At 45.0% G+C, this 143,395-nt stretch overlaps 9 protein-coding genes and 1 pseudogene across 14 annotated transcripts in view; 5 read left to right on the top strand and 5 right to left on the bottom strand.

Moving 5' to 3' along the window:
- The first annotated feature begins 26,665 nt into the window (after positions 1-26,665).
- Positions 26,666-51,910, top strand: parp1 (poly(ADP-ribose) polymerase 1). Its single transcript, XM_031902056.1, has 23 exons — positions 26,666-26,899; positions 29,610-29,772; positions 30,743-30,858; positions 31,827-32,041; positions 38,931-39,030; positions 40,263-40,379; positions 40,622-40,798; positions 41,161-41,302; positions 41,582-41,722; positions 41,894-42,133; positions 42,750-42,818; positions 44,655-44,787; positions 45,004-45,199; positions 45,997-46,125; positions 46,226-46,309; positions 46,959-47,081; positions 47,181-47,309; positions 47,410-47,508; positions 47,890-48,042; positions 48,505-48,632; positions 48,860-48,921; positions 49,903-50,017; positions 51,197-51,910. The coding sequence occupies exons 1-23, from the start codon at positions 26,780-26,782 to the stop codon at positions 51,285-51,287; spliced, it is 3,042 nt and encodes a 1,013-aa protein (XP_031757916.1). The 5' UTR covers positions 26,666-26,779; the 3' UTR covers positions 51,288-51,910.
- Positions 33,896-35,491, bottom strand: LOC101734771 (annotated as a pseudogene).
- Positions 51,911-54,536: 2,626 nt separating the features above from the next.
- On the top strand, positions 54,537-72,791 carry lin9 (lin-9 DREAM MuvB core complex component). Its single transcript, XM_002941131.5, has 15 exons — positions 54,537-54,814; positions 58,532-58,564; positions 60,366-60,457; positions 60,553-60,657; positions 62,433-62,566; positions 64,925-65,050; positions 65,168-65,325; positions 65,447-65,580; positions 66,297-66,413; positions 67,549-67,650; positions 68,836-68,916; positions 70,149-70,274; positions 70,980-71,162; positions 71,678-71,775; positions 71,906-72,791. The coding sequence occupies exons 1-15, from the start codon at positions 54,724-54,726 to the stop codon at positions 72,009-72,011; spliced, it is 1,686 nt and encodes a 561-aa protein (XP_002941177.2). The 5' UTR covers positions 54,537-54,723; the 3' UTR covers positions 72,012-72,791.
- Positions 72,792-80,360: 7,569 nt separating this feature from the next.
- On the top strand, positions 80,361-84,269 carry mixer (mix-like endodermal regulator). The gene is made up of 3 exons (XM_002941132.5): positions 80,361-80,593; positions 82,096-82,346; positions 82,590-84,269. The coding sequence occupies exons 1-3, from the start codon at positions 80,443-80,445 to the stop codon at positions 83,292-83,294; spliced, it is 1,107 nt and encodes a 368-aa protein (XP_002941178.3). The 5' UTR covers positions 80,361-80,442; the 3' UTR covers positions 83,295-84,269.
- A 10,779-nt stretch (positions 84,270-95,048) lies between these two features.
- Positions 95,049-98,366, top strand: mix1 (Mix paired homeobox). Its single transcript, NM_203517.1, is given in 3 exon segments — positions 95,049-95,238; positions 96,504-96,769; positions 97,230-98,366. Coding segments are annotated over 3 exon segments (1,074 nt in total). The 5' UTR covers positions 95,049-95,108; the 3' UTR covers positions 97,908-98,366.
- A 2,022-nt stretch (positions 98,367-100,388) lies between these two features.
- On the bottom strand, positions 100,389-107,595 carry bix1.2 (Brachyury-inducible homeobox 1, gene 2). 3 transcript variants are annotated; one of them, NM_001142013.1, is given in 3 exon segments: positions 100,389-101,414; positions 106,660-106,886; positions 107,342-107,560. In NM_001142013.1, coding segments are annotated over 3 exon segments (1,197 nt in total). In that variant the 5' UTR covers positions 107,496-107,560; the 3' UTR covers positions 100,389-100,598.
- A 3,840-nt stretch (positions 107,596-111,435) lies between these two features.
- Positions 111,436-113,456, bottom strand: LOC100491743 (homeobox protein Mix.1-like). 2 transcript variants are annotated; one of them, XM_031902456.1, is made up of 3 exons: positions 113,265-113,456; positions 112,583-112,812; positions 111,436-112,392 (listed from the first exon to the last, which is right to left on the bottom strand). In XM_031902456.1, exons 1-3 carry the CDS (start codon positions 113,416-113,418, stop codon positions 111,574-111,576), a joined length of 1,203 nt encoding a protein of 400 aa, XP_031758316.1. In that variant the 5' UTR covers positions 113,419-113,456; the 3' UTR covers positions 111,436-111,573. The 2 variants fall into 2 exon arrangements, with proteins under 2 accessions (XP_031758316.1, XP_031758317.1); XM_031902457.1 differs by having other exon boundaries at positions 111,574-112,392; positions 112,583-112,809; positions 113,265-113,418.
- A 4,459-nt stretch (positions 113,457-117,915) lies between these two features.
- On the bottom strand, positions 117,916-120,018 carry LOC101733442 (homeobox protein Mix.1). 2 transcript variants are annotated; one of them, XM_031902455.1, is made up of 3 exons: positions 119,827-120,018; positions 119,145-119,371; positions 117,916-118,951 (listed from the first exon to the last, which is right to left on the bottom strand). In XM_031902455.1, the coding sequence occupies exons 1-3, from the start codon at positions 119,978-119,980 to the stop codon at positions 118,133-118,135; spliced, it is 1,200 nt and encodes a 399-aa protein (XP_031758315.1). In that variant the 5' UTR covers positions 119,981-120,018; the 3' UTR covers positions 117,916-118,132. The 2 variants fall into 2 exon arrangements, with proteins under 2 accessions (XP_031758315.1, XP_031758313.1); XM_031902453.1 differs by having other exon boundaries at positions 119,145-119,374; positions 119,827-120,017.
- Positions 120,019-130,026: 10,008 nt separating this feature from the next.
- On the bottom strand, positions 130,027-137,908 carry LOC116410894 (protein kinase C theta type-like). Its single transcript, XM_031902452.1, has 9 exons — positions 137,432-137,908; positions 136,759-136,853; positions 134,000-134,167; positions 132,594-132,685; positions 132,452-132,514; positions 132,110-132,242; positions 131,768-131,929; positions 131,528-131,650; positions 130,027-131,139 (listed from the first exon to the last, which is right to left on the bottom strand). The coding sequence occupies exons 1-9, from the start codon at positions 137,886-137,888 to the stop codon at positions 130,957-130,959; spliced, it is 1,476 nt and encodes a 491-aa protein (XP_031758312.1). The 5' UTR covers positions 137,889-137,908; the 3' UTR covers positions 130,027-130,956.
- Positions 137,909-141,855: 3,947 nt separating this feature from the next.
- The window catches only part of bix1.1 (Brachyury-inducible homeobox 1, gene 1), a 2,226-nt gene continuing 686 nt past the window's right edge, over positions 141,856-143,395 (top strand). The window contains 3 exon segments of one of the 2 annotated variants that reach the window (NM_203516.1): positions 141,856-142,076; positions 142,438-142,667; positions 143,013-143,395. The exon segment at positions 143,013-143,395 is cut by the window's right edge and continues 686 nt beyond it. In NM_203516.1, coding sequence (NP_988847.1) covers positions 141,923-142,076; positions 142,438-142,667; positions 143,013-143,395 — 767 coding nt within the window. In that variant the 5' untranslated portion in view covers positions 141,856-141,922. 2 annotated transcript variants of the gene reach the window in all.

A 143,395-nucleotide genomic window follows, 5' to 3' on the forward strand; every position in this document is an offset into this window, starting at 1 on the left:
GAACATTGGGTCTGAAGCTGAACAAGAACATTGCGCTAAAATCCAGTCCCTACAGACACGTAATGGTTTATCTAGAGAAAGAACAGTCCAGGGCAGGGGAACAGCACATTCCTTACAGGCTGACAGGTCTCACAGGGAGAGGGATGTATAAAGCCTGGTATCTAACAAGGCAAAGCGGCCATTTTCAGGTTATTGGGGCCCAATAAGTCCCCTTGTTGCCTGGGTTTAATAGTTGTAGTACCTGCTTCATATTCTCTTGTAAGGGATCAGTTAATATCATACTTGTAGATTGTAAGCTCTTTTCTTGTAGATTGTCCCATGTATGGAACTCACTTATTGTACAGCGCTGCGGAATATGTTGGCGCTTTATAAATAAATGTTAATGTAATGCTGGACCCAAGTGATACACTTGTGTTCACCACATGAATACAACACTGCCTGCTTTTGACAGCACTGTATTCATTAGGGCCGGGCAAGTCTGCACTAGTGATGAGCGAATCTGTTCCGTTTCGCTTTGCCGAAAAACTTGCGAACCTTTCAAAAGATCTGTGAAACGGCAAAACGGCGAAAAATGCCGTAAGGCTGTTATTTTGTCACCCGTGGCTATTCTTTTGTCGTCCGCGGCTATTGTTTTGTCGCACGGCTATTCTTTTGTCGCCCGCGGCTATTCTTTTGTCACTCGCAGCTATTCTTTTGTCGCCCGCGGCTATTCTTTTGTCGCCTGCGGCTATTGTTTTGTCGTCTGCGGCTATTGTTTTGTCGCATGGCCGTTATTTTGTTGCCCGCGGCTATTCTTTTGTTGCCCGTGGCTATTCTTTTGTCACCCACGGCTATTCTTTTGTCACCCGCGGCTATTCTTTTGTCACCCACGGCTATTCTTTTGTCACCCGCGGCTATTCTTTTGTCGTCCGCGGCTATTCTTTTGTCACCCACGGCTATTATTTTGTCGCCCATTGCTATGCTTTTGACGCCCGTGGCTATTCTTTTGTCGTCCGCAGCTATTGTTTTGTCGCGAGGCTATAATTTTGTTGCACGCTATTCTTTTTTGATGCCGGCGACAATTTTCGGACGTGCGGCAAATTTTTCTGTGGCGAATCCATGCCTTCGCCCATCACTAGTGAACACAGGCCTCTAGCTCTATTGCCATGTTTGCAAAGCAGAAGCATCCAGGGATCATAGGAAATGCGGCGAAACATAGCGGCCACCAACCCACGTGCCCCAAACCGCGCACTGCTTGCCGCTCTGAGTCTTCTTTAAACCTCAACACCCTTGTTCCCAGGCATAGTAACACAGGGAATGTTTTGGTTGTTAGTAATTAAGCAAAACACTGTTTATATCAATCATTTTCCTTCCACCATGTGATTTTATATGTAACTGTATAAATAAAGGATCATGAATAATATTCGGATCTCTTCTAATCAGTTTTCACCTGCATCTCACATTATTGGAGCTGAGCCGTAGCAACCAATTCCCTGCCCAGAGACGCGCATTTCTCTTAGTTTCCACCGTAAATAATTCACTACAGACTGGAGAAATGTATTCATATCAATGTATTTATAGCTGCACGGGGAACGGGGGAACCGGATAACGAGTTCATCCCAAGTGGGGCACATTCTTATTCCGAGTGAGATTTGGGGTGAGTGCTTATTTGTGCCCTGGGTACCCCTGGAACTATAGCAGGGTGACTGTTACCCCAATGTTTCTATATATCTGTAACCTTGTTATGGGCTAAGGGGGCCCAGCCTGAAGGCCAGTTAGGGGGGATTTGGGGTGAGTGCTTATTTGTGCCCTGGGTACCCCTGGAACTATAGCGGGGTGACTGTTACCCCAATGTTTCTATATATCTGTAACCTTGTTATGGGCTAAGGGGGCCCAGCCTGAAGGCCAGTTAGGGGGGGATTTGGGGTGAGTGCTTATTTGTGCCCTGGGTACCCCTGGAACTATAGCAGGGTGACTGTTACCCCAATGTTTCTATATATCTGTAACCTTGTTATGGGCTAAGGGGGCCCAGCCTGAAGGCCAGTTAGGGGGGATTTGGGGTGAGTGCTTATTTGTGCCCTGGGTACCCCTGGAACTATAGCGGGGTGACTGTTACCCCAATGTTTCTATATATCTGTAACCTTGTTATGGGCTAAGGGGGCCTAGCCTGAAGGCCAGTTAGGGGGGGATTTGGGGTGAGTGCTTATTTGTGCCCTGGGTACCCCTGGAACTATAGCGGGGTGACTGTTACCCCAATGTTTCTATATATCTGTAACCTTGTTATGGGCTAAGGGGGCCCAGCCTGAAGGCCAGTTAGGGGGGGATTTGGGGTGAGTGCTTATTTGTGCCCTGGGTACCCCTGGAACTATAGCGGGGTGACTGTTACCCCAGTGTTTCTATATATCTGTAACCTTGTTATGGGCTAAGGGGGCCCAGCCTGAAGGCCAGTTAGGGGGGATTTGGGGTGAGTGCTTATTTGTGCCCTAGGTACCCCTGGAACTATAGCGGGGTGACTGTTACCCCAATGTTTCTATATATCTGTAACCTTGTTATGGGCTAAGGGGGCCCAGCCTGAAGGCCAGTTAGGGGGGGATTTGGGGTGAGTGCTTATTTGTGCCCTGGGTACCCCTGGAACTATAACAGGGTGACTGTTACCCCAATGTTTCTATATATCTGTAACCTTGTTATGGGCTAAGGGGGCCCAGCCTGAAGGCCAGTTAGGGGGGGGTTTGGGGTGAGTGCTTATTTGTGCCCTGGGTACCCCTGGAACTATAGCGGGGTGACTGTTACCCCAATGTTTCTATATATCTGTAACCTTGTTATGGGCTAAGGGGGCCCAGCCTGAAGGCCAGTTAGGGGGGATTTGGGGTGAGTGCTTATTTGTGCCCTGGGTACCCCTGGAACTATAGCGGGGTGACTGTTACCCCAATGTTTCTATATATCTGTAACCTTGTTATGGGCTAAGGGGGCCCAGCCTGAAGGCCAGTTAGGGGGGATTTGGGGTGAGTGCTTATTTGTGCCCTGGGTACCCCTGGAACTATAACAGGGTGACTGTTACCCCAATGTTTCTATATATCTGTAACCTTGTTATGGGCTAAGGGGGCCCAGCCTGAAGGCCAGTTAGGGGGGATTTGGGGTGAGTGCTTATTTGTGCCCTGGGTACCCCTGGAACAATAGCGGGGTGACTGTTACCCCAATGTTTCTATATATCTGTAACCTTGTTATGGGCTAAGGGGGCCCAGCCTGAAGGCCAGTTAGGGGGGGATTTGGGGTGAGTGCTTATTTGTACCCTGGGTACCCCTGGAACTATAGCGGGGTGACTGTTACCCCAATGTTTCTATATATCTGTAACCTTGTTATGGGCTAAGGGGGCCCAGCCTGAAGGCCAGTTAGGGGGGATTTGGGGTGAGTGCTTATTTGTGCCCTGGGTACCCCTGGAACTATAGCAGGGTGACTGTTACCCCAATGTTTCTATATATCTGTAACCTTGTTATGGGCTAAGGGGGCCCAGCCTGAAGGCTAGTTAGGGGGGGATTTGGGGTGAGTGCTTATTTGTGCCCTGGGTACCCCTGGAACTATAGCAGGGTGACTGTTACCCCAATGTTTCTATATATCTGTAACCTTGTTATGGGCTAAGGGGGCCCAGCCTGAAGGCCAGTTAGGGGGGGATTTGGGGTGAGTGCTTATTTGTGCCCTGGGTACCCCTGGAACTATAGCAGGGTGACTGTTACCCCAATGTTTCTATATATCTGTAACCTTGTTATGGGCTAAGGGGGCCCAGCCTAATGGCCAGTTAGGGGGAGATTTGGGGTGAGTGCCCCTCCCATCAGTCCCTGCCCCTGAAGAGCTTACTATCTAAGGTCCCTATCACAGTCACACACACAAGAGTCAGTTTTATAAGGAGCCAATCAACCTGTCTGTGTGTTATTGGAGTATCCATTCAAACTCCTTGTAGACAGTGCCCAAGCTAGATTCAAGTTGCCTTTCTCTGTGGCTTTGATCCTATACATTAATAACTCCTACTCTGATCCAGGAGAAATGATCAGACACTTGGCACTATAACTTCTGGTACATTTATTATAACATGGCAGGTAAGACTGGCGCCATACTTGCTCTCAGCTTAAACAGGAAGTAGGAAACAGGAAGAGGATAATGACTCAAAAGACAAATGGCAACACAGTAGGAATGCCCTTAAGCAAAATATCCACACAAGCAGAGGTTACTACAGTCGGCAGTTGCAGTTCTATAGTTAGGGCCTTACTTACCCAAAACAAATATGGCCGCCACCTCATAGAGGGACATGGGGGATCAGATAGGTTATGTAAAAGCATCAGGCAAATACTTTTATGGCAAAATTACAAATAGCATGCAAAGCCAATGTTATGATAGATGTAAAAAAGTTTAAATTCAGGTGTCAGCATCTCTTTAATGCCTGGGGGGGTAGCAATTACTTGGCTGCTAGTCCTTTTCTTAATGTTCTTCAACAGATAAAATAGCATGAGGTAGATTAAACTGATGTAAACAGACACTGAGCATCAATAACAGCAGTCCCAGGGCCTCGTTTCTTACAAGAGAACATGGGGCACCGTGCAAACATAACGTTCAGATTGAGAATGAAACTAGCAGGAAACTTCTGAGGAGAAATTATGTAAAAAAAAAGGCTGAATCTTTAGTAAAGTTTAAAAAAACAAATGACAAATGGAACTGATTGCTTAAGGAGACAATAAGATGAGTTCTACTATCCATTCTTGTGCCAATCACTATGAATAATATGGAAACAGGAATGGGTCCGGTATTCGGCCAGGGTTCGGATTTGCCCGAATCCACAGTCCTGGCCGAACTGAATCCTAATTAGCAGATGTTAATTAGGATTTGAAAGGGTTAATGTCGCCGCATAAACACAGAAGTGTACAATTTTTAACCCTTTGAAATCCTAATTAGGATTCAGTTCGGCCAGGACTGTGGATTCGGTTGAATCCGAATCCTGGCCGAATACCGGACTGATTTGCTTTGGTATTCGCCCCAATCCCTTAACATGGATTCGGCCAAACCTAAAAAAGTGGGTTCGGTGCATCCCTAATGGTCAATAACAAGTATGGCCTATTCTAAACAACTTTTCATTTGGTCTTCGTTATTTATTTTTTATAGTTTTTTACTTATTTCACTTTCCAATTTTCAAATGAAGGGGGGGGGGGGGGTCACTGACCCCGGTAGACAAAAAACTATTGTTCTATTGTTATTGTTACTTTTTACAACTTATTTTTCTATTCAGGTCCTCTCCTATCCATATACCAGTTTCTTGTTTAAACCACTCCCTGGTTGCTAAGGTAATTTGAACCCTAGCAACCGGATAATGGCTGAAATTCTGGAGAGTTGCTGAACAAAAAGTAAAATAACTGAAAAAAAACAAATAAAAAAAATGCAGACCAATTGCAAATTGTCTCAGAATATTACTCTCTGCATCATACTTCAAGTTAACTCAAAGGTGAACAACCCCTATAATATGTTTTTTGTAAAGTCTTTCCTTTTTGACCTTGGTCTTCGTATAGAAAGCTGCTGAGTGTGTGCTCGGGGGGCAATGGTGTAGATCACTGAAGCTTCTTCTGTTTTCCTTTCTCACCTATCTAGTGGGTCTTCCTCATCATCTTCATTTTCATTATTGAGGTTTTGAACAGGACTTTGTTCCCCTTTGCAATAAATCTTCTCCTTGTTTTTACTGCTAATAGAGTTCTAATAGGATGGGGATGGTGGGTTCTGCCAACAATACATCTTATATAGAACAATATAATAAGAATCATTTAAAAGTAATTAAAAACTGATTTCTGCTCTAATTATTTTAATAATTATACAACTACTTCCCATTCCCATCAAGGTCTCATCTATATAACTACATTCCGAGCTCTAATAATGTGATGTTCTACATAATGTACAAGTGATATTCATTTGATCTTCAATTTATATAGTCTTTGAATCATTTGTCTCCCCTCTTTCCAGCTCTCAGATGGGGGTCACTGACCCCGGCAGACAAAAACACTATTGTTCTGTTAGCCCACAATTTTATTGTTATTGTTACTTTTGCATTACTTTTCTTTTAATTCAGGCCCTCTCCTATTTATATTCCAGTCAACCACTGTCTGGTTGCTAAGGTAAACTGGATCCTAGCAACCAGATAGCTGCTGAAATCCCAGACTGGAAAACTTAAACAGAAAGATATCAGTTTCCGAAGCAGTGGGACACCCAGTATTTCAGATTTTGCATGAATATAATTGGTAGGCGAGGATGATGATCTCCATGCACACAGTTAGGGCCCCACATAGGGGCCAACAATTCACATGGAATTAATAAATCAAAGCTAAGTCAGTGGTAAGAACATGACAGACTCTATGGAGGAATCTATGATGGCTCAAACCTAAAGATCATATATCTTCCTAGTAAATTAGTAAAATAAGGGTTCCTCAGGGTCTAGGGGGGTTCAATAGCTCAGTTTGTAGAGCCAAACAAGCCCTATACCATTTTATTGAACATCAGCAGCCATTTTGTTTCTGAGGATGTTTGGTTGGTGGTTCTGAATTGTCCAATATGGCCACCATTATGCACATAAATAAATAAAAAAGGGGAAAATCCCTCGAAAATACATTTGTAACTTTTCTCTCCCCATATAATAGTCCCCATTATTTTTGACTTGCAATATGCTTTAACCCTTTAGCTTAGACAGGAAAAACACATAATGACCTATGTGCCTGTCATTCCACAAAATGGCGCTGATTAATACACAGAATTGTATTTATTGATATGAAGGGAAACTGCTATCGTTTTTGCACGTGGAACAATGAGTATTCGTATGTATTGAAACGGATCATTGGTTTCCCAAATATTTATTAAAACCAAACAAGCAATATGGTTTGTTCGGTCTTAGGGGATTTCTGATTGGCTGGAGAAATCAGATCTTATAAGGGATCATTCATTATGCATTCGAATCAGAGTGCAGAGACCAGTGGATCCCCTCAATGAATACAGTGTCACCCATGTTCAGTAGCACTGTATTCATGAGGGGTGGTTGGGCCCATAGGCTTTTGTGCCCCTTAGTGCACTGTCCAGGGTAAATGCCCCCTATAGTGTTTGCCCATTTTTCTGTATTGCTCCATAATTCCAGCCTAGTGGGCAGCACAGGGTTACCAGCTTATCCATTAAGTGTTTATAGATTCTCTAAATGGCATCTTCCTCCCCACTACTAAACACCGCTCAGCGGTCATAAAAAGTGTTAAATTGAGTTGAATGGATATGATGCCGGAATCCATATATTGTAATCTAATTATCACTAACGATCAGCTGATCCTCCATTCCCACTCACATCGTTTTCACTCCAATTTACTGAAGCAAAACACCTTTTAATTAAACATGGGAAAGCGCTGCTTATGAATAAATATGATTATATTTTTGCATGTTTAATTGCATTTGACCTACAGAGATTTTTCTCCCATTAACAAAACCAACTTTTATTTGCAAATTTTGCCTTTTTTTCCTGTTATTTTGGATCTCAGGATTGGAGAAACATAAATTACTTGTTGACACTAAAAGGAGAAACCTGCGGAGCTGGCGGTGAGGGGCTTATAAATCCTGTGATGTTCCTCTCTGGGGGTTAGGAATAGCATATGTCAGGGGGGGGGGGTTTATCATTTGGATGTAGATTTAGTGCCGCCGGTGTGGGGCCCGAGCAGATGTAACCTAATTCCGCTGCTGTAGGAACAGGGCAAATATTCAGCGCAGGCAGAAGGTGGGAATGGTTCCTGTCATATCATGAATCTGGGTCTCGCAGGGCAGGTTACTGATGTGTGGAGGATTCTAAATTAAATCTCTGCCGACATACAAACATCTGCTCTGCTCTCTTCATAAGGGAGAAAATTGCACCCCCCACACTGCCCTCTTTTATATCTGTGTTCCTGCATAGTGTGGGGCTGTGCCATGGCTGGTTATATTAATTGGGGATAAAATAAAGGGGCATGTGCCCAGGGCCCCCCAGGACAGTGGGGGCCACCATTAGACCTTCTCCTACATATGAAAGCTCCTCCCCTATTTTAATTATGTGGAAAAACGAGGGCCAAAACTAGGGGTAGGCAGAAGAGGCACCTGTGTATGGTGCAACGATGGGGGGGCCCCAGGCAGGTACATCTCCTGCCTACCCCTAGTCAGGGTCGGACTGGGCCGCCGGTATACCGGGAAAAACCCTGGTGGGCCCCAGTGACCCAGACCCGACCCTTGCCAGCGCTCTCCCTGCCCGACCACTCCTCCCCTGACACGTTCAATTATGTGCGCTCAGGGCAGGATGTAGGGTGGGGGTACCTTCGGGGGGAAGTACTGCGGGGGGGGGTGGGAGGTGCCCCTGCCAGCTGTGTCCCCCGCACCCTGCAACCCCCAGACCGACCCTGCCCCTAGTAGGGTGCAGAGGCGAGGTGGCCAACTGGGTTGCCTAAGGTGCCTGGTCAGCTTGGCCTCTCCCTGGGAAAAACTCTAGAACTTCCTATTGGAATGTGATTGGTGGTGGCTGCCATGGGGTTAGTGCAGGCTATAGAGGGGGGAGGGAGGTACAAACAATGTGAAGTTTGGGGGGCTGGTTTCCAGCAGTGTGGGCGGGGTTTAACCTGTGGGGCAGTGGGTTCAATAGGAGCCTTGGGGAGCACAAGTTTTAAATTTTAAAGGAGAAGAAAAGGCTAATAAAGAGTTAATCCCAAGCTGCAGGCATACCTTCAGTTCTCTCAATAGTGCCCTTAAGTCTCCCCATATTTCTCCCGTTCAGATGATCAGAAGCCTCATAGGAAAAATACCAATGTTATTTTTAGTGAAGAAAGATACAAACTCGAGGGGCAATTGAACCTCAGACGCCTTCATAGGTGCCTCATTATATGCAAGTTCCCCTGCTTGGGGGTAGTCATATCCCAGCTTTATTGGGGAGGGTGTCTAGCCAACCAATGAGATCACTGATCTGGACCCTCTGTTACCTTTGGCCTGTTCTCTATTACTGAATATATACCAGCTGGCCCCTGGTTGGCTTTGCCTTGTGAATATTCTAAATAGTCTGTAAATATAATCGGATGTTCTTACTGGCTACTGGTTGTTCTAATGCTCTGATTGGCTACAGTTTGGTGTAACTAACTGACTATTCTTATGCTGTAATTGGCTACTGGTTAGTGGGACTAAGTGAATAAATGTGAAAATAATAACCAACTTTGAAGTGGGTGGGGTTGGTTATGACCCCGCCCACTTCAAAGTTGGTTACACATTCATGAGCAAATCCTATGCCTAAATACCCAACCCTAAATCAGGCAGTCGCCGTGTCAGCAAATGTAATTGGCCGCTGGAAGGATTCCCTGCCTTGCTGGCCAAATGCACGGCTCAGTAGAACAACAATCTGTATATCTGGCCGCGCGGGGAGTTATTGCTCTTCCCTCGCACATTGGCAGCAGCCAATAAGGACAAATACCGTGGGCCGGGACGGAGCTGCTCATTTTGCCCGTTCTGTATGGCAATGCCCCGGGGGAGGTTCCAGATCTCCTATTGATAATTAAAGGGTAACAGTGATGAAAAATACCTTAATGGCAGAGCTAGAACCCGTCGGAAGAGTTTCATTATTATATTGAATAAAAATCCCAAGGTTTAAACTTGAAGATGGATCTGTGTCTTTATTTCAGCCTCAGCTACTATATAATACAGGGGAACGGGCTGGTAGTTAATTATCAGTTCCCACCATTATACCAGCGGTGAGAAACTGCCAACTTAGTGACTTAAAGGAGAAGGAAAGGTACAAACTCAGTAAGCTTTATCAGAAAGGTCTATGTAAATACAGCCATAAGCACTTGCAGAAATGCTGAAATGCGGGGCCTCTGAGACAGGAGCCCCGCTGGGCCCCGCACCCCCCAGTCTGACCCTGCATGTAACCCAACACCACCCACAATGCAGTGGTCAGTATCATGGCATGCCTCCCAACATTTGAAAAATGAAAAGAGGGACAAAAAGATTTGGCACGCGCAGTGCGGTAAATTTCTTGACCAAGCCCACTTTTGTGGCCACGCCCCATCCATTTAAAAAAATAAAATAAAATACTCCTTTTATACAGTAGAAATGGCAGGATCAATTGCAAAATGTGCTATACCCTCATACTGTACTACCTAAGGGAAACAATATAGCAACTCCTACATATAAATACAAATATAGAGAGAAGGCAGTTAGTTATAAGTTAGTTATATCTATGTACCAGTTTTGCCCCCCCCATACACAGTGCCCCCAATGGCCCAATAGACAGTACCCCCATACACAGTGCCCCCATACACAATGCCCCCATAGAAAGTGCCCCCAATTTCCCCCATACACAGTACCCCCCATACACAGTGCCCCCAATTGCCCCCATAGAAAGTGCCCCATTGACAGTAACCCCCATAGAAAGTGCCCCCATAGACAGTACCCCCATAGAAAGTGCCCCCATAGACAGTACCCCCCATAAAAAGTGCCCCCAACAGCCCCCATAGACAGTACCCCCCATACACAGTGCCCCCAACTGCCCCCATAGACAGTAGCCCAACACAGAAAGTACCCCCAATTGCCCCCATAGACTACACCCCATACACAGTGCTCCCATAGAAAGTAACCCCCATACACAGTGCCCCCAATTGAGACAGTGCCCCCCCCATACACAGTGCCCCCATAGAAAGTAACCCCCATACACAGTGCCCCCAATTGAGACAGTGCCCCCCATACACAGTGCCCCCAATTGAAACAGTGCCCCCCATACACAGTGCCCCCCCATACACAGTGCTTCCTTCTTCTTCAGCGGCTCCTCTGCGTATGCGGCTCCTTTCGTGGTGGTGACAGGCCCTTTAATAAGGTTGCCCGTGGGTACGTGAGACGTCAATATGCACGGGGCGCAACCTTATAAAAGCGCCTGTCACCGCCACGAAAGGAGCCACATACACAGAGGAGCCGCTGAAGAAGAAGGAGCGCCAGAGCATCGCGCTGTCCCGGACACTTCAGTGAATATTCCGCATTTCCGTAATCTATTCATGGAACTATCCGGGAAAGCGGGATGCGCTATCAAAACTGGGACTGCCCCGCGGAAAGGAGGACAGTTGGGGGGTATGCCATGGCATGTGATTATGTGCCACCCAGCGCCCAACACATGATCCAAAGGCTGTTGCTCTCAGAACTCCCCCCAAAGCCACAAACAAACTCTGTAGCTGGGAATAGCTGTGCGACATTTTCACTTGGCACAAATAATATCATATTCCCACTGGTACCGAGCCACAGTGCTAGGAAAGATGGCTGCAGCTCTGCATATTTTGCATTTTTGGCTCATTTAGGAGTTTGAAAAATATCCTCCGTTCTTCTCAGCTGCCTTCTGTGATTCTATCCCACACACCCGGGATGCACATTGCGCTCTCTGCTCATTTACCCTTGTCTTACATACACAGCCATGTCCTGCTCCCAGAAACCAATTGTTCTGCCAGCTCCTTATATTAAAGGTAATTGTGTGTAGCTCTCACGGTGGGGCAGTTCACCAATTGAAAGGATGCGCATATCTGCCCCTGGGCAAAGAAGGCTGATACCAGTGTATGGGCTGATTCCTGATCTACAGGCTATGAGCAAACTTAGGGGGCTGTTCCTGCTGAATTGTGCTTAGTACAGGGGAATCCCTATGTGCCATAGTTTTATGGTATCTCTCTGTACAGGCTATGAGCAAACTTAGGGGGCTGTTCCTGCTGAATTGTGCTTAGTACAGGGGAATCCCTATGTGCCATAGTTTTATGGTATCTCTCTGTACAGGCTATGAGCAAACTTAGGGGGCTGTTCCTGCTGAATTGTGCTTAGTACAGGGGAATCCCTATGTGCCATAGGTTTATGGTATCTCTCTGTACAGGCTATGAGCAAACTTAGGGGGCTGTTCCTGCTGAATTGTGCTTAGTACCCCCCTGTACTAAGCACAATTCAGCAGGAACAGCCCCCTATGTGCCATAGTTTTATGGTATCTCTCTGTACAGGCTATGAGCAAACTTAGGGGGCTGTTCCTGCTGAATTGTGCTTAGTACAGGGGAATCCCTATGTGCCATAGTTTTATGGTATCTCCCTGTACAGACTATGAGCAAACTTAGGGGGCTGTTCCTGCTGAATTGTGCTTAGTACAGGGGAATCCCTATGCTGCCATAGTTTTATGGTATCTCTCTGTACAGGCTATGAGCAAACTTAGGGGGCTGTTCCTGCTGAATTGTGCTTAGTACAGGGGAATCCCTATGTGCCATAGTTTTATGGTATCTCTCTGTACAGGCTATGAGCAAACTTAGGGGGCTGTTCCTGCTGAATTGTGCTTAGTACAGGGGAATCCCTATGTGCCATAGTTTTATGGTATCTCTCTGTACAGGCTATGAGCAAACTTAGGGGGCTGTTCCTGCTGAATTGTGCTTAGTACAGGGGAATCCCCATGCTAGCATATTATTATGGGAGAGGCCAAAGTGATAACACAGCACAGGAATCAGGCCAATATATCAGACACACTAATTCTGGAAGTGGTAATTGAATTTTCATTACATACCAGTAATTAGTTAATTAGCTCCAACTGATCATTTTACGCTGTTGCACAAGTAAACAAACAAATACAAACAACAAAACTGCCTATTTATCCTAATAGGGAAGATCCTTTCTTTTCCCACAACCAATAATTTCATGATCATAATTCAAAATGTGTTTTTTTGGTAGAAAGTCATTAAAGCCTTTCTGAAACCACAGGAGTAATTATGATGGCAGCTCCTTAATTGCCGGTAAAACCTCATTTCTTTCAGTCAGTGCTTTGATATTATTGCGCGTAATGTAAATGGAACAATATTTGTGCAATGACAGTGAATTCCATTGGTTCTCAGTTCCCATCTCACTGGGGCTCATTTATAACCACTGGGCAAATTTGCACCGGGGCAGTAACCCATAGGAACCAATAACTGATTGGAGGCAGCATGATGGAAGAAAACATTTGATTGGTTGCCATGGTGCAAGTGGTTATAAATGAGCCCCACTGGCATTCTTACAGCTTAATAATATGCTCCCCTTAGTTAATTTAGTTGTTTCTCTCTGAACCTTTTGAAGTTGCACCTATTGTTCAGTTATGAATGTGTTATACACAGGCACAATTATCATTGTACCCCCTGAATCTGTTCTCCTTTAGGGTAAGGACCAACGGAGCGGTTGAGTCGCCCACGATAGATCTCTGCTATTGGGGGCAACAAACAGATCCAAAAAGACAACAATAGGAGTCACCGGTGGAAAGCCCTTTTAGTAATCCGAAGTGGCAGGCAACTTTGAGTGACTTTGGATAAAGAAGCAAAGCGAAGGGCTTTTCCCCGGCAACTACTATTGTTGGCAGTGGAAAGCCTTTTCGGAGTTGTTTATCGCCCCCAATAGCAGAGATCTATCGTGGGCAACTCAGCCGCTCTGTGGGTTCTTACCCGTATATAAAGCTAAAATGCTAGTTATCTGACACCGTTGTTTGGTTTTCTATAATGTCAGTGATTTGATTGGACTAAACTAACGTAAGTCAAACTGCACCCAACCCTAACCCACCCGCTTTTTACTTGCCCCCAACCCTAGCCCACCCACTTTCTACTTTCCCCCAACCCTAACCCACCCACTTTCTATTTTCCCCAACCCTAACCCACCCACTTTCTATTTTCCCCAACCCTAACCCACCCACTTTCTACTTTCCCCCAACCCTAACCCACCCACTTTCTATTTTCCCCAACCCTAACCCACCCACTTTCTATTTTCCCCAACCCTAACCCACCCACTTTCTACTTTCCCCAACCCTAACCCACCCACTTTCTACTTTCCCCCAACCCTAACCCACCCACTTTCTACTTTCCCCCAACCCTAACCCACCCACTTTCTACTTTCCCCCAACCCTAACCCACCCACTTTCTACTTTCCCCCAACCCTAACCCACCCACTTTCTATTTTCCCCAACCCTAACCCACCCACTTTCTATTTTCCCCAACCCTAACCCACCCACTTTCTACTTTCCCCTAACCCACCCACTTTCTACTTTCCCCCAACCCTAACCCACCCACTTTCTATTTTCCCCAACCCTAACCCACCCACTTTCTATTTTCCCCAACCCTAACCCACCCACTTTCTACTTTCCCCTAACCCACCCACTTTCTATTTTCCCCAACCCTAACCCACCCACTTTCTACTTTCCCCCAACCCTAACCCACCCACTTTCTACTTTCCCCCAACCCTAATCCACCCACTTTCTACTTTCCCCCAACCCTAACCCACCCACTTTCTACTTTCCCCTAACCCACCCACTTTCTATTTGCCCCAACCCTAACCCGCCCACTTTCTATTTGCCCCAACCTTAACCCGCCCATTTTCTATTTGCCCCAACCCTAACCCACCCACTTTCTATTTGCCCCAACCCTAACCCACCCACTTTCTATTTGCCCCAACCCTAACCCACCCACTTTCTATTTGCCCCAACCCTAACCCACTCACTTTCTACTTGCCCCCAATCCTAACCTGCCCTCTTTCAACTTGCCCCCAACCCTAACCCGCCCACTTTCTACTTGCCCTCAATCCTAACCTGCCCTCTTTCTACTTGCCCCCAACCCTAACCCACCCACTTTCTACTTGCCCCCAACCCTAACCCACCCACTTTCTACTTGCCCCTAACCCACCCACTTTCTACTTGCCCCCAACCCTAACCCACCCGCTTTCTACTTGCCCCTAACCCACCCGCTTTCAACTTGCCCCTAACCCACCTGCTTTCTACTTGCCCCCAACCCTTACCTGCCCTCTTTCTACTTGCCCCCAACCCTAACCCACCTGCTTTCTACTTGCCCCCAACCCTAACCCACCCGCTTTCTACTTGCCCCCAACCCTAACCCACCCGCTTTCTACTTGCCCCCAACCCTAACCCACCTGCTTTCTACTTGCCCCTAACCCACCCGCTTTCTACTTGCCCCCAACCCTTACCTGCCCTTTTTCTACTTGTCCCTAACCCGCCCACTTTTTACTTGCCCCCAACCCTAACCTGCCCTCTTTCTACTTGCCCCCAACCCTAACCCACCCGCTTTCTACTTGCCCCCAACCCTAACCCACCCGCTTTCTACTTGCCCCCAACCCTAACCCACCCACTTTCTATTTGCCCCCAACCCTAACCCGCCCTCTTTCTACTTGCCCCCAACCCTAACCCACCCACTTTCTACTTGCCCCCGGGATCAGTTTTGGCAGAAGCACCCTGCAGAGATGGCAGGCCCCTCATTATAATTAGCTGGAAGAGCCCTACAGTATGGTTATTTATATTTCTTTGCCTTGTTTTTCCCTTTTGTTTCCCAGCCCAAACCCGCTGAGCCTGAACTTATAGACCTGCGCCTATTCCACCTCTCTCTGATGTCATGGCGATGTCAAAATTTATCAAAATGTGAGTTCAGATTTTATTACATAAAAACTCATCCACATTCTATTCATTCCTATGGGATATTTATTAATTGGAAAACTCTAACTTTTATCCTTCAATAAATACACTTCTTAAAATCCCATAGGAATGAATAGAATGTGAATGAGTTTTTATGTAATAAAATCTAAACTCACATCTTGATAAAACTGCCCCTAAGAGCCCACACTCATTGGGACCAAATAGAAGAAAAAAAATGACGGTTAGTAACTGGCCCCCTTACTGTTTCTCCTTGTGCTGAAACTGACAGTGAGGCAGCAACTGCCCATTATTGTGATGATCACAAACCCACAGAGCCCTGGTGAATCGGGAGGAACATAGATGAGTATCTGTAAGCGATGGTCCCATCAGAATGATTAGGAAGTGCCGCGCAGAGGCCACAGGGATCGTTACACCGACTCGGCTGATTGGCTAATCAAGGCTGGATTAGAAGAAGCAGCCAAGATAATTTCTCAAGAGCATTGAATTAATGAATAAGACTATAAGTAGCATGGGGGGGGGTATCTCTGAATAACCTGTAAGGGATGGGGGTAGTGAATCTCAAACAGTTTAGCACCAGCTATATACAGTATATATATGAGTGAGTGTATATACTGTATAATGGCCATATAGACTAACAGCACAGTCCATCAAATGTGGGCAAAACAGATATGTCAGATATAAGCACAGCTTCCTAGCACCTGATGCCCCTGCTACTCTTTGTGCTTCATTCTGGGGCCACTAGGAGCAAACTGGCCATGGTGGCAAGTTGGATATTACAAAAGGCTCGGCACTTTGCAGCTATTTCTTGCACTTTGCCCGCAGGAACGAGGCTGAATATAAGGGAGATGAACCCAAAGTATAAACAGGATTTCTTTTACTTTCAGCCATAATTTGTAAAACAACAAGACTGCTGTATATCAATGAAACGGATGTCTCTATGAATGGAAATGCTCGGAATATATAATCCCACGCAGAGAGTTTAGAAGAAAGTGACTTCCATTCTAAAACATAATCCATTAATGGCAGTTGTGTGACCGTAGGGACGCGCCACCCGCGGCACCCAAACAATAAAGCACAAATTAATGGAGTGTAATGGGGAAGCCTCTGGCTTAGGAACTGGGATCCAAAAGCTTTTAAGACTGTTTATGAATGTGAATTGGCAGGAAAAAATCTTAAACCAAAAAAGGCACAAAAAAATATTAAAATTCTTTATAAATTAGCACTATATTCTGCATCAATGTATGTAAAGGCACTTATCTGAGTGATGGGGGCCCTACTCTACATTACTTAAACTATCTGGACACCCTGTTTGTCTAATATCCCATTCCCAAACCAAGGGGGTTAATATGAAGTTGCCCCTCTCTTTGCTGCTATAACTGCCCCTACACTTCTGGGAAGGTTCCCACTAGATACTGAAACATTGTTGCTGGGAGTTGTCTCTATTCAGCCACAAGGGCATTAGTGAGGTTGGCCACTAGTACTGGGGATCAGGCTCACATTTGGGGGCTCCAATTCAACCCACTGGGGTTCAGTTGGGTTGAGGTTGCAGAGGCCGTTGGGAACTCTGCGCTTCTCTCATCCCGGGACACAGCTGAGAGCTTTAATTTGCTAATTAACTAGTTGCAATCAGCTCTGATTCCCCAGTCCTGTGTTCAGGCCCCGCTTGCTCTCTCTATATCTTAAGAACCTCATTTGGGAAAGCAGCGCTAGGGTGAATCCTTCCAAAGTGAATCATTCACAAGTGAACTGAAAAGGGAGTTTAACAAGGAGTTCAAGGAGTTCAACAAGAGGAGCAACTAGGGAGCTACATAGAGATCCTCCTGCTCTCTCCAAAGAGGGAACCTGCTCAGCCCCAAGAAATCTCCCTAGCATGGCTGCCTGTTAAGCAAAGGAGATTACAGAACCCTCCTGCTAACATTCACAGCCCTTCCCTCCTCTGCTCCTCACTACATTCCCTCACTGGTCTCCCTGCTCCTCACTACATTCCCTCACTGGTCTCTCTGCTCCTCACTACATTCCCTCACTAGTCTCCCTGCTCCTCACTACATTCCCTCACTGGTCTCCCTGCTCCTCACTACATTCCCTCACTGGTCTCCCTGCTCCTCACTACATTCCCTCACTGGTCTCCCTGCTCCTCACTACATTCCCTCACTGGTCTCCCTGCTCCTCACTACATTCCCTCACTGGTCTCCCTGCTCCTCACTACATTCCCTCACTGGTCTCTCTGCTCCTCACTACATTCCCTCACTGGTCTCTCTGCTCCTCACTACATTCCCTCACTGGTCTCCCTGCTCCTCACTACATTCCCTCACTGGTCTCCCTGCTCCTCACTACATTCCCTCACTGGTCTCCCTGCTCCTCACTACATTCCCTCACTGGTCTCCCTGCTCCTCACTACATTCCCTCACTGGTCTCCCTGCTCCTCACTACATTCCCTCACTGGTCTCCCTGCTCCTCACTACATTCCCTCACTGGTCTCCCTGCTCCTCACTACATTCCCTCACTGGTCTCCCTGCTCCTCACTACATTCCCTCCCTGGTCTCCCTGCTCCTCACTACATTCCCTCACTGGTCTCCCTGCTCCTCACTACATTCCCTCACTGGTCTCCCTGCACGTTCCTGGTCGTCTCCTCCGCTCCTCTCAGAGCCTCCGTCTCTTTACACCATCCACACCCACTGCGCTCTCTTGGCTTAACCCTTTCTGTCTCACTGCTCCTTCCCTCTGGAACTCTATCCCTGAATCCCTCCGTAGGGAAAACTCACCCACTCTCTTTAAGATAAAACTCAGACTGTACCTTCTGGGGCACTAAGACATTATTTTGCCCAGTCCTGCGCTTAAGGGCAAATGCCCATACCTGATGCCTCTTACCTTCCAGTTTGTGCCTGTATGTTACCCAACCACTTAGATTGTAAGCTCTACGGGGCAGGGACCTCCTTCCTACTGTGTCTCATACCCCATGGCACTTACTCCCTGTGTATTTATACTTATTTATTGTATTTATTATATCACTTCTCCTCCCTGTGTGTCATTGTGTATATTGTAAGATTGTACAGCGCTGCGTACCCTTGTGGCGCTTTATAAATAAAGTTATACATACATACATACATACAAGAGTGTCCCACACCATTGCAAAAGACTTGTAAAGACACTTTTAGCCATATGTTGTATGGGGAGATCTACAGAAGGGACATAAGTGCATGGCAGTTACTAAGGAGATAAACGTGTCGGTTGAAGAGAGACAGAATCAGTGATGTGGGGCAGCTGTCGTGCACTTTTGGGAAGAGTCTAAACTCTCCGGATTTGCGTGTTTATATGAATTCCATGCAGAGTATGTGCAGCAGAGCACGCACCGATAGGAACATGGTACTCACGCGACATTCATATCAGGGTTGGGGGTTCAGGGCTTAGGAATGAAGGAACGGAGGAATCTTTAAAAGCTTCTACTGTGGGGTTACTTTCCCAAAGCAATTGCAATATTTGACAGCAAATTGCCATGTATTTTTTGCCAACAATGTAATGCACAATGTACCAATATAAATGCATTTAAGCTTCTTTTTTGATAATAATTGTGATAATAATTTTATGGTTGGGGGTCACCACAACACGAGGAACTGTATGAAAGGGTCGCGGCATTAGGGAGGTTGGGAACCACTGTGCTAAGGGAACCCTGGGATTACACACAGGTCCGAGCAAGTGGTAATTCCAGGGTACATTTGTGTCTACGCCCATAATTTGTGTGCAGTACATCAGGCTGGAAGAACTAGAGAACGGGCGCCCCCTGCAGGTTGCTAAGGAGCCTGTATAGGTGCGACTACCTTTGTGAGTTAAAGGAATACTGTCATGGGAAACATGTTTTTTTTTTTTCTTCAGTCACACTTTACTGCTGCGCTGCAAGTTGGAGTGATATCCCCCCCTCACCCCCAGCAGCCAATCAGCAGAACAATGGGAAGGGAGCAAGATAGCAGCTCCCAGTAGGTATCAGAATAGCACTCAATAGTAAGAAATCCAAGTCCGGCTTGGGACTCCTCCAGTTACATGGGAGAAGGAGAAACAATAGGTTAGCTGAAAGCAGTTCTAATGTGTAGCGCTGGCTGAAAGCTCAGACTCAGGCACAAGGCACTGAGATGGCGCCTACACACCAATATTACAGCTACAAATACATTTGTTGGTACAAGAATAAAAGGTTAAATGGCAGAGGGAATTATTTGCTGTGTAACAGTGTCATTTAGAAATAAAAAGTGTCCCATAAATATCATGTCAGTGTCCCTTTAAACAGCTTCTCCCCGGCTCCTACTCCCTATTAGCTATAGGCACAGGCGGGCCAAGCTATTTGTGACTCACAGAAACCCATCTGCTGGAAGATGAATTTTTGGAGCCAGAGAAGATTCACAGTCAGTAACCGTTCCGTGTGCTTCCCAACATTCTGCAGTGATACTTTTGCTTGTTTTTCATCAAAATGCCTTAAAAAGGGTTATTTGTTGGTTTCAGAGATGACATAAGCCATGAATAGGGTTCCACATTCTTCTATGATCCTCACTAGGGGGCGCCACAGGCAGTGTGATTGCTGACTTTTGGTCACCCCAATTTTCCCCAAAAGGGAAGCAGCAAACAGTATGTCCATATATATAAATGCCCAACAGGCCCAGACTGGCAATCTGTGGGTTCTGGCATATGCCAGGGGGGCTGTTTGTGCCTCTGGGTACTGGGAATGCCAGGGGGGCTGTAAGGTGCCACAGACAGTCACTATTTATTGGGCTGGGGGGGCTGTTTGTGCCTCTGGGTACTGGGAATGCCAGGGGGGCTGTAAGGTGCCACAGACAGTCACTATTTATTGGGCTGGGGGGGGGGCTGTTTGTGCCTCTGGGTACTGGGAATGCCAGGGGGGCTGTAAGGTGCCACAGACAGTCACTATTTATTGGGCTGGGGGGGGGGCTGTTTGTGCCTCTGGGTACTGGGAATGCCAGGGGGTGTAAGGTGCCACAGACAGTCACTATTTATTGGGCTGGGGGGCTGTTTGTGCCTCTGGGTACTGGGAATGCCAGGGGGGGCTGTAAGGTGCCACAGACATTCACTATTTATTGGGCTGGGGGGGCGGGCTGTTTGTGCCTCTGGGTACTGGGAATGCCAGGGGGGCTGTAAGGTGCCACAGACAGTCACTATTTATTGGGCTGGGGGGCTGTTTGTGCCTCTGGGTACTGGGAATGCCAGGGGGGCTGTAAGGTGCCACAGACAGCCACTATTTATTGGGCTGGGGGGGGCTGTTTGTGCCTCTGGGTACTGGGAATGCCAGGGGGGCTGTAAGGTGCCACAGTCAGTCACTATTTATTGGGCTGGGGGGGCTGTTTGTGCCTCTGGGTACTGGGAATGCCAGGGGGGCTGTAAGGTGCCACAGTCAGTCACTATTTATTGGGCTGGGGGGGCTGTTTATGCCTCTGGGTACTGGGAATGCCAGGGGGCTGTAAGGTGCCACAGTCAGTCACTATTTATTGGGCTGGGGGGGCTGTTTGTGCCTCTGGGTACTGGGAATGCCAGGGGGGTTGTAAGGTGCCACAGACAGTCACTATTTATTGGGCTGGGGGGGCTGTTTGTGCCTCTGGGTACTGGGAATGCCAGGGGGGCTGTAAGGTGCCACAGACAGTCACTATTTATTGGGCTGGGGGGGCTGTTTGTGCCTCTGGGTACTGGGAATGCCAGGGGGGCTGTAAGGTGCCACAGACAGTCACTATTTATTGGGCTGGGGGGGGGCTGTTTGTGCCTCTGGGTACTGGGAATGCCAGGGGGGCTGTAAGGTGCCACAGACAGTCACTATTTATTGGGCTGCGGGGGGGGCTGTTTGTGCCTCTGGGTACTTGGAATACAGTAGGGCAAGATGGGGACAGTGAGATGGGAGAAAATAGAGACAGTAGGGCAAATGGAGACAGTAGGGCAAATGGAGACAGTAGGGCAAATGGAGACAGTAGGGCAAATGGAGACAGTAGGGCAAGGCAAGGACCAAAGGGCAAGATAGAGACAGTAGGATTAGACTACAAAAATTGGACAATGGAGACAGTAGGACAAGATGGGGATCAGAAAGGCCATATGTCTGACATTAAATAATGGGGACACAATGCTACTCATCACTAAATGGGTTGGTACCCAGTGGCGCTCAGGCTGCTCCTGCTGTTCTAACATTACCTGGTGTTTTCACCTCCATAGTACACTCGGGGGGGGGGGGGGGGGGGGGCTGAAGGGAGTGTTCTAGGGCGTTGCCACAGAGAGAATATTTGCCATTACTAGCCACATTTGGTTGACCCCCAATGACATTCCCCCCATACCCCCAGGCTGACTACATGCCCCCTAGCTTCCTCATAGAGGATAACACTACAGGGAAGGCTGCCAAGTTCTGCTGGGGGTTGTAGTTCACAGCTGCAGGCTGACAGGGAATTTTCTATAGTATATAAGTATTACTGGCAGTTAAACCCACTTTGTATTTCTTCCCTCTTGAAAACAGAGCTATAGATGGGTGTTTCTTAGCCTTTATTATGGTGCCACCTACAGAGCAGTGGGGGTATAACATGAATAACGGACTGGAAGTGTGATGTTATGGTATTCGTGATGTTAGCGACTGTCCTCTTTGCATTTCCTCCTTCTTGAATCCAAACCAGGCCAATATTTAGTATATGTTTGTAGCCTTAGCGCCATCTACAGCACGACTGTGGTATAACATGGTTCCATCTTCTGATTACAAATCATTCCCACAGAGCTAAAGACAGTAAATGAGAGTTGTGTTTCTACACCCAGGAATTAATGGGGGGCACTGCGCTACGGTTCAGGTTTCTATAGGTGCATAACTGCCCAGTATTTGTGCTGAGAAAATTTTGGCCTGTATCATTTCTACAGAAAATGTATAATGAGCATATTAACCCCAGATGTGCCAGTATAATTTCTACAGAAAATGTATAATGAGCATATTAACCCCAGATGTGCCAGTATAATTACTACATAAAATGTATAACGAGCATATTAACCCCAGATGTGCCAGTATAATTACTACATAAATGTATAATGAGCATATTAACCCCAGATGTGCCAGTATAATTACTACATAAAATGTATAATGAGCATATTAACCCCAGATATGCCAGTATAATTACTACATAAAATGTATAATGAGCATATTAACCCCACATGTGCCAGTATAATTACTACATAAAATGTATAATGAGCATATTAACCCCAGATGTGCCAGTATAATTACTACATAAAATGTATAGTGAGCATATTAACCCCAGTCGTGCCAGTATAATTACTTCAGAAAATGTATAATCAGCATATTAACCCCAGACGTGCCAGTATAATTGCTACAGAAAATGGATAATCAACATATTAACCCCAGACATGCCAGAATACTTGCTACAGAAAATGGGTAATCAGCATATTAACCCCAGCTGAACGAGTATAATTACTAGAAAAAAATTGATAATCCACATATTAACCCCAGACGTGCCAGTATAATTGCTACAGAAAATGGATAATCAGCATATTAACCCCAGACATGCCAGAATAATTGCTACAGAAAATGGAAAATCAGCATATTAACTCCAGCCGAACGAGTTTAATTACTAGAAAAAAATTGATAATCCACATATTAACCCCAGACATGCCAGTATAATTGCTACAGAAAATGGATAATCAGCATATTAACCCCAGACATGCCAGTATAATTGCTACAGAAAATGGATAATCAGCATATTAACCCCAGACATGCCAGTATAATTGCTACAGAAAATGGATAATCAGCATATTAACCCCAGACATGCCAGTATAATTGCTACAGAAAATGGATAATCAGCATATTAACCCCAGACATGCCAGAATTGCTAAAGAAAATGGATAATCAGCATATTAACCCCAGCTGAACGAGTATAATTACTAGAAAAAAATTGATAACCCACATATTAACCCCAGACGTGCCAGTATAATCACTGTAAAAAAGGCCAATGAGCATTCCATCGACTCACACATGCCAGTAAGATCAATGCAGAAATGAATGGTTATATCACCTCAGAGCCAGGCCAAGCCAGCTGGGCACACTAGCCAACCGGACTCCCACCCCAACCCCTCCCCTTGTGCACACAAAAAAAGCGCCTGTTTGCGGTGACGATGTGTATGGAAAGGAATACACACTCAACGATCAAATCAACCCACTCTCTTCTCTAGTTAGAACATCATTAGCAACAACTTAATCCAAAATTTCTTTCAGATCAATCTGGAATAGAGTGGCAATACACAAGAACCAGAAATAGCCTCTAAATCACTGTATATCCTTATAATGGGTGCTAAGTGGTCATTTGTTCAGGTCAGAGAACTCTTAGTATCACTCATATAAGGGATAATGTACCCCCTACTGTAAATGATAAGGATATTAGCAGTCACTGAGGGGTTCTGTGCCCATATAAAGGCACAAGGCTGCAGGCTGAGTTATACAGGGAACTCTGAGTATCACTCATGTATTATAAGGGATAATGTACCCCCTACTTTAAATGATAAGGATATTAGCAGTCACTGAGGGGTTCTGTGCCCCCCATACAGGGCCGCCATCAGGGGGGCACAGGGGGTACGATCGTCCCGGGCCCGAGCTTTAAAGGGGGCCCGGCCACGCTAGAGTTTCCTTAGCTCGGGCCCCCTTTCCTCAAGCCCGGGCCCCGTCTTTAGTTTTATCCTCCTCTTTGTGCCGCGGCTCGCTGCCGCATCTTTGCTTTTATAAGGTTGCGCCCGTGCGTACTGACGTCACACGCACGGGCCGCAACCTTATAAAAGCACGGAAGTAGCAGAGAGCCGCGGCACATAGAGGAGGACATCGCCGAGCTGGGTGGCAGGAAATGTTAGGTGCTTGGGGCCCTGGGGGTAAACTGAAGGTTACTTGGGGGCCCTGGGGGAAGCTGAAGGATACTTGGGGGGCCCTGGGGGTAAGCTGAAGGATACTTGGGGGGCCCTGGGGGTAAGCTGAAGGATACTTGGGGGGCCCTGGGGGTAAGCTGAAGGATACTTGGGGGGCCCTGGGGGTAAGCTGAAGGATACTTGGGGGGCCCTGGGGGTAAGCTGAAGGATACTTGGGGGGCCCTGGGGGTAAGCTGAAGGATACTTGGGGGGCCCTGGGGGTAAGCTGAAGGATACTTGGGGGGCCCTGGGGGTAAGCTGAAGGATACTTGGGGGGGCCCTGGGGGAAGCTGAAGGATACTTGGGGGGCCCTGGGGGTAAGCTGAAGGATACTTGGGGGGCCCTGGGGGTAAGCTGAAGGATACTTGGGGGGCCCTGGGGGTAAGCTGAAGGATACTTGGGGGGGCCCTGGGGGTAAGCTGAAGGATACTTGGGGGGCCCTGGGGGTAAGCTGAAGGATACTTGGGGGGGCCCTGGGGGTAAGCTGAAGGATACTTTGGGGCCCTGGGGGTAAGCTGAAGGATGCTGGGGGAAGCCGGAGGATGCTGGGGGGGGCCCTGGGGGAAGCCAGAGGATGCTGGGGGAAGCAGGAGGATGCTTTGAGGGGCCCTGGGGAAGCAGGAGGATGCTGGGGGAAGCAGGAGGATGCTGGGGGGAGCCAGAGGATGCTGGGGGTGCCCTGGGGGGAAGCCGGAGCATGCTTGGGGGGAGCAGGAGGATGCTTTGAGGGGCCTGGAGGGAAGCAGGAGGATGCTGGGGGGGGCAGGAGAATGCTTGGGTGGCCTTGGAAGAAACAGGAGGACGCTGGGGGGGAGCCGGAGGACGCTGGGGGGGAGCCGAAGGATGGGGAAGGAAGCAGCAGAGGGCAGGCCATAGTATGAGTAATTTGGGGGGAGCACCAATGTTTTAGGGGGCCCTGGGCTGGCCAGCATTGATTTAGGGGGTACCTGCCCTGGCACCAATGTAAAATGTAACCCCTGGCCACCAATGTTTTAGGGGGGCCCTGGCTACCAATGTCTGTATGTCCTTTGTATTGATGGGAGGGGTCACTGGGGGAGGGGCCATTGGGAGTGTGGGAGGAGGGGGGGCCCAGAAAATCTTGTTGTGAGGGGCCCCGTGATTTCTGATGGCGGCCCTGCCCCCATATAAAGGCACAAGGCTGCAGGCTGAGTTATACAGGGAACTCTGAGTATCACTCATGTATTATAGGGGGTAATGTACCCCCTACTGTAAATGATAAGGATATTAGCAGTCACTGAGGGGTTCTGTGCCCATATAAAGGCACAAGGCTGCAGGCTGAGTTATACAGGGAACTCTGAGTATCACTCATGTATTATAAGGGATAATGTACCCCCTACTGTAAATGATAAGGATATTAGCAGTCACTGAGGGGTTCTGTGCCCCCCATATAAAGGCACAAGGCTGCAGGCTGAGTTATACAGGGAACTCTGAGTATCACTCATGTATTATAAGGGATAATGTACCCCCTACTGTAAATGATAAGGATATTAGCAGTCACTGAGGGGTTCTGTGCCCCCCATATAAAGGCACAAGGCTGCAGGCTGAGTTATACAGGGAACTCTGAGTATCACTCATGTATTATAAGGGATAATGTACCCCCTACTGTAAATGATAAGGATATTAGCAGTCACTGAGGGGTTCTGTGCCCATATAAAGGCACAAGGCTGCAGGCTGAGTTATACAGGGAACTCTGAGTATCACTCATGTATTATAAGGGATAATGTACCCCCTACTGTAAATGATAAGGATATTAGCAGTCACTGAGGGGTTCTGTGCCCCCCATATAAAGGCACAAGGCTGCAGGCTGAGTTATACAGGGAACTCTGAGTATCACTCATGTGCTATAAGGGATAATGTACCCCCTACTGTAAATGATAAGGATATTAGCAGTCACTGAGGGGTTCTGTGCCCCCCATATAAAGGCACAAGGCTGCAGGCTGAGTTATACAGGGAACTCTGAGTATCACTCATGTATTATAAGGGATAATGTACCCCCTACTGTAAATGATAAGGATATTAGCAGTCACTGAGGGGTTCTGTGCCCATATAGTCACAAGACACAAATCTGACGCCTTGTTATTATCCTTACATAATACTTTGCCTCACACAGACACACATTCCTCACACAAACAAACATTCCTCACAATTCTCACACAGACACACAGATAAGCTAGGGAAAGTGACGTCACTAAGTGTGCTGGGGCCACGCCCTCCCTGCCCAGACATGGGCAATGGATTGCCGTTCCCCGGATGCCAGGAAGCAAAGCGGCCCAGACGCGCACTCTGGCGGTGATTGCTTGTGCCTGTTCTGTTGTGTGGCGGGCTTGGGGCTGCACGCTGTTCCAGTGGGAGCCGGAGTGTCCCTGTGTGTAGGAGCCGCTCCTCCCTGCAGCCATGGCCGAGGCCTCGGAGAAACTTTATCGGGCTGAGTACGCCAAGAGCGGCCGCGCCTCCTGTAAGAAATGCGGAGACAACATCGCCAAGGAGTCCCTGCGGCTTGCCCTCATGGTGCAGGTAGGGGCCCGGCTGGGCTGCAGCATTATTGCCTATGGGGGGGCTAGTGTGGCTCATACAGTATGGGCCATTATTGCCTATGGGGGGGCTAGTGTGGCTCATACAGTATGGGCCATTATTGCCTATGGGGGGCTAGTGTGGCTCATACAGTATGGGCCATTATTGCCTATGGGGAGGCTAGTGTGGCTCATACAGCATGGGCCATTATTGCCTATGGGGAGGCTAGTGTGGCTCATACAGTATGGGCCATTATTGCCTATGGGGGGGCTAGTGTGGCTCATACAGTATGGGCCATTATTGCCTATGGGGGGGCTAGTGTGGCTCATACAGTATGGGCCATTATTGCCTATGGGGGGCTAGTGTGGCTCATACAGTATGGGCCATTATTGCCTATGGGGAGGCTAGTGTGGCTCATACAGCATGGGCCATTATTGCCTATGGGGGGGGCTAGTGTGGCTCATACAGTATGGGCCATTATTGCCTATGGGGGGCTAGTGTGGCTCATACAGTATGGGCCATTATTGCCTATGGGGAGGCTAGTGTGGCTCATACAGTATGGGCCATTATTGCCTATGGGGGGCTAGTGTGGCTCATACAGTATGGGCCATTATTGCCTATGGGGGGCTAGTGTGGCTCATACAGCATGGGCCATTATTGCCTATGGGGAGGCTAGTGTGGCTCATACAGTATGGGCCATTATTGCCTATGGGGAGGCTAGTGTGGCTCATACAGCATGGGCAGTTTGTAAGTTATTAGCCCTGGGCTAATTGCCCTAGTAATGGGGTATAGGAAAGTGCCCCCTCCAGCCCAGTGGGTTATTATTGTGAATACGGGTCCTAAGGTGGGGTGTCATGGAAGGTTATTGCCCCAGGTTAAGGTATGTTGTGAAAGCCAATGGATAACATGCTCTAGGTAAGTGCCCCAGCTGGGGTACTTTTGAGTTCAGGTATAGGGCAGTAATGAGTTGTAGGGGGGCTTGTTGCCCCTGAATGGGGACTGTTGTCAAACGGTAGGTTTGTGATGTATAGTAGGTAATTGCCCCAGTGATGGGCTGTTATTGCCCTGTGTTGGGGTATTCTGTTGGCAAGCCAGGGAAGTTAAGGGAAAGAACCAGGGCAAATTGTTGGTCTTTCTCCCAGAATGGGGTAACATGGTACCAATACTGGGAATAAGAAGGCGGATCCTATATACAGTTTGTTTCTGTATCTGCCCAAACCCCTCCCCCAGGGAGAAGCCAGGGCAATTCTGGATGTTTACACACCCACCGTAGAGCTGCACAGCAAGAGGAATATTTGCCCCGTGTTCCCAGAGGCTGCCATTGGCCTGTATTTACAAGACTTTACAGTGCCGGGGGCCCATTGTAAGGCTATATACATACCGAGCAGCTCAGAACCCAGGGGGGAGCCGGGGCAATTGTCTCTACTAGATAACAAAGGCTGGTGTCACACTGGGCACTTTATTAGCCCCTGTGGCTCTGCAGCACCCACCCCCTTCCTTCATGATTACTGTGCTGAACTGAGACTAACTAGGTAGTATCAGTAAGGGATTTCCAGCTGAGTCCTATCTACATACAAATATACGGAGAAGGAATGTTCTGGGCACACAAAATGATGCCCTCCATACTGTACTGTCTAAGGGAAACACTATGGCACCCCCTACCCATATGTATAAATACAAATATACAGAGAAGGAATGTTCTGGGCACACAATAAGCTGTACCCCCATACTGTACTGTCTAAGGGAAACACTATGGCACCCCCTACCCATATGTATAAATACAAATATACAGAGAAGGAATGTTCTGGGCACACAATAAGCTGTACCCCCATACTGTACTGTCTAAGGGAAACACTATGGCACCCCCTACCCATATGTATAAATACAAATATACAGAGAAGGAATGTTCTGGGCACGCAATAAGCTGTACCCCCATACTGGTCAGCCAGTGCCCCCCCACATACATGCCAGGTGATGGTGGGGAGACCAGACTAAAGTGATCTCATCTGATTGCATTGGATTTGATCAGCAGTGATGTACATACACTGAAGCACAGTTCTAGGCATCAGTCCAGATAAACAGTTTTGCTTTGGTCTTTATTCAAGACCCCCTCTTTCTCTGTGTATGGGAATTGTATCTATTTTGGCTGAAGTTAATGCACCCGAGTAAGAAAAATTCAGTAAGTGGCCTTGTGCTTTGTTTTGCAGTCTGGAACATCGAACTTTGCTTTTAATATACAGGGATGGGATCAGTTATCTGAAAACCCAGAAAGCTCCAAATTACGGAAAGACTATATCCCATACTCAATTTTATTCAAATAATTCAGATTTTTAAAATTGATTTCCGGTTTCTCCTTAATAATAAAACAGTACCTGTACTTGATCCCAACTAAGATATAATTACCCCTTATTGGGGCAGAACAGCCCTATTGGGTTTATTTAATGGTTAAATGATTCCCTTTTCTCTGTAATAATAAAACAGTACCTGTACTTGATCCCAACTAAGATATAATTACCCCTTATTGGGGGCAGAACAGTTCTATTGGGTTTATTTCTTGTGTTAGCAGGTTTAGTAGAAATCCAAAGTATGGAAAGACCCCTTATCTGGAATACCCTAGGTCCCGAGCATTCTGGATAATGGGTCCTATACCTGTATATGTTGGTGCAGTGTTGCCGATTGCTTGAGTGACCCTAATTCCCTGTTTCCCCCCCAGTCCCCAATGTTCGATGGCAAAGTGCCACACTGGCACCACTACTCCTGTTTCTGGAAACGCGCCCGGGTCTTATCCCATGGGGATATTGATGGTTTCACTGAGCTCCGATGGGACGATCAGGAAAAAATCAAGAAAGCCATTGAAACCGGAGGGGCTTCTGCAGGTACCTTTCCGCCACTTTGCTTGTTGTTAGACGTGTCTGTGCCGTGGCCCATTGAAACAAATACATTTTTTTAGCTGCCCCAGTGAGTTTACAATCTAAGGTCCCTATCACATTCCCATTAGTTCCTGCCCCAGTGAGCTTACAATCTAAGGTCCCTATCACATTCCCATCAGTCCCTGCCCCAGTGGAGCTTACCATCTAAGGTCCCTATCACATTCCCATTAGTTCCTGCCTCAGTGGAGCTTACAATCTAAGGTCCCTATCAAATTTCCATTAGTTCCTGCCCCAGTGAGCTTACAATCTAGGGTCCCTATCACATTCCCAACAGTCCCTGCCCCAGTGAGCTTACAATCTAAGGCCCCTATCATATTCCCATCAGTCCCTGCCCCAGTGAGCTTACAATCTAAGGCCCCTATCATATTCCCATCAGTCCCTGCCCCAGTGAGCTTACAATCTAAGGCCCCTATCATATTCCCATCAGTCCCTGCCCCAGTGAGCTTACAATCTAAGGTCCCTATCACATTCCCATTAGTTCCTGCCCCAGTGAGCTTACAATCCAAGGTCCCTATCACATTCCCATTAGTCCCTGCCCCAGTGGAGCTTACAATCCAAGGTCCCTATCACATTTCCATCAGTCCCTGCCCCAGTGAGCTTACAATCTAGGGTCCCTATCACATTCCCATCAGTCCCTGCCCCAGTGAGCTTACAATCTAAGGTCCCTATCACATTCCCATCAGTCCCTGCCCCAGTGAGCTTACAATCTAAGGTCCCTATCACATTCCCATCAGTCCCTGCCCCAGTGAGCTTACAATCTAAGGTCCCTATCACATTCCCACAGAGTAGGAGCAGTTTTAGCAGGAGCCAATTAACCTGCCTGTACTTTATAGGTTCAGCAGCTCCTGACATTTGTAGAGGGGTATGTAATTGGTAGGGAGGTTGTGATTAATCTGCTTGTGCTTTGTTTTGGCAGGGGCCGGAGGGGATGCCAAGGGAGGCAAAGGGGAGATGACGCTGAATGATTTTGCAGTAGAATATGCAAAGTCTAACAGAAGCACCTGCAAAGGCTGTGAGAAGAAAATAGAAAAGGTGAGGGGAAACCAAGTAACTGGGTGTTTAGCTGCAAAGCTGTCACTGGGAACCTGTTGTGCTGCTATAAATTTTTGTGTCACTAAGGCACACTATGCAGCAGGCTTTTCATTAGATAAATCACATGACAAAGAAATAGTACTTTTAATTGCAATTACAAACTTTAAGGGTGAAGACACACAGAGCTACTAGCAGCTACTTGCCATGGCTACTAAAACAGACATTGCTGATTGTTTACTGATAACTGTCTCTACGTGTGTTTAAGCAGAGACGATTCTCAGTATTGGATATGGCAGGGGATTTTTTGGTGTTTAGTAGCTGTGTGTCTTCACCCTAAAGGTGACATGAGGCTGATTATATTATCTGCACTGCTGGTTCCGACTCCCAAAAGAATGTAGCAGCAGTTTGCTGGTTATCAGATTTGGACGAGAACGGACTTCTGGTACATTACAATTACAACACTGTGGGGCAGTAATGACCATTGGGTTCATCTGTTTTCCTTTTTGCCAGAGCCGGTACATATATACATACATATATATATATATATTCTATATAATTAGGGCTGTCAGCCCACACAGACTGTTGATCAAACTATCTTAACTTTTAGTATATTGTTGAGTTATTCCGAAACAATTTGTAACTGGTCTTCATTTTTTATTTGTTTTTGAAATATTTAGCTTTTAATTCAGCAGCTCTTTAGTTTGGATTTTCAGCAGGTTGTTAGGGTTCAACTTACCCTAGCAACCAGGCAGTAGTTTGAACAAGAAACTGAAATATGAAAAGAAGTGACTAGAAAGATAAGTTATAAAGTAACAATAACAGTGAAATTGAAGCCAGAGCAATAGTTTTATTGGCTGGCTGGTGTCAACGACCCCCTTTTTGAAAGCTGGAAAAGTCAGAAGAGGAAAGAAAATAATTCAAAAATGTTGCCCCTCATCTCTTCTGACTTTTACTTTTACTCTCTCTAGGGGCAGATCAGAATATCCAAGAAGATGGTGGATGTGGAGCGGCCCCAGCTGGGAATGATCGACCGGTGGTATCACTCAGACTGCTTTGTGAGCTGCAGGGAGGAGCTGGGCTTTCTCCCCTCCTACAGCGCCAGCCAGCTCAAGGCTTTCTCCATTCTAAAAGCTGAGGACAAAGATGCCCTGAAGGCAATGCTTCCCGCTGTAAAGAATGAAGGGTATGTATGGGCAGTGAGTGTGTGTGTGTATATAAATATATATATCTGTAAATTATATCCTTATAAATGGTGCTTAGTGATGTCATCAGTTATAATCAGAGCTTAGTGATGTAATTTCTGTCACGACTCGCTAAAACTTGTATATTATCATAAATAAAATACCGCCTGTTGTAAAATATCAGGATATTAGAAGTCACCTTGGAGTATATATCTGTCATGGAACTCCTCAGGGACTTATAATATCCCTATATGTTAAAATAGGGGGAACTTTATTCACTATATATTATAAGGAACTCCTCGGGGGCTTATAATATCCCTATATGTTACAATAGGGGGCACTTTATTCGCTATATTATAAGGAACTCCTCGGGGGTTTATAATATCCCTATATGTTACAATAGGGGGCACATTATTCACTATATATTATAAGGAACTCCTCGGGGGCTTATAATATCCCTATATGTTACAATAGGGGGCACATTTTTCACTATATATTATAAGGAACTCCTCGGGGGCTTATAATATCCCTATATTTTACAGTAGGGGGCACTTTATTCACTGTATATTATAAGGAACTCCTCGGGGGCTTATAATATCCCTATATGTTACAATAGGGGGCACATTTTTCACTATATATTATAAGGAACTCCTCGGGGGCTTATAATATCCCTATATTTTACAGTAGGGGGCACTTTATTCACTATATATTATAAGGAACCCCTCGGGGGCTTATAATATCCCTATATGTTACAATAGGGGGTACTTTATTCACTATATATTGTAAGGAACTCCTCAGGGGCTTATAATATCCCTTTATGTTACAATAGGGGGCACTTTATTCACTATATATTATAAGGAACTCCTCGGGGGCTTATAATATCCCTATATGTTACAATAGGGGGCACTTTATTCACTATATATTATAAGGAATTCCACGGGGGCTTATAATATCCCTATATGTTACAATAGGGGGCACTTTATTCACTATATATTATAAGGAACTCCTCGGGGGCTTATAATATCCCTATATTTTACAGTAGGGGGTACTTTATTATTTTGGTTTAAAAAACCCAACCTACTGTTCTTCAGTTGATTCTTCCGATTCTTTTTCTTATTCTTGGCACCCCCCATTTTCTAAACGCTACTCCTACAGTTTTAGGGGTACAACACCCATTCTCCACACTTCTTCATCCTATAGCGGAGAAGGTTGCTGAGCTTTTCTAAGAGATCCCGCCCCCGTCTTTTTGTGGTGCTGCCCCGAACACCCCAACTGGATGACCCAATCTGGAAGGAGCCAATAGCCAATCAAATTTCCCCAATCAAATTTCCCCAATCAAATTTCCCCAATCAAATTTCCCCAATCAAATTTCCCCAATTAAATTTCACCAATTGACTTTAATGGGGAAATTTAAACTGCTTTTATAGCTTTGAGGCTACACTCGCCAAACTTGAATCGCATAGTCATGGGGTCAGCCTGAATGAAAATATTGTATTTGTTGGATGCCCAAAAGTGGGTGGAGCTATGAACAGCCAACAGAGGAAATTCAACCTGCTGCCATTCTCACAGTAATAACACCAAGGTCCCCAAACTTTGCAGAGTTAGGCACCAGGTAACTGCAGTTCCAGGTTAGAAAAAGCGGGCGGAGCCACCAACCGCCAATCAGATGTCACTCATTGACTTTCAGTGAGGAAATTTAAATTGCTGCCATTCAGACACTATTAAAACCAGGGTCTTGCTATAGACCAGTGGTTTTTAATATATAACTGTGGTCTATGGTTAGAAAAACTGGGTGGGACCAACAACAGCCAATCAGATTTCAGTGACTTCACGTTTTTCAAACCAACATGAAGTTTGTTCCCAAATGTCCCTTTCTAGTTCTCTATATATTATATATGGAAACAGTGTGGCAGCTCCTACCATAAAATGTTCTGGCCACCCAATAAGCTATTTTTACCCTTCGATATATCTGCTCGATAGACTAAAGGTCCCCATACACGGGCAGATCCGCTCGCTTGGCGACATGTCGCCAAGTGAGCAGATCTTCTCCCGATGTCCCCACCTACGGGTGGGTGGTATTGGGAGAATACAGGATAATTCAATCGTTTGGCCCTAGGTCCAAACGATCGAATTATAACGACGGGCATAGCAAAAGTCGGCGAGCCGATGCGGTCCCTGATCCGACTAGATTTTCTAACCTGCCCGATTTCAGGCCAGATATCGGTCAGGCCCATACACGGGCCGATTAGCTGCCGAATCGGTCTAAGGGACCCATATCGGCACCTAGAATCGGCCCGTGTATGGGGACCTTAAGGGACCTGTTTATTACAGCGTGCAAGCCAACATCACATCATCAGATCTTTGCTTTTGTTTTCTATCTTGTTGGTGACCTTTCAGATCTAATTGCTGAATAGTTGCTATGGGTAACATCACCGGTGATATTGGCTTACACACTATAATAAATATGCCCCAAAGGCTGCTCCAGTTCATTGCACTGCTGGTGTTACGGTGTTGTCTCTGCAGCACATAATCGCCTTGAGCTTGTCCCTAAAGGATTTCAGCTTATAAGCGTATAGGATTGGGTTGAGGGCTGAGTTTGCATGGGATAATATGATCCCTGTATCCACAATGACTTGGGGGATCGAGCATTGCGAGCAGAGCAGGATCAGACCATTTACAACATGTAGGGGGGCCCAGCACAGGACAAATAGGAAAATGACGGTGAAGAGGGAAGTGGCAGTTTTGATCTCCCTCTTAATACCCGTTTCTTGCCTGCTATCGGCGTTCTCTGGAGTCGCTCCGGCATCGGTAAGGTTAATATGCTTTCTCGCCACTGAAAAGATACGTGCGTAGATCAGCAGCATTGATACGAGGGGCAGGATGAAGAAGGTGAACGTAAAGAAGTAGAATATGTAAGTCATGTCTATGACTTGGGTGAAAAGGCAGTAAGGGCTTTGAGGTGTTTTGTGCCAGCCCATTAACGGCAGTAGCCCACTTAGCACCGCTAGAAGCCACGCCATAATGATGCATATGAGCGCGTTCCTCGGGGTCATAATGCTTCTGTACCGAAGAGGGTTCAATATGGCCACGTATCGATCCACCGCGATGGATAAGAGGCACAGGGTGGAGCATATGATGAGCATGATTAGGATACTGAGCATCAGGACGCACAGTTCGAGGTTATTGTGCGGGTACCCAATGCTGGTCAGGATGGCACAGGGGATGGCAATTGCACCGACACCCACATCCGCCACAGACAGGGACGTTAAGAAGTAGTTGGTCACTGTCCTGAGCTTTTTGTCGTGCATCACCGCCATGCACACCAAGAGGTTTCCCAGGGTGGCAGTTACTGCAATAACCATCTCTGCTACGGTATAGGGTACATTCAGGCTAAAGATATCGCTCCAGTCCATGCCACTTGCGTAGGGGGTAACCCCAGTACTCTCATTCATGGTTATTAACGTTGGTTCCAGTGATTGGCTGTGGGAAAAGAACATTGCAACAAATATTACAGGAGATTTTATATACTGGTGACCTGTGGATCCAATTCCCTATAAATAGTGATATTTGTGTTTTGGGCTCTTATCCCTTACTGAGCTGTAGTGTGTGCAGTGATTCATAGAACTGGGGGAAGTGGACATTACTTTACTGCTGCGCTGCAAGTTGGAGTGATATCCCCCCTCCCCTCACCCCCAGCAGCCGATCAGCAGAACAATGGGAAGGGAGCAAGATAGCAGCTCCCAGTAGGTATCAGAATAGCACTCAATAGTAAGAAATCCAAGTCCGGCTTGGGACTCCTCCAGTTACATGGGAGTAGGAGAAACAATAGGTTAGCTGAAAGCAGTTCTAATGTGTAGCGCTGGCTGAAAGCTCAGACTCAGGCACAAAGCTACAAATACATTTGTTGGTTCAAGAATTAAAGGTTAAATGGCAGAGGGAATTATTTGCTGTGTAACAGTGTCATTTAGAGATAAAAAGTGCCCCATAAATATCACAACAGAATCCCTTTAAAGACCAGTAAACACCAATAACTGTAGTGCATATATAATGGGCTAATACTGTCATGAAATGCTCTGTCCATTGGCTAAAGGGGTAGTTCACCTTTTTATTCTCTTTTTGTATGATGTAGACAATGATATTCTAAGACAATTTGCAACTGGTTTTTGTTTTTATTTTTTGTTCAGCAGCTCGTCAGTTTGGAATTTGAGCTGCCATCTGGTTGCTAGGACCTTGTTTACCTTAGCAACCAGACAGTGGTTTGAAAGGGAGACTGGAAAATGAATAGGGGAGGCCCTGAATAAAAAGATAAGGAATAAAAAGTAACAATTATAATAAAACCGTAGCCTCACAGAGCAATAGGTTCTTAGCTGCCAGGGTCAGTGACCCCCATTTGAAAGCTGGAAACATGTAGAAGAGAGAGGAAAATAATAAAAAAAAAAACTATAAAAATAAATAATGAAGACCAGTTGCAAAGTTGCTAGGAATAGGGGATTCTATGACATATTAAAAGTAACCCAGCCATTTAATACCCTTCTAGTACTGGTACATGAGCTGCAGTTCTGAGACCCCTTGTTTGGTGCCGCTATATAAATAAACAATAATGATCCTGTCACTAATGAGTAAATTACTTACAGGGTTATCCGGCGTTGGTGCCTGGTATCTGGCTCAGTCGGGCAGGCTGTGAGCCAAGGGAAGTTGGCGCGTCTATAACTTATAATTTGCCCTCTTGGCATAATGATGTTAGCGCTATCCCTCCCCTTATATACCCAGCCCCCAGCCCTAGGGTGCAGCCGCACAGCTGTTGTTGTGTTCACACCATGAAGGTGTTAAAAACAAATTTCATTAATTACCATCTTAATTAGTTCAATCAAGAGACTAATATTCTCCCCTGGCTCTCAAATACAAACAAATATAGCTTTTCCCATGGAGGGAAACACGGGGAATTAAGCATAATTAGTTATGGAGCTGCTGTTAGAGACTGAAGGTGCGACAGAACCACTTCATAGGAATCACTGTTTGTTTCATGGTAATGGCACTCATATTTATTTATTTGAAAGGTTCCCATTTTACTTTTTACAAAACAAACTCAAATAAAAAGAAAAAACAGATAAACGTGTGTTGCATCAAATTGTTAGGGTGTATATAAAGTTATATTTAATGTTTAGTTTTCAGGTAGAGATACCTTGGGGTTGGCATCTAGCCCTGCTTCCCCCGTTTCCCAAATTTCCCAGGTGTACCCCGAGCATTATTTGTCATTGTTGGACAATTTTAATGTCTGATGAGACCAAGGTTGAGCTGTTTGGCCATTATTCCAAGGTATGTTTGGTGCAAAAATAACACAGCATGTTACTGTTCCCCTGAATCAGTAGTACTGGCAGATACATTAGATAGGTACAAGGAAGGGGAGTTACAGGGGGAGCTGGGAAGTTGTGGGAACCCCCCCCCCCCTGAATCAGTGGTACTGGCAGATACATTAGATAGGTACAAGGAAGGGGAGTTACAGGGGGAGCTGGGAAGTTGTGGGAACCCCCCCCCCCCCCTGAATCAGTGGTACTGGCAGATACATTAGATAGGTACAAGGAAGGGGAGTTACAGGGGGAGCTGGGAAGTTGTAGGATCCCCCCCCCCCTGAATCAGTGGTACTGGCAGATACATTAGATAGGTACAAGGAAGGGGAGTTACAGGGGGAGCTGGGAAGTTGTGGGATCCCCCCCCCCCCCTGAATCAGTGGTACTGGCAGATACATTAGATAGGTACAAGGAAGGGGAGTTACAGGGGGAGCTGGGAAGTTGTGGGATCCCCCTCCCCTGAATCAGTGGTACTGGCAGATACATTAGATAGGTACAAGGAAGGGGAGTTACAGGGGGAGCTGGGAAGTTGTGGGATCCGCCCCCCTGAATCAGTGGTACTGGCAGATACATTAGATAGGTACAAGGAAGGGGAGTTACAGGGGGAGCTGGGAAGTTGTGGGACCCCCCCCCTGAATCAGTGGTACTGGCAGATACATTAGATAGGTACAAGGAAGGGGAGTTACAGGGGGAGCTGGGAAGTTGTGGGATCCGCCCCCCTGAATCAGTGGTACTGGCAGATACATTAGATAGGTACAAGGAAGGGGAGTTACAGGGGGAGCTGGGAAGTTGTGGGATCCCCCCCGAATCAGTGGTACTGGCTGATACATTAGATAGGTACAAAGAAGGGAAGTTACAGGGGGAGCTGGGAAGTTGTGGGATCCCCCCCCCCCCCCCGAATCAGTGGTACTGGCTGATACATTGGATAGGTACAAGGAAGGGGTTGGATGGCTGTTTAGCAAGTGAGGGAATACAGGGGTATGGGAGATAGCTCTTAGTACAAGTTGATCCAGGGACTGGTCCCATTGCCATTTTGGGGTCAGGAAGGAATTTTTTCCCCCTTTGAGGCAAATTAGAGGCTTCAGATGGGGATTTTTGTCTTCTTCTGGATCAACTGGCAGGCAGGTTATAAATAGATTTATAAGACTGAACTTGATGGATTTGTGTCTTTTTTTTTTTCCAACCTATGTTACTATCATCAAGAACCCCATTCCAACAGTGAAACATGGTGGGGCTACATCATGCCCCTTTGGGGCTTCTTTTCATCAGCTAGAACTGGTACATTAGCCAAGCTGGATGGAATCATGAAAAACTCCAAGTACCAGTCTGTTTTGTCTCAAAACCTGCAAGCCTCTGCTTAGAAACTGAATATGAATAGGAACTTTACCTTTCAGCATGACCCAAAGCATCCAACTCTGCAAAGCAATGGCTTCATCAAGGGAGGATTAATGTTCTGGAATGGCCCAGCAAGAGCCTAGACCTTAATCAGATTGAATATCTATGGAGTGTATAACTAAATTTCTGGTTTCTGTTCCCTGTTTAGGAAGAGGAAGGCAGATGAGGTGGATGCAAGTTCCGCTGGAACCAAAAAGAAATTAAAGAAAGAGAAGGAAAAAGAGTCAAAGCTGGAAAAGTTGCTAAAGGTTGGTTGGAAATGTCACTGCATTAGCATGGTCTGTACCAAGCCCTGACTGGCAATCTGTGGGTTCTGGCAAATTTATCACTATTTATTGGGCTGGGGGGGCTGTTTGTGCCTCTGGGTACAGGGAATGCCAGGGGGGCTGTAAGGTGCCACAGACAGTCACTATTTATTGGGCTGGGGGGGCTGTTTGTGCCTCTGGGTACAGGGAATGCCAGGGGGGCTGTAAGGTGCCACAGACAGTCACTATTTATTGGGCTGGGGGGGCTGTTTGTGCCTCTGGGTACTGGGAATGCCAGGGGGGCTGTAAGGTGCCACAGACAGTCACTATTTATTGGGCTGGGGGGCGGCGCTGTTTGTGCCTCTGGGTACTGGGAATGCCAGGGGGGCTATAAGGTGCCACAGACAGTCACTATTTATTGGGCTGGGGGGGGGGGGGGGGGGGCTGTTTGGGCCTTTGGGTACTGGGAATGCCAGAGGGGCTGCTGTAAGGCGCCACAGACAGTCACTTTTAATTGGGCTTGGGGGGGGCTGTTTGTGCCTCTGGGTACTGGGAATGCCAGAGGGGCTGCTGTAAGGCGCCACAGACACTATTTATTGGGCTGGGGGGGGGGCTGTTTGTGCCTCTGGGAATGCCAGCGGGGCTGTAAGGTGCCACAGACAGTCACTATTTATTGGGCTGGGGGGGGGGGGGGGGCTGTTTGGGCCTTTGGGTACTGGGAATGCCAGAGGGGCTGCTGTAAGGCGCCACAGACAGTCACTTTTAATTGGGCTTGGGGGGGGGGGCTGTTTGTGCCTCTGGGTACTGGGAATGCCAGAGGGGCTGCTGTAAGGCGCCACAGACACTATTTATTGGGCTGGGGGGGGGGGCTGTTTGTGCCTCTGGGAATGCCAGGGGGGCTGTAATGTGCCACAGACAGTCACTATTTATTGGGCTGGGGGGGCTGTTTGTGCCTCTGGGTACTGGGAATGCCAGGGGGGCTCTAAGGTGCCATAGACAGTCACTATTTATTGGGCTGGGGGGGGCCTGTTTGTGCCTCTGGGTACTGGGAATGCCAGGGGGGCTGTAAGGTGCCACAGACAGTCACTATTTATTGGCCTGGGGGGGCTGTTTGGGCCTCTGTGTGCTTGGAATGCCAGGGCCTATTTTGGATCACCATTTAGTGGGTGCAGAGATTTAAGGGGAATGCTGCAATGTGTATATATGTTATATATGTTGCCCTTTGCATTGTACAGGAGCAGACAGAGCTTATTTGGCACATTAAGGATGAGCTGAAAAAAGTTTGCAGCACCAACGATTTGAAGGAGCTTCTCATCGCCAACAAACAGCAAGTGCCGTCCGGTGAGACCAACGTGAGTAACCGAATATTCTCTGCTGCTGGGTCTGCGTTGCAGGCACTGGCTATAATAAATGATTAGCCCAGTGTTTAAAGGCAAACATGCCAACGTGCATATATCAATGTAGTTTTCATATACAAGTTTTATTACATTAGCACAGCCTTATATGGAAGAATATATTTTACTCTTTGCCTACTGAAGACTGTGTAGCTCAAATACTGTGATTATTTTGTATTCACCTCTCTGTTCTGTTGCAGATTTTGGACCGGGTATCAGATGGCATGGCATTTGGAGCACTGCTTCCGTGCGAGGAGTGCAGCGGGCAGTTTGTTTTCAAGAGCGACGCTTATTATTGCACCGGGGACCTCAGCGCCTGGACAAAATGTGTTGCTAAAACACAGACTCCCAACAGAAAGGATTGGGTGACACCTAAGGTGGGTCGCATCTTTCCTTGTCGTTTTCCTACAGAAACCGTTATTGGGAAATGTCCCATTTAAGTCTTTGTTCACTAAGGAGTGTCTGTATGTTTGGATACATCTTATGGGATTTGTAGTTCAGCCTTTAGAGCAATAGTGCATGTAGAGGTTCCTGGGCAGGTTGTTACCCAGGAAATTAATAGCTAGATGGGGTCCAGACCTTTCTCATCAATGGAGAGTGGCCAGGATCGCTACATGTGCCATTGCCTTAGAGTCCTGTAACCCTGTTGAAGTTCTGCTACCTTCTTATTTATAGAGGTTCTGTTCTGGTGCCAGTAGCCCAGGCTGTTACCGCACTAACCCTTTTTCTTAATGTTCAGGAGTTCCATGAAGTCCCTTATTTGAAGAAATTTAAGTTCAAAAGACAAGACAGAGCTTTCCCGCCTTGTGCCGCTCCAACACCTATCAGCCCCCCGGCTGCCCCTAAACCAGCGCCGACTGTGGAGGAAACTGTTCCTGAAGGTAGGGGGGCAAGTTAACCACCTGTACAGTACCAATAATGACTTCACCGAGAGAGAGAGAGGTGGTAATTAGTAATATAGCGGTGGGAATCGCAGTTTGTCAGATTGCCTTTTTCTTAAAGGGGAAGTTCGCCTTTACGTTATTAAACCTGTTCGTTTTAGAATGTCCAATTAGCACTTTAAATCCCAGTCCAGGCCTGGGTCCACTTAACTTATACCGACAGTACTGGTTACTTTTTTTGACTAAGTCTTGACTGGTGTCCATTTATCCCCTCATTAGGGAAACCTTTAACCAATGCAAAGGTGCTTGTCATTGGGAAGCTGTCCAAAAACAAGGATGAGGTAAAGGCGTTGATTGAAGGACTGGGCGGCAAAGTCACCGGCTCTGCACACAAGGCCACGCTGTGCATCAGCACTAAAAGTGAGTGTTCCTCGCCTTATACACACTCTCCTTCTGTCCCCCAGAGGCATTGAGCAAACCTGTTGTTCCCACGGGAGCCTGATTTGCAACTTCCATAATATGTCTGCATTTTTATGCTGGGAGCATAATTATTGAGGTTCTAATAACGAAGCTCATATTTGTTTAAAACAGAGGAAGTTGAGAAGATGAGTAAGAAGATGGAGGATGTGAAAGCAGCCAATGTGCGTGTAGTAAGTGACGACTTCCTGAAGGAAGTGGAGTCGGGGAAGAGCGTGCAGGAATTGTTGTCCCAATACGGAATATCCTCATGGGGTGCTGAGGTCAAGCAAGAGGCCGTGCAGCCAACGGAGAAGCAGCCGTCCAGCGCCCCCGCGGCTGGGAAGAGTTCGGGCAAAGTGAAAGAAGAGAAAGGTGAGCCGAGCAAGATTCCCATTCTATCAAATAGGAAGAAGTATTGGGCTATTGGGCAATACACTGGCAAGGTAAAACATCAGTCAGGCACTTTATGGCACTGTCATTGGTGTCCTGAATCTGTGACCCGTGCCAATGTTGACTGATGGCAAAGCTTTAATCCCTGGCATGCTGCAGGCTGGAGCAGACTATTTCCTAACTATATGTTTAATGACACAGAGGTAAAACTGGTTTATATACTAATATAATTAGGCACAGGAACGCCCCCAGTCTGTGCCATAGGTATTACCCTCTATGTCCAGTTGTAAAAATATTTGAACAGTTCAAGATTAGTAGTGCAGCCTTTATTGCTCCACAACTTGCACTACATCTTCCAGCATCTCCTCCGTATCTGCCCTGCTCTAGACATGCTGTGGTTTTTAGCTCTGCAGCATCTGAATAGCAAGGCAATGGGTATATAATTAATTTAATTACACATTAATAAATCACTGCTTTGCTGTAGCATGGCCCCATTGCCTCTTCATCAAGCACGGCTGCCTGCTCATTCCAGCACAGACATCTCCAGAGACTAGGACCCCTAATAGACAATGTGTTAAATTTCCTTTATTCTTTTCAGGGAGCAACAAGTCTGAAAAGAAAATGAAATTAACTGTTAAAGGGGGAGCAGCCATTGACCCCGATTCTGGTAAGTAAACCATTCTGCCCTCAGGGCTTAATATTATTATCAGGGACTCCTTTCTTGAGAAAAAGTGTCAAGGGATAATGAGTGTTGTGCTTCTCCAGCTCTTGCAGAACTACAACTTTATTTTGCTAAGGGAATCGAAATGCTTTAAAGTGTTAGCTTCAAGGTGCAGCTCCCTTTTAAAGGAACACTGTCAGTGGAAAACTTATTTTTATTCAAAACCCATCAGTTAATAGAGCTTCTCCAGCAGAATCCTGCATTGTAATCTGTTTTTCCCATGGGGCTAGCCATATTCTTCATTTCCCAGGGTGCCACAGCCATGTGACCTGTGCTCTGATAAACTTCACTCACACTTTACTGCTGCGCTGCAAGTTGGAGTGATATCCCCCTCCCCCCAGCAGCCGATCAGCAGAACAATGGGAAGGGAGCAAGATAGCAGCTCCCAGTAGGTATCAGAATAGCACTCAATAGTAAGAAATCCAAGTCTGGCTTGGGACTCCTCCAGTTACATGGGAGTAGGAGAAACAATAGGTTAGCTGAAAGCAGTTCTAATGTGTAGCGCTGGCTGAAAGCTCAGACTCAGGCACACTTTACTGCTGCGCTGCAAGTTGGAGTGATATCCCCCCTCACCCCCAGCAGCCGATCAGCAGAACAATGGGGAGGGAGCAAGATAGCAGCTCCCAGTAGGTATCAGAATAGCACTCAATAGTAAGAAATCCAAGTCCGGCTTGGGACTCCTCCAGTTACATGGGAGTAGGAGAAACAATAGGTTAGCTGAAAGCAGTTCTAATGTGTAGCGCTGACTGAAAGCTCAGACTCAGGCACAAGGCACTGAGATGGCGCCTACACACCAATATTACAGCTACAAATACATTTGTTGGTACAAGAATAAAAGGTTAAATGGCAGAGGGGATTATTTGCTGTGTAACAGTGTCATTTAGAGATAAAAAGTACCCCATAAATATCATGACAGTATCCCATTAATATAGCCCTTACAATTCTTATGCTTTAAGTAGAAGTAAGCTTATCTCTTGCTGCACAGGCTGCCAATGGCGGGGCTAAATAACTTTAGTACTCAAGGGAAGGTCCAATGAGATTACCTGTTTTATCCGTTCCACTGACACCTTATTGTTTCCCACTGTGGATTTAGACCTGTTTGGTGGCAGGTGATGTTACACTGAGTGCTGTTGGCCCATTAGTTCCGGTGTAGTGTTAATTAGTGCAGAGTTTCTCAGCCTTGTGCCAGGGGACTTACTGCTGTGCCACACTGTAGGAATATCCTGACCTGCAAACCTGGTAGGTGTGGGCCTTTCTGTTTTCCCCAGTGTTGGGGATCTGTATTAGCTTGGCCCAGCCTATTTTTGGCCAAAAATCATCCAGATATCTATCGGGGTGGGTGGTCAACTCAGGAAAAGGTCCAGTCATTTTTTAATTTGACCCCCCTTGGGCTCTCAGTTGGAACCATGGTGGTAAAATCTTTGAAATTCATGGTAAATGCTCTTCCAACGGTAGTCAGTGGCACAGACAAGCCAACAACACTCTTGTCACTCCATTGAGAAGCCATGAAAGCGTACTGACTGGGCACAACACCACTGGTGCCATTAGCCTCATGTGCAAATAGCCTGTATGTTAAGGACACACAGAGCTACTTAGTGGCAACTACTAAACACCAGAAAATCCCCTACCATAGACAATACTGAGAATTCCCTCTGCTAAAACACACGTAGAGGCAATTATCATTAAATTATCAGCATTGTCTGTTTCTGTAGCTGCTACTAGTAGTTCTGTGTGTCTTCACCCTTAATTATTAGTGATAATAATAGTAATTTTTTTTTTTAGGGCTGGAAGATTCATGTCACGTCTTGGAAAAAGGAGGGAAGATTTTTAGTGCAACTCTGGGCCTGGTGGATATAACCAGAGGGACAAATTCTTATTATAAGCTGCAACTTATAGAGCACGACAGAAATTCCAGGTGAGTGTAACTGTGTATGGAACGTAATGTCCCAGCATATCTAGGCACCTAATGGGTGGATGTGGAATAGAGTAATTAGTCTAACTAAATAGGAGGTGAGTACAAAATATGATGGAAGGAACAAAGCAATTACCCGGGGGTCTGGATGAGGGCACAGTAGGCTCTTGTCACAGCCCTGCCTATAGATAACTCCTCACCTTCTTGGTTTTCCTGCAGGTACTGGGTGTTCCGATCCTGGGGTCGAGTGGGCACTGTAATAGGCAGTAACAAGCTAGAAGAGATGTCTTCCAAGGAAGATGCCATTGACCATTTCCTCAACCTGTATCAGGAGAAAACCGGCAATGCATGGCACTCCCCCAATTTCACCAAATATCCCAACAAGTTCTATCCTCTGGAAATAGACTATGGGCAGGTAAGTGGGGAAAAAGATTCCTCTTTGTATGGGCTATTGCAAAGTGGGATGCAGCAACTAAGCTAGCTTATTCCCCTCTACTAAACACAATTCAACAGGAACAGCCCCCTAGGTTTGCTCATAGCCTGTACAGAGAGATACTATAAAACTATGGCAGCATAGGGATTCCCCTGTCCTAAGCACAATTCAGCAGGAACAGCCCCCTAAGTTTGCTCATAGCCTGTACAGAGAGATACTATAAAACTATGACAGCATAGGGATTCCCCTGTCCTAAGCACAATTCAGCAGGAACAGCCCCCTAAGTTTGCTCATAGCCTGTACAGAGAGATACCCTAAAACTATGGCACATAGGGATTCCCCTGTACTAAGCACAATTCAGCAGGAACAGCCCCCTAAGTTTGCTCATAGCCTGTACAGAGAGATACTATAAAACTATGGCAGCATAGGGATTCCCCTGTACTAAGCACAATTCAGCAGGAACAGCCCCCTAAGTTTGCTCATACCCTGTACAGAGAGATACCATAAAACTATGGCACATAGGGATTCCCCTGTACTAAGCACAATTCAGCAGGAACAGCCCCCTAAGTTTGCTCATAGCCTGTACAGAGAAATACCATAAAACTATGGCACATAGGGATTCCCCTGCCCTGTACTAAGCACAATTCAGCAGGAACAGCCCCCTAAGTTTGCTCATAGCCTGTACAGAGAGATACCATAAAACTATGGCAGCATAGGGATTCCCCTGTACTAAGCACAATTCAGCAGAACAATCCTAATGCATCTGTGTGACTTTTCAGGAAGAAGATGTGGTGAAGAAACTCTCGGTTGGGGCCGGCACAAAATCCAAGCTTGCCCAGCCTGTCCAGGAACTGATCAAGTTAATATTTGATGTGGAGAGCATGAAGAAGGCCATGGTGGAGTTTGAGGTAATACACGGGACTGCTCCCAGACCTGACACTGTCATATATCCTCCTGCTGGCTCATATAATGAGGGGCAAAGTAACGATGCCATCCTATTTATTATAGATCGATCTCCAGAAGATGCCTTTGGGGAAGCTCAGCAAGCGGCAGATTCAGAGTGCATACTCAATACTCAATCAAGTGCAGCAGGTAAGTGTGTAGAGCTTTGTCACATGGTGTGGATTTACAGCTGGTTATGGGCAGAGCCAATCCAAATGCCCTGCTCGTTATTTGACCTTAAAGGGAAACTATACCCCCAGAATGAATACGTAACCAACAAAGAGTTTATATTATATTAAGTGGCCTATTAAAGAATCTCCCCAAACTGGAATATATATATATCAGTAAATATTGCCCTTTTACATCCTTTCCCTTGAGCCTCCATTTAGTGATGGGCTGTGTGCTCCCTCAGAGATCAGCTGACAGGAAGTGATGCAGCTCTAACTGTAACAGGAAGTAGTGTGGGAGCAAAAGGCAGAACTCTGCCCATTCATTGGCTGATGGGGCCTAGCATGTATGTGTGCCTTGGCTTGTTTGTGTGCACTGTGACTGCTATGATCCCAGGGGGGCGGCCGTTAGTACCTAAAATGGCAGTTTCCTATTTAGGATTACCCAATGGCACATACTGCTAAATAAGTATATTTATATGAAAATGGTTTATTTAGATGAGGCAGGGTTTTACATATGAACTGTATAGGCAGTATATTTTATGGAGACATTGTTTGGGGGTATAGTTAACCCCAGGAAGTATTTGATCAGATCCAGACCATCACTTTGTGCTCATCTTCTTGTACTTCAGGCCGTCTCGGAATCCTCAAGCGAAGCTCGGTTATTGGATCTCTCCAATCAGTTTTACACACTCATACCTCATGATTTTGGAATGAAGAAGCCCCCGCTGCTAAATAATCTAGAGTACATACAGGTACATCTGAAAGCTCCTGTCCCCTCCCCCCCCCCAGCCAGTGCAGCTTGTACTAAATAGCCTGTCGTGTACTTAAATGTCCCCTATTCTGTGTGGCAGGCTAAAGTGCAGATGCTGGATAATCTGCTTGACATTGAAGTTGCATACAGCCTGTTGAGAGGCGGCGCCGATGATGGAGAAAAAGATCCCATTGATGTGAAATATGAAAAGATTAAGACTGACATTAAGGTAAACGAATAATTGGGGTTTTAAATGCACAAACCATTACTTTTTCCTTTATTGTACTCACCCGGTCCTGCTGTATATCTAAATGTTCCCTCTGCCCTAGGTTGTCGATAAAGAATCGGAAGAATCTAGAATAATACGTGACTATGTGAAGAACACGCACGCCGAGACGCACAATGCCTACGATCTTGAGGTCCTCGAGGTAAGTCCACTTTGTATATTATTAACTGCAGGTTCTGACTCTTGAAACAGTGCGGCCAAAGTTATATTTCCTCCAGCTAAGACTCCATTTCCCACTATGCCTTGCATACTGCTTCACAGGCATTAGTCAGACCCAGCAGTGCAGAAAAAAGTAAGGGACGTGGATACAGCTTTCAATAGCAATTGCATTTACACACAACTTTTACACCGGTAAAAATGTGCAATAAATATATATTAAGAAGTTGCTTAGAAATAGCTTTTCTTTCATTAGGCAAAACTTTGAGTTTACTTTCCCTTTAAATGTAAGCTTCATTAACTGTGTTGAATGTGGTTATTTCTGAACATTTTCCTTTCGTCTCTCTCCTTATCTTTCATCCCAAAGATATTCAAAATCGAGCGTGAAGGTGAATATCAGCGGTATAAGCCATTCAAACAGCTACACAACCGCCAGCTGCTTTGGCACGGATCCCGAACCACAAATTTTGCAGGGATATTGTCTCAGGGTCTCCGAATTGCTCCACCGGAAGCTCCCGTTGTAAGTACTGGGTTAGAGGCAACTCTAATGTATCCTGTCAAGAGCATGGTGCTCTGGGGGCATCTAATCAGGAAGCCAGTGCTAATGACTTCGATATGCCACGCCCTCCTAAGCTTAGCCTCTCAGCAGCAGCCCACTGAGCATGTGCAGTGCCACTGACACACAAAAGGTGGCCTAACAAGATCCAGGACAGGGGAGCTCCTCCAAACAATTTTGAAGGCCTGTTACAGGGCTGCTGAACCTCTGGGCTGTGTTGTACCATGTGTGGGCTGTAAGCTCATTATATAAAAAAGGGTAGTTAAGAGTTGTCTATAGGAAATATACAGCCCTGTGTATACAAACTGCATTCTACAATCAGGTGTTAGTAAATTGTGCCAGTAACCTGTTAATAGATGTATGCACAGATGTTTGATTTTCTTAATGCAGATTTACTCACATTGTTCTGATCCTTTCTCCCCACAGACTGGCTATATGTTTGGCAAAGGTATCTATTTTGCCGATATGGTATCCAAAAGTGCCAACTATTGTAATGCAATGCCGGGTAATCCCATTGGGCTGATCTTACTGGGAGAGGTGGCCCTTGGTAACATGTAAGTAACAGCTATTATTTTCATAGCATATATATTAAATGCCATGTTTGTGATTTGTTCTGCACCACTCTAGACTGGAAGTTTAAACTGTTAGCTGGCTGGGTCACTGACCCTAGCAACCAGGCAGTGGTTGGTAAAGGGCAGCTACAAAGCTGTTTAGGTAACTACCACCTGCGGGGTACTTTCACAATGTTCACTTTTGATTTCTTGTCGTTTGTCTGTATTAGGCATGAGCTGAGAGCAGCATCACACATTACGAAACTACCCAAGGGCAAACACAGTGTCAAAGGTAAGTGGCCCTGTGTCTTAGTGCACAAATATCCATCAGGTTCCATTCTCTTGAACTGTTTAGTACAAAGGAATACCTATACTGTTATAGCTGTAAATTGTGTCTCTGTAGGTGCTATAAGCAGGGCTATATTTATGATATAGGTACCTAAGGGCCATAGGGTGCCTAAATAGAAAAAAAATGCTTATTTGCTTATCATGTAGGGGAAAGGTAAGCCAGTGAACAGTGCAGACCTGGGGGAGACTGAAACTGCAAGCTCACCAGTCATTATCACCTTCATAGAGGTTGGAGGGAAAAATGCCCGTAATTGTTTATTACACAGAATTAATGGAGATTTACCGTTATAAAAAAAACAAAAACAAACCTCAGCTACACTGATCTGAACAGAGATGTAAAGTTGCAAAAAAAACAAATACAATTACTCTTAAGGTTTTGACACTAATCAATTTATAGATTGTTTCAAGATTTACTATGTGGCTGGTCAGTCTGTTCATTAATCATTGAGCTTTTGCTACATTGTTTTAGGGTGAAGACACATGGAGCTACTTAGTAGCAGCTACTTGTCACGGCTACAAAAAAGACATTTACTGATAATTGTCTCTACGTGTGTCTTAGCAGAGGCAATTCTCAGTATTGTCTATGGCAGGGGATTTTCTGGAGTTTAGTAGCCATGAAAAAGTAGCTGCTACTAGTAGCCCAGTGTGTCTTCACCCTTGGGGGTTTGTGCTAGTACTGCAGAGAATATAATTAGTATACTAGTTAGACACTGCTTTCAGTAGGAATTACATTTACAAATAACATTGGGCCCACTGAAACCTATTAATGAATGTATATTGTAAAGTTAGAGAGAGAGTTGCTTTCATTGTGCAAAGACATTTTTTGGGTGGAGTTGCCCTTTAAACCTCCAGCAAACTAAGAACTTTACATACGGGATTGGTTCTGGCAAATAGATTCTGATACAGATTTCCCTCTTTTCTTTAGGTTTGGGTAGAACCGCGCCTGATCCCTCAGCTACTGTAAAACTGGATGGAGTGGACGTTCCTCTTGGGAAAGGAAGTGCTACAAATATCACTGACGCCAGTCTGTTATATAACGAGTATCCTTTTCTGCTGTTTGAGCTCGTCCTCTGCCTTATATTTACCTTTGTTAGACCTTTTCTACCCTACTACCCTGGTAATGCTAAATCTAATGTCCTGCTTGTACACACACAAGGGATATTCTGTACACACAAGCTGTAACTTCATACTATACTGATTGTGGGAAACAGTATGGCAGTACCCACCTGTATGTGCAAATACAAAAGTACTGAAAAGGTGTGATCTTATATGATCTACCTTTACTAAGAGAAACAATATAGCAGCTTCCATGTCTTTGTGTAACTTCAAATCTGCAATGGTTGGATACAGCCTCTGCCACAAGGAGGCAGGATTCTAGAACAGCTGCGGCACTTAAAGGGGTAGCTCACCTTTTGAGTTAACTTTTTTTTTTAATTCAGGTAGAGTTTATTGAGTGAATAATTAGTTACAATGATTGAGATATACAATAGGTAAGTAATACAACATCAGTTAGAACTTTCCAGAAGAAAAGAAGAACCGAAATGGCGTACAATCTATCCATTTTGGGTATATTGCTAATATATGCACAAGAATACAAGAGTAAGTTTATGCTCTTGCTCGTTTTGTACACTGGGAAGAGGATGCTTATCCAGCCATTGGTCCCAAATTTAATGAAATTTACTTGAACTCCCTCTTTTGAGATAAATCAGTTGTAGCCTCAGTTTATATTATGTTAAGTGGCCTATTAAAGAATCTCCCCAAACTGGAATATATATATATCAGTAAATATTGCCCTTTTATATCCTTTCCCTTGAGCCGCCATTTAGTGATGGGCTGTGTGCTCCCTCAGAGATCAGCTGACAGGAAGTGATGCAGCTCTAACTGTAACAGGAAGTAGTGTGGGAGCAAAAGGCAGAACTCTGCCCATTCATTGGCTGATGGGGCCTAGCATGTATGTGTGCCTTGGCTTGTTTGTGTGCACTGTGACTCCTATGATCCCAGGGGGCGGCCCTTAGTACATAAAATGGCAGTTACCTATTTAGGATTACCCAATGGCACATACTGCTAAATAAGTATATTGATATGAAAATGGTTTATTTAGATGAAGCAGGGTTTTACATATGAGCTGTTTATGCAGTATATTTGTATAGAGACCTACATTGTTTGGGGGGATAGTTTTCATTTTAAGTGTGTGTTTCCTTAACCACCTTCCCCCCCAGATACATTGTGTATGATGTTGCTCAGGTTAACCTGAAGTACCTGCTGAAGCTGAAGTTCAACTACAAAGACAAAGGAGGGTTGCTTTGGTGATGGCCCTGCCTGCAGAGTAGAAACGACTTAGAACTGACTTAGTGCTCTCACTTGCATTCTATTAATCCTCCCCAGGACATGCTGGCCCATCCCTGAAACTGACTCCTAAAGCCCAATGGGCAACCTGTTGGCTGTGGCCAAAATAGCGCCACCCCGTACCTCTGCCTATGCCGCTGCTGTGTGATGGAAAGGCCTATGGCTGCTGCTTGCTTTTCTGAATGCCAAGTGCACAACGAGATGACCCTGAAGGCCGCCTGTTACTGATTTTTTGAGGGCTTTTTGGAGATGCCGTCTTTACGTTCCGATTGTTCTTCCAGAATTCTTCCAGATGTTAACCCTTTATTTTCAGGTTTAATAAAAGTTAAACCGTGACACTATCAAAAGATGAATGTTTATATTCAGTACTGATAGTTGCCTTTATTTCCCCTTTAACGTGCGCTATGTGTAGGCTACACATACTGTATAGTGTTGCGCAGGGATAGCTCACTGTTATGTGACTGTTATGCTATAGGGCAAGATGTGACCGTAAGGATCAATACTGTAACCTACAGACATATCTCTGTAACGTTATCCCATAGATATGTGGATGTTCCAATAAATGCGCTCCGTCTGCCATTCTTCTCCGTCTGTCTTCTGTTGTTATTTGGGTCACTCCAGACTGGCAGCTAAACTAAATGGAAACGGTCTCTTTAAGTTCTTTCTTGAGTATTTTGTATTTATATATAGATATATTTATATATCTATATATAAATATAATATTCCAGCCTTTTTCGGCAGAATTCAGATTTGGCTGAATCCATGCTCCTGGCCAACTGAACCGAAATCCTTACAATCACGTTACTTTTTGTCACATTAACACCTTTAGCTCTTCCATAACCACAGCTTGGGAATGAGGCAGAAGGAAGTGGAACTGATGGCCAGGACTTGGGGTTTTTGGAGAAATTGTCAATAAATCAGCCTGAAACACACACACATATATATAATGAAATTGTTTTTCATACAATATGTCCCCCTTTAAAGAAGGTGCCCATCATTTATTCTTCCGTGTATCCCATTTGGAATTTCAGCAGTTATCTGGTTGCTAAGGTTCACATTTCCTTAGTAACCAGGGAGTGGTTTGAATGAGAGACTGATATTTTTATAGGGAGGACTGGAATAGAAAAATAAGTAATAAAAAGTAACCATAAAATGATAGCCTCACAGAGCAATTGTTTTTTGGCTGCCGGGGTCAGTGACCCCCACTTGAAAGTTGGAAAGAGTTAAAAGGCACGTCATTTGAAACTATAATAAATATGAAACCAATTGAGAAGTTGCTTAGAACTGGGCTTTCTAAAATGTACTAAAAGTTAACGTAAAGGTGAACAACCCTTTTAATGTGGAGAAAACTTTGCAGATTGCTTGGCCTTTGGGCCAAAGACCAGATCATAATTGCTGCCAATGACTGTCTGGGACATTCCCGCATCAATGTGCCAATGTGGTCCTCGTCCTGACTGGAAAATCATACACGCCGGATATAGGTCAGACAGGCCCATCAGCCGGCCCCATATATGGGCCAGTAAGGTGCAGACTCAGTCCATGTACGACCACCTTTAGATATGGCAAAGAAGAGGAATTTGAGAGACAATGGCGGCTGGTTAATGTGGATATTGTACTGGCACCAAGGGAAAACCCTTGTGTTTTTGGACTATTGCAATGTCCAGATAAAGCCTGCATCAGCTTCAACATGTGTCTTACCCTTCGTCTTTGGGGAGGTGTGAAAATCTGTGTAGCGACGATGCACGTCGGCCTAGTATCTATTGGATTAAACTTTGCAATCACTATTACATATTTAGCCAGACAGTTTGGCTGACTTTGATCACCCTGCCCTACTATGTGGGTGCGTTTGGCAAGGTACAGGGCTGTTAGAATATCAGGGGTGTCTGACTCAGGTGTTGCTCTCATGGGTCCATTGCTGACCAACATCTGGCAAAATACAACCTGACTAGCTCATCTGTGGCAGTATTATTATATAATATACCGTTTGGTAATTTCCCTATGGGAGCTTAGTGATGCAATTTCTGCCACAACTCACTAAAACTTGTATATTATAATAAAAAAAAGTATCCTCTGTGGTAAAATATGGGGATATTAGAAGTCACCTTGGGAGTTCCATGACTTGTACAATAATATCCCTATATGTTACAATAGGGGGTACTTTATTCGCTATATATTATAAGTAACCCCTTGCGAACTTATAATATCCCTATATGTTACAATAGGGGGCACTTTATTCACTATATATTATAAGGAACTCCTCGGGGGCTTATAATATCCCTATATGTTACAATAGGGGGCACTTTATTCACTATATATTATAAGGAACCCCTCGGGGGCTTATAATATCCCTATATGTTACAATAGGGGGCACTTTATTCACTATATATTATAAGGAACTCCTCTGGGGCTTATAATATCCCTATATGTTACAATAGGGGGTACTTTATTCACTATATATTATAAGGAATTCCTCGGGGGCTTATAATATCCCTATATGTTACAATAGGGGGCACTTTATTCACTATATATTATAAGGAACTCCTCGGGGGCTTATAATATCCCTATATGTTACAATAGGGGGTACTTTATTCACTATATATTATAAGGAACTCCTCTGGGGCTTATAATATCCCTATATGTTACAATAGGGGGCACTTTATTCACTATATATTATAAGGAACTCCTCGGGGGCTTATAATATCCCTATATGTTACAATAGGGGGTACTTTATTCACTATATATTATAAGGAACTCCTCTGGGGCTTATAATATCCCTATATGTTACAATAGGGGGTACTTTATTCACTATATATTATAAGGAACCCCTCGGGGGCTTATAATATCCCTATATGTTACAATAGGGGGCACTTTATTCACTATATATTATAAGGAACTCCTCGGGGGCTTATAATATCCCTATATGTTACAATAGGGGGTACTTTATTCACTATATATTATAAGGAACCCCTCGGGGAATGTAAATGTGAGTTTTACTGTAAATACCAGAGCGCCAGTAGCGTTCCAGCAATAATGCTCCACAGAATCCCCACAGCCCCCTCTCAGGGACACAACCACTGTGGGATGATGGGACTTGTAGTCCAGAAACAGCTTCAAGCCTCACTTTTAACGAACTACAGGTCCCACCATCCCACATAAAGCCCCTGTGAGAGCCGCTATACCCGGCGGTGCAACCCCGTCCCGTTACTATGAAGGGGGCGCGCCTGTAAGATTTCTTGGCCGCGCACAAAATGGCGCCTGAGGCGGGTACGCGCACGCACTGTTTGTCACTGACGTCACGTTCTCGCCCAGCAACGCGATCCGGAGCCCGAATGGCGGCGCAGAGAGGGGAGTTCAAACCGAGCGGAGGCTTCCCCAGCCCTTGAGTCCCTGGGAGGCCGCCATGAAGCGCATGAAATCGGTCAGGAGCCCCGCCGGGCCCGGGAATGAGGCGGAAGAGGCTCGGCCGCTGGAGCTGCTGGCAGAGGAAGAAGGTGAGAGCCGGGCTGCTCCTGTCAGTAGCGGGGTGAAGGCTCCATAGGGAGCGGGCAGGCTGCCGGGAACTCGGGGTGCGAGTGGCCCTTCTATTCGCTGGTGGTTATTATACAGGGGCCCCCGGTCCCAGCAGCCCTGTCTTCTCCCAGCGCCCTGCTGTGTGTGTCCCTTACTCTCATATCCCTGCCCCTGGGTTCCCTGTGTTATGGGCCCCCAGCCTTCCCCCTAATGGCAGTCACTGGGGGGCCCAGCCTTCCCCTAATGGCAGTCACTGGGGGGCCCCAGCCTTCCCCTAATGGCAGTCACTGGGGGGCCCCAGCCTTCCCCTAATGGCAGTCACTGGGGGGCCCAGCCTTCCCCTAATGGCAGTCACTGGGGGGCCCCCAGCCTTCCCCTAATGGCAGTCACTGGGGGGCCCCAGCCTTCCCCCTAATGGCAGTCACTGGGGGGCCCAGCCTTCCCCCTAATGGCAGTCACTGGGGGGCCCCAGCCTTCCCCCTAATGGCAGTCACTGGGGGGCCCCAGCCTTCCCCCTAATGGCAGTCACTGGGGAGCCCCAGCCTTCCCCTAATGGCAGTCACTGGGGGGCCCCAGCCTTCCCCTAATGGCAGTCACTGGGGGGCCCAGCCTTCCCCCTAATGGCAGTCACTGGGGAGCCCCAGCCTTCCCCTAATGGCAGTCACTGGGGGGCCCCAGCCTTCCCCTAATGGCAGTCACTGGGGGGCCCAGCCTTCCCCTAATGGCAGTCACTGGGGGGCCCCAGCCTTCCCCTAATGGCAGTCACTGGGGGGCCCAGCCTTCCCCTAATGGCAGTCACTGGGGGGCCCAGCCTTCCCCTAATGGCAGTCACTGGGGGGCCCCAGCCTTCCCCCTAATGGCAGTCACTGGGGGGCCCCGCCTTCCCCCTAATGGCAGTCACTGGGGGGCCCCAGCCTTCCCCCTAATGGCAGTCACTGGGGAGCCCCAGCCTTCCCCTAATGGCAGTCACTGGGGGGCCCCAGCCTTCCCCCTAATGGCAGTCACTGGGGAGCCCCAGCCTTCCCCTAATGGCAGTCACTGGGGGGCCCCAGCCTTCCCCTAATGGCAGTCACTGGGGGGCCCAGCCTTCCCCCTAATGGCAGTCACTGGGGGGCCCCAGCCTCCCCCCTAATGGCAGTCACTGGGGGGCCCCAGCCTTCCCCTAATGGCAGTCACTGGGGGGCCCCAGCCTTCCCCTAATGGCAGTCACTGGGGGGCCCCAGCCTTCCCCTAATGGCAGTCACTGGGGGGCCCCAGCCTTCCCCCTAATGGCAGTCACTGGGGGCCCCAGCCTTCCCCCTAATGGCAGTCACTGGGGGGCCCCAGCCTTCCCCCTAATGGCAGTCACTGGGGGGCCCCAGCCTTCCCCCTAATGGCAGTCACTGGGGGGCCCCAGCCTTCCCCCTAATGGCAGTCACTGGGGGCCCCAGCCTTCCCCCTAATGGCAGTCACTGGGGGGCCCCAGCCTTCCCCCTAATGGCAGTCACTGGGGGGCCCCAGCCTTCCCCCTAATGGCAGTCACTGGGGGGCCCCAGCCTTCCCCCTAATGGCAGTCACTGGGGGGCCCCAGCCTTCCCCCTAATGGCAGTCACTGGGGGGCCCCAGCCTTCCCCCTAATGGCAGTCACTGGGGGGCCCCAGCCTTCCCCCTAATGGCAGTCACTGGGGGGCCCCAGCCTTCCCCCTAATGGCAGTCACTGGGGGGCCCCAGCCTTCCCCCTAATGGCAGTCCACTGGGGGGCCCCAGCCTTCCCCCTAATGGCAGTCACTGGGGGGCCCCAGCCTTCCCCCTAATGGCAGTCACTGGGGGGCCCCCAGCCTTCCCCCCCTAATGGCAGTCACTGGGGGGCCCCAGCCTTCCCCCCCCTAATGGCAGTCACTGGGGGGCCCCAGCCTTCCCCCCCTAATGGCAGTCACTGGGGGGCCCCAGCCTTCCCCCCCCTAATGGCAGTCACTGGGGGGCCCCAGCCTTCCCCCCCTAATGGCAGTCACTGGGGGCCCAGCCTTCCCCCCCCTAATGGCAGTCACTGGGGGGCCCCAGCCTTCCCCCCCCTAATGGCAGTCACTGGGGGGCCCCAGCCTTCCCCCCCCTAATGGCAGTCACTGGGGGGCCCCAGCCTTCCCCCCCCTAATGGCAGTCACTGGGGGGCCCCAGCCTTCCCCCCCCTAATGGCAGTCACTGGGGGGCCCCAGCCTTCCCCCCCCTAATGGCAGTCACTGGGGGGCCCCAGCCTTCCCCCCCTAATGGCAGTCACTGGGGGGCCCCCAGCCTTCCCCCCCTAATGGCAGTCACTGGGGGGCCCCAGCCTTCCCCCCCTAATGGCAGTCACTGGGGGGCCCCAGCCTTCCCCCCCTAATGGCAGTCACTGGGGGGCCCCAGCCTTCCCCCCTAATGGCAGTCACTGGGGGGCCCCAGCCTTCCCCCCCTAATGGCAGTCACTGGGGGGCCCCAGCCTTCCCCCCCTAATGGCAGTCACTGGGGGCCCCAGCCCCCTAGGGTCCTGGGGCCCCAGCCTCCCCCCTAATGGCAGTCACTGGGGGGCCCCAGCCTTCCCCCCTAATGGCAGTCACTGGGGGGCCCCAGCCTTCCCCCCCTAATGGCAGTCACTGGGGGGCCCCAGCCTTCCCCCCCTAATGGCAGTCACTGGGGGGCCCCAGCCTTCCCCCCCTAATGGCAGTCACTGGGGGGCCCCAGCCTTCCCCCCCTAATGGCAGTCACTGGGGGGCCCCAGCCTTCCCCCCCCTAATGGCAGTCACTGGGGGGCCCCAGCCTTCCCCCCCTAATGGCAGTCACTGGGGGGCCCCAGCCTTCCCCCCCTAATGGCAGTCACTGGGGGGCCCCAGCCTTCCCCCCCTAATGGCAGTCACTGGGGGGCCCCAGCCTTCCCCCCCTAATGGCAGTCACTGGGGGGCCCCAGCCTTCCCCCTAATGGCAGTCACTGGGGGGCCCTCAGCCTATCCCTAGTACTATCTGTAAGGGCCACCTTCTTCCTAGTCACTGGGCTATGGGGCCCCCAGTACTTACTGTAAGGGCCACCTTCCCAGTCAGTGCAAAAGACACAGATTCTCTTGTTGCCCAGGGCAGGGTTTGTGTTGGTTACACAGTAATGGTCCAGCCCTGCAGTCTGTTGCTAGGGCTCAGCCAATCACAGCGGGGTATATCTCACTCACACCATTGTATCCCTGTGTTTATCTTCATCCCCCGGGGCCCAGAGCCCTGCAAACCAATAGGAACATGGGGGCACTTGCAACTGACCCTTTGAAATACTGAGTGACAGGTTGCCATTGTAGGACCAGAACCCGTAGCCGGATTTTCCCACTCTGTAGCCTAACTTTCAGTACGATGAGACAATTTGCAGTTGGTCTTTTTTTCAGCAGCTAAGTGGTTGCTGGGGATACAGTTTACCTTAGCAACCAGGCTGTGGTGGAAATGAAAAGGATATAAAAATCTATGCAAGTTTCTTATATATATATTAATGATGACTTTTTGTTAGTTTTAAGCATATATATATATCAGTGCAATTGATATTGGGATATTGGGAAGTTGCTTTGAATTACTTTTTTTGCCAAAAACAGTTTGTGGGTTAAGTTCCCCTTTAAACCCCCCTCATCAGACTTACATGTTACTTCTACAGATAGATGAGCTGATTAGATTAAATCTGCCTGAAGTCAGACAATTCTTCATTTTCTTTGTTTCAGATTCCTCTGCCAAAGCGCTGGTCAGTTTGAAAGGTAAGAGAATGATTGGTCTCTTCATATCCCTACTGCAGAGAATGTCTCCGGAGGCGGGGGTTCCTGGTCTCCCACTGTCCTGTATGTTTGTATTTATACATATGGGTAGGGGGTGCCATAGTGTTTCCCTTAGACAGTACAGTATGGGGGTACAGCTTATTGTGTGCCCAGAACATTCCTTCTCTGTATATTTGTATTTATACATATGGGTAGGGGGTGCCATAGTGTTTCCCTTAGACAGTACAGTATGGGGGTACAGCTTATTGTGTGCCCAGAACATTCCTTCTCTGTATATTTGTATTTATACATATGGGTAGGAGGTGCCATAGTGTTTCCTTTAGACAGTACAGTATGGGGGTACAGCTTATTGTGTGCCCAGAACATTCCTTCTCTGTATATTTGTATTTATACATATGGGTAGGAGGTGCCATAGTGTTTCCCTTAGACAGTACAGTATGGGGGTACAGCTTATTGTGTGCCCAGAACATTCCTTCTCTGTATATTTGTATTTATACATATGGGTAGGGGGTGCCATAGTGTTTCCCTTAGACAGTACAGTATGGGGGTACAGCTTATTGTGTGCCCAGAACATTCCTTCTCTGTATATTTGTATTTATACATATGGGTAGGGGGTGCCATAGTGTTTCCCTTAGACAGTACAGTATGGGGGTACAGCTTATTGTGTGCTCAGAACATTCCTTCTCTGTATATTTGTATTTATACATATGGGTAGGGGGTGCCATAGTGTTTCCCTTAGACAGTACAGTATGGGGGTACAGCTTATTGTGTGCCCAGAACATTCCTTCTCTGTATATTTGTATTTATACATATGGGTAGGGGGTGCCATAGTGTTTCCCTTAGACAGTACAGTATGGGGGGTACAGCTTATTGTGTGCCCAGAACATTCCTTCTCTGTATATTTGTATTTATACATATGGGTAGGAGGTGCCATAGTGTTTCCCTTAGACAGTACAGTATGGGGGTACAGCTTATTGTGTGCCCAGAACATTCCTTCTCTGTATATTTGTATTTATAGATATGGGTAGGGGGTGCCATAGTGTTTCCCTTAGACAGTACAGTATGGGGTACAGCTTATTGTGTGCCCAGAACATTCCTTCTCTGTATATTTGTAGTTATACAAATGGGTAGGGGGTGCCATAGTGTTTCCCTTAGACAGTACAGTATGGGGGTACAGCTTATTGTGTGCCCAGAACATTCCTTCTCTGTATATTTGTAGTTATACAAATGGGTAGGGGGTGCCATAGTGTTTCCCTTAGACAGTACAGTATGGGGGTACAGCTTATTGTGTGCCCAGAACATTCCTTCTCTGTATATTTGTATTTATACATATGGGAGGGAGGTGCCATAGTGTTTCCCTTAGACAGTACAGTATGGGGGTACAGCTTATTGTGTGCCCAGAACATTCCTTCTCTGTATATTTGTATTTATACATATGGGAGGGAGGTGCCATAGTGTTTCCCTGAGACAGTACAGTATGGGGGTACAGCTTATTGTGTGCCCAGAACATTCCCTCTCTGTATATTTGTATTTATACATATGGGTAGGGGGTGCCATAGTGTTTCCCTTAGACAGTACAGTATGGGGGTACAGCTTATTGTGTGCCCAGAACATTCCCTCTCTGTATATTTGTATTTATACATATGGGTAGGGGGTGCCATAGTGTTTCCCTTAGACAGTACAGTATGGGGGTACAGCTTATTGTGTGCCCAGAACATTCCTTCCTTTTTATATGTATACGAAGAAACTCCTTTCTTTTCTAATTGTATTGTTATTGTTACAGAGGGGGGTTTATCAAACACTTGGAATGAGAAGTACAGTTCCCCGCAGAAAACTCCCAACTGGAAGGGCGGCATAATCTCCGCTAATGAGACGGTAAGTAGCTTTAGATTTGTTCATTAAAGGGAAATGCCCCGGGGATGGCTCAGCCATGTATAATAATAATAACCACGTGCTGTTACACCTACCAGCCCTACAAGCTATCAAAGCGTAGCCGCCTTCTCTCTGATGAGGATGAACGCCAGCTAACTACCCGCTCACCCAAACGGAACCCAAAGACTACTGTGGTGCCTCAGGCAAGTAATCGTGCGCTACACTGTATTGAGTAGTTTGTTCATAGAGTCCCCACAGGAAAAGAGAGGCTGCCCGATGTCTCATCAGATGAAATATCTAGAGCTGGAGGTACAAACACAATGTTTTATATTATGGGATTTCACTTTATATCCAGTTATGTGTACTGAGAATGCCCTGAAGAACAGCGCCACTTAGTGGCAGGTAAATGATAGCATGCAGTAATTGTGTTATACTATACAGGTATGGGACCTGTTATCCAGAATGCTCGGGACCTGGGGTTTTCCAGATAAGGGATCTTTCCATAATTTGGATCCCCATAACTTAAGTCTGCTAAAAATCATTTAAATATTAAATAAACCTAATAGGCTTGTTTTGCCTCCAGTATGGATTAATTATATCTTAGTTGGGATCAAGTACAGGTACTGTTTTATTATTACAGAGAAAAGGGAATCATTTAACCATGAAATAAACCCAATAGGGCTGTTCTGCCCCCAATAAGGGGTAATTATATCTTAGTTGGGATCAAGTACAGGTACTGTTTTATTATTACAGAGAAAAGGGAATCATTTAACCATGAAATAAACCCAATAGGGCTGTTCTGCCCCAATAAGGGGTAATTATATCTTAGTTGGGATCAAGTACAGGTACTGTTTTATTATTACAGAGAAAAGGGAATCATTTAACCATGAAATAAACCCAATAGGGCTGTTCTGCCCCCAATAAGGGGTAATTATATCTTAGTTGGGATCAAGTACAGGTACTGTTTTATTATTACAGAGAAAAGGGAATCATTTAACCATTAAATAAACCCAATAGGGCTGTTCTGCCACAATAAGGGGTAATTATATCTTAGTTGGGATCAAGTACAGGTACTGTTTTATTATTACAGAGAAAAGGGAATCATTTAACCATGAAATAAACCCAATAGGGCTGTTCTGCCCCAATAAGGGGTAATTATATCTTAGTTGGGATCAAGTACAGGTACTGTTTTATTATTACAGAGAAAAGGGAATCATTTAACCATTAAATAAACCCAATAGGGCTGTTCTGCCCCAATAAGGGGTAATTATATCTTAGTTGGGATCAAGTACAGGTACTGTTTTATTATTGCAGAGAAAAAAGAAATCATTTTTAAAAATTAGAATTATTTGCTTATCATGGAGTCTATGGGAGACAGCCTTTCCATAATTCAGAACTTTTTGATAATGGGTTTCCAGATAAGGGGTCCCATACTTGTATTTATTTAACCCGCAAGTGCGCACAGTGCTTTACACAAAGGGGTACAGCTAATACATAGAAGACTGTGAGAATAAATATGTAAGGATTTTCAGTACACATTAGGAATGAGGTTCCTGCCCCAAAGCTCTTGCAACCTACAATATTCATTTGCATGTTAATAAATAGGATAAGGAATAAAAAGCAACAATAATAAAATTGTAGCCCCACTGCGCAATAGTATTTTGGCTGCCGGGGTCACTGATCCCCATTTAAAAGCTGGAAAGGCTCAGAAGACAAAGTCACATAATTCAAAAACTATAACAAATAAATAATAAAGACCAATTGAAAAGCTGCTTAGAATTGGCCATTGTATAACGCCAACACAGCCACTAGACAATAAACAGCCACTGTTCCAGAGTCTGGGTCTAATAGGTTGTCTAATTCAATGTGAGATTTAATGTTTTTTTTACCCTACATTGAGACATGACATTTATGAAGCTAAAAGTTGCCTAGTTCCTGAGCAGTGTCTGAATAGCTTTTCTCCATTGCCTCCATCTAGAAGTTCAACGTTACATCGACTACCCCAGTGAAGAAAGCATCTCAGAAAATCGGCTACAGGTTACGGAACTTGCTGAAACTCCCTAAAGCGCACAAGTGGTGTATATACGAGTGGTTTTATTCAAATATAGACAAGTGAGTGCTTCCATTGATTCTTTCCTTTCAAGGCAGGTGGGTTGGTTTGGCAGTAAAACGTGGAGGGCATTACATTCAGCCAATACACGAGCCACCTTCGGCTGATATTGAGAACCATATTCTGTAGTTACAGAGCTTTCCCATTGATTTCTACTGGGGCCAACAATTTTCAATGCTTTGTTTATTGTAAAGGGGAAATTTAGTGATCTGTCTCAACAAAGGTGACATTTTTCCCCCTCTTTCTCATTAGTCCCTGTTCCAGTGGAGCTTACAGTCTAAAGGTCCCCATACACGGGCCGATTATTGCTGCCGATATCGGCCCGTGTAGGGGCAGAACCGAGGGGCCTGGCCGACCGATATCTGTCCTGAAATTGGCCAGATATCGATCGGCCAGGTTAGAAAATCCAGTCGGATCGGGGACCACATCGGCTCGTTGATGCGGTCCCCGAACTGACTGCCCCATTGCCGCTTGCAGAATTCGATCGTTTGGCCCCAGGGCCAAACGATCGAATTCGCCTACATGCCTCCCCGATATCGCCACCCGTAGGTGGGTATATCGGGTGGGATCTGCCCGTGTATGGCCCAATCAAACTCGGGACCCCAGCACTTGAATGCTACCTGCTCCCCCACATATCTGCTATGCACTTTTATCCAGCTGCTTTCCTCTCTGTCTCTGTTAGTACCCAAATTCTTCAGAATCAAATAACCCAGTGTTTCACTAGTTTAGGGTTACAGATTTACTATATTTCTGCAAGAACCCAGCTCACAGATGTTTTGGGGTGTTCTAAGCTAGGCCCTCTAATGTAGAAATATACAGAAATGGAATATTCTGTGCATATATCTAGCTATACCCTCATCTCTACTGTTTAAAGGTGCCCATACACGGGCCGATTCTAGCTGCTGATATTGGCCCCTTAGACTGATTCGGCAGCTAATCCGGCCCGTGTATGGGCTCTACCAATGGGCCTGCCCGACCGATATCTGGCCTGAAATCGGGCAGATATCGATGGGGCAGGTCCCCAAACTGACCTTGCCTATACCCTTCGTTATAATTCGATCGTTTGGCCCCAGGGCCAAACTACCAAATTAGCCTGGACTCTCCTGATATCGCCCACCCGTAGGTGGGGGATGTCGGGAGAAGATCCGCTCGCTTGGTGACATCGCCAAGGGAGCGGATCTGAAGGTGTATGGGGACCTTAAAGGAACAGTAACACCAAAAAATGAAAGAGCTTTAAAGTAATAAAAATATAATGCACTGTTGCCCTGCACTGGTAAAACTGGTGTGTTTGCTACAGTAACACTACTACAAGTTATATAATAAGCTGCTGTGTAGCCACGGGGGCAGCCATTCAAGCTGGAAAAAAGGAGAAAAGGCACAGGTTACATAGCAGATAACAGATAAGTTCTGTAGAATACAATAGTGTTTTATCTGATATCTGCCATGTGCCTGTGCCTTTTTTCCTTTGAATGGCTGCCCCATGGCTACACAGCAGCTTATTTATATAAATTATAGTAGACTTTCTGAAGTAAACACACAACTTTTACCAGTGCAGGGCAGCAGCACATTATATTTTAGTTACTTTTATACACTTTAATTTTTTGGTGTTACTGTTCCTTTAAGGGTCAAAACATTCTTTGCAAATGTAATTGCTATTGAAATCAGTATTTGTTTATCACTTATCTGTTTCTGGCTCTTGAAACAATGTTGCAGTAATTGGCTTTTCTCAGCTCTAATTATCAGCTGACTTCTGTAACATTGTTTCTGGAGTAGGAACCATTAGGGCTCTGGTACACGGGGAGATTAGTCGCCCACAACAAATTTCCCTTGTTGCGGGCGCCTAATCTCCCCAATATGACATCCCACCAGCGAAAATGTAAATCGCCGGTGGGATGGCATATGTGGCGGCGCGATCGCCAAAGTTGCCTCTCTAGGCAACTTCGCCGATTTACATTTTCGGTGGGATGTCATATTGGGGAGATTTGTCACAGGCGACTAATTTCCCCGTGTACCAGAGCCCTTAGTGCAGAAAATAAACAGCCAATCGCTGCTTTCAATAGCAATTACATTTCCAAATAAATTTAAACCCTTGTAAAGTACAATTAGTGCCTACTGGGAGATTGCTTCGAATTCCTTTTTCACTGGTGATGTTGCCCTTAGCAACCTATCATATCTTTGCTTTTGTTTTTTAACTTGTAAGTGACTCTTCAAATCTAATTGCTGATTGGTTGCTAAGGGCAATATCACCGGTGATCTTTGTCTGTTAATAATTACGCCCCTTTCAGTTTTTTGCTTTGGATTTGTGTCAATGTTTGTTTGGTAATTAATGTCTCAAATCTATATACATATTTTGTTAACAGGCCATTATTTGAAGGCGATAATGACTTTTGTGTTTGCCTAAAAGAATCTTTTCCAAACCTTAAGACAAGAAAACTAACAAGAGTGGAATGGGGGAAAATAAGACGGCTAATGGGGAAGCCACGAAGGTAAGTGTTGTTTCCCTCAAACTCCGCACAATATAACATGTATGTTGTACACACGTCTTGATGCCCTGCATTACTGCTGCAAGTCTATAAAGTCACTTGGTGCTTATGTATCCATAGATGTTCTGCTGCGTTTTTTGAAGAGGAAAGATCTGCTCTGGAGCAGAAGCGGCAGAAAATAAGGCTCTTGCAGCAGAGGAAGGTAGCGGATGTGTCGCAATTTAAAGATCTTCCAGATGAAATACCCTTATCATTGGTGATTGGAACCAAGGTTACAGGTGATGCCCCAACTGCCACCCTATCAATCTCAGCCACCTGTCACTCTGTCTGCACCTTGTACAAAGTATATGTGTCATCCTCTCTGGCATTTTAACATCCTAACTTTTTTCCTCTTTACAGCTCGGTTGCGAGGTGTTCATGATGGATTATTCACTGGCCAAATAGACGCTGTAGACACACAGAATTCCACATACAGGGTCACCTTTGATAGGACTGGACTTGGAACTCATACGATACCAGACTATGAAGTTCTGGTGAGTCCACCCTTCTATTTATATTGTATATGCAGCACTGTACAGTTTTACAGTATGGAAAGTACACACATGGAGGACAACATCATAATAAATAAGTATAAATATTCAGTGATATAAGTGCCATGCAGTTAAGGACACATTGGGAAGTATTCCCTGCTTCATAGAGCTTACAGTCTAAGGGTGATGGCACACTGGGCTACTAGTAGCAGCTACTTTTTCACTGCTACTAATCTCCAGAAAATCCCCTGCCATAGACAATAATGAGAATTGCCTCTGCTAAAACACACGTAGAGACAATTATCAGTAAATGATCAGCATTGTCTATTTTAGTAGCCACAACAAATAGCTGCTACTAGTAGCTCCATGTGTCCTCTCCCTAAGGGAGACAGTCTCCCAACTTTTTCTTAAATGGAGGTGTACTAACATTTGGAGAGTTTGTACCAGTGCCCAAACTCGGCAACCAATCAGATGTTTTCTTTATTAATTGTATTGATTAGTAAAGAATTCTGTCAGGGCAAGGTTTATTACTGATGGGTGCTATGGGTTCTAGTGCTGGTGCAGAACTCCCTAGTTTTACTAAATGACTCCCAGTGTGTTTTGGCAGTGTTGGGTTTAGCGGTGACAAATTGTATTTTTATTCACTGTTTTGTCTGTCAGATAAAGTCAGTCTTGCAGCACTGAAATATCAAAACACAGATATTAATTGTTTTCAACAGAGCAACGAACCCCATGAAACAATGCCAATCGCTGCCTTTGGACAAAAACAGAGGCCCCCCAGAATGTTCATGACTCCCCCTCGATCGAGTTACACAGCCATCCAGTCTCCTGTAATGGTAAGTGCACTCTGTTCCTTCTTCCCATCAAGGCTGAATTGCCTTTATCTGTTGGTTACATCTATCAGTCCTTCTTATCATCGTTTATTTATATAGCGCCAGCAGGTTACACATTAAACAGAAGTCTGACAGTCATTTAATAAACACGGGTTAGAGAATAAAACTGTATATTGATAAATCGGGATACAGACTGTCAGTGGGTGTAGCAGCAAGCCAAATACCTGAATTCTATGGGACTCCAAACACAGGGGTTTAATGGTGAGACATCACTTTGTAAGAGGCAAATACGCCTAATGCGGGACAGTACCTTCTCTCTCTCTCTCTCTCTCTCTCTCTCAGGGACTTGTAAATAAGTAACCTGTGTAATTATAGTTTATTTGATATGGCTGCCCGTATGTATTCAACATGTTGGCTTGAATGCTTTGCATGTGTAGCTGACCATATTGAATCCCAGCCTTTTGCACACACCCATATACAGTTTCCTTTCTGTTTCATACTGTCTGAGTGCAGTCTTCTTGACTGTATAAGTATGAGAAACACCTTGATTTTGCTACTTGCTACAAGGCCAGCCTGCTTACCCATGATTCATTTGGAAAAAGTCACATGACCCGACAAATGACAAAAATGCTAAAAATGAGGAGTAGCTTATGCTATTCTTGCATTTTTTCCTGGTTAAACAGTGCATCAAACTGCCATTAGTCACGGGCCATCAAAGGTTACAACTGGACTAGTTTGAAGGGAATATTCACCCTATTGGTATATAGGGTCCAGCTGCTCAAGCTTCAAAGCCTTCAGCCCACAGGATACTCCAAAACAAAATACTTTAAAAATGAGAAAAACAAGGCTGGCACTAAAGAAACCAATTAGACTAAAAGTGGTGCAGTTAAAACATAGTTTTATTTAAAGAAAAAACATCTTAAACGTGAACAGCCTGATGCGTTTTGTGCCTACAACGGGCACTTACTCGTAGGCTGTAGTGTATTCTACCATGTGATATTCGCCCAGGCTGTAGTCTTTCCATAATGCCTCACTTCAGCCAGAAAAAAGATGCAGTGGCCAAAACACAATATTCTTTAAGCTTTCTGGGCCTTTTACATCATTACATGTTATATTTTGCTTCCCTTCCCCCATGTAGGAGAGTGATACGTTACTGGGACAGTCCCCTTGGAAAGCAAAGATCTCCAGCTCAGACACAGAGACTATAGGAGGCTTCCCGGTTGAATTCCTTGTCCAGGTGGTAAGTGGCACTTTCCTATATTCTCTCACAGTAGGTGATAGAGCTCACAGCTGCAAGACAGATAATGGAGACATAATTATGTAAAGTAAGTTCTACTGTAGTTTAAAAAAAGGCTTTTGTCCATCAGGTTCAACTTTTTAACCAGGTAAATCTTATGTAACTAATCAGGAGAGAGGCAGAACCCCATCTAAAGTCTCTCCAGTTGCCCCAGCAGGGGTAAATAATGCTTCCAAAAGGGCCAGCCTCTGAAGCAGCGTTGGACTGAGTTCATTTCTGCAACTTTCTGCCGCATCACAAACGGCCGACAGTTACTGAAATGAACTTTCACAAATGGCCGACAGTTACTGAAATGAACTTTCACAAATGGCCGACAGTTACTGAAATGAACTTTCACAAATGGCCCACAGTTACTGAAATGAACTTTCACAAATGGCCCACAGTTACTGAAATGAACTTCCTGCCACATCACAAACGACCTCCAGTTACTGAAATGAACTTTTACAAATGGCCCACAGTTACTGAAATGAACTTTCACAAATGGCCCACAGTTACTGAAATGAACTTCCTGCCACATCACAAACGACCTCCAGTTACTGAAATGAACTTTCACAAATGGCCCACAGTTACTGAAATGAACTTTCATAAATGGCCGACAGTTACTGAAATGTACTTTCACAAATGGCCCACAGTTACTGAAATGAACTTTCACAAATGGCCCACAGTTACTGAAATGAACTTTCATAAATGGCCCCCAGTAACTGAAATGAACTTTCATAAATGGCCCCCAGTTACTGAAATGAACTTTCACAAACGACCCCCAGTTACTGAAATGAACTTAGTCCTGCACTGATCCAGCCAGGGACAGTGAGATACAGGCATAAAACGCCCCCTGCTGGATATGTGATGGTTATTGTTCTAGAGCAAACTGAGCATTTTTTGTTAGTTTCTTGCTTTAATCCTGAGGTCGGCAAGAGCATTCCCTCCAGAAACACAAGAGATGGTTTTCTAAATTTCGTATTGGTCCTTTGCTGGTAGCACCACATGTGATTGTTGGGTTTATTATCTTCCTGTATGAGTATGGGCCATGCTTCTATCATTCTCTTTCCCATCATGCTCAGTCAATCAGACACTCTGCACTGACATTAGACGAGCACTCTGAGTAAAACTCTTTCCTTGTATCTGCAGACCAGGCTGTCCAAGATCCTCATGATCAAGAAGGAGCACATCAAGCTGTTACGTGACATGAACACAGAAGCAGAGAAACTGGTGAGACTGCATTTTCCCATGTGCACTCTGATGCCTAAACCGTTACTCTGTATACATAGCTGGTTCAGTGGGAGAAGAACAAAAGTTGTAGTTATATGGAAGTGTATACTATGTGCAGGGAATACAGAGGCAAATTGGTCTGGGCAGGATTAACAGTATCTCTTTTAATATGGTTATTCTGTTAATAATAATATACTGAATGTGTGATATAATAAGTATACAGGAAGGGGTAAGGGAGTATATATTATAGGGTGTGTTACTTGGATGCTACGGGCCTCCCTGCTGAAAAATCTTCTAAGGGGGCCCGGCACAACCAGTCCCCCCTCCCAGCCCTCTCGTGCAGTACTTATGGCCGACCAGTCCCCCCTCTCGTGCAGCACTTATGGCCGACCAGTCCCCCCTCTCGTGCAGCACTTATGGCCGACCAGTCCCCCCTCTCGTGCAGCACTTATGGCCGACCAGTCCCCCCTCTCGTGCAGAACTTATGGCCGACCAGTCCCCCCTCTCGTGCAGCACTTACGGCCGACCAGTCCCCCCTCTCATGCAGCACTTACGGCCGACCAGTCCCCCTCTCGCGCAGCACTTACGGCCGACCAGTCCCCCCTCTCGCGCAGCACTTACGGCCGACCAGTCCCCCCTCTCGCGCAGCACTTACGGCCGACCAGTCCCCCCTCTCGCACAGCACTTACGGCCGACCAGTCCCCCCTCTTGCGCAGCACTTACGGCCGACCAGTCCCCCCTCTTGCCCAGCACTTACGGCCGACCAGTCCCCCTCTTGCCCAGCACTTACGGCCGACCAGTCCCCCCTCTCGCGCAGCACTTACGGCCGACCAGTCCCCCCTCTTGCGCAGCACTTACGGCCGACCAGTTCCCCCTCTTGCGCAGCACTTACGGCCGACCAGTCCCCCCTCTTGCGCAGCACTTATGGATGACCAGTCCTCCTTTTCGCGCAGCACTTATGGATGACCAGTCCTCCTTTTCGCGCAGTATTAATGGTGCAACCAGTCTCCCCTCCTGGGCCACTCAGGCAGCATTTACGCCACTTTATTTAAAGGTGGGAGAGGGGCCAGGGAAGGGGCAACCATGGGGTCTGCTGTATATATAGTTACGCCACTAGGTGCGATCTGAAATAAAGGAAAACTCTCCCATGTGTATAAAACCATTATGTTAACAGTAACTGCAGTTTCTGTATTGATATATGTAATGATATATATGCTTATCGCTCTTTGCAGAAATCCTACTCTTCTCCCATTAGCATTGAATTTCAGAGGAGATACGCAACCATTGTTCTGGATTTGGAGCAACTTAATAAGGACCTTAACAAAGTCCTACACAAGGTCCAGCAGTACTGCTACGAGGTGAGTCCGCCTGTGGTGCTCTTACAGCCCTGTAGTACCTTCAAGCTGTCGCTCTTCAACTCTTGCTGCACTTCCCAGAATCTCTGGACCTGGACAAACATTCTGTCTTGTTGTCCCCTTTAGAGGACGTCAACACAAAAAATTATTCTTTGCCCAGTAAAAAGACAACATACTTAACTTTGCAATATGCATTCTTTACAAATTTGCAGGGATGCACCGGAACCAGGATTCAGTGAAAATTCTGCCTTTTTCAGCCAGATTCAGTATTCCCCATGTCCTTCATGAAGGATTCGGGGTTCAGCCAAACCCAAAAATAATAGATTCATTGCATCCCTACAAGTTTGTAATGGTTTTTAAGTTGCTATTTTGTCTGTCCTTTGACTTTTGGAACATTATAACACAACCCAGCAGATTGACAGACCTGTCTTTGCTGGAGGAGGAGACTGGCTTTTGCAATATTGTTTAAAAAATCATAACCAGACATTAATTAAATGCTGCAATGACATTTACAAAGAACATTTAAACCACCACATTTTTTTAATAAATTCCTTTAGGGAAAAAAATGTTTTTTGGGGCTGATTTGTCCTTTAATGAATCTGTACTATTCATTGATTTTCTGTACTTTAGAGATTATTCTTATCCAAATAGGTTTTATAAAGCCCACATTAGTTATTGATATATTGCAATATTTTTCCTTTTCACCAGTTGGCTCCGGATCAGGGGCTTCAGCCGGCAGATCAGCCAACGAGTATGAGGCGGCGGTGTGAGGAGGATGCCCGGCAAATGGTGCGGAGAGCCAATACTTCATCCACAGGGCAGCCGTGTGTACAGAACGAGAGTCTAACGGAGCTCATCTCCAGGCTCACTGCTATCCTGCTGCAGATAAAAGTAAGATGCCAGGGGATCCCTGCTTATGGCCTTCCTGCGCCTTTAGAGCCAAGCTTTATTTCAGGGCAGCCATATCATTAAAGCTGTAAAACAGGGCTACAGTGCAGTAACAGCTCTGATTTATAATGGCAACATGTATAGTAGAGCTGCTCCTAATTAATGAATGCTGACTCCTTTTGGGCAAACACAGACATGCCGTCTGGCAGCACCACTTCAGTACCAGCCCACAGAGACGCGCAGATACTCCATGTTACTATACATACATGGAAGAAAAAACGTACTTATAAATATTAAAATATTGATTGAATATTGAAAATCAATATTTTCCCTTCCCTTTGTACCTTATAGGTGTTCATTGTTACATCAGTGATATTGTTTGTAAGGCACTGACAACATTTCAGTTGTTGGCAGACTGCAATTCCCATAATCCTTTCTGTGCCGCAGGTGACATGTAGAGTAAAATTTCAGCCTTGGGGAAGACGTATTACAGCTGATCTTCTGCTTTTTTCCTTTAGTGCCTCGCAGAAGGAGGGGATCTCAACTCCTTTGAGTTCAAATCGTTAACAGATTCAATAAACGACATAAAGAGCACGATCAGTCCTTCCAATATCAGGTACAGGTCCCGTTCCCCCGTGGACAAGACTGCCCCCTTGTGGCTGAATGTGCCCTATTGTTCTGCAGTATGTGTCCCATTATTTCTGTTATCATCTCCCAACCCTGACGCCTCATTTTTACCATTGCAGCTGTTTTCAGAACAACGTCGAGATCCATGTCGCTCACATTCAGAGTGGCCTGAGCCAGATGGGAAACCTCCATGCGTTTGCTGCCAATAACACCAACAGAGACTGAGCATGGAACAGGGGCGCCTTGCTGCGGCTAATGACTCTGCTTTGCTTTTTGGACAAGAAGAACCCCTCGTATCTCATTAACGAGCCAGCATTACTTACCCCCAAGCCAGTTTTTAAATATTTAAAATGAATAAATTCCCTTTGGGAACAGTGAAATGTATCCTGCAATCCGATTGGTACCTAGCAGAAACGGAACGAGTGATGCCAACGAGTATGGCGAGCATTCGAGGTTGGAATTCTCTGCTCTCTCCCAGTGGTGCTCTGCCTCACAGTGATAGGATAAGATTCACCACATTCGCTTCGCTTGCTCAACGGAAGCCAAAATCCCTGCTGACAAGTCACCTATACTCGATACTGGTGTAGTTGAAACCCGTGCGGCAGCACCAGTATTGCCATCACCGCTCAGCCAGAGACGCCTGTCTGCAAACACGGAACTTCTTTCAACGTCATTCTGCCTAGAGATTTCACTGCTCACGTTTTATGAACTTCATTCATTGTCGTTTATTTGCTTAACTTTTAAACAAAAAGACCCGTTTGGTTCTTTTTTTTTTTTTTTTTGGCGACCGCTAATTGCACAGTGCTGCATACGCGTGTATCCTAGCAACGTTCATCTTGTACAGATTGTGTATTGGGTTGTTTAATATAGGAGATATAATAATTATAATTGTCGTTCTAGGCGCTAGACGTAGAGAGGCGTTTCTGAATTTTCAGAGTATTTTTTATGTTCATGTACAAAGGAAATCTTTTCAAACTGAATACATTGTATAGTTTGAAAGCGAAACGTAGCCATGGCCCGGTGTCCTTATTTCTTATTGGCCGTACTCATGGTTAGGATGCCCTGGGCTTAAGAGCTTACTCAGCCCTCTTACCATTCTCTCTCTGTAAATCACAATACCATGGAGAAGGCATATGGCAGCATAGGGGACTGTTAAATCCCACAATACCACCTTGTCCTTATTGCTCAATGATAAATATATGCTGCTGCAATGCACGGTATTGACACTAGGGGGAGCAGGAGTACAGCGCTTGCACATAGACTTTCTGTGTAACATGTCATGCCTACGGGGCTAATATTCCAGGGTCAAAAAATATATCTTTTTATGTGCATTGACTGTTGACGGACCAGATCCTGGAACTGGGCAGGCAATTGGGCACCCCAGAACTAGTGCCAATGGCAGTAAACCAACCAAAGTGGCAGACTCCCTACTATCCTGCTCCCAGCAGGCTTCAGCATATTCCCAAGGTATAAAGGATGCTGGGAGATGTCTAGAAACATCAGGAATTGGGTCTTAAAGCCACAGGGTCCAAAAGGAATGCGAGAGAGTCCTCCAATCAGAATATTGTTTGACAATCTTGTTGATTTAAGAATAAATTGGGGTGCCCATGTCAGAGTGCTTGGGGCACAGTCTTAGGGAAGCTTTATGTCCCCGGTCATTTGGGTTCTCCTTAGTTATACTTGTTATTACAACGCTGGAACTGAGCCATTTGCTCTCACAAAGGTGGGCAGTAGGGGCAGATAAAGGAATATACATAGAATGTGACTGCCCTGTCAGCTAGATGGCGCTGTGCTCGCTCATAACTGAAATAGCCTCCCGACAGGATGTTCAATGGCAGGAGTTGTAGTTCGGCAACACCTTAAATAATATTACTGTGCTTGGTTCTGCATGGTGATCATTAGCTTGTATTATAAGGGATAATGTACCCCCTACTGTAAATGATAAGGATATTAGCAGTCACTGAGGGGCTCTGTGCCCATATAAAGGCACAAGGCTGCAGGCTGAGTTATACAGGGAACTCTGAGTATCACTCATGTATTATAAGGGATAATGTACCCCCTACTGTAAATGATAAGGATATTAGCAGTCACTGAGGGGTTCTGTGCCCATATAAAGGCACAAGGCTGCAGGCTGAGTTATACAGGGAACTCTGAGTATCACTCATGTATTATAAGGGATAATGTACCCCCTACTGTAAATGATAAGGATATTAGCAGTCACTGAGGGGTTCTGTGCCCATATAAAGGCACAAGGCTGCAGGCTGAGTTATACAGGGAACTCTGGGTATCACTCATGTATTATATGGGATAATGTACCCCCTACTGTAAATGATAAGGATATTAGCAGTCACTGAGGGGTTCTGTGCCCATATAAAGGCACAAGGCTGCAGGCTGAGTTATACAGGGAACTCTGAGTATCACTCATGTATTATAAGGGATAATGTACCCCCTACTGTAAATGATAAGGATATTAGCAGTCACTGAGGGGTTCTGTGCCCATATAAAGGCACAAGGCTGCAGGCTGAGTTATACAGGGAACTCTGGGTATCACTCATGTATTATAAGGGATAATGTACCCCCTACTGTAAATGATAAGGATATTAGCAGTCACTGAGGGGTTCTGTGCCCCCCATATAAAGGCACAAGGCTGCAGGCTGAGTTATACAGGGAACTCTGAGTATCACTCATGTATTATAAGGGATAATGTACCCCCTACTGTAAATGATAAGGATATTAGCAGTCACTGAGGGGTTCTGTGCCCCCCATATAAAGGCACAAGGCTGCAGGCTGAGTTATACAGGGAACTCTGAGTATCACTCATGTATTATAAGGGATAATGTACCCCCTACTGTAAATGATAAGGATATTAGCAGTCAGTGTATATAATAGGGATGTGTATAAGGATGCACTTCCTTCTGTGGCGGGGATGGCAGTATCTGCTGCAGCCGTTGGTTCCCCCGGAGGAAGTGAGGGGAATATATAAAAGCGGCGGCAGGAAGGGCCCGGGCAGTTGTGCCTTTGATGGCCGCCAGTGAAGGTGTGAAATATAAGAATAGGGAGCCTAATGGGACAGATCAAAGGCTGCTCCCTGAGTCCCGGGCCCATTGTTCCATATCCTATTAGCTGCGGATTGGCTAAGTACCCAGTACACATCTCCCTGTGCTGTCTGACCACTAATATGGCACTGGGGGGCTCGGGGCAAAAACTGTAGCTCAGGGCTGCTGGTTGTTACCCCCCCTAATCAGCTGCCCTCCCCCATTGCTCATGTCTGGGCATGTTTGGAACTGAAATACATTAATGAATCATTAATTAATGGCCAGTTAGGCGTCATCTTTGCTAATCATAGATCCCCCAATAAGCACCACGGTACCAGCTCATTATGGATCCCAGAACCCCTGCTCGTTAATTATTGGTTTGCCACCTATGGTCACATGTGCACGTCTGCCAGTCCATTGTATGGTTCTGTGGGGACTGAAAACAGGCCCAGACTGGCAAATGCCAGGGGGGCTGTAAGGTGCCACAGACAGTCACTATTTATTGGGCTGGGGGGGGGGCTGTTTGTGCCTCTGGGTACTGGGAATGCCAGGGGGGCTGTAAGGTGCCACAGTCACTATTTATTGGGCTGGGGGGGCTGTTTGTGCCTCTGGGTACTGGGAATGCCAGGGGGGCTGTAAGGTGCCACAGACAGTCACTATTTATTGGGCTGGGGGGGCTGTTTGTGCCTCTGGGTACTGGGAATGCCAGGGGGACTGTAAGGTGCCACAGACAGTCACTATTTATTGGGCTGGGGGGGCTGTTTGTGCCTCTGGGTACTGGGAATGCCAGGGGGCTGTAAGGTGCCACAGACAGTCACTATTTATTGGGCTGGGGGGGCTGTTTGTGCCTCTGGGTACTGGGAATGCCAGGGGGGGCTGTAAGGTGCCACAGACAGTCACTATTTATTGGGCTGGGGGGGCTGTTTGTGCCTCTGGGTACTGGGAATGCCAGGGGGGCTGTAAGGTGCCACAGACAGTCACTATTTATTGGGCTGGGGGGGCTGTTTGTGCCTCTGGGTACTGGGAATGCCAGGGGGACTGTAAGGTGCCACAGACAGTCACTATTTATTGGGCTGGGGGGCTGTTTGTGCCTCTGGGTACTGGGAATGCCAGGGGGGCTGTAAGGTGCCACAGACAGTCACTATTTATTGGGCTGGGGGGGCTGTTTGTGCCTCTGGGTACTGGGAATGCCAGGGGGGGCTGTAAGGTGCCACAGACAGTCACTATTTATTGGGCTGGGGGGGCTGTTTGTGCCTCTGGGTACTGGGAATGCCAGGGGGGCTGTAAGGTGCCACAGACAGTCACTATTTATTGGGCTGGGGGGCTGTTTGTGCCTCTGGGTACTGGGAATGCCAGGGGGACTGTAAGGTGCCACAGACAGTCACTATTTATTGGGCTGGGGGGGCTGTTTGTGCCTCTGGGTACTGGGAATGCCAGGGGGCTGTAAGGTGCCACAGACAGTCACTATTTATTGGGCTGGGGGGGCTGTTTGTGCCTCTGGGTACTGGGAATGCCAGGGGGGGCTGTAAGGTGCCACAGACAGTCACTATTTATTGGGCTGGGGGGGCTGTTTGTGCCTCTGGGTACTGGGAATGCTGAGGGGGGGCTGTAAGGTGCCACAGACAGTCACTATTTATTGGGCTGGGGGGGCTGTTTGTGCCTCTGGGTACTGGGAATGCTGAGGGGGGGCTGTAAGGTGCCACAGACAGTCACTATTTATTGGGCTGGGGGGGCTGTTTGTGCCTCTGGGTACTGGGAATGCTGAGGGGGGGCTGTAAGGTGCCACAGACAGTCACTATTTATTGGGCTGGGGGGGCTGTTTGTGCCTCTGGGTACTGGGAATGCTGAGGGGGGCTGTAAGGTGCCACAGACAGTCACTATTTATTGGGCTGGGGGGGGGGCTGTTTGTGCCTCTGGGTACTGGGAATGCCAGGGGGGGCTGTAAGGTGCCACAGACAGTCACTATTTATTGGGCTGGGGGGGCTGTTTGTGCCTCTGGGTACTGGGAATGCCAGGGGGCTGTAAGGTGCCACAGACAGTCACTATTTATTGGGCTGGGGGGGGCTGTTTGTGCCTCTGGGTACTGGGAATGCCAGGGGGGCTGTAAGGTGCCACAGACAGTCACTATTTATTGGGCTGGGGGGCTGTTTGTGCCTCTGGGTACTGGGAATGCTGAGGGGGGGCTGTAAGGTGCCACAGACAGTCACTATTTATTGGGCTGGGGGGGCTGTTTGTGCCTCTGGGTACTGGGAATGCCAGGGGGGCTGTAAGGTGCCACAGACAGTCACTATTTATTGGGGCTTGGGGGGGGGGCTGTTTGTGCCTCTGGGTACTGGGAATGCCAGGGGGGCTGTAAGGTGCCACAGACAGTCACTATTTATTGGGCTGGGGGGGCTGTTTGTGCCTCTGGGTACTGGGAATGCCAGGGGGGCTGTAAGGTGCCACAGACAGTCACTATTTATTGGCTGGGGGGCTGTTTGTGCCTCTGGGTACTGGGAATGACAGAGGGGCTGTAAGGTGCCACAGACAGTCACTATTTATTGGGCTGGGGGGGCTATTTGTGCCTCTGGGTACTGGGAATGCCAGGGGGGCTGTAAGGTGCCACAGACAGACACTATTTATTGGGCTGGGGGGGCTATTTGTGCCTCTGGGTACTGGGAATGCCAGGGGGGTGTAAGGTGCCACAGACAGACACTATTTATTGGGCTGGGGGGGCTGTTTGTGCCTCTGGGTACTGGGAATGCCAGGGGGGCTGTAAGGTGCCACAGACAGACACTATTTATTGGGCTGGGGGGGCTGTTTGTGCCTCTGGGTACTGGGAATGCTGAGGGGGGGCTGAGGGAAATTAGATATTATTAGATAATGTAATGAGAACATTTAGGGGCACAAAATCTCCCCTTAAGGTAACAGAGAGCAGATCTCCCAGCACCTCACTACGAGGGGAATCAGCCAATCAAAGTGTCAGGGCTGACTGAGGGCAAAGTCATGAGATTGGTGAAACTGCCCCTGAGGTGCCCATAGACGGACATTGGCCCTGTGTGGCACCCGTAGCCTCTGTCTGGCCCAGTCCTGTTTGTGGGTTCTGTCTGGGCTTGGGATGAGACACAGTAATTGGACTCAGGTACCAGACAAGTTCATTGTGACGTCTCAGTCCCCGGAGATTTCACACTTACCTGGGACTTTACCTGTCACCGTCTGACACCTCAGCCCCCAGACGGAGGGGACAATGGCCAGACTGGTCCCTTTACATCTCAATGTCTGATACAAAGTTCTCTGTCAGAGTTTCAGAACACTGGGCCAGGGCAGGACTGGAGAATTGGACCCACAATCCTTATCCCAATAAACTCACAATGTACAGTATATTAGCTATGAATATAAAAGAGTGCAAGTTCTGTGTGTCGTTCCCCCCCCCAAGCAGATAACAGCTTACACAGCCCTAATGCCATTTATCTGCCCGGCAGTACCAATGCTCTTTTGGGCCCAAGCAGGCCAGACGGGCAGGGGGAACACTTTCCATTATGTGCAACTGGGGAATCCTTAATGCAATTATGAAACGAGTGAGAGACAGATAAGGGCAAGTAAGAACATGATCCCCAGGGCCCCTAGATTGGCCCCAGGCAGAGAGATCAGTGGGCAGTACCCGGTGACAATTGCTGCTCCGGTGCTGCCATGTCGCCAAGCTCTATCATCATTAATAACGGATTATGATTGGGCAAATAATGGCTGCAGGTTGAGCATTGCTGGAGCCTATCAGCAGTGGAACCACAGGAGGGTGGTGCCAGGACCCATGAGATGGTTGGTTGGTAGGAGAATCAGCCCTAATGTTCTAATGTAACATATCAGCTCGCTTGAAGCCTGTGGGAAATGAGCCGTGTGAGCTGAGCAGTATGGCAGCACCCACCCATTTGTACAAATATATGTAAAGAGAGCAGGAATATTCTGTGCCCACAATACACTTTAAGCTCATACAATACTCCCCCATATGGCAGATTTCACCCATATGTATTCATTCTAATACAGGTATAGGACCCGTTATCCAGAATGCTCGGGACCAAGGGTATTCCGGATAAGGGGTTTTTCTGAAATTTGGATCTCTATACCTTAAGTCTACTAAAAAATCAATAAAACATTAATTAAACCCAATAGGGCTGTTCTGCCCCCAAAAAGGGGTAATTATATCTTAGTTGGGATCAAGTACAGGTACTGTTTTATTATTACAGAGAAAAGGGAATCATTTAACCATTAAATAAACCCAATAGGGCTGTTCTGCCCCAATAAGGGGTAATTATATCTTAGTTGGGATCAAGTACAGGTACTGTTTTATTATTACAGAGAAAAGGGAATCATTTAACCATTAAATAAACCCCATAGGGCTGTTCTGCCCCAATAAGGGGTAATTATATCTTAGTTGGGATCAAGTACAGGTACTGTTTTATTATTACAGAGAAAAGGGAATCATTTAACCATTAAATAAACCCAATAGGGCTGTTCTGCCCCAATAAGGGGTAATTATATCTTAGTTGGGATCAAGTACAGGTACTGTTTTATTATTACAGAGAAAAGGGAATCATTTAACCATTAAATAAACCCAATAGGGCTGTTCTGCCCCAATAAGGGGTAATTATATCTTAGTTGGGATCAAGTACAGGTACTGTTTTATTATTACAGAGAAAAGGGAATCATTTAACCATTAAATAAACCCAATAGGGCTGTTCTGCCCCAATAAGGGGTAATTATATCTTAGTTGGGATCAAGTACAGGTACCGTTTTATTATTACAGAGAAAAGGGAATCATTTAACCATTAAATAAACCCAATAGGGCTGTTCTGCCCCCAATAAGGGGTAATTATATCTTAGTTGGGATCAAGTACAGGTACCGTTTTATTATTACAGAGAAAAGGGAATCATTTAACCATTAAATAAACCCAATAGGGCTGTTCTGCCCCAATAAGGGGTAATTATATCTTAGTTGGGATCAAGTACATTATTCACTATATAATTTATGGAATACTCATGGTTCTTGTGTATTAATTATATAGATATAATACACAAGAGCCATGAATATCCTGTAAATGATATCCTTATGAACAGAGCTTAGTGATGTCATCAGTTATAATCAGAGCTTGGTGATGTAATTTCTGTCACATGACTCACTACTTTCCTTATGTTTTACAATAAGCGGTACATTATTCACTATAATTATCTATAATTCTGATCCTATGGTATATAGTGAGCCCAGCCATTGTGTATCTGGATCTCCTGGGCCCCCCCGTGGGGGTAACTTGTCACTGCCACTAAATGACGTGTGTCTTATTGTTTTGGCCCCTAATCCCCTGATCTCAAATGTGTATTGGGGAGAAGTGTCTGCCCCTCTCTGTGGGGGGTAACAACTCATCTGATACCATTCAGAACAATGGGGTCTACCTGGCAAGTTGCTTCCATCAAGCCAAGCTCCATGGGTTTCTAGACAAGTTCACACCTAATTGGCTAAATGATTCCATGGCCCCCAGAGAGGTATAAGAAGGGGCTCTGGGCTCATTGAGTCATTCAGCCAACTGAGCCGCACCGGTCATTTTGGGAGCCACAAGCCTTGGGAACCCAGGAAGCAGCCAGTCCCTAGGATGGACTCATTCAGCCAACAACTGGAGGACTTCTACCCTTCTTGCTTCTCTGCCAGGTCCAACCCAGCGGCCTTCCCTGACCCCCCGGCCCAGCACTTAGCTATGAGCCTTGGTACCGCTCAGAAGGATTTCCAAGAGGCCAGCTTAAAGGGTAAGTCATTCATTTCATATTCTATTCTATTACTATTGCCTCAACAACAAGTATTACTGGTATTTTCCTTTAAAGGGGAACTACACCCAAAAGCTGTTATTGCATAATGAAAGAAAATTACTTTTACAGTTACTTTTAACTGTAATTTCTATTGGCAGCAGCATTGGGCTGTTTATATGCCCTGCACTCCTTTTTCTGACTCGAAATGATTCCCTTTTCTCTGTAATAATAAAACAGTACCTGTACTTGATCCCAACTAAGATATAATTACCCCTTATTGGGGCAGAACAGCCCTATTGGGTTTATTTCATGGTTAAATGATTCCCTTTTCTCTGTAATAATAAAACAGTACCTGTACTTGATCCCAACTAAGCTATAATTACCCCTTATTGGGGCAGAACAGCCCTATTGGGTTTATTTCATGGTTAAATGATTCCCTTTTCTCTGTAATAATAAAACAGTACCTGTACTTGATCCCAACTAAGATATAATTACCCCTTATTGGGGCAGAACAGCCCTATTGGGTTTATTTCATGGTTAAATGATTCCCTTTTCTCTGTAATAATAAAACAGTACCTGTACTTGATCCCAACTAAGATATAATTACCCCTTATTGGGGCAGAACAGCCCTATTGGGTTTATTTCATGGTTAAATGATTCCCTTTTCTCTGTAATAATAAAACAGTACCTGTACTTGATCCCAACTAAGATATAATTACCCCTTATTGGGGGCAGAACAGCCCTATTGGGTTTATTTAATGGTTAAATGATTCCCTTTTCTCTGTAATAATAAAACAGTACCTGTACTTGATCCCAACTAAGATATAATTACCCCTTATTGGGGGCAGAACAGCCCTATTGGGTTTATTTCATGGTTAAATGATTCCCTTTTCTCTGTAATAATAAAACAGTACCTGTACTTGATCCCAACTAAGATATAATTACCCCTTATTGGGGGCAGAACAGCCCTATTGGGTTTATTTAATGGTTAAATGATTCCCTTTTCTCTGTAATAATAAAACAGTACCTGTACTTGATCCCAACTAATGGAGATCCAAATTACAGAAATACCCCTTATCCGGAATACCCTTGGTTCCGAGCATTCTGGATAATGGGTCCTATACCTGTATATTATTATCTTGGAATATATTGCATTTATTTTATTTGGCAAAAACTGTATATTGAAAAGTTACTTAGAAGTCAGTAAATGGAATATTTGGGTTTATGTTGCCTTTAGAACCTTATTAAACTTGCAGTTGGTCTTCATTACTATACATTATAGTTTTTGAATGTATGTCCTTCCTATTCAGCCTCTGAGTACTTTCTGGTTACCAGGGTCACTGACCCCGACAACCAGACAGTAAGTTACAATATTTGCTGTTTTTATTGTTTTTGTCAGCCCCCCACAATAGTTAGTCTTGCAGTCTGTCATTCTAACCCCTGTTTGTTTGCTAGGGATCTGTCTATTGCATAATGTAACAATATTTCTCATCTCTTTGTAGTACACGTCCATTCGGCCAATGATCATCAAACACCAGGGTCCCAGAAGCCCAACTCTCCGCCAAAGCAAGAAATGGTCTCCCCCGTATCTTCAGCTGATGTAACACTGGGGTCCCAGCGCCGCAAGAGAACATTCTACAGCCAGAACAAGCTGGATGTTCTAGAGCAGTTCTTCCAGACCAACATGTACCCAGACATCCACCAACGGGAAAACTTGGCTAAACGGATCTACATCCCAGAGTCCAGAGTTCAGGTAGGTACCCCATACACTTGGGTCCATATTGCCTTCTTTATGGTTTCTTTAGCTTTCAGCTACTAGGCAGGGGTAGGAATACCAGGGTCCTTCCACAATTTCTTAAACTTTTCCACCATGGGGCAAATACGGAGGGTATATATGTCTATTGATTCGGCACCTGAGAGCACAGGCAGCACATGAGATACATAGATTCATATTAGTGTGCAAATCTCATAAATCCATGTATGTTTTTTATTGCAGGTCTGGTTCCAGAACAGAAGAGCAAAGGAGCGCCGCGACAAGTCCAAATCCAACCCCTCTGTCGGAATGTGCTACCCCAGTGTTCGACGCCCCAACAAAAACATGTACCCCTCCAACCCACCGCCAAACGTGGCTGTTTCCCAGCAGCACATGGGTTTCCCAAAAGCACAAGGCCAACTGTATATGAATTCCCAGCAGAATCAGTTCCAGCCGACTCAGGAGTCTCAACTTTGTCCAGAGTCCATCTATTCTGCCTCCCAGCAGAGGTTCCTGATGCAACAGGCTGCACACAGCAGCTACCATGGAATTCCTGCCTCTTATAAACCTACAGACACCCAGCAGCACTTGTACAGATACATGAGCCCAACAGGAGGCATCCAGGAGAAGGTGATGGACCTCAGCAAGAAGCACAGCCCCATGCCCTTTCATCCCAGCCTTCTAATGGACTTCAACAACTTCCCGCCCAACAAGACCATCACTCCAGATATGAATGTTATAATCCCACCCATTCCTGTCTCGGGAACTTCAAACAAGCACACTCGGATGAATGTCTTTGATAGCAAAGAGGCCTGCCCTATGGTGTCCATGCCAGAGGAGGTCTACGAGGAGTTCTCTCCAGTCTCAGATTCTGGCGTTAGTGATGGCTCTACTGTGTCTTTGACAGACTTTAAAGATAGTGATGGTTCTGTTCTTGACAACATGTAAACATGGAAAGAAAAGAGTTCACATTTCTAAGCCCCAAGCAAGGTGTCTCCTGTGTCATTAGGCTTTAAATTCGCCATATGGACCGATGGACTAACCAATAAGCCAAGTCTACGTTCTACTGATCTCCTGTGTCATTAGGCTTTACCTTGGCCATACGGACTGATGGACTAACCAATAAGCCAAGTCTACGTTCTACTGATCTCCTGTGTCATTAGGCTTTACCTTGGCCATACGGACTGATGGACTAACCAATAAGCCAAGTCTACGTTCTACTGATCTCTTGTGTCATTAGGCTTTACCTTGGCCATACGGACTGATGGACTAACCAGTAAGCCAAGTCTACGTTCTACGGATCTCTTGTGTCATTAGGCTTTACCTTGGCCATACGGACTGTTGGACTAACCAATAAGCCAAGTCTACGTTCTACTGATCTCTTGTGTCATTAGGCTCTATCTTGGCCATAAGGACTGATGGACTTACCAATAAGCCAAGTCTACTTTCTACTGATCTCTTGTATCATTAGGCTTTACCTTGGCCATATGGACCGATGGACTTACCAATAAGCCAAGTCTACTTTCTACTGATCTCTTGTATCATTAGGCTTTACCTTGGCCATATGGACCGATGGACTTACCAATAAGCCAAGTCTACTTCCTGCTGATATCTACTCTAGAGCCCCTTCTAGATTTTGTGCCCCCATGAACAGATAAATTTTTTTCACCAGCCATATTGTTTGCCCAAAGGGATAAGTGGTGATTTAGATGACCTGCCTATAGCTATAGTGCAACTGTACATTAGTCGGACCCACCCCTATATTTGTATTGTTACCCCCTGAGAGACCCCTAACCTCCCCCCTTTTCAGTAATGTACATTTTATATTTTGAATTTGAATTTTTTTATTTTTCCATGTAAAATATTTTTTTCAGAAGTGTTTTTGTTCCTTTATTTTCCCATTAAAATGTATTAATTATTCTACAGAGTTGTTTTTGGTGCAATTTTTTGCCATTTTTGATGCAACTGGTGTAGGCAAACTCTGTGGGGTTCGGAGCAACATTGGGGAGAATGTACCCGTTGTACTTTGTGCCACTACACCTCTTTTTTGTACAGGTATTGGACCTGTTATCCAGAATGCTCAGGACATGGGGTTTTTTGGATAAGGAATCTTTCTGTAATTTGGATCTCCATGACTTAAATCCACCAAAAAAATATTAAAACATTAATTAAACCCAATAGGGCTGTTCTGCCCCCAATAAGGGGTAATTATATCTTAGTTGGGATCAAGTACAGGTACTGTTTTATTATTACAGAGAAAAGGGAATCATTTAACCATTAAATAAACCCAATAGGGCTGTTCTGCCCCAATAAGGGGTAATTATATCTTAGTTGGGATCAAGTACAGGTACTGTTTTATTATTACAGAGAAAAGGGAATCATTTAACCATTAAATAAACCCAATAGGGCTGTTCTGCCCCAATAAGGGGTAATTATATCTTAGTTGGGATCAAGTACAGGTACTGTTTTATTATTACAGAGAAAAGGGAATCATTTAACCATTAAATAAACCCAATAGGGCTGTTCTGCCCCAATAAGGGGTAATTATATCTTAGTTGGGATCAAGTACAGGTACTGTTTTATTATTACAGAGAAAAGGGAATCATTTAACCATTAAATAAACCCAATAGGGCTGTTCTGCCCCAATAAGGGGTAATTATATCTTAGTTGGGATCAAGTACAGGTACTGTTTTATTATTACAGAGAAAAGGGAATCATTTAACCATTAAATAAACCCAATAGGGCTGTTCTGCCCCCAATAAGGGGTAATTATATCTTAGTTGGGATCAAGTACAGGTACTGTTTTATTATTACAGAGAAAAGGGAATCATTTAACCATTAAATAAACCCAATAGGGCTGTTCTGCCCCCAATAAGGGGTAATTATATCTTAGTTGGGATCAAGTACAGGTACTGTTTTATTATTACAGAGAAAAAGGAAATTATTTTTAAAAATTAGAATTATTTGCTTATAATGGAGTCTATGGGAGATGGCCTTTTCGTAATTCGGAACTTTCTGGATAATGGGTTTCTGGTAAAGGGATCCTATACCTAAACCACAAAATATAATTCACGGTCACAACCCCGCCCCCCCCCAAACAAAGAGTTTGCATAGAATTTGTGTTCAGAAAACGAATATTTTGGGCACATTTTGCAAATGAAATGATTTTTCTGTTCACTGAATTTTCCTAAAATTTCCTTTATAAATTCAGGCTGATTTTTATGGTCATAAACAACATTTTAGAAATGTAAAGGACAAATAGCACAAAACAAGACAAAGAGGTAAATGCCCCCCTTGTTGCAATGAAAAGGCCTCGTGCTGAACATTCTGGGGGCCTATTGGTTTAATCAGGACAATTCTAAGGGTTTCAGTGTTCCTTGAGGTAATGAGCAGTTAGTAGCTGCAACTAGTAGCTCCGTGTGCCTTCACCCTTTGCCGGCAGCAGCCAATGGCGAGTGATCCCTTCCTTTATATAAGGGCCAGATGGGGCCAGTTGGACACTGGTTAAAAACTCATTGGTCCCCGGCCTTTAGAGGCCCCCGATGTAGGCCCGCCCCCCCTGGCACTGGAGAGGTTACCCCCCCTCTTTGCTGGGGCAGGGGGTGTACATCAGGGGGGGGTATTTCCAGTTTCTGGGACACAGCATGTTTTCCTTTGTGGGGTCCCTTTCTGTACCCAGGACAATTCAGAGTTTGCCCATTCTACTCCATAGGGAATATTTTTAAAAGCGTCCAAAATACTAGAGTTGAAAAACCCCAACCATCTTATTTTAACCCCGTGGTGCACCATGTACTGATGGCTGATGCTTAATGATTTTATATGAATGTTCAGTCAGGTGAAAAAATTCTGCTGCAAAATACAAGATGTGTCCAGATTTACTGATGTCATACTAACAATCTGATGTCATACTATCTGATGTCATACTATCAATCTGATGTCATACTATCTGATGTCATACTATCAATCTGATGTCATACTAACAATCTGATGTCATACTATCTGATGTCATACTATCAATCTGATGTCATACTATCTGATGTCATACTATCAATCTGATGTCATACTATCTGATGTCATACTATCAATCTGATGTCATACTAACAATCTGATGTCATACTATCTGATGTCATACTATCAATCTGATGTCATACTAACAATCTGATGTCATACTATCTGATGTCATACTATCAATCTGATGTCATACTAACAATCTGATGTCATACTATCTGATGTCATACTATCAATCTGATGTCATACTAACAATCTGATGTCATACTATCTGATGTCATACTAACAATCTGATGTCATACTAACAATCTGATGTCATACTAACAATCTGATGTCATACTATCTGATGCAATACTATAAATCTGATGTCATACTATCTGATGTCATACTATCTGATGTCATACTAACAATCTGATGTCATACTAACAATCTGATGTCATACTATCTGATGTCATACTATCTGATGTCATACTAACAATCTGATGTCATACTATCTGATGTCATACTAACAATCTGATGTCATACTACCTGATGTCATACTAACAATCTGATGTCATACTACCTGATGTCATACTACCTGATGTCATACTATCTGATGTCATACTAACAAACTGATGTCATACTATCTGCTGTCATACTAATCTGATGTCATACTGGCTATCTGATGTCATACTATCAATCTGATGTCATACTATCTAATGTCATACTATCTGCTGTCATACTAATCTGATATCATACTAGCTATCTGATGTCATACTAGCCACTGATGTCATACTATCTGATGTCATACTAACAATCTGATGTCATACTATCAATCTGATGTCATACTATCTGATGTCATACTATCAATCTGATGTCATATTATCTGATGTCATACTATCTAATGTCATACTATCTGCTGTCATACTAATCTGATATCATACCAGCTATCTGATGTCATGCTATCTGATGTCATACTATCAATCTGATGTCATACTATCTAATGTCATACTATCTGCTGTTATACTAATCTGATATCATACCAGCTATCTGATGTCATGCTATCTGATGTCACACTAGCCACTGATGTCATGCTAGCTGATGTCATACTATCAATCTGATGTCATATTATCTAATGTCATACTATCTGCTGTCATACTAATCTGATATCATACTAGCTATCTGATGTCATACTATATGATGTCATACTAACTATCTAATGTCATAATATATGATGTCATACTATCTGATGTCATACTATATGATTTCATACTAACAATCTCATGTCATACTATCATTCTGTGCAGAAGGGGTTTGGCAAGACACTTTCTCGCACCAACATGGCACCGGCATTTGCAAATATAGTCATGGATTATTCCCCATTTTACCTTCACCAACGACAAGTTCCGTGGTTACAGCACAGACCTTCTGGGGCTTTAACCTTCTGTGTAAATGTAATTGTATGGAGAGCAGCGTCTGGTCGGCCCTTTCTCTGCTGTGGCGGTTGTGACTCTTGAAACAATGTAGCAGAAGCCGGCTGATTGACAGATTGGGAGGAGAATCAACTTCTGCTACATTGTTTCAAGAGTCAGAACCAGCGTACAGACAGCAATTAGCAATAAAAACTTGCAATAAATGTATATTTTTGTGTTTGCTTTCCCTTTAACTTACATGCAAAGTCCACATTGTACCTTTATCTGTAGCCAATACACCGATATAAACATTTATATATATATATCCACAGGCCCACAATCCACCCCCCTTCTGCACCCGTGCTATATATATATATTAATTCTCAAAATATTATTATTTTATACTTCCCCTGACAAATCCATTATCTTCTGTTCAAGGGATTCTTTCTATTTCACTTTTTGCAAACAACTACAGTCCAGCCTTGCTTTATGGCAGACGTTGTCAACTGACTCTCAGGCTCAGACCAGAGAGTCTGTTTTTTCCCCCACGGGACAAAACCCCATGAAATAAATGAAATGATTAATAAAATATATTCAACTTTCGGCTTTGTTACTAAGTCCTCATCTCACTTAGCAACAGAGTGTGTTTTAATCATATATATATACAGCAGGACCTTTTATAATAATAATTCAGATGCACTTATTGATGAATATAACAATATATACAGTATATATATATATATTTATTGCCCCCCTACACCCACTTACCCGGTTACCTGGTTACTATGAATAGTAACAGAAGTGATGATTTTGCACCATTGGAATAAAAATGACCATGTGACACCTGAGCAGACAGTGACATAAAGAGACACGTGGGGGTTACACTGGGTGGGGGGGTTACACTGGGTGGGGGGGTTAATCCCTTATATCAGGTGTCAAATAAGGTGTGAAATTTGCAAAAGTCACATGTCTGAGGCCAAACAGGGCGGAGCCAATATACACGTGCAAATTGGGATTGTTTTGAGTGTTTGGAAGGTTCAGACAGTTATGGTGGGATTATATCAATGTCTAAATAACATATTGCCTGAAATACTAAGGAGATTAGTTATACAAGGAACTATAACTATCATAAGTATCACTCATGTATTATAAGGGATAATGTACCCCCTACTGTAAATGATAAGGATATTAGCAGTCACTGAGGGGTTCTGTGCCCCCATATAAAGGCACAAGGCTGCAGGCTGAGTTATACAGGGAACTCTGGGTATCACTCATGTATTATAAGGGATAATGTACCCCCTACTGTAAATGATAAGGATATTAGCAGTCACTGAGGGGTTCTGTGCCCCCATATAAAGGCACAAGGCTGCAGGCTGAGTTATACAGGGAACTCTGAGTATCACTCATGTATTATAAGGGATAATGTACCCCCTACTGTAAATGATAAGGATATTAGCAGTCACTGAGGGGTTCTGTGCCCATATAAAGGCACAAGGCTGCAGGCTGAGTTATACAGGGAACTCTGAGTATCACTCATGTATTATAAGGGATAATGTACCCCCTACTGTAAATGATAAGGATATTAGCAGTCACTGAGGGGTTCTGTGCCCATATAAAGGCACAAGGCTGCAGGCTGAGTTATACAGGGAACTCTGGGTATCACTCATGTATTATAAGGGATAATGTACCCCCTACTGTAAATGATAAGGATATTAGCAGTCACTGAGGGGTTCTGTGCCCCCCATATAAAGGCACAAGGCTGCAGGCTGAGTTATACAGGGAACTGTGAGTATCACTCATGTATTATAAGGGATAATGTACCCCCTACTGTAAATGATAAGGATATTAGCAGTCACTGAGGGGCTCTGTGCCCCCCATATAAAGGCACAAGGCTGCAGGCTGAGTTATACAGGGAACTCTGAGTATCACTCATGTATTATAAGGGATAATGTACCCCCTACTGTAAATGATAAGGATATTAGCAGTCACTGAGGGGTTCTGTGCCCCCCATATAAAGGCACAAGGCTGCAGGCTGAGTTATACAGGGAACTCTGAGTATCACTCATGTATTATAAGGGATACTGTACCCCCTACTGTAAATGATAAGGATATTAGCAGTCACTGAGGGGCTCTGTGCCCCCCATATAAAGGCACAAGGCTGCAGGCTGAGTTATACAGGGAACTCTGAGTATCACTCATGTATTATAAGGGATAATGTACCCCCTACTGTAAATGATAAGGATATTAGCAGTCACTGAGGGGTTCTGTGCCCCCCATATAAAGGCACAAGGCTGCAGGCTGAGTTATACAGGGAACTCTGAGTATCACTCATGTATTATAAGGGATAATGTACCCCCTACTGTAAATGATAAGGATATTAGCAGTCACTGAGGGGTTCTGTGCCCCCCATATAAAGGCACAAGGCTGCAGGCTGAGTTATACAGGGAACTCTGAGTATCACTCATGTATTATAAGGGATACTGTACCCCCTACTGTAAATGATAAGGATATTAGCAGTCACTGAGGGGCTCTGTGCCCCCCATATAAAGGCACAAGGCTGCAGGCTGAGTTATACAGGGAACTCTGAGTATCACTCATGTATTATAAGGGATAATGTACCCCCTACTGTAAATGATAAGGATATTAGCAGTCACTGAGGGGCTCTGTGCCCCCCATATAAAGGCACAAGGCTGCAGGCTGAGTTATACAGGGAACTCTGAGTATCACTCATGTATTATAAGGGATAATGTACCCCCTACTGTAAATGATAAGGATATTAGCAGTCACTGAGGGGTTCTGTGCCCCCCATATAAAGGCACAAGGCTGCAGGCTGAGTTATACAGGGAACTCTGAGTATCACTCATGTATTATAAGGGATAATGTACCCCCTACTGTAAATGATAAGGATATTAGCAGTCACTGAGGGGTTCTGTGCCCATATAAAGGCACAAGGCTGCAGGCTGAGTTATACAGGGAACTCTGAGTATCACTCATGTATTATAAGGGATAATGTACCCCCTACTGTAAATGATAAGGATATTAGCAGTCACTGAGGGGTTCTGTGCCCCCCATATAAAGGCACAAGGCTGCAGGCAATACCAAGGGAATTTATAATGATTTTAAGTAGTAGTAGATCATTTTAGCTATCAGTGATTCCCGTGGGACAGTTGATATCAGTGCCATTTATAACACAGGCAGGGCTTTGGGGGAATACAGTATATATATATATATGTGAGGGAGCTGTGTATATGGGACAGGGCAGAGTTTCCTGTGTGGGAGACATTTCCTGTATATTAGACAGAGTGGATTCTTGTCTGTGGGAATGAAAGTATCTTGTAGTTATCTGAGGGTCTTTTTTGGGGCTCAGATCCTTTATTCTGGATATCAAACACTTCTTCTGCTTATATTGTTTTATTAATAACTACATAAATATCCTGTTATAATGTACTGTTCCTTTAAATGCCCGTGTGTGAGTGTTCAGCCTATGAAATGTAAATCCCATCTGCTCATATACAGGGATTCCTTATACACCCCTGGAACTATAGTGGGGTGACTGTTACCCCAATGTTTCTATATATCTGTAACCTTGTTATGGGCTAAGGGGGCCCAGCCTGAAGGCCAATTAGGGGGGATTTGGGGTGAGTGCTTTTTTGTGCCCTGGGTACCCCTGGAACTATAGCAGGGTGACTGTTACCCCAATGTTTCTATATATCTGTAACCTTATTATGGGCTAAGGGGGCCCAGCCTGAAGGCCAGTTAGGGGGGGATTTGGGGTGAGTGCTTATTTGTGCCCTGGGTACCCCTGGAACTATAGCAGGGTGACTGTTACCCCAATGTTTCTATATATCTGTAACCTTGTTATGGGCTAAGGGGGCCCAGCCTGAAGGCCAATTAGGGGGGATTTGGGGTGAGTGCTTTTTTGTGCCCTGGGTACCCCTGGAACTATAGCAGGGTGACTGTTACCCCAATGTTTCTATATATCTGTAACCTTATTATGGGCTAAGGGGGCCCAGCCTGAAGGCCAGTTAGGGGGGGATTTGGGGTGAGTGCTTATTTGTGCCCTGGGTACCCCTGGAACTATAGCAGGGTGACTGTTACCCCAATGTTTCTATATATCTGTAACCTTGTTATGGGCTAAGGGGGCCCAGCCTGAAGGCCAGTTAGGGGGGGATTTGGGGTGAGTGCTTATTTGTGCCCTGGGTACCCCTGGAACTATAGCGGGGTGACTGTTACCCCAATGTTTCTATATATCTGTAACCTTGTTATGGGCTAAGGGGGCCCAGCCTGAAGGCCAGTTAGGGGGGGATTTGGGGTGAGTGCTTATTTGTGCCCTGGGTACCCCTGGAACTATAGCGGGGTGACTGTTACCCCAATGTTTCTATATATCTGTAACCTTGTTATGGGCTAAGGGGGCCCAGCCTGAAGGCCAGTTAGGGGGGGATTTGGGGTGAGTGCTTATTTGTGCCCTGGGTACCCCTGGAACTATAGCGGGGTGACTGTTACCCCAATGTTTCTATATATCTGTAACCTTGTTATGGGCTAAGGGGGCCCAGCCTGAAGGCCAGTTAGGGGGGGATTTGGGGTGAGTGCTTATATATACTGTGTATGGGTGCTAGCTTTCATATTGTTTCTCTATATACTGTATGTATAATTTTATTTATATCACGCTTTTTGGGCAGCAGCTACATAGATGACATCTCATATATTTTACAGGGAATGCCTTGCCAATCCCCATGTATTTGCTGCACTAATGGAAAGTACTAATTATAGATATTGGCTCAGAACCTGTAGCAACACTGAATAAATGTCAGACATAGAACAATAGGCTGCAGGTTTGTGTATGGGCTGTATAGTGGGCTGTATAGTGGGCTGTTAGAGGCCTCTGCCTGTCTGTGCACTGTCTGGCTCTCCTGGCTCTCTAACACCCAGTAATTTCATATTAGGGCCAAGCTGCCAACATTGGGATAGGGCAAAATAAGCCAATTCTTCCCATTTATTGTACATTCTGCCAGGACATTGTGCAACTGCAATATTATTATTATTATTATTACAGGTATAGGACCCATTATCCAGAATGCTCAGGACCAAGGGTATTCCAGATAAGGGGTCTTTCCTTAATTTGGATCTCCATACCTTAAGTCTACTAAAAAATCAATAAAATATTAATTAAACCCAATAGGATTGTTTTGCATCCAATAAGGATTAATTATATCTTAGTTGGGATCAATTACAAGGTACTGATTTTTTCCTACATAGAAAAAGGAAATCAGTTTTAAAATTCTGAATTATTTGCTTATAATGGAGTCTATGGGAGACGGGCTTTCCGTAATTTGGAGCTTTCTGGATAAGGGGTCCGATACCTGTATTAACATTTATTTATAAAGTGCCAACATATTCTGCAGTGCTGTACAAAAGGGGAGGATTATAATATAAAGTGTATATTGTATGGTTGGTAACAAGGCTGATCCCCAGCTGCTTGGGAAATGCTGTGCCCTGGGTTAGAGTGCCAGCCTATGGGCACAGTGGTACAGATATAGCAGAGACCCCATTACTTGGAGGTGTATCCCGTCTATGTGAGCCTTCCCACTGTGTCCGACCCTCCAGGGCTCATCTCTGCTGCTGCTGCAGATCAAGTTATGTCATTTATGTCACATTGGGAAACTGGCCACAATAGTGGCCAACATGGTCCCAGACTATTAATAAATAAAGGCAAAACAGTGTGAAAGTGGCTTTGTTCTAGGGTTGGTAGTTTTTTAGGGTATTTTGCTACGTTTCCTACATATCTGGTTCCCAGGAGACACCATTTAGCTCCATGTGTGGGAGGTAAATCCAACCAAGCATCCTGCTTACCCTACCACTTGGGGCACTGCTGCATAGTAGTGTATGGAAATGAAGGCAAAGTAAGCACTACATCATTATCCTTGAATATCTGGGCCCTGGGGCACTGTTTTTTCCATTGGAGATAAAAGCCAGGGAACCATTTTTCACATCAGCTCTTATTTATGGGACAATTATATATTGGATAATGTACCCCCTACTGTAAATGATAAGGATATTAGCAGTCACTGAGGGGTTCTGTGCCCCCCATATAAAGGCACAAGGCTGCAGGCTGAGTTATACAGGGAACTCTGAGTATCACTCATGTATTATAAGGGATAATGTACCCCCTACTGTAAATGATAAGGATATTAGCAGTCACTGAGGGCTTCTGTGCCCATATAAAGGCACAAGGCTGCAGGCTGAGTTATACAGGGAACTCTGAGTATCACTCATGTATTATAAGGGATACTGTACCCCCTACTGTAAATGATAAGGATATTAGCAGTCACTGAGGGGTTCTGTGCCCCCCATATAAAGGCACAAGGCTGCAGGCTGAGTTATACAGGGAACTCCGAGTATCACTCATGTATTATAAGGGGTAATGTACCCCCTACTGTAAATGATAAGGATATTAGCAGTCACTGAGGGGTTCTGTGCCCCCCATATAAAGGCACAAGGCTGCAGGCTGAGTTATACAGGGAACTCTGAGTATCACTCATGTATTATAAGGGATAATGTACCCCCTACTGTAAATGATAAGGATATTAGCAGTCACTGAGGGGTTCTGTGCCCATATAAAGGCACAAGGCTGCAGGCTGAGTTATACAGGGAACTCTGAGTATCACTCATGTATTATAAGGGGTAATGTACCCCCTAAGGTAAATGATAAGGATATTAGAATATTAGAAGTTATAATAGGAGTTATACTGCTTATTATATATCCTATCCCAAAGGAATGGGTACAGTGATTATTACACAACTGGCAAGTTTAAATAGATAAATGATATACTAAGCACAGATATCTAAGGATATTAAACAGAGTATTTATGGTTCTTGTGTAGCAAAGGGAAATAATGTAGAGGTAAAACACGAGGGAGACAGTAGAGACAGATGAAATATCCTGTCTTGTCTCTATGGGGCACATGGAGTTGCCACAAAGCCACAAAGGAATAAGGTGTGTAGGGAAGGTGTGAAGTTGTGCATTTCTATGAGGAGTTCCATGGAGTGTGCCCTCACTACACCTTATCAGCTGCCCCAGAATGTGTATTCCCTGGGCTAGTCTGCCCCTCTCTCCAGGAAGTCATGGCTTGGCGGCCTCATGAGATAACATCCAGCACAATAGTGTCTACCTGCCCCCCCCCTAGTCCTGAAGGCCAGGCCTGAGCCTGCTCATCCCAGACAAGTTCACACTCCATTGCCCGCCCCAGCGCTGGCTCCTATAAGAAGGGGCTCTGGGCTCATTGAGTCATTCAGCCAACTGAGCCGCACCGGTCACTTTGGGAGCCACAAGCCTTGGGAACCCAGGAAGCAGCCAGTCCCTAGGATGGACTCATTCAGCCAACAACTGGAGGACTTCTACCCTTCTGGCTTCTCCCCCAGCCCATTGGGCTTCAATGAGACAGAGGTCCAGCCATTTGCCATGAAGGACTTCCAGCAACCGCCCAATAGGAGAGGTAAGGGACATTGGCATGGAATTCTCTAATGTGTCTGCTAGACTTCTTAGTTTATATTTATACATAGAATATTTATTATCTAATTCTTTAGACAGTACAATATGATGGTATAGCTTATTGTGTGCCCAGTCTGTAGTTATACAGTAGGTAGGGGCTGCCATAGTGTTTCCCTTAGACAGTACAGTATGGGGTACAGCTTATTGTGTGCCCAGAACATTCCTTCTCTGTATATTTGTATTTATACATATGGGTAGGAAGTGCCATAGTGTTTCCCTTAGACAGTACAGTATGGGGGTACAGCTTATTGTGTGCCCAGAACATTCCCTCTCTGTATATTTGTATTTATACATATGGGTAGGAGGTGCCATAGTGTATCCCTTAGACAGTACAGTATGGGGGTACAGCTTATTGTGTGCCCAGAACATTCCTTCTCTGTATATTTGTATTTATACATATGGGTAGGGGGTGCCATAGTGTTTCCCTTAGACAGTACAGTATGGGGGTACAGCTTATTGTGTGCCCAGAACATTCCTTCTCTGTATATTTGTATTTATACATATGGGTAGGGGGTGCCATAGTGTTTCCCTTAGACAGTACAGTATGGGGGTACAGCTTATTGTGTGCCCAGAACATTCCTTCTCTGTATATTTGTATTTATACATATGAGTAGGGGGTGCCATAGTGTTTCCCTTAGACAGTACAGTATGGGGGTACAGCTTATTGTGTGCCCAGAACATTCCTTCTCTGTATATTTGTATTTATACATATGGGTAGGGGGTGCCATAGTGTTTCCCTTAGACAGTACAGTATGGGGGTACAGCTTATTGTGTGCCCAGAACATTCCTTCTCTGTATATTTGTATTTATACATATGGGTAGGGGGTGCCATAGTGTTTCCCTTAGACAGTACAGTATGGGGGTACAGCTTATTGTGTGCCCAGAACATTCCTTCTCTGTATATTTGTATTTATACATATGGGTAGGGGGTGCCATAGTGTTTCCCTTAGACAGTACAGTATGGGGGTACAGCTTATTGTGTGCCCAGAACATTCCTTCTCTGTATATTTGTATTTATACATATGGGTAGGGGGTGCCATAGTGTTTCCCTTAGACAGTACAGTATGGGGGTACAGCTTACTAGCGCACAGAACATTTGTGTATATATATATAGTTACTTACTGGATCATTCTGGAACAATGGTGAGTTCTAGAGTACTTCATGTAGGAAACAGTAACTCTAATGACGTTTATTATTATTTATTTACAGAAGTGACTAAGAGCCCAGCAAGGAGTGAGCAGAGCCCGGTACAGAACATCAGAACCAAAGACACAATGGGCTCCAAAGAGACCGACCCAAGAAACCCGGTGCCCGATGCCTCTTTGCTCCCAGCATCTCAGCGCAGGAAAAGAACCTTCTTCACCCAGGCCCAGTTGGATATCCTAGAGCAGTTCTTCCAAACCAACATGTACCCAGACATCCACCACCGGGAGGAGCTAGCGAGGCATATCTACATCCCTGAGTCCCGCATTCAGGTAAGGTCACTATTAATTATTAGCTAACTGTCAGAACCTGTTAAAGGGCAACTTAACCCAAAAAAAAACATTATTTCTGTCATTTTTGAATAATGTATCCCCTCTCTCCATGTACAATTAAAACCTAGGCACTTTACACCCCGCCCATTCTTAAGCACCCACTGGTACAGGCAAAAGGACGGTCCAATTAGGGAGCACTGGCGGGTATAAAGAAGCCCTTTCCTTGTTGGCTTTGCCCCAGATGCACTAGTATTATATATAAATATTATATGCGGTCACCAAGGGGGGGTGTAATAGTTTAGTCCCATTCTCTCTCCAGTACAAGAAGAGGGATAATTCTCGGAACATAGAAGGAGCCCCCCTTCCTGTATGTTAATGGGTCAAAGCTTGGGGTAATATGTGTTTCATTGTATTGGTCCCCAAATCAATAACTAATGTTATGTATCTCATTGTTCTACAGGTCTGGTTCCAGAACAGAAGAGCCAAGGTCAGACGTCAAGGTGCAAAGGCCACCAAGCCCGTTCTTGCCGGCCATCATTATTCCAGCACCTTCGGGGCTACCAGATCGATGTTTCCTTCAGCCCCTGCCCCCAACAGCTCCTCACACCCAATGGCAACAGCCCGGGCACAGGCTCAGCCTATGAAAGATTCCCAAGCGAATAAGTTCCACCAAAGCCAGGGGTTCCTTCCCTACCCAGACTCATCTTGTGATGTCTCTCGGCAGAGGTTCCTCTTGTCCCAGGCAACACCCGGTACCTACCATCTGCCCCAGACATCATCCAACATCTACAATCAGAATGGGAAACCCCATAACCCTCTGTGGAACCAGCAGCCGCTATATACAGATATGATGGAGAAGGTCTTGGACCTGAGCAGAAGACCTGAGCAGATGCCAGTCCAGCCAATGTACAGCACCCAGACCCACAAGAACACCAAATCAGTGGTCCACGGTTCTACCACTTTAAGCCACCACAGTCACATGAGCCTGTTTGCCAACCAAGATCCATGTAACATGCCAACAACACAGGGCGGAACCTACGGACACGTCTCTCCTATCTCCGATTCCGGGGTCAGCGACACCTCCCCAGAACCAACTTCCGACTGGGAAGAGAACGTCTGTGTGCTCCTCCACCTTTGAGGCAGTTACTGTATCTGAGTTTGGCAATGTTCTGCCATAGACATATTGGATTTGGACTCTGGGGTGGGAATGTATAAGAAGAGTTTTGATTGGCTAAGACACTTACAGACATTGCAATATTTCTTCCAGATCTTCTTTTCTTCTTGTTATGGACTCAGATGGATAAAAATGTTGACAGTTAGTCTATAGATATTCTAGGGGTATCTAGCACATTACCCCAAATCTAACCATTGGGCTGCTATCTTCTGACAATAGGGGGCAGCACCACAGTTTGGGGGACAGAGAACATGGGCAATGGGATAGAGGAATTAATATGTATATTTATTTTTGCCTTTTTTATTAGAAGATATTTATTTTTTTACTCCTGTTATAGTTCCTTCTATGTAAATAAACTGTATCTGCCCATACACTATATATCTATGTATCCGTGGGGCAATAAAAACAATGGGATTGTTCTGACACAATGAGATCTGTGTATTGGGGGTGACTGGGAGGAGCCAGAGTGAGTGCGCTGTTATTATGATGCGAGTGTGGGCGGTACATATGCAAGTGAGCCCCATAACACTCTGACTAATCCAGCCTGGGTAGGTGTAGATGCCCCTCCCTGTTATTATTCCTTAAAGGGCAAGTAACACCTAAAATGAAAAGGCTTTTATACGTCTGATTACAAACTCTATGCATTCAATTCATATCACATTCTCTAAATACAAGTAAAAAAAATATATAGAGAGTCATGGAGTGCCCTGGGGGGGCCATTATGCACAGCTATATAGAAATACAATGAGTATAGAATGGCCAATTCTAAGCAACTTTTCATTTGGTCTTCATTTTTTATCTTTTGTAGTTTTTGAATTATTTGCCTTCTTCTTCTGCCTCTTTGCAGCTTTCAAATGGGGGTCACTGACCCCGGCAGCCAAACCCTATTGCTCTGTGAGGCTCCAGTTTTATTGTTATTGTTACTTTTTATTCCTTATCTTTCTATTCAGTCCCACTACTATTCAAATATCAGTCTCTCTTTCAAACCACTCCCTGGTTACTATGGTAAATTGGACCCTAGCAACCAGATATCTGCTGAATTTCCAAACTGGAGAGCTGTGGAAAAAAGTAAAATTAACAAATGACCAATAATAACAGTAACATAGTAAGTTGGGTTGAAAAAAGACGTTCAGCCATAATGCCTATATATAACCTCACCCACTGGCCCATCTTTTCCTGAATGTTAATAAACCAACTAGGTGGCTTCTGCAGTGAGAATATTAAATTCAAAGATGGCAGTCCTCGTGCCAATGGGCACTTATTGTGGGCGGAAGCTCTAATGTGCCCTGTGCCAGCAGCACTGGATCACTTATCCGGCACCCCGAGGAGAGGTCCCAACTGCCGCCCCCAAATTTGTGCCTTTGTGGCCTCTCCACAAATCCGGCCTGCCTGCCAGTCATGAATGGTGCGCAGTGAGTTGCCCCCCCCCTGTCTACAGCTCCCACAGTGACTGCATCAATAGACACAGGAGAAAGTCAATATGCCCAACCTGCCCTCTTGTGCCCAGTATGCCCAACCTGCCCTCTTGTGCCCAGTATGCTCAACCTGCCCTCTTGTGCCCAGTATGCCCAACCTGCCCTCTTCTGCCCAGTATGCCCAACCTGCCCTCTTGTGCCCAGTATGTCCAACCTGCCCTCTTGTGCCCAGTATGCCCAACCTGCCCTCTTGTGCCCAGTATGCCCAACCTGCCCTCTTGTGCCCAGTATGCTCAACCTGCCCCCTTGTGCCCAGTATGCCCAACCTGCCCTCTTGTGCCCAGTATGCTCAACCTGCCCTTTTGTGCCCAGTATGCTCAACCTGCCCTCTTGTGCCCAGTATGCCCAACCTGCCCTCTTGTGCCCAGTATGCTCAACCTGCCCTTTTGTGCCCAGTATGCTCAACCTGCCCTCTTGTGCCCAGTATGCTCAACCTGCCCTCTTCTGCCCAGTATGCCCAACCTGCCCTCTTGTGCCCAGTATGCTCAACCTGCCCTTTTGTGCCCAGTATGCCCAACCTGCCCTCTTGTGCACACTATGTCCAACCCACTCTCTTGTGCCCAGTATGCCCAACTCACCCTCTTGTGCCCACTATGTCCAACCCACTCTCTTGTGCCCAGTATGCCCAACTCACCCTCTTGTGCCCAGTATGCCCAACCCACTCTCTTGTGCCCAGTATGTCCAACCCACCCTCTTGTGCCCAGTATGCCCAACCCGCCCTCTTGTGCAGCATTCAGTCTGCCCCCCCCCACACAACATCTGGAAAAGCAGACTGTGTATACTTATATAGGTAGGTAGTTTCCCCAAGGCAGTGGCTCCCACACTATGAGGCTGTTCCCAATTGGGTGCTAAACCTATAGGTGCACCTTTCAGGTGTATGTAGGGATGCTCTGCAGTGCCAGGCCAAGCCGACCGGGCGCCCTAGGTTCTACAAACCAAAACCCCATAAGAATAAAAAAAGAAAGATTTCTTGTCATAAGGTTTAAAAATTTACTAGTGCAACACTAAACATTATATACAAAACTGTATTAAATATCAATGTACTTTTACATATTCCCCATCCCTCTCTGTAACAAGCCCAAGTGCTCTGATGTGTCCTGTTCCAAGCTGTGGCCCCCGTACTGCCCCGTACTGCCCAGAACTGCCCCTCTGTGTGTTGGATGCTGTCGGCTCCAGAAATTCAGAAAAGAGATTTCAGAAGATTCTCTTCCCAGTCTGAGACTGACTCTGTACAGGCATCGCTGATACCCGAGTCTGAGGCAGGAGAAACCGGCCCATAGGGCCCCCACCCTGCCCCGGGCAGTGCCCCCCATGTAGGGTAGGCATTGGTACCCCCCTGGCTGCTCCAGCCTGTAGCCCCTGGGATCTGTGGGATGATGGTGTTCATCTCGGGGGTGATGGTCTTGTTAGGGGGGAAGTCCAACATGAGGTTAGAATGCACGGACACTTGGCTCTGTCTCCCACCGAGGTCTCTCTCAGTCTCCTTGCCAGGGCTCATACCCTTAGTGCTGTGGCTTGTAATGGGCTTACCGGGCAGGTCACTCTGGGGGTAGGTACTAGATGCTGTCGGATGTACTGGGAGCCTCTGGCTGGGGGCAGCCCATGGGGATTCAGGGTAAGACAGGAGGTCTTGGGGCAAGTGGGAGTAATTCTGCTGTAAATCCATAATGGGTTGGACTTGTTGCTGTGGAAAAGCCATTGGGTGCTGGTGCTGTGGAAAACCCAGATGGGGAGCTGGTGCTGATGAATACATCCTGCTCTGATTGGTTCCTTGCATGGAGACGTTTGGGTGGAAGCCATAGTGTAGAGTGGCCAATGGCTGGACCTGCTGCTGGTAGGGAACCACCCGCTGTTGTTGGGCTACGGGGATTGTGCCATTGGCTGTAGGTGCCGGGTTGTACATTGGGGGGCTGTTATAGTAATCCCCCATAGCAGCCGGCTTGGTAGATCTGGATCCTTGGCGTTTGGCTTTTGACCTCCTGTTCTGGAACCAAACCTGGAATATAAAGAGGCAGAGAATGAGCCCAGTGCGGGGCAATAAGGGCAAACAATCTGTAACATCTCTTTAGGATCTGTAGGGCTCAGTCCCACTATTGGGACCCGCCATATATACACAGTGCAGTGTAACCAACCAGCTGCTGGGCCTGGGTGGCATTTTCTACCCAAACTGAGAAGATAAATCACAGACACCTACCTGAATGCGAGACTCGGGCAAGCCCATCTGCCCGGCCAGTTCCTCCCGCTGGTGGATGTCTGGGTACATATTAGCTCTGAAGTACTGCTCCAGTTGGGCCAGATCTGAGGGGCTGTACACAGTTCTCTTCCTGCGATTGGACGTCGGTGTGGGGGAAACCTTCTGCTGATTGGTGGCTTCCTTGTGCTGTGCTGTCTGATTGGCTCCAGTATCCCCAGCCTTAATATCTGCTAATGAAATAATAGTAATTAGTCATGTGATTTCAGCAATTGTATAATTAGGTCTCTCACAGGGCAATGTACATTTCCTATTCAGTACAGGTAATGGATCTATTACCCAGGATGCTCGGAGGCAGGGAGCTTCCAGATAATCTGTCTTTATATAATGTGGAGCATCAACATTACATAGAAAGTAGGTGCCGCCATTAGTAGGGAGTAAGAGCTCAGTTTCCATCAGGCACAATTACTGGACATATTATTGCAGGAAATACACCTACATATTGGGCAGATGGATAGATAATAACTGGGAGTAAAGTGCAGATCTGCTGCCGCCATATTGGGGCAATGGCTTAACCCTTAATACAAACTGAGCCCATTTGTGCCTATGGGGGGATATAACCCGTTACACACAGAGAAGATACAGGGAATCTATTAGAGGGAAGCTGTATAATAAAGACTTACCTTTCCCATTAGCCGGCTGTACTGGATTGTGCTGTACAGGAGGGAACCCCATTCCCATGAGGGAGCCCAGGGCAGAAGGGAAGCCCATTAGGGGGTCAGTGGGAGAGAAGTAGTTGCTATAGAGATGCTCCATCCCTTGGGTATATCCAAGCATCCCAATGCCACAGCCACTCGTGGGTTTGTACCAAATCTGCCCCTTCCCACAGTGATGTGAGCTCCTCTGTGCCTGAATGCTGAATGGGGAGCCCCCTTGTGGGGCTTTATAGGGGGCTGGAGATGTCAGACAGGGATTAGGGGGAAAGGTGTGAAGATCCCCAGAAGGTGTGAAGCTGAAGGCCTAGGTGTCAGGTAGCCTTATTGCCATAGGCCAGGGCAGTAGAAGTAGGCTGGGGGCAGCCAGTGAGGGCTTCCTGCTGGTGGGGGGGGGGGGATCCTGAGCACAAGGATTGGGCAATACACATACTGTACCAACCCTATTCACATACAGAGTGGGACCCAGTTCTGCACCGGAACCAACACTTGTCTGTCCTGTCTGACTATTATTATCCACCTGTCTGTCTGTATCTATAATATCTATCTGCATCAGTTCCATGATAATAAACACATACACTTCTGTCTGTCTATCTGTCTACTGTGTATCTGTCTTGTCTTCCTATCATATCTATCTATCTATCTATCTATCTATCTATCTATCTATCTATCTATCTATCTATCTATCTCTCTATCTATCTATCTATCTATCTATCTATCTATCTATCTATCTATCTATCTATCATCTATCTATCTATCTATCTATCTCTCTCTATCTATCTATCTATCTATCTATCTATCTATCTATCTATCTATCTATCTATCATCTATCTATCTATCTATCATCTATCATCTATCATCTATCTATCTATCTATCTATCTATCTATCTATCTATCTATCTATCTATCTATCTATCTATCTATGTATCTCTCTCTCTCTCTCTCTCTCTCTCTATCTATCTATCTATCTATCTATCTATCTATGTATCTCTCTCTCTCTCTCTCTCTATCTATCTATCTATCATCTATCTATCAATCTAATATTTATTTCCACCTACCCCTGTACATATATCTGCAGTGAATATCAGTTTTACTGCCCATATCCCATACAGTTACAGACACACAGATCACACATTGGGGAGACCCCCCCCCCCCAGTACAGAGTTGTTTCCAGCTGACAGAGCAAATACACGTCCCGGCTCTGTATGAGGAGATGTCTCCCAAACTGACATGTCTGTCACATGTAGATGTTCCTGTGTGTAAAGTGTCACATGTTTGGGGGCCCGAAACCTCCCAGTACAACAGCCCCCCATGGGGAGACTCCGGTGTGATAATGATACTAAAGCAACATAAAGCATTTACACTTCTACTCTGTCTATTGTATATCTGTCTGTCTGTCTATCTATCTATCTATCTATCTATCTATCTATCTATCTATCATCTATCTGTCTATCTACTATTATCTGTCTGTCAGTCTATATATATATATATATGTCTATCTACTTATCTATCATCTATTTATCTATTATTTGTCTTTTGTCTGTCAGTCTATCTATCTTCCAACTTTCTGTCTATCTATATATACTGTATATAGCTATCTATTGTCTATCTCTCTATCTATTATGTATCTATTATCAGTCTATCTATCTATCTATCTGTCTGTCTGTCTGTCTGTCTGTCTCTCTCTCTATCTATCTATCTATCTATCTATCTATCTATCTATCTATCTATCTATCATCTATCTATCTATCTATCTATCTATCATCTATCTATCTATCTATCTATCTATCTATCTATCTATCTATCTATCATATATCTATTATTATCTACCTGTCACCTTTCTTTCTATAACCCTGTGGTTTCTCAGAAAAAAATCAGTGTAAATGGGGGAGCAAGAGCTAATAGATCCAACTGGACAGTAAACAGCACAGGGATAGAGATGTCTGTCTGTCTGTATCCCCTGTGTTGCTCTGGGCTCTCACACCTGGCACCCCAATAATGCAACAAACAGGACACACAGGGGGGCACAGCTGCCCACACAGAATTAGCCCTGAATGAGTGTACCAGTATATTGCAATATACAGACAAACAATCCCTGTTTTGCTTAAAGGGGAGGGCATTGCTTGGCAGCTTAATGCACAGAATGGGTTAATGCCCTGTATATACTGATAATGGGGGGGTGCAGAGGGGCTCGTGTTGCTGTCTATATGAATCAGTTGCATTTAAACAATAACCTCTCAGACATAGGGATACCAGGGCTTTTAGGGCTCTGGTTAGTGGGCCCTTGGTATCTCAGTCTGACACTGTCTGTCTGTCAGTCTATTTAATCTATTATCTATTTCTTTACCAATCTTTTGTGGTTTGCTGCTGAGAATAGGCCATTCTATTGCAAAAAAAAAAAAATAAGCTGAAGGTGAACAAACCCTTTGCTTTTATTTGATGTTTTATTTGCTCTTGAAAAGAGTATGTGTCACTTTTTGCACTGCTGGTTCTGACTCTTGAACAATGTAGCAGAAGTCAGGTGTCCTCCAGATTATACCACTTAGGTGATGAGAGGGGGGTGGAGCTGCATCAAAACTACATGGAACATCCCCAGCGCCTGTAAAGTGCAACGAGCAGCCTCTGCCAAAGGAGGTGACACTATGCAAGTGCAGCCAGTAGTGCCCCCCCCATGAGAGCTTAAAGGGACACTGCCATGATATTTATGGGGCACCTTTTATCTCTAAATGACACTGTTACACAGCAAATAATTCCCTCTGCCATTTAACCTTTTATTCTTGTACCAACAAATGTATTTGTAGCTGTAATATTGGTGTGTAGGCGCCATCTCAGTGCCTTGTGCCTGAGTCTGAGCTTTCAGCCAGCGCTACCCATTAGAACTGCTTTCAGCTAACCTATTGTTTCTCCTACTCCCATGTAACTGGAGGAGTCCCAAGCCGGACTTGGATTTCTTACTATTGAGTGCTATTCTGATACCTACTGGGAGCTGCTATCTTGCTCCCTTCCCATTGTTCTGCTGATTGGCTGCTGGGGGTGTTAGATACCTGCCCTGTGTGCCGTGTGAATAAGCCCCAACCCATGAACTCAGACATAAGGATCATTAAGCAGATCTCATTTAACAAAAGAAACATTTTATTAGTGCATTTATAAGATATAGCGATAATATATAAAGAGGTATAAAGAGCCAAGCGCCAAAGTGCATTAATGTGTGTGAGTCCTGTACGAGCCGTGGCCCCATATGGCGCAACCCCACTAGTACCGAAAATCTGCCGACCTCCCCTGTGTAAGATGCTGAAGGTTCCATATTTGCTGCACAGTCTCTGAGTATTCAGAAGAGAGTTCTAATAATGTTCTCTTCCCAGTCTGAGACTGACTCTGTAGCTGTGTCACTGACTCCTGAGTCTGAGGCAGGAGAACCCTCTCTGTAGGGGCTACACCCTGCCCTGGGCAGTGCCCCCCATGTATGGTAGGCATTGGTACCCCCCTGGCTGCTCCAGCCAGTAGCCCCTGGGATCTGTGGGATGATGGTGTTCATCTCGGGGGTGATGGTCTTGTTAGGGGGGAAGTCCAACATGAGGTTAGAATGCACGGACACTTGGCTCTGTCTCCCACCGAGGTCTCTCTCAGTCTCCTTGCCAGGGCTCAAACCCTTAGTGCTGTGGCTTGTAGTGGGCTTACCGGGCAGGTCACTGTGGGGGTAGGTACTAGATGCTGTCGGATGTACTGGGAGCCTCTGGCTGGGGGCAGCCCATGGGGATTCAGGGTAAGACAGGAGGTCCTGGGGCAAGTGGAAGTAATTCTGCTGTAAATCCATAATGGGTTGGACTTGTTGCAGTGGAAAAGCCATTGGGTGCTGATGAGACCCCTTCCCTGAGAGATGGGGAGCTGGTGCTGATGAATACATCCTGCTCTGATTGGTTCCTTGCATGGAGACGTTTGGGTGGAAGCCATAGTGTAGAGTGGCCAATGGCTGGACCTGCTGCTGGTAGGGAACCACCCGCTGTTGTTGGGCTACGGGGATTGTGCCATTGGCTGTAGGTGCCGGGTTGTACATTGGGGGGCTGTTATAGTAATCCCCCATAGCAGCCGGCTTGGTAGATCTGGATCCTTGGCGTTTGGCTTTTGACCTCCTGTTCTGGAACCAAACCTGGAATATAAAGAGGCAGAGAATGAGCCCAGTGCGGGGCAATAAGGGCAAATCTGTAACATCTCTTTAGGTACTTTATAGGACTTAATACTCCATTGGCTAAACATTTACTACTGTATGTTGGAAAAGTTGTAGGTTTATAGGACAAGGTGGTTTTATCAGACTGTGGAGACGACATATAAGCACCTACCTGAATGCGAGACTCGGGCAAGCCCATCTGCCCGGCCAGTTCCTCCCGCTGGTGGATGTCTGGGTACATATTAGCTCTGAAGTACTGCTCCAGTTGGGCCAGATCTGAGGGGCTGTACACAGTTCTCTTCCTGCGATTGGACGTCGGTGTGGGGGAAACCTTCTGCTGATTGGTGGCTTCCTTGTGCTGTGCTGCCTGATTGGCTCCAGTATCCCCAGCCTTAATATCTGCTAATGAAATATAATAGTAATTAGTCATGTGATTTCAGCAATTGCATAATTAGGTCTCTCACAGGGCAATGTACATTTCCTATTCAGTACAGGTAATGGATCTATTACCCAGGATGCTCGGAGGCAGGGAGCTTCCGGATAATCTGTCTTTATATAATGTGGAGCATCAACATTACATAGAAAGTAGGTGCCGCCATTAGTAGGGAGTAAGAGCTCAGTTTCCATCAGGCACAATTACTGGACATATTATTGCAGGAAATACACCTACATATTGGGCAGATGGATAGATAATAACTGGGAGTAAAGTGCAGATCTGCTGCCGCCATATTGGGGCAATGGCTTAACCCTTAATACAAACTGAGCCCATTTGTGCCTATGGGGGGATATAACCCGTTACACACAGAGAAGATACAGGGAATCTATTAGAGGGAAGCTGTATAATAAAGACTTACCTTTCCCATTAGCCGGCTGTACTGGATTGTGCTGTACAGGAGGGAACCCCATTCCCATGAGGGAGCCCAGGGCAGAAGGGAAGCCCATTAGGGGGTCAGTGGGAGAGAAGTAGTTGCTATAGAGATGCTCCATCCCTTGGGTATATCCAAGCATCCCAATGCCACAGCCACTCGTGGGTTTGTACCAAATCTGCCCCTTCCCACAGTGATGTGAGCTCCTCTGTGCCTGAATGCTGAATGGGGAGCCCCCTTGTGGGGCTTTATAGGGGGCTGGAGATGTCAGACAGGGATTAGGGGGAAAGGTGTGAAGATCCCCAGAAGGTGTGAAGCTGAAGGCCTAGGTGTCAGGTAGCCTTATTGCCATAGGCCAGGGCAGTAGAAGTAGGCTGGGGGCAGCCAGTGAGGGCTTCCTGCTGGGGGGGGGGGGGATCCTGAGCACAGGGATTGGGCAATACACATACTGTACCAACCCTATTCACATACAGAGTGGGACCCAGTTCTGCACCGGAACCAACACTTGTCTGTCCTGTCTGACTATTATTATCCACCTGTCTGTCTGTATCTATAATATCTATCTGCATCAGTTCCATGATAATAAACATATACACTTCTGTCTGTCTGTCTGTCTGTCTGTCTACTGTGTATCTGTCTTGTCTTCCTACCATATCTATCTATCTATCTATCTATCATCTATCTATCTATCATCTATCTATCATCTATCTATCTATCTATCTATCTCTCTCTTTTTATCTATCTATCATCTATCTATCTATCTATCTATCATCTATCTATCTATCTATCTATCTATCTATCTATCTATCTATCATCTATCTATCTATCTATATATCTATCATCTATCTATTATCTATCTGTCTATCTACTATTATCTGTCTGTCAGTCTATATATATGTCTATCTACTTATCTATCATCTATTTATCTATTATTTGTCTATTGTCTGTCAGTCTATCTATCTTCCAACTATCTGTCTATCTATATATACTGTATCTATCTATCTATTGTCTATCTCTCTATCTATTATGTATCTATTATCAGTCTATCTATCTATCTATCTATCATCTATCTATCTATCTATCTATCTATCTATCTATCTATCTATCATCTATCTATCTATCTATCTATCTATCTATCTAAAATTTATTTCCACCTACCCCTGTACATATATCTGCAGTGAATATCACTTTTACTGCCCATATCCCATACAGTTACAGACACACAGATCACACATTGGGGAGACCCCCCCCCCCCCCCCAGTACAGAGTTGTTTCCAGCTGACAGAGCAAATACACGTCCCGGCTCTGTATGAGGAGATGTCTCCCAAACTGACATGTCTGTCACATGTAGATGTTCCTGTGTGTAAAGTGTCACATGTTTGGGGGCCCGAAACCTCCCAGTACAACAGCCCCCCATGGGGAGACTCCGGTGTGATAATGATACTAAAGCAACATAAAGCATTTACACTTCTACTCTGTCTATTGTATATCTGTCTGTCTGTCTTGTCTACTGAGCATATCTGTCTGTCTGTCTGTCTATCTATCTATCTATCTATCATCTATCTATCATCTATCTATTATCTATCTGTCTATCTACTATTATCTGTCTGTCAGTCTATATATATATATATATATATATATATATATAGAATAGAAAATAAAGAAGCCGCTCTCACAGGACTTATGTGAAAAAATAGAGATTCCTTTAATGAATGGTGGACTGACGTTTCGGCTGAACACCTCAGCCTTTCTCACTTTGAGAAAGGCTGAGGTGTTCAGCCGAAACGTCAGTCCACCATTCATTAAAGGAATCTCTATTTTTTCACATAAGTCCTGTGAGAGCGGCTTCTTTATTTTCTATTCTGTGTCCGGATTTTGGACGCTGCACCCAGGCAGAATTTGTGCTTTACACGTGAGTGCCAGTGACTTCTATTCCTATATATATATATATATATATATATATATATATATATATATATATATATATATATATATATATATATATATATATGTCTATCTACTTATCTATCATATATATATAGCTATCTATTGTCTATCTCTCTATCTATTATGTATCTATTATCAGTCTATCTATCTATCTATCTATCTATCATCTATCTATCAATCTATCTATCTATCTGTCTGTCTGTCTGTCTGTCTGTCTGTCTTTCTGTCTGTCTGTCTGTCTGTCTATCTATCTATCACCTATTATTTGTCTATTGTCTGTCAGTCTATATATCTATCTTCCATTTTTCTATCTATCTATTTATCTATATGTTTATCTATCATCTATCTATCTATCTATCTATCTATCCTATAATATATTTATTTCCACCAGCCCATATCTCATACAGTTACAGACACACAGATCACACATTGGGGAGACCCCCCCACAGTACAGAGTTGTTTCCAGCTGACAGAGCAAATACACGTCCCGGCTCCATGATAATAAACATATGCACTTCTGTCTGTCTGTCTGTCTTGTCTACCTGCCATATATATCTATCATCTATCTGTCTATCTATCTATCAATCTATCTGTCTGTCTGTCTGTCTGTCTGTCTATCTATTATTTGTCTATTATCTATCTGTTAGTATTCTATCTATCATCTGTTGGTCAGTCTGTCTATATGTCTATTTCTTTACCTATCTATCATCTATCTATCTATCTATCTATCTATCTATCTATCTATCTATCTATCATCTATCTATTATTATCTACCTGTCACCTTTCTTTCTATAACCCTGTGGTTTCTCAGAAAAAAATCAGTGTAAATGGGGGAGCAAGAGCTAATAGATCCAACTGGACAGTAAACAGCACAGGGATAGAGATGTCTGTCTGTCTGTATCCCCTGTGTTGCTCTGGGCTCTCACACCTGGCACCCCAATAATGCAACAAACAGGACACACAGGGGGGCACAGCTGCCCACACAGAATTAGCCCTGAATGAGTGTACCAGTATATTGCAATATACAGACAAACAATCCCTGTTTTGCTTAAAGGGGAGGGCATTGCTTGGCAGCTTAATGCACAGAATGGGTTAATGCCCTGTATATACAGATAATGGGGGGGTGCAGAGGGGCTCGTGTTGCTGTCTATATGAATCAGTTGCATTTAAACAATAACCTCTCAGACATAGGGATACCAGGGTTTTTAGGGCTGGTTAGTGGGCCCTTGGTATCTCAGTCTGACACTGTCTGTCTGTCAGTCTATTTAATCTATTATCTATTTCTTTACCAATCTTTTGTGGTTTGCTGCTGAGAATAGGCCATTCTATAGCAAAAAAAAAAAAAAAATAAGCTGAAGGTGAACAAACCCTTTACTTTTATTTGATGTTTTATTTGCTCTTGAAAAGAGTATGTGTCACTTTTTGCACTGCTGGTTCTGACTCTTGAACAATGTAGCAGAAGTCAGGTGTCCTCCAGATTATACCACTTAGGTGATGAGAGGGGGGTGGAGCTGCATCAAAACTACATGGAACATCCCCAGCGCCTGTAAAGTGCAACGAGCAGCCTCTGCCAAAGGAGGTGACACTATGCAAGTGCAGCCAGTAGTGCCCCCCCCATGAGAGCTTAAAGGGACACTGACATGATATTTATGGGGCACCTTTTATCTCTAAATGACACTGTTACACAGCAAATAATTCCCTCTGCCATTTAACCTTTTATTCTTGTACCAACAAATGTATTTGTAGCTGTAATATTGGTGTATAGGCGCCATCTCAGTGCCTTGTGCCTGAGTCTGAGCTTTAAGCCAGCGCTACACATTAGAACTGCTTTCAGCTAACCTATTGTTTCTCCTACTCCCATGTAACTGGAGGAGTCCCAAGCCGGACTTGGATTTCTTACTATTGAGTGCTATTCTGATACCTACTGGGAGCTGCTATCTTGCTCCCTTCCCATTGTTCTGCTGATTGGCTGCTGGGGGTGTTAGATACCTGCCCTGTGTGCCATGTGAATAAGCCCCAACCCATGAACTCAGACATAAGGATCATTAAGCAGATCTCATTTAACAAAAGAAACATTTTATTAGGGCATTTATAAGATATAGCGATAATATATAAAGAGGTATAAAGAGCCAAGCGCCAAAGTGCATTAATGTGTGTGAGTCCTGTACGAGCCGTGGCCCCATATGGCGCAACCCCACTAGTACCGAAAATCTGCCGACCTCCCCTGTGTAAGATGCTGAAGGTTCCATATTTGCTGCACAGTCTCTGAGTATTCAGAAGAGAGTTCTAATAATGTTCTCTTCCCAGTCTGAGACTGACTCTGTAGCTGTGTCACTGACTCCTGAGTCTGAGGCAGGAGAACCCTCTCTGTAGGGGCTACACCCTGCCCTGGGCAGTGCCCCCCATGTAGGGTAGGCATTGGTACCCCCCTGGCTGCTCCAGCCTGTAGCCCCTGGGATCTGTGGGATGATGGTGTTCATCTCGGGGGTGATGGTCTTGTTAGGGGGGAAGTCCAACATGAGGTTAGAATGCATGGACACTTGGCTTTGTCTCCCACCGAGGTCTCTCTCAGTCTCCTTGCCAGGGCTCATACCCTTAGTGCTGTGGCTTGTAATGGGCTTACCGGGCAGGTCACTGTGGGGGTAGGTACTAGATGCTGTCGGATGTACTGGGAGCCTCTGGCTGGGGGCAGCCCATGGGGATTCAGGGTAAGACAGGAGGTCCTGGGGCAAGTGGAAGTAATTCTGCTGTAAATCCATAATGGGTTGGACTTGTTGCTGTGGAAAAGCCATTGGGTGCTGATGAGACCCCGTCCCTGAGAGATGGGGAGCTGGTGCTGATGAATACATCCTGCTCTGATTGGTTCCTTGCATGGAGACGTTTGGGTGGAAGCCATAGTGTAGAGTGGCCAATGGCTGGACCTGCTGCTGGTAGGGAAGCACCCGCTGTTGTTGGGCTACGGGGATTGTGCCATTGGCTGTAGGTGCCGGGTTGTACATTGGGGGGCTGTTATAGTAATCCCCCATAGCAGCCGGCTTGGTAGATCTGGATCCTTGGCGTTTGGCTTTTGATCTCCTGTTCTGGAACCAAACCTGGAATATAAAGAGGCAGAGAATGAGCCCAGTGCGGGGCAATAAGGGCAAATCTGTAACATCTCTTTAGGTACTTTATAGGACTTTATACTCCATTGGCTAAACATTTACTACTGTATGTTGGAAAAGTTGTAGGTTTATAGGACAAGGTGGTTTTATCAGACTGGGGAGATGACATATAAGCACCTACCTGAATGCGAGACTCGGGCAAGCCCATCTGCCCGGCCAGTTCCTCCCGCTGGTGGATGTCTGGGTACATATTAGCTCTGAAGTACTGCTCCAGTTGGGCCAGATCTGAGGGGCTGTACACAGTTCTCTTCCTGCGATTGGACGTCGGTGTGGGGGAAACCTTCTGCTGATTGGTGGCTTCCTTGTGCTGTGCTGCCTGATTGGCTCCAGTATCCCCAGCCTTAATATCTGCTAATGAAATATAATAGTAATTAGTCATGTGATTTCAGCAATTGCATAATTAGGTCTCTCACAGGGCAATGTACATTTCCTATTCAGTACAGGTAATGGATCTATTACCCAGGATGCTCGGAGGCAGGGAGCTTCCGGATAATCTGTCTTTATATAATGTGGAGCATCAACATTACATAGAAAGTAGGTGCCGCCATTAGTAGGGAGTAAGAGCTCAGTTTCCATCAGGCACAATTACTGGACATATTATTGCAGGAAATACACCTACATATTGGGCAGATGGATAGATAATAACTGGGAGTAAAGTGCAGATCTGCGGCCGCCATATTGGGGCAATGGCTTAACCCTTAATACAAACTGAGCCCATTTGTGCCTATGGGGGGATATAACCCGTTACACACAGAGAAGATACAGGGAATCTATTAGAGGGAAGCTGTATAATAAAGACTTACCTTTCCCATTAGCCGGCTGTACTGGATTGTGCTGTACAGGAGGGAACCCCATTCCCATGAGGGAGCCCAGGGCAGAAGGGAAGCCCATTAGGGGGTCAGTGGGAGAGAAGTAGTTGCTATAGAGATGCTCCATCCCTTGGGTATATCCAAGCATCCCAATGCCACAGCCACTCGTGAGTTTGTACCAAATCTGCCCCTTCCCACAGTGATGTGAGCTCCTCTGTGCCTGAATGCTGAATGGGGAGCCCCCTTGTGGGGCTTTATAGGGGGCTGGAGATGTCAGACAGGGATTAGGGGGAAAGGTGTGAAGATCCCCAGAAGGTGTGAAGCTGAAGGCCTAGGTGTCAGGTAGCCTTATTGCCATAGGCCAGGGCAGTAGAAGTAGGCTGGGGGCAGCCAGTGAGGGCTTCCTGCTGGGGGGGGGGGGATCCTGAGCACAGGGATTGGGCAATACACATACTGTACCAACCCTATTCACATACAGAGTGGGACCCAGTTCTGCACCGGAACCAACACTTGTCTGTCCTGTCTGACTATTATTATCCACCTGTCTGTCTGTATCTATAATATCTATCTGCATCAGTTCCATGATAATAAACATATACACTTCTGTCTGTCTGTCTGTCTACTGTGTATCTGTCTTGTCTTCCTACCATATCTATCTATCTATCTATCATCTATCTATCTATCTATCTATCTATTATCTATCTATCTATCTATCTATCTATCATCTATCTATCTATCTATCTATCTCTCTATCTATCTCTCTATCTATCTATCTATCATCTATCTATCTATCTATCTATCTATCAATCATCTATCTATCTATCTATCTATCATCTATCTATCTATCTATCTCTCTCTTTTTATCTATCATCTATCTATCTATCTATCTATCATCTATCTATCTATCATCTATCTATCTATCTATCTATCTATCATCTATCATCTATCTTTATCTATCTATCTATCTATCTATCTATCTATCTATCTATCTATCTATATATCTATCATCTATCTATTATCTATCTGTCTATCTACTATTATCTGTCTTTCAGTCTATATATATATATGTCTATCTACTTATCTATCATCTATTTATCTATTATTTGTCTATTGTCTGTCAGTCTATCTATCTTCCAACTTTCTGTCTATCTATATATACTGTATATAGCTATCTATTGTCTATCTCTCTATCTATTATGTATCTATTATCAGTCTATCTATCTATCTATCTATCTATCTATCTATGTATCTCTCTCTCTCTCTATCTATCTATCTATCTATCTATCATCTATCTATCTATCTATCTATCTATCTATCTATCTATCTATCTATCTATCTATCATCTATCTATCTATCTATCTATCTATCTATCTATCTATCTATCTATCTATCTAATATTTATTTCCACCTACCCATGTACATATATCTGCAGTGAATATCAGTTTTACTGCCCATATCCCATACAGTTACAGACACACAGATCACACATTGGGGAGACCCCCCCCCCCAGTACAGAGTTGTTTCCAGCTGACAGAGCAAATACACGTCCCGGCTCTGTATGAGGAGATGTCTCCCAAACTGACATGTCTGTCACATGTAGATGTTCCTGTGTGTAAAGTGTCACATGTTTGGGGGCCCGAAACCTCCCAGTACAACAGCCCCCCATGGGGAGACTCCGGTGTGATAATGATACTAAAGCAACATAAAGCATTTACACTTCTACTCTGTCTATTGTATATCTGTCTGTCTGTCTACTGAGCATATCTGTCTGTCTATCTATCTATCTATCTATCTATCTATCTATCTATCTATCTATATATCTATCATCTATCTATTATCTATCTGTCTATCTACTATTATCTGTCTGTCAGTCTATATATATATATGTCTATCTACTTATCTATCATCTATTTATCTATTATTTGTCTATTGTCTGTCAGTCTATCTATCTTCCAACTTTCTGTCTATCTATATATACTGTATATAGCTATCTATTGTCCATCTCTCTATCTATTATGTATCTATTATCAGTCTATCTATCTATCTATCTGTCTGTCTGTCTGTCTTTCTGTCTGTCTGTCTGTCTATCTATCTATCATCTATCTATTATTTGTCTATTATCTGTCTGTCAGTCTATATATATATCTATCTACTTATCTATCATCTATTTATCTATTATTTGTCTATTGTCTGTCAGTCTATATATCTATCTTCCATTTTTCTATCTATCTATTTATCTATATGTTTATCTATCATCTATCTATCTATCTATCTATCATCTATCTATCTATCTATCTATCTATCTATCTATCCTATAATATATTTATTTCCACCAGCCCATATCCCATACAGTTACAGACACACAGATCACACATTGGGGAGACCCCCCCCCCAGTACAGAGCCGTTTCCAGCTGACAGAGCAAATACACGTCCCGGCTCCATGATAATAAACATATGCACTTCTGTCTGTCTGTCTGTCTTGTCTACCTGCCATATATATCTATCATCTATCTGTCTATCTATCTATCAATCTATCTATTATTTGTCTATTATCTGTCTGTTAGTCTATCTATCTATTTATTATCTATCTGTCAGTCTATCTATATGTCTATCTATTTATCTGTCTATCTATCTATCTATCTATCTATCTATCTATCTATCTGTCTGTCTGTCTGTCTGTCTGTCTGTCTGTCTGTCTGTCTGTCTGTCTATCTATCTATCTATCTATCTATCTATCTATCTATTATTTGTCTATTATCTATCTGTTAGTATATCTATCTATCATCTGTTGGTCAGTCTGTCTATATGTCTATTTCTTTACCTATCTATCTATCTATCTATCTATCTATCTATCTATCTATCATATATCTATTATTATCTACCTGTCACCTTTCTTTCTATAACCCTGTGGTTTCTCAGAAAAAAATCAGTGTAAATGGGGGAGCAAGAGCTAATAGATCCAACTGGACAGTAAACAGCACAGGGATAGAGATGTCTGTCTGTCTGTATCCCCTGTGTTGCTCTGGGCTCTCACACCTGGCACCCCAATAATGCAACAAACAGGACACACAGGGGGGCACAGCTGCCCACACAGAATTAGCCCTGAATGAGTGTACCAGTATATTGCAATATACAGACAAACAATCCCTGTTTTGCTTAAAGGGGAGGGCATTGCTTGGCAGCTTAATGCACAGAATGGGTTAATGCCCTGTATATACTGATAATGGGGGGGTGCAGAGGGGCTCGTGTTGCTGTCTATATGTATCAGTTGCATTTAAACAATAACCTCTCAGACATAGGGATACCAGGGTTTTTAGGGCTCTGGTTAGTGGGCCCTTGGTATCTCAGTCTGACACTGTCTGTCTGTCAGTCTATTTAATCTATTATCTATTTCTTTACCAATCTTTTGTGGTTTGCTGCTGAGAATAGGCCATTCTATAGCAAAAAAAAAAAAAAAAAATAAGCTGAAGGTGAACAAACCCTTTACTTTTATTTGATGTTTTATTTGCTCTTGAAAAGAGTATGTGTCACTTTTTGCACTGCTGGTTCTGACTCTTGAACAATGTAGCAGAAGTCAGGTGTCCTCCAGATTATACCACTTAGGTGATGAGAGGGGGGTGGAGCTGCATCAAAACTACATGGAACATCCCCAGCGCCTGTAAAGTGCAACGAGCAGCCTCTGCCAAAGGAGGTGACACTATGCAAGTGCAGCCAGTAGTGCCCCCCCCATGAGAGCTTAAAGGGACACTGCCATGATATTTATGGGGCACCTTTTATCTCTAAATGACACTGTTACACAGCAAATAATTCCCTCTGCCATTTAACCTTTTATTCTTGTACCAACAAATGTATTTGTAGCTGTAATATTGGTGTGTAGGCGCCATCTCAGTGCCTTGTGCCTGAGTCTGAGCTTTCAGCCAGCGCTACACATTAGAACTGCTTTCAGCTAACCTATTGTTTCTCCTACTCCCATGTAACTGGAGGAGTCCCAAGCCAGACTTGGATTTCTTACTATTGAGTGCTATTCTGATACCTACTGGGAGCTGCTATCTTGCTCCCTTCCCATTGTTCTGCTGATCGGCTGCTGGGGGTGAGGGGGGATATCACTCCAACTTGCAGCGCAGCAGTAAAGTGTGCCTGAGTCTGAGCTTTCAGCCAGCGCTACTCATTAGAACTGCTTTCAGCTAACCTATTGTTTCTCCTACTCCCATGTAACTGGAGGAGTCCCAAGCCGGACTTGGATTTCTTACTATTGAGTGCTATTCTGATACCTACTGGGAGCTGCTATCTTGCTCCCTTCCCATTGTTCTGCTGATCGGCTGCTGGGAGGGGGGGGGGATATCACTCCAACTTGCAGCGCAGCAGTAAAGTGTGCCTGAGTCTGAGCTTTCAGCCAGTGCTACTCATTAGAACTGCTTTCAGCTAACCTATTGTTTCTCCTACTCCCATGTAACTGGAGGAGTCCCAAGCCGGACTTGGATTTCTTACTATTGAGTGCTATTCTGATACCTACTGGGAGCTGCTATCTTGCTCCCTTCCCATTGTTCTGCTGATTGGCTGCTGGGGGTGTTAGATACCTGCCCTGTGTGCCATGTGAATAAGCCCCAACCCATGAACTCAGACATAAGGATCATTAAGCAGATCTCATTTAACAAAAGAAACATTTTATTAGTGCATTTATAAGATATAGCGATAATATATAAAGAGGTATAAAGAGCCAAGCGCCAAAGTGCATTAATGTGTGTGAGTCCTGTACGAGCCGTGGCCCCATATGGCGCAACCCCACTAGTACCGAAAATCTGCCGACCTCCCCTGTGTAAGATGCTGAAGGTTCCATATTTGCTGCACAGTCTCTGAGTATTCAGAAGAGAGTTCTAATAATGTTCTCTTCCCAGTCTGAGACTGACTCTGTAGCTGTGTCACTGACTCCTGAGTCTGAGGCAGGAGAACCCTCTCTGTAGGGGCTACACCCTGCCCTGGGCAGTGCCCCCCATGTAGGGTAGGCATTGGTACCCCCCTGGCTGCTCCAGCCTGTAGCCCCTGGGATCTGTGGGATGATGGTGTTCATCTCGGGGGTTATGGACTTGTTAGGGGGGAAGTCCAACATGAGGTTAGAATGCACGGACACTTGGCTTTGTCTCCCACCGAGGTCTCTCTCAGTCTCCTTGCCAGGGCTCATACCCTTAGTGCTGTGGCTTGTAGTGGGCTTACCGGGCAGGTCACTGTGGGGGTAGGTACTAGATGCTGTCGGATGTACTGGGAGCCTCTGGCTCGGGGCAGCCCATGGGGATTCAGGGTAAGACAGGAGGTCCTGGGGCAAGTGGAAGTAATTCTGCTGTAAATCCATAATGGGTTGGACTTGTTGCTGTGGAAAAGCCATTGGGTGCTGATGAGACCCCTTCCCTGAGAGATAGGGAGCTGGTGCTGATGAATACATCCTGCTCTGATTGGTTCCTTGCATGGAGACGTTTGGGTGGAAGCCATAGTGTAGAGTGGCCAATGGCTGGACCTGCTGCTGGTAGGGAAGCACCCGCTGTTGTTGGGCTACGGGGATTGTGCCATTGGCTGTAGGTGCCGGGTTGTACATTGGGGGGCTGTTATAGTAATCCCCCATAGCAGCCGGCTTGGTAGATCTGGATCCTTGGCGTTTGGCTTTTGACCTCCTGTTCTGGAACCAAACCTGGAATATAAAGAGGCAGAGAATGAGCCCAGTGCGGGGCAATAAGGGCAAACAATCTGTAACATCTCTTTAGGTACTTTATAGGACTTTATACTCCATTGGCTAAACATTTACTACTGTATGTTGGAAAAGTTGTAGGTTTATAGGACAAGGTGGTTTTATCAGACTGGGGAGATGACATATAAGCACCTACCTGAATGCGAGACTCGGGCAAGCCCATCTGCCCGGCCAGTTCCTCCCGCTGGTGGATGTCTGGGTACATATTAGCTCTGAAGTACTGCTCCAGTTGGGCCAGATCTGAGGGGCTGTACACAGTTCTCTTCCTGCGATTGGACGTCGGTGTGGGGGAAACCTTCTGCTGATTGGTGGCTTCCTTGTGCTGTGCTGCCTGATTGGCTCCAGTATCCCCAGCCTTAATATCTGCTAATGAAATATAATAGTAATTAGTCATGTGATTTCAGCAATTGCACAATTAGGTCTCTCACAGGGCAATGTACATTTCCTATTCAGTACAGGTAATGGATCTATTACCCAGGATGCTCGGAGGCAGGGAGCTTCCGGATAATCTGTCTTTATATAATGTGGAGCATCAAAATTACATAGAAAGTAGGTGCCGCCATTAGTAGGGAGTAAGAGCTCAGTTTCCATCAGGCACAATTACTGGACATATTATTGCAGGAAATACACCTACATATTGGGCAGATGGATAGATAATAACTGGGAGTAAAGTGCAGATCTGCTGCCGCCATATTGGGGCAATGGCTTAACCCTTAATACAAACTGAGCCCATTTGTGCCTATGGGGGGATATAACCCGTTACACACAGAGAAGATACAGGGAATCTATTAGAGGGAAGCTGTATAATAAAGACTTACCTTTCCCATTAGCCGGCTGTACTGGATTGTGCTGTACAGGAGGGAACCCCATTCCCATGAGGGAGCCCAGGGCAGAAGGGAAGCCCATTAGGGGGTCAGTGGGAGAGAAGTAGTTGCTATAGAGATGCTCCATCCCTTGGGTATATCCAAGCATCCCAATGCCACAGCCACTCGTGAGTTTGTACCAAATCTGCCCCTTCCCACAGTGATGTGAGCTCCTCTGTGCCTGAATGCTGAATGGGGAGCCCCCTTGTGGGGCTTTATAGGGGGCTGGAGATGTCAGACAGGGATTAGGGGGAAAGGTGTGAAGATCCCCAGAAGGTGTGAAGCTGAAGGCCTAGGTGTCAGGTAGCCTTATTGCCATAGGCCAGGGCAGTAGAAGTAGGCTGGGGGCAGCCAGTGAGGGCTTCCTGCTGGGGGGGGGGGGGATCCTGAGCACAGGGATTGGGCAATACACATACTGTACCAACCCTATTCACATACAGAGTGGGACCCAGTTCTGCACCGGAACCAACATTTGTCTGTCCTGTCTGACGCCTGTCATAGAGACTGATGAGTTACAAGTCAACAAAATACAAAACTCAGTAAAAATATAATAAAAACAAAATAACATGAAAGACAAGAATATATTTTAATGGTCATTATAAAGCTCAGTGCTTTATCCTTGATCATTGCAGCTCTATGCCCTGTCCCTCAGTCACCGTTGTTGGTGCAACAGGTGTATCAGTGACAGGAGCAAAGTCACATGTGTGTGTCTATGTGTGTGCCTATGTGTGTGTCTATGTGTGTGCCTATGTGTGTGTGCCTATGTGTGTGCCTATGTGTGTGCCTATGTGTGTGTGCCTATGTGTGTGCCTATGTGTGTGCCTATGTGTGTGTGCCTATGTGTGTGCCTATGTGTGTGCCTATGTGTGTGTCTATGTGTGTGCCTATGTGTGTGTCTATGTGTGTGCCTATGTGTGTGCCTATGTGTGTGCCTATGTGTGTGCCTATGTGTGTGTGCCTATGTGTGTGCCTATGTGTGTGCCTATGTGTGTGTCTATGTGTGTGCCTATGTGTGTGTCTATGTGTGTGCCTATGTGTGTGCCTATGTGTGTGCCTATGTGTGTTGTGCTATGGTGCCTTGTGCCTATGTGTGTGCCTATGTGTGTGCCTATGTGTGTGCCTATGTGTGTGTCTATGTGTGTTGTCTATGTGTGTGCCTATGTGGTGTGTCTATGTGTGTGCCTATGTGTGTGCCTATGTGTGTGTGCCTATGTGTGGTGCCTATGTGTGTTGCCTATGTGTGTGTCTATGTGTGTGTCTATGTGTGTTGCCTATGTGTGTGTGCCTATGTGTGTGTCTATTGTGTCCTATGTGTGTGTGCTATGTGTGTGCCTATGTGTGTGCCTATGTGTGTGCCTATGTGTGTGCCTATGTGTGTGCTATGTGTGTGCCTATTGTGTGTCTATGTGTGTGCCTATGTGTGTGTCTATGGTGTGCCTATGTGTGTGCCTATGTGTGTGTCTATGTGTGTGCCTATGTGTGTGCCTATGTGTGTGCCTATGTGTGTGCTATGTGTGTGTGTCTATGTGTGTGCCTATGTGTGTGTCCTATGTGTGTGTCTATATGTGTGGCCTATGTGTGTGCTATGTGTGTGTCTATGTGTGTGCCTATGTGTGTGCCTATGTGTGTGTCTATGTGTGTGCCTATGTGTGTGCCTATGTGTGTGCCTATGTGTGTGTCTATGTGTGTGCCTATGTGTGTGCTATGTGTGTGCCTATGTGTGTGCCTATGTGTGTGTCTATGTGTGTGCCTATGTGTGTGTCTATGTGTGTGCCTATGTGTGTGCCTATGTGTGTGCTAATGTGTGTGCCTATGTGTGTGTCTATGTGTGTGCCTATGTGTGTGTCTATGTGTGTGCCTATGTGTGTGTCTATGTGTGTGTCTATGTGTGTGCCTATGTGTGTGTCTATGTGTGTGTCTATGTGTGTGCCTATGTGTGTGCCTATGTGTGTGCCTATGTGTGTGCCTATGTGTGTGTCTATGTGTGTGCCTATGTGTGTGTCTATGTGTGGTGCCTATGTGTGTGCCTATGTGTGTGCCTATGTGTGTGCCTATGTGTGTGCCTATGTGTGTGCCTATGTGTGTGTCTATGTGTGTGTCTATGTGTGTGCCTATGTGTGTGCCTATGTGTGTGCCTATGTGTGTGCCTATGTGTGTGTCTATGTGTGTGCCTATGTGTGTGTCTATGTGTGTGCCTATGTGTGTGCCTATGTGTGTGCCTATGTGTGTGCCTATGTGTGTGCCTATGTGTGTGTCTATGTGTGTGTCTATGTGTGTGTCTATGTGTGTGCCTATGTGTGTGCCTATGTGTGTGTCTATGTGTGTGCCTATGTGTGTGTCTATGTGTGTGTCTATGTGTGTGTCTATGTGTGTGTCTATGTGTGTGCCTATGTGTGTGCCTATGTGTGTGCCTATGTGTGTGTGCCTATGTGTGTGTCTATGTGTTTGTGCTCAGGGTGCATCAGCTTCCCTTGTCTCTAACACTGCAGCCTGACCGACAGGCACAGGGTATAATAATACTATGGCCGACTTGGAATTATACATTATATCCAATGTATTGGCTCCCATAAGGAGTACAAATAGAGGAGGGCCTTAATAGAAAAGCAAGTAATAAAACTTTACTGAGAATTGGCCATTTTATAACATTATAAAAGTTAACCTCAAGGTGAACCAACCCTTTTAAATATACCAAAAAAATAAAGAAAGAAAAAGAAAAAAGAATAAATAGTTGGGATAGAGTAGTGTTCTATTATTACAGGGAAAAGGGTAATCATTGTTTAAAACCTGAATTAATTAAAATTGAGCTTATGGGAGACTGTAATTTGGAGCTTTCTGGATAATGGGTTTCTGGATAACAGATCTCATACCTCTCTATATATATATATACAGACAAACAGTAATGGGACCATTCCTTATGGGCAAAAAAATGCCCCAAAATACATTGGAAATCTCACGTGTAACATTGCCCTAAGGGGCCTGTAATGGGAATAATGGGGCTAAATGGCACTGGGGGAACCTGCTGCTGGGAATGATATCTGATACCCCGGGGGTATATGGGCAGCCTCATGGGTTATATGATTATTAGGGGCACAGTAGCCTGAGATGGGGGGAGCGGCGGCTGTAAGCGCTGGGGTCTCATTGTTCCCAGACAGCAGTTACAGCTCTAGGCCTGAAAACTGCACAATAAATATGAATATAATCAAAATCACAGAGATTATTCCTGCCTGCATCATAATAACAGTCTGTTGGGGGTGAACTGCCCAGTATGGTGTAACTCCCCCCCTGGGGGTAACGGGGCAGGCTGATTTCTCACTTGGGCCAAGATCAAGGCGTGGGGGTGGGGCACCTGCAAATCAACATCAGTTCCATAATAATAAACATATACACTTCTGTCTGTCTGTCTATCTATCTATCTATCTATCTATCTATCTATCTATCTATCATCTATCTATCTGTCTGTCTGTCTGTCTGTCTGTCTATCTATCATCTATCTGTCTGTCTGTCTGTCTATCTATCTATCTATCTATCTGTCTGTCTGTCTGTCTGTCTGTCTGTCTATCTATCTATCTATCTATCTATCTATCATCTATCTATCTGTCTGTCTGTCTGTCTGTCTGTCTATCTGTCTATCTATCTATCTATCTATCTATCTATCTATCTATCTATCTATCTATCATCTATCTATCCATAATATCTCTATCTATCTATCTATCTATCTATCTATAATATCTATATCTATCTATCTATCTATCTATCATCTCTATACTGTATTTGTTTATTCCTACCCGTGTACATTTTATCTGCAGTGTATAATCTGTTTTACTATCTGTCTACTATCTATCTATCTATCTATCATCTATCTATTATCTATCTATCTATCTATCATCTATCTATCTATCACCTATCTATCTATCATCTATCTATCTATCATCTATCTATCTATCTATCTATCTATCATCTATCTAACTATCTATCTATCTATTTATTATCTATCTATCTATCTATCTATCTATCTATCATCTATCTATCTGTCTGTCTGTCTGTCTGTCTATCTATCTATCATCTATCTGTCTGTCTGTCTGTCTATCTATCTATCTATCTATCTATCATCTATCTATCTGTCTGTCTGTCTGTCTATCTATCTATCTATCTATCTGTCTGTCTGTCTGTCTGTCTATCTATCTATCTATCATCTATCTATCTGTCTGTCTGTCTGTCTGTCTGTCTGTCTATCTATCTATCTATCATCTATCTATCCATAATATCTCTATCTATCTATCTATCTATCTATCTATCTATCATCTCTATACTGTATTTGTTTATTCCTACCCGTGTACATTTTATCTGCAGTGTATAATCTGTTTTACTATCTGTCTACTATCTATCTATCTATCTATCTATCTATCATCTATCTATTATCTATCTATCTATCTATCTATCTATCTATCTATCTATCATCTATCTATTATCTATCTATCTATCTATCTATCTATCTATCTATCATCTATCTATTATCTATCTATCTATCTATCATCTATCTATCTATCACCTATCTATCTATCATCTATCTATCTATCATCTATCTATCTATCTATCTATCTATCATCTATCTATCTATCTATCTATCTATCTATCTATCTATCTATTTATTATCTATCTATCTATCTATCTATCTATCTATTTATTATCTATCTATCTATCTATCTATCTATCTATCTATCATCTATATATGACAGGAGATAGATACACTATAAAAAAGAAGTCAGAAAAATGAAAATGAAAGTTTATTGGGATTTAAAGTGATTGGTGCCTCAGGGACACATTTGGGGTCACTGTATATCTAGGGGTGAGTATTTGCCAGGCAGGGATTGGCTGCTAAATTCTGCATTTTGCCTTTGCCGATTTTTTTTTTAAAACTGTTGCACAAATTCCCCACGACACAAATTTGCAAAGTGAGAATAAAGTCACATTTGTGTAAAAGTTGTGTGGTAGCCGCATTTTGCTAATTTTTCACCGTTTTGTTAATTTTTTTAGCAGTTTCACTAATGTTTTGGCGCAGCGACACTGGGCGGATTCAGTCATCACCAGTTATGGCCCCTGCACCCCGGTCCCACACTGACTGGGATTAAACCTATTGCAACTTTTATATAATAATAATAACGATATGAATGTCACCCAGGGAAGTGGGGCATATTCATTAAACTGCAAAAATATTGTACCCAAATACACTGTGTTTATATAAAGCTCCTGTAGCAGCGACACTTACTCACACTCACCCCCTGCCCACAGCCAATCATTGCACATTTAGTCCTGTCCCAAGCTGCCCCTGTTACTCTTATACCCCTTGAAAGGGAAACTGTACCCCCAGACTGTACCTGGGAAAACATGCTTTTTTCATAACCCATCAGTTAATAGAGCTTCTCCAGCAGAATCCTGCATTGTAATCTGTTTTTCCCATGGGGCTAGCCATATTCTTCATTTCCCACTACTACTAAAATACAGGTCACTTCAATAAGCAGTAAAAGGAACAGTTGCTCACTAGGATAGAGGGTTTCCACGTGTCAGTCAATGAGAAATGTAACTGTGGGTAAATATATTGGGCCACCATAAAACTTTGCCTGGAAGGGTACTGTATTTCCCCATACTAAGCTCAATTCAGCAGGAACAGCCCCCTAAGTTTGCTCATAGCCTGTACAGAGAGATACCATAAAACTATGGCAGCATATGGATTCCCCTGTACTAAGCACAATTCAGCAGGAACAGCCCCCTAAGTTTGCTCATAGCCTGTACAGAGAGATACCATAAAACTATGGCACATAGGGATTCCCCTGTACTAAGCTCAATTCAGCAGGAACAGCCCCCTAAGTTTGCTCATAGCCTGTACAGAGAGATACCATAAAACTATGGCAGCATATGGATTCCCCTGTACTAAGCACAATTCAGCAGGAACAGCCCCCTAAGTTTGCTCATAGCCTGTACAGAGAGATACCATAAAACTATGGCACATAGGGATTCCCCTGTACTAAGCACAATTCAGCAGGAACAGCCCCCTAAGTTTGCTCATAGCCTGTACAGAGAGATACCATAAAACTATGGCACATAGGGATTCCCCTGTACTAAGCACAATTCAGCAGGAACAGCCCCCTTAGTTTGCTCATAGCCTGTACAGAGAGATACCATAAAACTATGGCACATAGGGATTCCCCTGTACTAAGCACAATTCAGCAGGAACAGCCCCCTAAGTTTGCTCATAGCCTGTACAGAGAGATACCATAAAACTATGGCACATAGGGATTCCCCTGTACTAAGCACAATTCAGCAGGAACAGCCCCCTAAGTTTGCTCATAGCCTGTACAGAGAGATACCATAAAACTATGGCACATAGGGATTCCCCTGTACTAAGTACAATTCAGCAGGAACAGCCCCCTAAGTTTGCTCATAGCCTGTACAGAGAGATACCATAAAACTATGGCACATAGGGATTCCCCTGTACTAAGCACAATTCAGCAGGAACAGCCCCCTAAGTTTGCTCATAGCCTGTACAGAGAGATACCATAAAACTATGGCACATAGGGATTCCCCTGTACTAAGCACAATTCAGCAGGAACAGCCCCCTAAGTTTGCTCATAGCCTGTACAGAGAGATACCATAAAACAACATTCCTTACTTTGTTACTGACTTTTTTGGATAATTACATGAAAAGTGAAAAAGAAAGTAAAGGGAACAATGACATAAAGGGGCCAAATACACAAACACATTGGCACCGGGGGCAGCGGCGCAGCGAGCGGAATGACACGTAGGGAGAAAGTCTAAGGATTATGCAGATTTGCAGCCATGGAACGAGGTGTTGGGCCGAGCAGGGAGGGGGGAAACCCCTAGTGGGGGGGCTGATTATTATACATTTTACTCCACTTTTCATGCCAGAAATTCCTTCTTAAATTCTTAAAGGAAAACTGTACCACCAACCAATGTAGGTCTATAAAAATATATTGCATAAACAGCTCATATGTAAAACCCCAACTAAGATATAATTACCCCTTATTGGGGCAGAACAGCCCTATTGGGTTTATTTAATGGTTAAATGATTCCCTTTTCTCTGTAATAATAAAACAGTACCTGTACTTGATCCCAACTAAGATATAATTACCCCTTATTGGGGCAGAACAGCCCTATTGGGTTTATTTAATGGTTAAATGATTCCCTTTTCTCTGTAATAATAAAACAGTACCTGTACTTGATCCCAACTAAGATATAATTACCCCTTATTGGGGGCAGAACAGCCCTATTGGGTTTATTTAAAGGAGAGGTTCACCTTTGGCGATGTCGCCAAGCGAGCGGATCTTCCCCCGATATCCCCACATACAGGTGGGAGATATCGGGGAGCTTGAAGTAAAAAAAATAAATAATCCAATCGTTTGGCCCTGGGGCCAAACAACCGGATTATGTAGGCGACAATGGGGCAGTCGGTTCGGGGACCACATCAATGAGCCGATGGGGTCCCCGATCCGACTGAATCTTTTAACCTGCCCGATCGATATCTTCCCAATTTCAGGCCAGATATCGGTCGGCCAGCCCGCTCGTTTCTGCCCCTACACGGGCCGATAAGCTGCAGAGTCGGTCCAAGGGACCCATATCGGCAGCTATTATCGGCCCGTGTATGGGGGCCTTTAGAATGGCACATTCTAAGCAACATTTCAATTGGTCTTCTTTATTTATTTGTTATAGTTTTTTAACCATTTGCAGCTTTCAAATGGGGGGTCATTGACCCCGGCAGCCAGAAAATTATTGTTTATTGTTACTTTTCCTTACTTATTTTTGTATGCAGACCCTCTCCTATTCATATACCATTATCTCATTTAAACCACTCCCTGGTTGCTAAGGTAATTTGGACCCTAGCAACAAGATAGCTGCTAAAACTCCAAACTGGAGAGCTGCTTAACAAAAAATAACGTGTAATAATGTATTAAACCCAGTGTCGGACTGGCCCAGGATACCAGGAAAACTCCCGGGGGGCCCAGGTGTCAGTGGGCCCTCCTGCTCCTTAGCATTTGGCCTGTTTCATGGCCATTCCCTATTTCTGAGTGGGAACAAATAGGAGAAATAGATGGAAGAATAGATGCTAGTGCAGGGGTGGGCAAACTACGGCCCGCGGGCCACATCCGGCCCCTTTGCCTATTTAATCCGGCCCGCCAACGACGCCAAGTCTCATCACGCGAGACTTGGTGTCATTGGCATGCCGGAATTAAAGAGAGAAGGGGGCCCGCCCTGGCCCGGTCCGGCCTGGGGGTGAGTAAATGTGGCCCGTGAGCCAAAAAGTTTGCCCACCCCTGTGCTAGTGTGTAAATAAAAGATACTGGGAGAATAAAGCGGTTGGGTGAGGAAGGGGGAAAATAGTTTGGATAGTTGGCCTATCGGCTAAGGTTTTCTGGGGGGCCCCTGGGGTCCCAGTCTGACACTGGTCACAATAACATGACGGGGAGGTAGAATTAGGGTCTGATTTGCTTTCAAGGTTTGAAAATGATCCCATCAACCCCACAATGGGACGTATGAAAGTGATGGGTCCGACTGTATCGGTGCTGTAACTACATTTTCTGCTTTATTTTGAGTGCAATCTCCCCCCCCCCACACACATTTTGTAGCTTTTTGTATTTCTGCACTATTCACTATTATTCAGCCCAGGAATAGTATTTAGAGAGCATTATATCCCCCCGAGAATACGCTTTCCATTTTAAACAGGATTATATTGAAAGATTCAAAGAGTTGGCAACTTTTGAGCTTCTAATGGATTTGTAATGGGAAGTCGTGCTCTGAACTGAGAAAGCGAAACGCGTTTCTGAGCTGGGGAAAAGGGAGGCGATTGGAAAGATACAATTTGGGCCCATATCTGTCAGTAGCACGGGGGTTCTAGGCAGGGTCGGACTGGGCCGGTGGGAAACCCAGAAGCCCCGACCCAATAGCCTATGATTAAGTGCCCCATGTCGGCAGGAAATGCGTAAGGCTACCATTTTTTGCACATTGTAAGGGGAGTTGGAAACTCTAATTGTTTATTAAATAAGGGGAGATTCACCTTTACGTTAACTTTTAGAATGTCCTGTTCTGAGCGACTTTTCAACTGGTCTTGAACCCAGCTTTTTGGGTTTGGCCGAACCCCCGAATCCATCCCAAGGGATTCTGCCGAATACTGAACCGAATCCAAATCCTAAATGAGACAATGTTTTCACATCCCTGTTCACACAGACATTTAACCCTTCCATATTCGGATGGTGCAGCCAGGACCGTAAATAAAGTTCCAGTTATTGGGTAAGAACCTCCGGCGCCAGTTGATTCATTATATCTGAGAGTTGCTGTTCCACTACACCTTTCCTCCCCCAACACGTGGGGCCCTGCCCAGCCTGAGTTTAACAGCTGCATGGAAGTCATGCTGGAGAATATAGCATATTATATACAATACAGCAATTCCCTTTAGTTATCAGGTTACACAAACATAAGTGCTTTTCGACTGAACCCCAAGTGCCATATTTGCCCCTTTCCAGCATTATTAAGGTTCCCCCATTTGCACAGCATTATTATCATCTGAAGCTTTAGCTGCCTTACCTATTATTATTATTATTATTATTATTAACATGTAGTTATCAAGCACCAAACATATCCTGCAGCGCTGCACAATAAGTGGGTGTATCTGCTAAACATACAGATTTACACACTAAGCAACCAATAACCAATACAAATAAGCTTTATCAGAAAGGTCTGTGTAAATACAGCCTTAAGCACTCACAGAAACACTGCACTGAGTCCTCCATCAAAAGAAACACAGGATTTCTTGTCTCCTTTTTTGTGAACTTGTTCTTAGGGTGTCAGACTTCCTCTCTCAGATACATCCTTCATTCCTGGGGCCAGAGTCTGTGCTTCCCCCTCCCATAAGAATTCATAGCCTCCCCCCCAATTAGGAATGTGTAATCTGAGTTGCCAACTGCAAAAGCTGCAGCAGGAAGCTACTGAGACCAAGCTAAAATGGCAGCTTCTATCTTAAACAAATGGAGGGAGCGTCTATGGCTGTTACTCAGGTAGGTAAAGCTTTCTGCAGAATAAATATAAGGTTCTAGGTGACACTAATGTGGTGAATCTATTGGAAGTAAAATGCCAAAATGACTTTCCTTCTCTTTTAATTAACATTTATTAACTTAGGTTCGGAGTCGATCTCTGTTGCTGAAGCCTGTTCCAGTAGGTTCCAAGTCGATCTCTCTTGCTGAAGCCTGTTCCAGTAGGTTCCGAGTCGATCTCTCTTGCTGAAGCCTATTCCAGTAGGTTCGGAGTCGATCTCTGTTGCTGAAGCCTGTTCCAGTAGGTCGGTCGGTTCCAAGTCGATCTCTCTTGCTGAAGTCTGTTCCAGTAGGTTCCGAGTCGATCTCTCTTGCTGAAGCCTGTTCCAGTAGGTTCCGAGTCGATCTCTCTTGCTGAAGCCTGTTCCAGTAGGTTCCGAGTCGATCTCTCTTGCTGAAGCCTATTCCAGCAGGTTCCGAGTCGATCTCTCTTGCTGAAGCCTGTTTCAGTAGGTTCCGAGTCGATCTCTCTTGCTGAAGCCTGTTCCAGTAGGTTCCGAGTCGATCTCTCTTGCTGAAGCCTGTTCCAGTAGGTTCCGAGTCGATCTCTCTTGCTGAAGCCTGTTCCAGTAGGTTCTGAGTCGATCTCTCTTGCTGAAGCCTGTTCCAGTAGGTTCCGAGTTGATCTCTGTTGCTGAAGCCTGTTCCAGTAGGTTCCGAGTCGATCTCTCTTGCTGAAGCCTGTTCCAGTAGGTTCCGAGTCGATCTCTCTTGCTGAAGCCTCCTACCGTTCTACAGCTGCAGCCTGTGCCGGCCCCCTCCTACCGCTCTACAGCTGCAGCCTGTGCCGGCCCCTCCTACCGCTCCCCAGCTGCAGCCTGTGCCGGCCCCTCCTACCGCTCCCCAGCTGCAGCCCCCACTGGCCTCCTCCTACCGCTCCCCAGCTGCAGCCTGTGCCGGCCCCCTCCTACCGCTCCCCCCATCTGTGTACCTGGGATCTCCATACTCTCATTTTGCACAGTTCGATTAACCTACTGTTGCCTCCTTATGTCTTCCCTTGTGCAGAATGGGAATCTGGATCTGCTGATCCCGTGACTCCCCATTCTTTACACACAAAGGATAATCCTTTAAAGTGAGCCTGTTGTTTGGACGTTATGGGAGTCTTGTCTTTGTCGGAGCTGATCAGCGTCTTGTGCGGCACCGCGTCTGGTACGTCCTCTGCTGGAGGCTGAAAGAGGAAAGATTTGATGAGAATTAGTTGGCCCCATCCTGAACCTCCCCCACCATGGACCTCCCCCACTATGGACCTCCCCCACCATGGACCTCCCCCACTATGGACCTCCCCCACCATGGACCTCCCCCAACATGGACCTCCCCCACTATGGACCTCCCCCACCATGGACCTCCCCCACTATGGACCTCCCCCACCATGGACCTCCCCCACCATGGACCTCCCCCACCATGGACCTCCCCCACCATGGACCTCTCGAGGAGGTGCTTTCTCCACATAGACCAAGACCACACATCATCATTTCTCCGTGGGAGTCATTCCCTGTGGTCTGATCAGTGATATCAATGTAACTAAAATAACCAAGATCGAGTTAGAAATGACTTACTAGTATCAAGGGAGAATCTATTTCTCTTGCCTCCAGGGCGTCCCAATTAATGGATGCAAAGAACGGATGATCCTTTATGGAGGCGACAAAGTTCATCCTTGCGACACGATTGTCACAGGTTAGCTATGAAATAAGAAAAGGGCAATTAATATTATAAAGAGTAAAGTAAAAGAGCTGACTTACCCTTTAAACCCCAGAGCTACAAACACTTGTGGCCTAACGAAGCCGCATTATACTCACCTTCTGGATAATGTCCCTGAGGTCAGAATCCAGGCCGTCTATACCTTCTCTCGCCCCTGGATCTTCTATGTATATGGATGTCAGCTTAGTGGCCAAATAAAACAGCATTACTCCGAGTGAGTAATAATCCGCAGAGCAATCGTACACCTCCCGGCGGGTTACCTGCAAATGCACCAATGGGAGAAGCTTATTCACCCGACAGTTTATAGTTTATTTAAATGAATAATATATTTTTCAGGTTTATATTAGTATTGTAGATTCCTTACTCCTTTCCTGATATATATATATATTGCTATTAAAACATAATAATAAGTAGAATAATAAGAGAAAATGGTCCCTTACCTCAGGAGCCGTGTACCCCCTTGTTCCCGCTCGGCCTTTGGCCAATCCATAGAGAGTCTGTACAGCGAGGCCGAAATCCGCTATTTTGATGTGACCGCTGCCATCAAGCAGAATATTTCCCAGTTTCAGGTCCCTGTAAGGAAAGAAGGTAAGTTCTGTGAGTCCTACTGACTGTAAGTTATATGGGCAGTAAACACATGGCACTGGGTCAGCATTCCCAGGTTTATAAAATCCCCCAGGGCCAATCCCTAAACACACAACCCCATTGGGCAGAGGATTCCCACAGCACTATAGGGTAGGTATAGGAGTCCCAGCTGCCAATCAGGGGACAGTACTACTCACCGATGGATAATCAGCCGAGAATGCAGGAAATTCAGGCCGCAGATAACTTCTGCCGCTATGAACCTAATGAAGGGAAAACAGTTGGTTAGAATGAAATTCAGTATTTATATGCGACAGTCACCATTAATGCTTAGTTACCTACCTGATCTGCTCGATATCCATGGAGTTCCCATTCAGGCAGAGATCTAATAAGGTCCCTCCGGCTGCATATTCCATCACAAAGTAAATGCTGTCCTGTTAGAGAAGAGAGAGACCAGGGGACGGGGGTTACAATACAGGAATGGGATAGAGAGTATGGGCAGTGCAACTCTATGGTTGGGTGGGGAGATCATCCAAAGTATCAAGGCCTTCCTAATAAATAATATTGTAACAGCTACAGGCATCTGAACTGGGTACGGCCCTGCTACTCGCACTATCTATCTGTCTGTCTGTCTGTCTGTCTGTCTGTCTATCTGTCTGTCTGTCTATCTGTCTGTCTGTCTGTCTATCTATCTGTCTGTCTGTCTGTCTGTCTGTCTGTCTGTCTGTCTATCTATCTGTCTGTCTGTCTGTCTATCTATCTATCTATCTATCTATCTGTCTGTCTGTCTGTCTATCTATCTATCATCTATCTATCTATCTATCTATCTATCTATCTATCTGTCTGTCTGTCTGCCTGTCGATCTATCTATCTATCTATCTATCATCTATCTATCTGTCTGTCTGTCTGTCTGTCTGTCTATCTATCTATCATCTATCTATCTAGCTATCTCTCTGTCTATCTGTATATCTATCTATCTATCTATCTATCTCTCTGACTGTCTATCTATCTATCTATCTATCTATCTATCATCTATCTATCTGTCTGTCTGTCTGTCTATCATCTATCTATCTATCTATCTAGCTATCTCTCTGTCTGTCTGTCTATCTATCTATCTATCTATCATCTATCTATCTGTCTGTCTGTCAATCTATCTATCTATCATCTATCTAGCTATCTCTCTGTCTGTCTGTCTATCTATCTATCTATCATCTATCTATCCATCTATCTATCTATCTGTCTGTCTATCTATCTATCATCTATCTATCTAGCTATCTCTCTGTCTATCTGTATATCTATCTATCTATCTATCTCTCTGACTGTCTATCTATCTATCTATCTATCATCTATCTATCTGTCTGTCTGTCTGTCTATCATCTATCTATCTATCTAGCTATCTCTCTGTCTGTCTGTCTATCTATCTATCTATCTATCTATCTATCATCTATCTATCTGTCTGTCTGTCTGTCTATCATCTATCTATCTATCTATCTATCTAGCTATCTCTCTGTCTGTCTGTCTGTCTATCTATCTATCTATCATCTATCTATCTATCTATCTATCTATCTGTCTGTCTGTCTGTCTGTCTGTCTGTCTGTCTATCTATCTATCATCTATCTATCTATCTATCTATCTATCAATATGTATATATTCTATCTATAAATATGTATATCTCTTAGCTCTTAGGGGATCTAGGGAAGGTTCTATAGGGAGGAGAAGACAATATTAGAGACAAATGATGTTGGTACCTCAGTCTGAAAAGAGCCAAACGCTCGAGTGAGGAACACACAGTCCTGGGCTAATTCCAGTATCTTCTTCTCAATCTTGGCGCTGCCCGTGTGGTTCAACAGTGGCCTCTTCTTGATTCGTTTCACTGCTACCCACTGTCCTGTGAGAAGGTCTCGTGCCAGGAGGACCTGAAGGAGATAGGAAGGAGATAATGGTAGGTTACAGGGACACCTACCTAGTTCCAGCACTGGCTAAAGAGACAGTAGTTTGGGCTTGTTTGGGCCAGAAGTTCTCCCACTCATACAGTGTCATTTATTTACCCCCTTCTGGACTTTATAATTTTATCCCTGAGATATTCTGTGACCTGAATGACCCACTTTAACCCCCTGCACCTACACGGGGACGTATCATTTACTGGTAATCTTAATAGGTACTTTATTCACTATATATTATAATATCCCTCGGGGGCTTATAATATCCCTATATGTTACAATAGGGGGTACTTTATTCACTATATATTATAACATCCCTCGGGGGCTTATAATATCACTATATGTTACAATAGGGGGTACTTTATTCACTATATATTATAAGGAACTCCTCGGGGGCTTATAATATCCCTATATGTTACAATAGGGGGAACTTTATTCACTATATATTATAAGGAACTCCTCGGGGACTTATAATATCCCTATATGTTTCAATAGGGGGTACTTTATTCACTATATATTATAAGGAACCCCTCGGGGGCTTATAATATCCCTATATGTTACAATAGGGGGCACTTTATTCACTATATATTATAAGGAACTCCTCGGGGGCTTATAATATCCCTATATGTTACAATAGGGGGCACTTTATTCACTATATATTATAAGGAACTCCTCGGGGGCTTATAATATCCCTATATGTTACAATAGGGGGCACTTTATTCACTATATATTATAAGGAACCCCTCGGGGGCTTATAATATCCCTATATGTTACAATAGGGGGTACTTTATTCACTATATATTATAAGGAACTCCTCGGGGGCTTATAATATCCCTATATGTTACAATAGGGGGTACTTTATTCACTATATATTATAAGGAACTCCTCGGGGGCTTATAATATCCCTATATGTTACAATAGGGGGTACTTTATTCACTATATATTATAAGGAATTCCTCGGGGGCTTATAATATCCCTATATGTTACAATAGGGGGCACTTTATTCACTATATATTATAAGGAACTCCTCGGGGGCTTATAATATCCCTATATGTTACAATAGGGGGTACTTTATTCACTATATATTATAAGGAACCCCTCGGGGGCTTATAATATCCCTATATGTTACAATAGGGGGCACTTTATTCACTATATATTATAAGGAATTCCTCGGGGGCTTATAATATCCCTATATGTTACAATAGGGGGCACTTTATTCACTATATATTATAAGGAACTCCTCGGGGGCTTATAATATCCCTATATGTTACAATAGGGGGCACTTTATTCACTATATATTATAAGGAACTCCTCGGGGGCTTATAATATCCCTATATGTTACAATAGGGGGTACTTTATTCACTATATATTATAAGGAACCCCTCGGGGGCTTATAATATCCCTATATGTTACAATAGGGGGCACTTTATGCACTATATATTATAAGGAACTCCTCGGGGGCTTATAATATCCCTATATGTTACAATAGGGGGCACTTTATTCACTATATATTATAAAGAACTCCTCGGGGGCTTATAATATCCCTATATGTTACAATAGGGGGCACTTTATTCACTATATATTATAAAGAACTCCTCGGGGGCTTATAATATCCCTATATGTTACAATAGGGGGCACTTTAGTCACTATATATTATAAGGAACTCATCGGGGGCTTATAATATCCCTATATGTTACAATAGGGGGCACTTTAGTCACTATATATTATAAGGAACTCCTCGGGGGCTTATAATATCCCTATATGTTACAATAGGGGGTACTTTATTCACTATATATTATAAGGAACCCCTCGGGGGCTTATAATATCCCTATATGTTACAATAGGGGGCACTTTATTCACTATATATTATAAGGAACCCCTCGGGGGCTTATAATATCCCTATATGTTACAATAGGGGGCACTTTATTCACTATATATTATAAGGAACTCATCGGGGGCTTATAATATCCCTATATGTTACAATAGGGGGCACTTTATTCACTATATATTATAAGGAACTCCTCGGGGGCTTATAATATCCCTATATGTTACAATAGGGGGCACTTTATTCACTATATATTATAAGGAACTCATCGGGGGCTTATAATATCCCTATATGTTACAATAGGGGGCACTTTATTCACTATATATTATAAGGAACTCCTCGGGGGCTTATAATATCCCTATATGTTACAATAGGGGGCACTTTATTCACTATATATTATAAGGAACCCCTCGGGGGCTTATAATATCCCTATATGTTACAATAGGGGGCACTTTATTCACTATATATTATAAGGAACTCCTCGGGGGCTTATAATATCCCTATATGTTACAATAGGGGGTACTTTATTCACTATATATTATAAGGAACTCCTCGGGGGCTTATAATATCCCTATATGTTACAATAGGGGGTACTTTATTCACTATATATTATAAGGAACCCCTCGGGGGCTTATAATATCCCTATATGTTACAATAGGGGGCACTTTATTCACTATATATTATAAGGAACCCCTCGGGGGCTTATAATATCCCTATATGTTACAATTTACACATAACGAACCTTTCCAAATGATCCTTTTCCGAGTACTTTATGGAAACTGAATCTGCCGAGGGATAATGTCCGGTCAACAGGGATCGGAAGTTCGACTTCTGAACCTGAATAAAAAGATAAGTATTAGAAAGTACCAATAGAACTGGAACTCCCCCCCCCAACAACAACCAGATAGCAAAGGAAGCTGGAAAGGGGCAAAATTTGAAGGCGAATGAATATTAAAATTCAATAAATTTAAATTGTAGACCAATTAGCGACATAAAAGCCAATGCAGAGAAGCTTTGCAGCGACAAACCCCAATGAAATCTAAAACTGAAGGTAAATCCCACTTCCCCCAAAGGCTAATTAGCTGATTAATGATTCACTGTAACTGTTTATATGAGCAGCTTATTATAGAGTCCCATCAGCTGTTTGTATTGCCCCATGTAAGTAAGTCGTTCTGGCCTGGGCCCGGAACTTGATGGTCTTTTTTCAACCCAATTCAACTATATGTGAATGTATTTATAGATCAGCCGTTCTATAGAGTTTTCCCATTGGGGAGTGAGCGGCAGTTAAACGGCATTGGACGTTATTTGCCTGAGTGTAACCCAAAATGTACCCTGACTCTCTGTAGGGTGGGAAGGATAATAGGTAAGTTATCTATGGAACATTCTGGAATTTATCCAGTTTAACTCCAACTTACTCGGTCCCGGTTGGGGGGTTTCTATACCCTCAGCACTGGGTATTGTGCTTTTGAGCCGTTTAATAGGTATTTCTTCATTATCCTCTTCTGTTCTTGGGCGCTTCAATCCTTCCTTGGGTACAGAAACCTCCTTTTTCTCCAGCTCCAAACACGGTTCAACCAATGGGCTCGCCTGGGCAATCTCTTGCAGCTCGGGCATCGCCATGTTTGGTTCCGTTTGTGTTGGGCTGGGGGCAGCAAAGTAGGTTCTGCTCTTCTTTATGGAGATGCCGTGTCCCTCGGAGCTTTCCTCTCGCTCTCGCTTTCTAGGTGCGACCATCTTCTCCTTCTGGTCATCACTTTTTTTCTCTGATTTTTTCCGTGTAGATAAAGTGAATGTAGCCTTTAGCTTTCTGTGAAAGTTTCTAAGGGCTGCAAAAAATCGGGCTTTAAAGCCCAATTTCTTGCTTGAACTCATCTTAGTCTGTCAGAGTTAGAGAAATGCTAACACTCCTCCTCCTCTGATAGCACTGAGCACACTGAGCCTGCACCAACTGTCACCGACTCTGTTGATGACATCACAATGCCTGTGCTTTGGTTGAGCTGTGATGTCACACAGCAGCTGTGAGCTCAGTTCCGCTTGTGGAACAGTAGAACCTTCCGCTCAGCTGGTACCTATTATCCTCAGTTCCATTTGCCCAGTGAAATAACAGACAAACCGAGTAGTAAATAAAAGTCTTATAAAGAAAACAAAATCAGCACAAAAACGAGAATTAAACTTCAAATTTCATATTGTTATATTCGCCATTAGATTTTTATTGCATTGGGAATTTTAAAGTTTTTAGCAAATCTGTCCCGTTTTGCTTCGCCAAAAAATTCGTCAAACCGCTACAAAATGGTGAAAAATTTGTGCAATGCGGCTACCGGCCGACTTTTGCGATTTTTTTTTAGCCGCAGCTTTTTTGACGCGACCACTAGCGATGAGCGAATCTGTTCCGTATCGATTCGCCCCAAAAAATTAGAGACAAATGGCGAAAAATTCACGAAACGCAAAAAAAATTGTTGCGCCATCAAAATAATGACGCACTCATAAAAAAACACACACGCAGCGATTTTTTTGGACACGTGTCATTTTTCGTGTTTCGAGAATTTTGGGGCGTTTCACGATTTTTTGTGCGAAGCAACACGGACATTTTTTTTTGACGCGCTTCTTTTTTTTATGTGCAATTTTTTTGCCCTATTTTCAGAAGCAAGAAACTTTTTTGTCGCAAGGCACATTTTTTCCTGCCGTGAAATTTTGCGCCCGAAATCCGCTAATAGGCAAAAAGCAGAAATTTCGCTCATCACTAGCGACCACAACTTGTTTGATGCAACCGTGGCTTTTGTGACTTTTTTTTTTACCAGGGTTGGACTGGGGGGTGAAGGGCCCACTGGGGGTTCTGCCTCAGGGGCCCTTGTACCCCCCAATGGCCCCCACCACCTTCACCCCCCAACCCCCGCAGGGGCCCCAAACACCCTCCAACCCCCCCTTTTTTTTACATTCCCCCAAAATCAAGAGACCCCAATGAGGCTGTGACCACAGAATTCCACTTGTTATAACCTTAGATAATAATCTTAAATTTCGATTCCTAGAAAAAATAGAATAAGATACTTATTCATAAATAATATACAGTAAAGAGGGATTTAAATGGTGCTTAGAGCTGGAACTCTGTATCATAATAATCATAATAATAAAACACTTAGGGGCAGATTTATCAAAATGGGATTTTAGAGATATAATTACAACCTTATTGGGGGCAGAACAGTCCTATTGGGTTTATTTCATGGTTAAATGATTCCCTTTTCTCTGTAATAATAAAACAGTACCTGTACTTGATCCCAACTAAGATATAATTACCCCTTATTGGGGCAGAACAGCCCTATTGGGTTTATTTCATGGTTAAATGATTCCCTTTTCTCTGTAATAATAAAACAGTACCTGTACTTGATCCCAACTAAGATATAATTACCCCTTATTGGGGGCAGAACAGCCCTATTGGGTTTATTTCATGGTTAAATGATTCCCTTTTCTCTGTAATAATAAAACAGTACCTGTACTTGATCCCAACTAAGATATAATTACCCCTTATTGGGGGCAGAACAGCCCTATTGGGTTTATTTAATGGTTAAATGATTCCCTTTTCCCTGTAATAATAAAACAGTACCTGTACTTGATCCCAACTAAGATATAATTACCCCTTATTGGGGCAGAACAGCCCTATTGGGTTTATTTCATGGTTAAATGATTCCCTTTTCCCTGTAATAATAAAACAGTACCTGTACTTGATCCCAACTAAGATATAATTACCCCTTATTGGGGGCAGAACAGCCCTATTGGGTTTATTTCATGGTTAAATGATTCCCTTTTCTCTGTAATAATAAAACAGTACCTGTACTTGATCCCAACTAAGATATAATTACCCCTTATTGGGGCAAAACAGCCCTATTGGGTTTATTTAATGGTTAAATGATTCCCTTTTCTCTGTAATAATAAAACAGTACCTGTACTTGATCCCAACTAAGATATAATTACCCCTTATTGGGGGCAGAACAGCCCTATTGGGTTTATTTCATGGTTAAATGATCCCCTTTTCTCTGTAATAATAAAACAGTACCTGTACTTGATCCCAACTAAGATATAATTACCCCTTATTGGGGCAGAACAGCCCTATTGGGTTTATTTAATGGTTAAATGATTCCCTTTTCTCTGTAATAATAAAACTGTACCTGTACTTGATCCCAACTTAAATATAAATACCCCTTTTTGGGGGCAGAACAACCCCAGGCCCCGAGCATTCTGGATAATAGGTCCCATACCTATATAGACATATAGAAGCATAGAGATGATAGATTGATAGATAGATAGATAGATAGATAGATAGATAGATAGATGATAGATAGATGATAGATAGATAGATAGATAGATAGATAGATAGATAGATAGATAGATAGATAGATAGATGATAGATGATAGATGATAGATGATAGATAGATAGATAGATAGATAGATAGATAGATAGATAGATAGATAGATAGATAGATAGATAGATAGATAGATAGATAGACAGATATGCTCAGTAGACAAGACAGACAGACAGACAGATATACAATAGACAGAGTAGAAGTGTAAATGCTTTATGTTGCTTTAGTATCATTATCACACCGGAGTCTCCCCATGGGGGGCTGTTGTACTGGGAGGTTCTGGGCCCCTTGATCTTGGCCCAAGTGAGAAATCAGCCTGCCCTGTTACCCCCAGGGGGGGAGTTACACCATACTGGGCAGTTCACCCCCAACAGACTGTTATTATGATGCAGGCAGGAATAATCTCTGTGTTTTTTTATTATATTCATATTTATTGTGCAGTTTTCAGGCCTAGAGCTGTAACTGCTGTCTGGGAACAATGAGACCCCAAAGCTTGGGGGATTTTTTTTGGGGGGATTCTGTGCAGGGGAGAAACCCCCCCCCCGTGATACTGAATTTATATACAAGGGGTGAATTATGGAATTGGGCTGATATAATCATTCATTCCTGTTGTTTCAATGATTTACATCCTGCCAACTTCATATATAGATATAGATTGAAGATAGATAGATAGATAGATAGATAGATGATAGATAGATAGATAGATAGATAGATAGATAGATAGATGAGAGATAGATAGATAGATAGATAGATAGATAGATGAGAGATAGATAGATAGATAGACTATAGATAGATAGATAGATAGATAGATAGATAGATAGATAGATAGATAGATAGATAGATGAGAGAGAGATAGATAGATAGATAGATGATAGATAGATAGATAGATAGATAGATAGATAGATAGATAGATAGATGAGAGAGCGATAGATAGATAGATAGATAGATAGATAGATAGATAGATAGATGATAGATAGATAGATAGATAGATAGATAGATAGATAGATGAGAGATAGATAGATAGATAGATAGATAGATAGATAGATAGATATGGTAGGAAGACAAGGCAGATACACAGTAGATAGACAGACAGACAGAAGTGTATATGTTTATTATCATGGGACTGATGCAGATAGATATTATAGATACAGACAGACAGGTGGATAATAATAGTCAGACAGGACAGACAAGTGTTGGTTCCGGTGCAGAACTGGGTCCCACTCTGTATGTGAATAGGGTTGGTACAGTATGTGTATTGCCCAATCCTTGTGCTCAGGATCCCCCCCCCCCAGCAGGAAGCCCTCACTGGCTGCCCCCAGCCTACTTCTACTGCCCTGGCCTATGGCAATAAGGCTACCTGACACCTAGGCCTTCAGCTTCACACCTTCTGGGGATCTTCACACCTTTCCCCCTAATCCCTGTCTGACATCTCCAGCCCCCTATAAAGCCCCACAAGGGGGCTCCCCATTCAGCATTCAGGCACAGAGGAGCTCACATCACTGTGGGAAGGGGCAGATTTGGTACAAACCCACGAGTGGCTGTGGCATTGGGATGCTTGGATATACCCAAGGGATGGAGCATCTCTATAGCAACTACTTCTCTCCCACTGACCCCCTAATGGGCTTCCCTTCTGCCCTGGGCTCCCTCATGGGAATGGGGTTCCCTCCTGTACAGCACAATCCAGTACAGCCGGCTAATGGGAAAGGTAAGTCTTTATTATACAGCTTCCCTCTAATAGATTCCCTGTATCTTCTCTGTGTGTAACGGGTTATATCCCCCCATAGGCACAAATGGGCTCAGTTTGTATTAAGGGTTAAGCCATTGCCCCAATATGGCGGCAGCAGATCTGCACTTTACTCCCAGTTATTATCTATCCATCTGCCCAATATGTAGGTGTATTTCCTGCAATAATATGTCCAGTAATTGTGCCTGATGGAAACTGAGCTCTTACTCCCTACTAATGGCGGCACCTACTTTCTATGTATAGGAAATGTACATTGCCCTGTGAGAGACCTAATTGTGCAATTTCTGAAGTCACATGACTAATTACTATTATATTTCATTAGCAGATATTAAGGCTGGGGATACTGGAGCCAATCAGGCAGCACAGCACAAGGAAGCCACCAATCAGCAGAAGGTTTCCCCCACACCGACGTCCAATCGCAGGAAGAGAACTGTGTACAGCCCCTCAGATCTGGCCCAACTGGAGCAGTACTTCAGAGCTAATATGTACCCAGACATCCACCAGCGGGAGGAACTGGCCGGGCAGATGGGCTTGCCCGAGTCTCGCATTCAGGTAGGTGCCTGGGATGTTTAAGCTGGCAATGTTTTCCCTGACAGAGACACATTATTAGTATTGAGCTGAAAGAGACTGAACTTCATGTTCTTCGGATTTATCCACCCAGTCTGGTTATATATTTGGACACTACCCATTATAGGGCATTGCCCTTAATTACACTAAATGTGAGTATTAAGGTAAACCAGATGCCCCTACAGCTCACTGATTATACAGCAGGTTAATTAAATGGCTCATTTTCTTACCAATAGTGGGACTGAGCCCTACAGATCCTAAAGAGATGTTACAGATTGTTTGCCCTTATTGCCCCGCACTGGGCTCATTCTCTGCCTCTTTATATTCCAGGTTTGGTTCCAGAACAGGAGATCAAAAGCCAAACGCCAAGGATCCAGATCTACCAAGCCGGCTGCTATGGGGGATTACTATAACAGCCCCCCAATGTACAACCCGGCACCTACAGCCAATGGCACAATCCCCGTAGCCCAACAACAGCGGGTGCTTCCCTACCAGCAGCAGGTCCAGCCATTGGCCACCCTACACTATGGCTTCCACCCAAACGTCTCCATGCAAGGAACCAATCAGAGCAGGATGTATTCATCAGCACCAGCTCCCCATCTCTCAGGGAAGGGGTCTCATCAGCACCCAATGGCTTTTTCACAGCAACAAGTCCAACCCATTAGGGATTTACAGCAGAATTACTTCCACTTGCCCCAGGACCTCCTGTCTTA

The sequence above is a fragment of the Xenopus tropicalis genome, chromosome 5 (assembly GCF_000004195.4).
Source record: "Xenopus tropicalis strain Nigerian chromosome 5, UCB_Xtro_10.0, whole genome shotgun sequence".
Lineage (NCBI taxonomy): Eukaryota > Metazoa > Chordata > Amphibia > Anura > Pipidae > Xenopus > Xenopus tropicalis.

Coding starts and splice junctions, on each gene's coding strand:
- parp1 (XM_031902056.1), top strand. CDS start 26,780: ATGGCCGAGGCCTCGGAGAAACTTTATCGGGCTGAGTACGCCAAGAGC. Junction 46,310..46,958: donor TACTCAATCAAGTGCAGCAG/GTAAGTGTGTAG, acceptor CTTGTACTTCAG/GCCGTCTCGGAATCCTCAAG. Junction 48,922..49,902: donor GGGCAAACACAGTGTCAAAG/GTAAGTGGCCCT, acceptor TCTTTTCTTTAG/GTTTGGGTAGAACCGCGCCT.
- lin9 (XM_002941131.5), top strand. CDS start 54,724: ATGAAGCGCATGAAATCGGTCAGGAGCCCCGCCGGGCCCGGGAATGAG. Junction 65,581..66,296: donor TACCAGACTATGAAGTTCTG/GTGAGTCCACCC, acceptor TGTTTTCAACAG/AGCAACGAACCCCATGAAAC. Junction 66,414..67,548: donor CCATCCAGTCTCCTGTAATG/GTAAGTGCACTC, acceptor TCCCCCATGTAG/GAGAGTGATACGTTACTGGG.
- mixer (XM_002941132.5), top strand. CDS start 80,443: ATGGACTCATTCAGCCAACAACTGGAGGACTTCTACCCTTCTTGCTTC. Junction 80,594..82,095: donor CCAAGAGGCCAGCTTAAAGG/GTAAGTCATTCA, acceptor ATCTCTTTGTAG/TACACGTCCATTCGGCCAAT. Junction 82,347..82,589: donor TCCCAGAGTCCAGAGTTCAG/GTAGGTACCCCA, acceptor TTTTTATTGCAG/GTCTGGTTCCAGAACAGAAG.
- bix1.2 (XM_031901557.1), bottom strand. CDS start 107,495: ATGCTTGGATATACCCAAGGGATGGAGCATCTCTATAGCAACTACTTC. Junction 106,890..107,341: donor ACAGCCGGCTAATGGGAAAG/GTAAGTCTTTAT, acceptor ATATTTCATTAG/CAGATATTAAGGCTGGGGAT. Junction 106,470..106,659: donor TGCCCGAGTCTCGCATTCAG/GTAGGTGCTTAT, acceptor TTTATATTCCAG/GTTTGGTTCCAGAACAGGAG.
- LOC100491743 (XM_031902456.1), bottom strand. CDS start 113,418: ATGCTTGGATATACCCAAGGGATGGAGCATCTCTATAGCAACTACTTC. Junction 112,813..113,264: donor ACAGCCGGCTAATGGGAAAG/GTAAGTCTTTAT, acceptor ATATTTCATTAG/CAGATATTAAGGCTGGGGAT. Junction 112,393..112,582: donor TGCCCGAGTCTCGCATTCAG/GTAGGTGCTTAT, acceptor TTTATATTCCAG/GTTTGGTTCCAGAACAGGAG.
- LOC101733442 (XM_031902453.1), bottom strand. CDS start 119,980: ATGCTTGGATATACCCAAGGGATGGAGCATCTCTATAGCAACTACTTC. Junction 119,375..119,826: donor ACAGCCGGCTAATGGGAAAG/GTAAGTCTTTAT, acceptor ATATTTCATTAG/CAGATATTAAGGCTGGGGAT. Junction 118,952..119,144: donor TGCCCGAGTCTCGCATTCAG/GTAGGTGCTTAT, acceptor TTTATATTCCAG/GTTTGGTTCCAGAACAGGAG.
- LOC116410894 (XM_031902452.1), bottom strand. CDS start 137,888: ATGAGTTCAAGCAAGAAATTGGGCTTTAAAGCCCGATTTTTTGCAGCC. Junction 132,686..133,999: donor TTGGCTCTTTTCAGACTGAG/GTACCAACATCA, acceptor CTTCTCTAACAG/GACAGCATTTACTTTGTGAT. Junction 132,243..132,451: donor TCTCGGCTGATTATCCATCG/GTGAGTAGTACT, acceptor CTTTCCTTACAG/GGACCTGAAACTGGGAAATA.